The sequence below is a fragment of the Mobula birostris genome, chromosome 29 (genome assembly GCF_030028105.1).
Source record: "Mobula birostris isolate sMobBir1 chromosome 29, sMobBir1.hap1, whole genome shotgun sequence".
NCBI classification, from domain to species: Eukaryota; Metazoa; Chordata; class Chondrichthyes; order Myliobatiformes; family Myliobatidae; genus Mobula; species Mobula birostris.
In genome coordinates, this window is record NC_092398.1 from 28,525,439 (window position 1) to 28,641,601 (window position 116,163).

At 45.2% G+C, this 116,163-nt stretch overlaps 2 protein-coding genes and 1 pseudogene across 2 annotated transcripts; 2 read left to right on the forward strand and 1 right to left on the reverse strand.

Moving 5' to 3' along the window:
* Window positions 1-20,058: 20,058 nt before the first annotated feature.
* On the reverse strand, window positions 20,059-32,605 carry LOC140190107 (RLA class II histocompatibility antigen, DP alpha-1 chain-like). The gene is made up of 6 exons (XM_072246595.1): window positions 32,436-32,605; window positions 25,007-25,279; window positions 23,486-23,767; window positions 21,376-21,487; window positions 20,789-20,860; window positions 20,059-20,538 (listed from the first exon to the last, which is right to left on the reverse strand). The coding sequence occupies exons 1-5, from the start codon at window positions 32,494-32,496 to the stop codon at window positions 20,821-20,823; spliced, it is 768 nt and encodes a 255-aa protein (XP_072102696.1). The 5' UTR covers window positions 32,497-32,605; the 3' UTR covers window positions 20,059-20,538; window positions 20,789-20,820.
* Window positions 32,606-49,926: 17,321 nt separating this feature from the next.
* Window positions 49,927-70,518, forward strand: LOC140190065 (IgG receptor FcRn large subunit p51-like). Its single transcript, XM_072246515.1, has 7 exons — window positions 49,927-49,946; window positions 53,394-53,663; window positions 57,723-57,836; window positions 63,152-63,181; window positions 66,007-66,105; window positions 67,444-67,473; window positions 69,154-70,518. Exons 2-6 carry the CDS (start codon window positions 53,417-53,419, stop codon window positions 67,470-67,472), a joined length of 519 nt encoding a protein of 172 aa, XP_072102616.1. The 5' UTR covers window positions 49,927-49,946; window positions 53,394-53,416; the 3' UTR covers window position 67,473; window positions 69,154-70,518.
* A 25,288-nt stretch (window positions 70,519-95,806) lies between these two features.
* Window positions 95,807-106,581, forward strand: LOC140189869 (RLA class II histocompatibility antigen, DP alpha-1 chain-like; annotated as a pseudogene).
* Window positions 106,582-116,163: the final 9,582 nt, after the last annotated feature.

Below are 116,163 nucleotides of genomic sequence, written 5' to 3' on the forward strand. Positions count from 1 at the left end.
ACCAATCTACACTCAGCCCATAACCCTCCACTCGTTTCCTGTCCATATAGCTGTCCAATTTAACTTTAAATGACAACATCGAACCTGCCTCAACCACTTCTGCTGGAAGCTCGTTCCACACAGCTACCACTCTCTGAGTAAAGAAGTTCCCCCTCATGTTACCCCTAAACTTTTGCCCTTTAACTCTTAATTTATGTCCTTTTGTTTGAATCTCCCCCACTCTCAATGGAAAAAGCCTATCCACGTCAACTCTATCTATCCCCCCAATAATTTTAAATACCTCTATCAAGTCCCCCCTCAACCTTCTACGTGCCAAAGAATAAAGACCCAACTTGTTCAACCTTTCTCTGTAACTTAGCTGATGAAACCCAGGTAACATTCTAGTAAATCTTCTCTGTACTGTCTATATTTTGTTGAATTCTTTCCTATAATTCTTCTTGGGCACTGGTGTGATTGTCACCCTTTTGAAGCAGGTGGAAATCTCCGACTGCGGCAGTGAGAGATTGAAGATATCCTTGAACACTCCCGCCCGTTGCCTGGGACGGGTTTTCTGTGCCTTACCAGAAACTCTGTGAGGTCTGACTCCTTCAAATATGTTCTGACGTCAGCCTCTGAACAGGGATCACAGAGTCACTGGATGCTGTGGGGATTCGCACAGGTGTAGTTTTATTCTCTCTTTCTAAAAGGCGTTGAGCTCTTCTGAGAGTGAAACATCACTGCCATTCATCATATTAAGTTTTGCTTTGTAGGAAGAAATGGCTTGCAAACCTTGCCAGAGCTAACATGCATCTGATTCAGGCTCTAACCTCAATCGGAATTGTTTTTAACGCTCTTAAGGTAGCCTTCCGTAGTTCGTATCTGGACTTACTGTATAGTTCTGGATCACTGGTCTTGAATGCCAGAGATCTAATCCTCAACAGACTAAGAATATCCTAGATTCCTAGATGTTGGTGATGCCAAGGAAGTTGGTTTTGAGAGTTTTATGGGGTGGGGGAGGGTGTCTCTGTCCTTCTAGGATGATTGGTGGGCTCTCTGGATGTTGCAGACCCCAGAGATTGGATGGGGGAAGGAGCCTGGCCTATACTTCGAGATCCAGCCCAATCCGTGCCAAGTTTCCAGGATTGTTTAGCTGGAATCTGCGGCAACCTGCGGCCAATCTGTATTTAGTCCGTGGTCAGATTGTGTTCAGGCTGTAGTCAGACTGTAGTCCGTCTGTGGGGAGTTTGTGCTTTGTCTGTGGTCAGACTATGGTCAGTCTGTGCTAAGTCTGTGGTCAGTCTGTGGCTGTAACGTGGCCCAGGGGATGACTGGGTTGTGACTCACACCACATCTCTTAGGCCTAAGCCAGGGTGGTACAATGCGGAGAGAGAGCTGTTGCCCACGCAACAGGCTCCCCCTCTCCGCGCATCTGATGAATCCAAAGGAACGGCAGAGACCGATACAGTTTGGCACCAGTGGTGTCTCAGGAGTTGCCAGTCAGCGTTGACTCAACTTTAGACTGCCTTAGGGACTCCAGTTCTGGATTTTTCTTCAGGGTTTACTCCCGAAACCTTCCCCGTGATTGGGTACAGCCACAATGCAGCAGAGGTTTGAGATCAAGGTTTTCCTTCTCCTAGATGAGCTTCCAACCACTGCAGATAAGCCCCATCTTCTTGAAGGGACTGGTTTTAAGGCACCAGTAACCCACCTTTGCCCCTTCTCCTGTCAGTGAAACGGTTCCACTGGGCTTAGTAGCTAAGCCACACGTCAAGGCCAGGAGCTGGACTTGGTCGTCAGAGGCTGTTTGAGATGCATGTCATTGGGAGCATTTAATAGGTAGTGGGAGCTCATCCCCATTACCATTCCCAGCGATAATAAACTTAAGAAACCAATAATTTAATGAAACACTATATATAAACAGACAAACACCGCCAAACTAATTTGTAAAAAAGACAAATTGTATATAAAAAGATTATTGAGAACATGAGTTTCAATTTCAACCTTTTACTGTTAATTAATCAGGTTAAACAACTGACTACTAAGTGGTCCCCATTGTCTCTATCATTGATTGGCCGAATCAATGCTATTAAAATGATTATTTTACCTAAATTTTTATATTTATTTCAAACAATACCAATTTTCATTCCTAAATCCTTTTTTGATACTATTGATTCTAAAATTTCCTCTTATATATGGCAAAACAAAAATCCCAGATTAAGTAAAAAATATTTACAGAAGTCCAAGAAAGACGGTGGTTTAGCACTGCCTAACCTAAGATTTTATTATTGGGCAATTAATATTCGATATTTAATATTTTGGACACAAGATTGGAATATAACTCCAAGCCCACATTGGGTAAACCTTGAAGGCCACTCCGTACAAGGGTTCTCTTTAGCTTCCATTTTAGGAACTTCACTTCCTTTTGTACTATCTAAATTGAATAAACAAATGGTTAATCTAATAGTTAAACATACATTGCGAATATGGTTTCAATTTCGTAAATTTTTTGGTTTGAACAAATTTATGTTATCAAGTCCTGTTATATCTAATTTCTTTTTTCAACCCTTGGTTATGGACCAAGCCTTTTTGATATGGAAAACGAAAGGTATAACGTGTTTTCACGACTTATTTCTGGATAACTGTTTCATGTCTTTTGAATAGTTATCTAAGAAATTTGATTTGCCTAGATCCCATTTTTTTAGATATTTACAAATAAGAGATTTTTTAAATACTACGTTGTCTACCTTTTCGACTTCATATCCTACTGATATCACTGATAAAATTATAGGCTTAAATCCTCTCCAGAAGGGATTAGTAGCAGTTATCTATGATGTAATTATGAAATTACAGCCAGGTATATCTGATAAAATTAAAAATGAATGGGAAAGGGAACTTCAACTTTGTCTACCTATAGAGAAATGGGATAAAATTTTTCAATAAATTAGTACTTCCTCTATATGTGCTAAACATACATTAATACAATTTAAAGAAGTGCACAAAGCCCATATGTCTAAAGATAAATTAGCCCATTTTTATTCCCATATAAACCCTATTTGTGACAGATGTCACTCTGAGGTGGCTTCTTTAACTCATATGTTTTGGTCCTGTCCTCTCTTGGAAAATTGTTGGAAAAATATTTTTGATATTATCTCAACAGTTCTAAGTTTTGATTTACAACCCCATCCTATTATGGCAGTTTTTGGATTGACAATGGTAGAACATAGATCTTTGTCTTCTTCAGACTGTCAGATGATAGCATTGGTTACTTTAACGGCCAGAAGGTCTATTTTATTGAACTGGAAGGAAACCAACCCTCCCACTACATTCCAATGGTTTTCCCAAACTATATCCTGTTTAAATGTAGAAAAAATTAGAAGTGATATTTTTGATCCTTCGGTTAAATTTGAAGAAACTTGGAAACCTTTTATGCAACATTTTCATATGATGTAATTTGACCTTTCCGAATCTTCTGTATTAACTTAAAATATATGAATAGGGGAGTGGAGTTGACGACATTACTGAACGTGTTCGATTTAAGATATTGGTCTAGTCTTGTTTTGTTCTGTTTGATTTTTTTTGGGTTTAGTATTTAGTTTCTTTTTTTTGGGGGGGGGTTTCTTTGTATATATATTTTTTTCTTTTTATTTCTTTTTCTCCTTTATGATTAATTTCATCATGAGTTTGGAAGTCTATAATACCTATGTTATTTGAAATCTTTTTTATATATGTTTATTAATAATAAGATTACTCTAATCTCTTTGTAGCAACATTGTTATTGTGTTTATAATTTTGAGAATTAATAAAAAGATTTAAAAAGATTATTGAGAACATGAGTTGTAGAGACCTTGAAAGTGAGTCCACAGCTTGTGGAATCATTTCAGTGCTGGTATCAGTGAAGCTATCCACGTTGATTCAGGAGCTTGATGGTTGAGGGGCAATAACTGTTCCTGAACCTGGTGGTGTGGGACCTGAGGCTCCTGTACCTCCTGCTCAATGGCAGCAGTGAGAAGAGAGCACGGCCTGGATAGTGGGGTCCTTGATGATGGATGCTGCTGTCTTGTGGTAGCTCTCCTTGTAGACGTGCTCGATTGTGGTAATGGCCTGTTCCCATGAGGTATAACTCTGTAACCTGATCTTCAACCTGACCTTCTTTTGGAGGCCTGACAGAACTACACCAGCCCCAGGCGGTGCTGGTTTTGCTAGTTCTACTGGCATTGAGACGCCTTTCCGAGCTGGCACTTGCCACCCGGATGTTGGCAACCACAGTTAAGTTGGATCACAAGCCTCCATCTGGGGCCGTGTGTACAAAAATACCTCGTCAACTCTACCTAACTCAGTACCTCACAGGCAAACTCCTCTCCACCACTGGGAATACCTAGAGAAACCACTGCCTCAAAGAGGCAACATCCGAGGATCAACTTGAGGCACCATCTACGTTGATATGGATAGGAATTTGCTGTGGTCAGGGTGTGTCATGCAACAGAAAACAACAATGATATCGAATGAAGAATTATATAAAATATAAATTTTAAGGTTAAAGTATAGATTTGGTATAAAATGTGCATAAATACAGAAATAGCAGCATGTAAACATTTATAAAAAGTGGTTTAAAATGTTTACAGTGCAGTGATGGAGGTAATAGATAGAGGGGGTGGGGGAGGTACAGTAACTAGAATGGCTGATCAGATTAACTGCCTGGGGGAAGAAACTTTTAAAATGGCATTAAGTTTTTGTTTTAATAGCCCTCTAGTGCTTAAGGCACTAGTGGTTAAGGCTTTCGACTAGCGATCTGAAGGTCGTGAGTTCGATCCCCAGCTGAGGCAACGTGTTGTGTCCTTGAGCAAGGCACTTAATCACACGTGGCTCTGCGACGACACTGGTGCCAAGCTGTATGGGTCCTAATGCCCCTCCCTTGGACAACGTCGGTGTCGTGGAGAGGGGAGACTTGCAGCATGGGCAACTGCCGGTCTTCCATACAACCTTGCCCAGACCTGCACCCTGGAGAGTGAAGACTTTCCAGGTGCAGATCCATGGTCTCGCAAGACTAACGGATGCCTTTACTTAGTGCTTTCCAGAAGGGAGTTTTCTGAAAAGACAGTTTGCTGGGTGGTGTTACGTACTCCGTAACTGGGTTGCCTAACCAGCAGAAATGGACCACTTAGTTGGAGTCTGGATTACTGGAACTAAGAAAGTTTTATTAAAGAAATAAGTAACACAGTACTCTAATCATAAGGATATAAATGCAACAGGTTAGCAATGATAAAACACACATGTACGTAGAACTAGGATAATAGGAATCAATCAAGCTCTATCGCAGTCTAGGGGTGAAATGATCAGTCTCATGTTCAGTTCAGCTGAATACAGTTTGCAGTAATCGCTTTGTTGTGCAGTTGTGGAGAGAGAGAGAGCGAGCGAATGCAAATTTCGAGTCACAGACCTTTGATGTTCCTCGCAGTTAGCTTTCGGCGCGAGCCCTTTTTAATGTCTTCTGAGGTCACTGGCTGTGACCCCTCCATTCCGGATACGTTCGTCCTTCCGCGGTGAACCCGGCACCCTGGCAAGGGTGGACAACACATCAGGTTCCCGCCGATCGTACCTTTTCACCCTTTGCGTCTAGTTGGTCCTGCGAACAGACCTCCAAAACTCCCACCAACTTGTGGGGGCACACTGCACTTCCAGAGTCTTGTTATCTCCTGGTGTCTCGTGGTGTCTGTCTTGCCTTAGCGAACCTGTTCCTTTTATTCCCCTGCTGGGGTATGGCCTGTCCATCAAACTTCAATCAGCTCAGGTTCAAAGCAACCGGTCTGACAATACTCGGAACTGTGCCTCTTTTCGTTAATCTCTCTGCTCTCTCATTAACATTTTGAACGTTTCTCTATTTGTCTCTCTTATCTCTCTCATCAGCATCAATCTTCTGATAACTTGGTCTTTCATCACAGTGGGTAGTGGCCGTAATGATTTTTCCCGCCCACTACTTTGCCCAGGACACATACAAGTCCGGCAGTGATAGTAGACTGCAGTCTATAACCTTTTTTTGCAGACCTGACAATTCACTCTCACCATTGTCAAATATCCCCACCATCCGGGCCATGCCATTTTCTGGCTGCTACCGTGGACAGGAGATTCGGAATCAGATTCAGTCTGATTTATGGATCGCATGTAGATCAAAAGAAGTCACGGTCCTGACTGAACAGTGGCCAAGTTTCGGTGCTCCAAGTCCCCGGAGTATAGTTGGCTGCCACTGTCCCTGACTCAGACTGCCAATTATTGCGTGCCACATTTCTCTACGGCCTCGTGCTGAGCACTCTGTGCTCAACCATAGGAGTTCCATTTCTGTGCTTTCGCCTTTGGAGTTTGTTTGTGTCGTCTTGGTTATTTCGAGTCTGTGTCTAAGTCTGAGTCTAAGTGTATTCTAGACAGCACTCTGCACCTGTGTTCACCACCGTTCATTGCTCTCTTGTTATAGCAACATACAGTGAAGCTCGCCATTTGCATTAACAAACAACACAACCTAAAGACGTGCCTGCGAGGGGCAGCCCGCAAGTGTCGCCACGCATCCTGGCACCAACATCGCGTGGTCTCAACGTTCAGCAGAACAACACAAGCAATGACGATGACAGCGACGCAAAGCCTTATCCTCTCTTCCACCCACCCACACAGACAGGCCTCCAATCCCAGGACAGGACACCTCTGGTGCATTCGCTAACATCAGGCCTCCGACTTCCAGACATGCCAACTCAGGGTGTCAAACATCAGAACGAGACTTTGGGACTCGATGATTTCGGTCTTTGACCTATGAGCTCCCATTCTGCGGTATTCACCTTCACGGGACCCCAAACTCCAGGCCTTGAACCCTGGACTCGTACGAGCCTCCGACTGATAGAAGGGGGTGGGAGGGTATAGAAGTTTGAAGTCCCATGTCATCTGATTCAGGAACAGCACCTTCACTTCAACCACGTGTTCTCAAACCTGCTGACAAAATCCCAATCTCGAGAGTTGAACGAACTCTCTCCATTTTGCACTAAAATACACTTTGTTTTGTTCTTATTCTGTTCTCTCTTGTAAAAATAGTATGCGATTTACGTTTTTCTTGTAAATGCTGCTTATATGACATTATTTCTTCATTATCTTTCATTTCCTGAGTGTGCATGTGTACTTGTGCAGATGACACCTGTGCATACACAGTTATACTTCATTGTAGATAGCTCACGATTATTTGCACTATTGTTTTGTTTGCTTTTTGATTCTGTACAGTGAGAGCTCAGGGAAACCGGCATCAAATTCCCTGTATGTGTCCACATACTTGGCGACAATAGAGGATTCTGATTCAGATGACTGTAAACTGGAATTTGATGTCCCTTTGAGTGCAGATCCAACCTTTCCTCATATATCAAAGTTCAAAGTTAATTTAGTTATCGAAGTATGTATATGTCACCATATACTTCCCTGAGATTCATTTTCTTGTGGGCATTCACAGTAGGACAGAGAAATACATTAGAATCAATGAAAAACTACAGACAAAGACTGACAGACAAACAATCTGCAAAAGAAGACCGACTGTGCAAATACATACAAAAAACAAATAATAATAGATACAAAGAAAACCTGCAGCACAATACAGGCCCTTCGGCCCACAATGCTGTGCCTAACATGTACTTACTTTAGGTATTACCTAGGGTTAGCCCTCAATTTTTCTAAGCTCCATGTACCTCCAGGAGCCTCTTAAAAGACCCTATTGTATCTGCCTCCTCCACCATCGCCGGCAGCCCATTCCACGCACTCACCACTCTCTGCGTAAAAAACTTACCCCTGACATCTCCTCTGTACCTAATTCCAAGCACCGCAAAACTGTTCCCTCTCGTGCTAGCTGTAATACAGGTCGAGTACCTCTCATCCGAAATTCCAGTATCTGAAACCTCTGAAATCCGGACTTTTTTGAGCGCTGACATGACGTCACAGATGGAAAATTCCTCGAGGCGCAGGGAAGGTTCCCAGGCAATGCGCAGGTCTCTGCACACCACAGACAGCTCTGAGAAGTGACCTCACATATGTGATGATCGGAAGTTAATGAAAAATAGAAAACACTGCTTAAAGTGAAAAATGAAGATCTCAGATGTGTATTGAAAGAGTGGATTCGTTAGAGAAGTGACCATATGCTGATCATGAATTAAGCAAAAATCTATCACGACGAACTGAAGGTAATTGGGAATATTCAGCGGCTGCTTGCAGAAATTTAAGAAAAGGCGCAGCATTACATTTTTAAAGATTTAAAGATAAAGTGTCTGCTGATCATGAAGCAGTAGAGAATTTCATTGATAGGTTTGCCAAGATCGCCACTGAGGAAAATCTAAAACCAGAACAAGTCTACAATGCTGATTGTATTTACACCATCCATAAAACGTAAAATACAGATACAGTGTACTGTAACCCTTTAATCAAAATACAGCATCGTAGGTAGAGACTGAAATCCTGCTTGTTCTTGTTCAACAGATGATTGAGGTATTCTCCCAATGCTGCTTTAGTAGGCTTCAAGAGTTACATTTAATGTCAGAGAAACGTATACAATATACATCCTGAAATTCTTTTTCTTTGCAAACATCCACGAAAGCAGAGGAGACCTCAAAGAATAAATGACAGTTAAATGTTACAACACCAAAGCTCCCCCCAGCTCACCCCTCCCATGCACAAGCAGCAGCAAAGCGATGACTCCCCCCCCCGTCCTCCACCAGCAAAAGAAGCATCAGCACCCCCCACTGAGCACTCAATCATACAGCAAAGCATCAATAAAGACACAGACTTGCAGTACCCCAAAAATTACTCATTCACCTGGTATTGGACATACCACAGGCTCTCTCTCTCCGTAATAAGGGAAAAAGAGGTGTCCCTGTTCACAGCGAGAGGGGAGACATGACAAAGCCACTCGCTGATTTATGATGTTGAAAGTCTATTGCGTTGTTTTTTCCGAGCTCTGTGCTGAAAGATCTCAGGTCTCTGGGCACACAGCCTGCAGCCAGCTCGCTGCTTTCGATCTTCCGAGTACTCCCACGACGCATCAGGTAGCAGCACCGGCTTTTAATCCGCCCGTCTCCGGAGCTACGAGAGCGGGTCCCATTCCTGCAAAGAACCAAAGTCAGCATGTAACTCCAGGTCAAGGTCTTCAAAAGAACCTTGAAAGGGAAAAAAAGATATATCAAATTTAGAAACAGAGCTGTTTCTTCTGTTACCCTTCACACATTATACTTTCATTATATTAATATAATGAAGTAATATTAACAGTAATAATTTTCACTGTTGTTCATACGTGTGATGAACAAGTAGAAAACAAAGGCTTAATTACCAGTAGCATAGAAATTCAAGATCGGAAATGATGGTGACCCCCAAAGCTATCTCATTATATATATTCCAGAATCTGAAGCAATCCAACACCTGAAACACTTCCGGGGGCCCAAGCATTTCGAATAAGGGATGCTCAACCTGTAATAAATAAATAGATAAATAAGCACATAAGTAGACAACCAAACAAATAATACTGAGAACAGGAGTCCTTGAATGAGAGTTCATAGGTTGTGGATCCAGTTCAATGTTGAGTTGAGTGAAGCTATCCACACTGGTTCAGGAGGTTGTCGATTGAAGGGTAATAACTGTTCCTGAACCTGGTGGTGTTAGGTCCTAAGGCTCCCGAACCTCATTCCCAATGGTAGCAGTTTCATCCCCAGAACCAACTGCTGAGCCGTCTTTGCAAGCAATATTCCTCCTGAAATGCAGAGATTAGAACTGTACACAGTGCAACACATGCAAAATGGTGAAGGAACTCGGCAAGTTAGTCAGAATCTATTGTGGAAGCAGGCAGCAGGGGATCATGGGTTTGCGCCTCTGGTGGACTGTGTCCTCTCCAGGGCGGGAAGATTGGAAGATCTGGCTGTGGCCCGTGCAGCAGCTTCCCCCTCTCCACATCACTGATGTAGTCCAAGGGAAGGGCAAGCACTGATACAGCTTGGCACCAGTGTCGTCGCAGAAGTTGCCAGAGTGAAGTTGTAAACACCATCAAACTGCCTTTGGGAACCCCGGCTCCAGATCTTTTCCTCGGGGTTTACTCCTGAAGCCTTTCCCATGGGCGGGTATGGCTGCAAGACAGCAGAGGTTTCAAATCTAGACGGGCTGCTGTCCAAGGCTAACCTGAGTCAGAGCCCATAGGGGAGGATAAAGAGTCGATGTTTCAGACCCAGACACTTCATCAGGACTGGAAAGGAAAGTGGGGGGTTGGGGGGGGGTGTTATTTGCAGAATCCAGAATAAGAAGGTAAGTGGAGGGGGAGGAGTACAAGCTGGAAGGTGATAGGTGAGACTAGGTGAGGGGGGTGAAGTAAGAAGCTGGGGAGGTGATAAAGGGCTGAAGAAGACGGAATCTGATAGGGGAGGATCATGGGATAAAGGGAAGTAGGAGGGGTACCAGGGTAGGTGATGGGTAGGTAAGGAGAAGAGGTAAGGGGGAACCAGATTGAGGAATGGAAAAAGAGAACTGAATTGAATTGACTTTATTTCTTACATACTTCACACACATGAGGAGTAAAAATCTTTACGTTGCATCTCCATCTAAGTGTGCATTGTGCAATCATAGTAATTTATAATAATTTATCATAAATAGATGTAATATAGAGTACACTCAGAGAAGCGTGAGTTCATCAGCTCATGGTCTGGTGGAAGAAGAGCAGAGGATAGGGGGAAGAAATGACTGAAAGTTAGAGAAATCGATGTTCATGCTCCCAGTTTAAAGGAGATGGCAGGACAAGAATTTAGTAAGACACAATGATGGTTGCTTGAAACAAGCTGTCATGGGTGGTGATGGGGGTGAGATTTTCTATGGATGGTGATGAGGTGAGGGGTACCATGGGTGGTGATGGGGGTGAGGGCTGCCATGGGTTGTGATGGGGGTGAGGGGTGCCAAGGTTGGTGATGGAGTGAGGGGTGCCATGGGTGGTGATGGAGAGCACTAATGAGGCATTGAAACGAGGAGCCTGAATTGGAAATGGAAAAACAGGGGGTGGGGGTGGAATTACCAGAAGTTAGAGAAATTGCTGCTCATGCCACCAGGTTGGAAGCTACCCAAATGGAAAATGGGGTATTGCTCCTCTAACCTGAGGGTTTCTCATCGTGGCAGTAGTGGAGGCTGTGGGCGGACATGCCGGAATGGGAATGGGAAGTCGGGATGAAATGGGTGATGGGAAATCCTAGCTCCCAGTGACAATCCATTTCAATTCGACTTTGTAATGTCACTGTTTATTCCCCTCCATAGATGTGGCCTGAGCTGCTGAGATCCACCAGCATTTTTCCATGTGTTGCACTGGATCTCGAGCTTCTGCAGAACCTTGTGTTTGTGCTGTACTCAGTAATCCACGTGTCCTTTAAAACTTTCATCCATACACCCCCAATTTCATAATCCTTCACAATAAGGACCAACATTCCAATAGACGTTGCAATTATTTGCCGTACCTGTAAACTAACTTTTTTAAAAGCTTCACACGCTACACTCAGTATCCATTTTATTAGGTACGTCTGTACACCAGCTCGATAATGCTAATATCTAATCAGCCAATCGTGTGGCAGCAACTCAATGCATAAAAGCATGCTGACATGGTCAAGAGGTTCAGTTATTCAGACCGAACATCAGAATGGGGGAAGAAATGTGATCTGTGACTTTGACTGTGGAATGATTGCTGGTGCCAGATGGGGTGGTTTGAGTATCTCAGAAACTGCTGATCTCCTGGAATTTTCACGCTCAGCATTCTCTGTTTTACTGAGATTGGTGTGGAAATCAAAACAAAATGAAAAAAAAAATCCAGTGAGATTTAGTTCTGTGGGCAAAATGAGAAAGGTCAGAGGAGAGTGGCAAGACTGATTCAAGCTGACAGTAACTCAACTGTTTTGTGCATAAGTGTATCTCTGAATACACAACACATTGAACCTTAAACTGGATGGGCTACAGCAGCAGAAGACCATGGACATACACTCAGTGGCCACTTTACTAGGTACAGGAGGTAACTAATAAAGTGGCCACTGAGTATATTTATCCACCCTCAACAAAACATTGGTTACACCACACTTGGAATATTGTGTTCAGTTCTGGTCGCCTCATTACAGGAAGGATGTGGAAGATTTAGAGAGGGTGCAGAGGAGATTTACCAGGATGCTGCCTTGCCGAGGTAGATTGGGCGAGCTAGACGTTTTGGAGTTAAGGAGGATGAGACGTGACTTGATAGACACAAAATACTCTGCAGATGCTGGGGTCAAAGCAACACTCACAACACGCTGGAGGAACTCAGCAGGTCGAGCAGCATCCATGGAAATGATCAGTCGACGTTTCGGGCCGGAACCCTTTGTCAGGACTGTAGGGGGAAGGGGCAGAGGCCCTATAAAGAAGGTTGGGGGAGGGTGGGCAGGAGAAGGCTGGTAGGTTCCAGGTGAAAAACCAGTAAGGGGAAAGATAAAGGGGTGGGGGAAGGGAGGCAGGGAGGTGATAGGCAGGAAAGGTGAAGAAAGAATAGGGGAAAACACAAAGGGTAGTAGAAGGAGGCGGAACCATGAGGGAGGTGATAGGCAGCTGGGGGAGGGGGCAGAGTGACATAGGGAAAGGGGAAGGGAGGGGGAGGGAATTACCGGAAGTTGGAGAATTCTATGTTCATTCCAAGGGGCTGGAAACTACCTAGACAGTATATGAGGTGTTGCTCCTCCAACCTGAGTTTAGCCTCAACATGGTAGCAGAGGAGGCCATGTATGGACATATCTGAATGAGAGTGGGAAGCAGAGTTGAAGTGGGTGGCTACTGGGAGATCCTGTCTGTTGTGGCGGACGGAGCAGAGGTGCTCAACAAAGTGGTCCCCCAAACTGCGTCGGGTTCCACCGATGTAGAGGAGGCCACACCAGGAGCACCGGATGCAATAGATGACACCAACAGACTCACGAATGAAGTGTTGCCTCACTTGCAAGGACTGTTTGGGGCCCTGAATGGTGGCAAGAGAGGATGTGTAGGGACAGGTGTAGCATTTGTGCTTACAGGGATAAGTACCAGGTGGGAGATCTGTGGGGAGGGACGTGTGAACCAGGGAGTCGCGGAGGGACTGATCCCTGCGGAAGGCGGAGAGGGGTAGAGAAGAAAGATGTGCTTAGTGGTGGGGTCCTGTTGAAGGTGGCGGAAGTTGCAGAGGATAATGTGTTGGATTCGGAGGCTGGTGGGGTGGTAGGTGAGGACAAGGGGAACTCTGTTCTGTTGTGGTGACGGGAGGATGGGGTGAGGGCCGAAGTGCGGGAATGGAGGAGATGCGGGTGAGGGCATCATTGATGACGGTAGAAGGGAAACCACGATTCTTAAAGAAAGAGGACATTTGAGATGTCCTGGACTGAAAAACCTCATCCTCGGAGCAGATGCAGTGGAGACGGAGGAACTGGGAATAGGGAGTGGCATTTTTGCATGTGGTGGGGTGGGAAGAGGTATAGTTGAGATAGTTATGAGAGTCAGTGGGCTTGTAGAAGATGTCAGTGGACAGTCTGTCGAGAGGTGTGCAATGTGATAAGACAGGCTGGAGTTTTCTCCTTAATACAAGGGGGCAAAATTTTAAAAGTGATTGGAAGAAAGTATTCTTTACACAGAGTATGATGTGTGTATGGAACACCCTGCCAGGGGTGGTGATAGAGCCAGATACATTTGGGGCATTTAAGAGACTCTGAGGCAGGCACATGGATGATTGGAAAATTGGAGGGCTCTGTAGGAGGGAAGGGTTAGATTGCTCTTGGAGTTGGTTCAATGGCCGGCACAATCTAGCGGGCTGAAGGGCCTGTACTGTTCTTTGATCGATCCTACGCCACCTGCCAAGTTCCTGTCCACACATTTAACCTGTCAGCGGCACGGCATGTGGCTGAAGGGGAGCAATGGACGAATTCACAACACAGAACGCGGAGTTTTTAATATTTGCTTGTCGGTGTGTTTGTGTGGTGTCTCTCGCACACAGTTGAAAGGCAGTTAGTGCGGAGTTCACGGCCGTACAGTGGATCCACAAATCAGAACTGTTTTTTTTATATAAGGAAGTGGGTTTACACTTCAACCTTGTTCGCTGGAGACGGCGAGGCGGTGGGGACTTTCTGTAGCTCCACGGAAGCTTCGCAGCGGAACATGAGCCAGGGACACGATCAATTACAAACGTGGTGATAACTGATGAGCGTTGAAATAAGATCGCAGGGGAAGCAACTGATTAATGACGTGCCTGTAATTTCGCAAGGGGATGAAATTTCAAGCGGGGAATTACAGGGGAGCGCAGCCAAGGAAAACAGAGAGAGCTTCTTAGAGATGAAAGCCATTTAGTTCATTATAACCTACGCAGGCTCCCTCCGCTCCATCCACACCGTCCCGACAGGCGCTCCCGGGGTCAGACACAGAGCGAAACTCCCTCCACACCGACCCATCACACACTCCCGGGGTCAGAAACAGAGTGAAGCTCCCTCCGCACCATCCCATCACACACTCCCGGGGTCAGACACAGAGTGAAGCTCCCTCCGCACCGTCCCATCACACACTCCCGGGGTCAGACACAGAGTGAAACTCCCTCCACACCGTCCCATCGCACACACTGGGGTCAGACACAGAGTGAAGCTCCCTCCACACTGTTCTATCACACACTCCCAGGGTCAGACACAGAGTGAAGCTCCTTCTACACCGTCCCATCACACACTCCCGGGGCCAGTACAAAGACATCAATCCTATATCCTTCCATAAGGCATAGGAGCAGAAATTGGCCATTCAGCCCATCAAGTCTGTTCTGCCATTCTATCATGGCTGATTAATTATCCTTCTCAGCCCCATTCTCTTGCCTTCTCCCTGTAAACTCTGAAACTCTTACTAATGAAGAGCCTACCAACCTCCACTTTAAATACACCCAATGACTTGACCTCCACAGCCATATGTGCAGTGAATTCCACAGATTCACCTCCTTGAAGAAATTCCTCCTCATCTCTGTTTAAAGGGACATCCTTGTATTCTGAGGCTCTCCCCTCTGGTCCTAGTCTCCCCCATTATACATAGAAACATAGAAACCCTGCAGCACAATACAGGCCCTTCGGCCCACAAAGCTGTGCTGAACCTAAGGTTCATTATAGGAAATATTCTCTCCACATCCACTCTGTCGAGGCCTTTCATTATTCAATAGGTTTCAATTCAATGTTCCCACTGTGTACTTTCACTCATACACCCATCAAATTCCATCATCACAACCCAAATTTCCTTTGGTACTGAGGAATTCAGTAACCAATTCATATAGTATGGTGATTAGTTATCAGGTAATACTATTGAAACAGTTATGGAAGGGTATAAGCAGTCATGACTTTGGGACAAGAGGGTCTTAGTCCATGAGGCTGACTGTTTATTTCCCTATACAGATGATGCTGAACTTGCTGAGTTCCTCCAGCATTTTGCGTGTTGCCCTGGATTTCCAGCATCTGCAGGATCTAAAAATGAGGAATTTTGCAGATGCTGGAAATCCAAAGCAACACGTACAAGTCCTGAAGCAGCATTGATAGAGGGGTTGAATGAACTAGTCCTGGTGAAGGGTCCCGGCCTGAAATGTCGACTGTTTCTTCATTTCCAGAGGTGCTGCCTGACCTGCTGAGTTCCTCCAGCAGTTTGTGTGTGTTACCCTCACAGAATCTTTTGTGTTTACGATCTCAGCTGGTGAAAGTCCCATTCGTATTTCTGACTAACAAACATCAAACGATGTGAAGCATCCGGGCGTAACGGTTACAGCGTCAGTGATCTGAAGATCGGGGTTTATTTCCTGTCACAGTCTATATGGAGTTCTCCCTGTGTGTCTCTTCCCATTTCCTCCCATGTTCCAAAGATGTACAGGTTAGGGTTAGTGAGTTATGGGCATGGTATATCGGTGCTAGAAGCATAGTGACACTTGAGGGCTTCCCACAGCACAATCCTCACTTATTTGATTCCACGCAAAAACGATGTATTTCTCTGTATGTTTCAATATACATTGACCTGTATTTGCACCTCTTTCACCTCAGATAGTTGAGAAAGTTTTGTATGGGTCCCCAAATCCTAAGAACTTTCTACAGGGGCACAATTGAGAGCATCTTGACTGGCTGCATCATTGCCTGGTGTGGGAACTGTACTCCCCTCAGTCGCAGGGTTCTGCAGAGAGTGGTGCGGACAGCCCAGCGCATCTGTAGTTGTGAACTCCCATAATTCAGGACATTTGCAAAGACAGGTGTATAAAAGGGCCCAAAGGATCGCCAGGGCCCCGAGTCACCCAAACTGTTCCAGCTGCTACCAGCTGGGAAATGGTACCGCAGCATAAAAGCCAGGATCAGCAGGCTGCAGGCCAGCTTCTTCCACCGGACCATCAGACTGATGTACTCGCGCTGATCTGAGTATATTTCTATGTTATATTGACCATTCTATTTATTATAAGTTATTGTAAATTACTATGATTACACACAGCACATTTAGACAGAGACGTAATGTAAAGATTTTTACTCATGTATGTGTAGGGCAAGACAAGACAAGACAAGATGCAAGAAATAAAGTCAATTCAATTCAACATTTCAGCATTATGTGTGTGTATGTATGTATGTATGTATGTGTATATATATATATGTGTGTACAGTGGCATGCAAAAGTTTGGGCACCCCTGGTCAAAATTTCTGTTACTGTGAATAGCTAAGTGAGTAAAAGATGAATTGATTTCCAAAAGGCATAAAGTTAAAGATGACATATTTCTTTAATATTTTAAGCAAGAAAACGTTTTTATTTCCATTTTTTACAGTTTCAAAATAACAAAAAAGGAAACGGGCCCAAGCAAAAGTTTGGGCACCCTGCATGTTCAGTACTTAGTAACACCCCCTTTGGCAAGTATCACAGCTTGTAAACGCTTTCTGTACCAGCTAAGAGTCTTTCAATTCTTGTTTGGGGGATTTTCGCCCATTCTTCCTTGCAAAAGGCTTCTAGTTCTGTGAGATTATTGGGCTATCTTGCATGCACTGCTCTTTTGAGGTCTATCCACAGATTCTCGATGATGTTTAGGTCAGGGGACTGTGAGGGCCATGGCAAAACCTTCAGCTTGCGCCTCTTGGTGTAGTCCATTGTGGATTTTGAGGTGTGTTTAGGATCATTATCCCGTTGTAGAAGCCATCCTCTTTTCATCTTCAGCTTTTTTACAGACGGTGTGATGTTTGCTTCCAGAATTTGCTGGTATTTAATTGAATTCATTCTTCCCTCTACCAGTGAAATGCTCCCCGTGCCACTGGCTGCAACACAAGCCCAAAGCATGATCGATCCACCCCCGTGCTTAACAGTTGGAGAGGTGTTCTTTTCATGAAATTCTGCTCCCTTTTTTCTCCAAACATACCTTTGCTCATTGCGGCCAAAAAGTTGTATTTTAACTTCATCAGACAACAGGACTTGCTTCCAAAATGCATCAGGCTTGTTTAAATGTTCCTTTGAACAAATTAGTCAGGGGATTGAGTTCAAATGAGTCGCAACATAATGTTCCAGCTCTAAAAACACTCACTTGGAATATTGTGCTCTCTTCTCTTTGCCTCATTGGAGAAAGGAAGTGGAAGTATTTTTTAGAGAGGGTGCAGAGGAGATTTACCGGGAAACTGCCTGGATTAGAGAGCATGTATTATGATGACAAACTGAGTTCCCTAGGGCTTTTCTCTTTGCAGTGAAGGAGGACAAGAGGTGACTTAATAGAATTGTACAAGATGATGAGGGAGATTGATCGAGTGGACAGTCAGCATCTTTTTCCCAGGACAAAGTGGCTAATACGAAGGGGCATAATTTTAAGGTGATTGGAGGAAAGTATAGGGGAGATGTCAGGGGTAAGAATGGTGGGTGCATGGTTGTGGTAGAGGCAGATACATTAGGGACATTTAAGAGACTCTCAGATAGGCACATTGAGAAAAAATGGAGGGCTATATGGGAGGGGAAGGATAGATTGATCGTAGAGTAGGTTAAAAGGTCAGCACAACATTGTGGGCTGAAGGGCCTGTACTGCGTTGGAATGTCCTACGTTCTATGTTCCCGGAGCACCTGGGAGAAACCTGTTCAGTCAGAGTGAGATGGCGTAAAGTACACACTCAAACACTCCGGAGGGCGGGTTTGAACACCCCGGTGCTACGGGGCAGCGGTTCTAATCAGCGTGCAGCCCTGTGCAGGGGAACAGCTTCACAAGTGACATCAAAGACAGTCGTCCATCTGTGAGGACAAAGGTGTTGACCTTCCTTCCCCCTGAATGACTGGATGCACCCAATGTGTGACTGCTGGAAACGTGAGCTCACGGTACTGGTAATTCTATCAGCACTGGCTGTGAGGTCCCAATGACACACACAAGTGGGTTTCCCTGTCTGGGGCGTTACATAAACCACTCATTATTTATTTTCTATATTATTATTTCTGTATTTTATTTTAACAAATTATTTCTGTATTAAAGTTCAAAGTAAATTTATTATCAGAGAACATACATGTCACCATTTACAATAGAACAAAAAAATATTTATTTACAGTACTGTGCAGAAGTCTTGGCCTTCCTAGATTTTTTAACATACATTTTGTTTTAGATGTTTACCTTTTGTCTTCTGCATTAGTGTATCAGTAGAAAAGGGCAAATTTTAGATCTCTAAACACTCAATTTCCAAAACATTACATGTTACAGAGAAATGTTTCCATTTTCTTAAAGAAAGTAACATGTTAACTATTAGAAAGTTTCAAATAAAAACTTGATTACTTTGTCAGTATCTATCCCAGTGTCAGATTGAACAAAAGTAACAGGTGCTAATGATCAATGATGTAATGAGCTGAATAAACTAAACTGATTATCCGAAATAGAATTGGGTGTGGAAGGAATCAAAAGGTCAACCAAACTAAAGGGTGAGGGTGTGGCAGATCTGTCATTTTAACCTTCAAAGTATCAATTCTTCCACCGCGGCAAGAGTGAAGATAACAACGAGAGGTGGTTCAGTGATGGGGTGAATGAAATTGAGTGAAGTTGTCCCCTCTGGTTCAGGGACCAGATGGTCAAGGGGTAACAATGGGTCCTGAACCTGGAGGCTGCTGCACCTTCTTCCCAATGGCAGCAGTGAGACAAGAGCTTGTCCTGGGGAGTGGGGGTCCCTGATGATGGATGCTGCTTTCCTGCAACAGTACTCTGTGTAGATGTGCTTGGTGAATATATAAATTACATACAGTACTGTGCAAAGATCTTGGGCACATATGTATAACTAGGGTGCACTTTTTACACGGTACTGCAATTTTGCACAGACTGCACAGTACTGCTTTTGTCAACGTGGAGCGGAGAGTGAGTTTGTAAATCTGGTGGGAGCAAAGAATATTGGGAATGGTAAGGGTGGAGCTCCGCGGGAGGTGTGTGGGGCAGCTGGCAGAGAAGGAGTGCCGGGAGTGGGGGTCGGCACGGTATCATTTGATTGGTTTATTGATCATTACAAAATATCTCTCTGGTGCTTCCTGCTCCCGTCCAATTCTACACTGCCATCACAGAGAGAATGCTCACATCATCCACCCATCACACACTGTCAGAATCTTTTCACAGTATATAAAAACTACTGAACTGTCAGGTCAGGAGAACTGTGGGACAGTGCGGAGGGAGCTTCACTCTGTGTCTGACCCTGGGAGTGTGTGATGGGACGGTATGTGAAAAATAATAACAATAATAAATAAATATCAAGAACATGAGATGAAGAGTGCTTGAAAGTGAGCCCATAGGTTTTGGGAACATTTCAGTGATGGGGCAATGGAATTATCCACACTGGCTCAGGAGCCTGATGGTTGAAGGGTAATTACTGTTCCTGATTCTGGTGGTGTGAGTTCTGTGGCTCCTGTATCTCCTTCTTGATGGCAGCAGCAAGAAGAGAGCATGTCCTGGGTTGTTATAATTGTTAAATGTTGCTGTTTTTTCGTTGCATGTCACACCCTGATCAACACACCACAGCATCTTGACCATCTCCTCTCACTGTCTCCTGAAGCCTCAGGTCCCACACTAACAGGTTCAGGAACAGTTATTACCCCTCAGCCATCAGGCTCCTGAACCAGTGTGGATAACTTCACTCACCCCAACTCTGAACTGATTCCACAACGAATAGACTCACTTTCAAGGACTCTACAACTCGTGTTCTCAGAATTATTTGTTTGTTTATTTATTATTTTGAACTTTGACTAAGATTAACAGAGTGAAGCTACCTCCACTCTGTCCCATCACCCACTCCCGGGGTCAGACACAGATTGCAACTCCCTCCACAACATCCCATCACACACTCCTGGGGCCAGACACTGAGTGAAGCTCCCTCCACACCATCCCATCACACACTCCCGGGCTCTGAGTTTATAAATTTTATACATCTTCATTCCAAACTGGTGTTTAGCTGATGATCCGTGCTCACTTTAGATTTTATTTCACTTGGACAATATAAAAACAGTTTCTATTTTGCATTTCCTTTTCACATCATTAATTCTCACACTCCCAGGTGCAGGTGATAGTGTTCAGAAACTTCCCTGCAGAAAACGTGAAAGAAAAAGGAAAAGACAGGTTAGACACAGAGTGACTGATAGATGTGAGCAAGGCAAAGTTTTTCACTGTACTTCGAGACATGTGACAACGATGAACCAATTTTCGTTTGCTGGTTACAGGTCTGTGGGACTGTCAGACAAGACTTAGACTGGAAAGGTGACTTGCTGACTGTGGTAAAATTGGCAACAGTGCAAAGTCTGACCAATCACTTCAGAAAACGTCAGCGGCACTCACCTTCCCCTGTGTTGTTTCTACCTGTCAGGAGGTTACTTACTGCAGAATCTCCCCGAGCAAACTCCTCCCCGCCTGCAAGAGAACACACCGAAGCTGAAACCCCTGATTCACAAACGTTGGGAAACTTCAGGGAAATAGGGGGATGAGAAGATGAATCTGTGGTGAACCAAAACAAGTGTCGGGGGATGTCAGGAGGTTGTTTTTACTGAGGTGTGGATGAGGATGTTTACACAGAGGCAGGAGATTAGGGCTGAGAGGAAAAATGGATTGGCCATGATGAAATGGTGGAGCAGACTCGATGGGCCAAATGGCCTCATTTTCCTCCTTTGTCTTATGGATGCATGGAAGGCGCTGTCAGGGGTGGTGGTAGGTACATTAGGGGAATTTATGGAATTCTCAGACAGGCAAATGGATAATTGAAAAAAATGGAGGGCAATGTGGGAGGGAAGGGTTAAATCGAAGTTGGAGTGGGTTAAAGGGTCAGTACAACATCTTGGGCTGAAAGGCCTGTACTCTGCTGTAATGGTCGATATTCTGTTTGGGGGATGAGAGGGTGGATCCGTCGCAGAGATGAATGAGGTCCTCACCTTTTGTGCATCGCTCTGCCCAGGTACAGTGTTACCAGCGACCCGATAACTCCCACTGTGACTCCGACTGCACAGACAATAATCCCGGATGTGGGCACAGGAGGAGGCAGATCTGTGGGGTAAAGTCAGGACGGAAAATTGAGTCCAAATTCGGCACGTCCCTGAGGACTCTGACCAGCTTTTTTTTTTAGATGTACCCCGGATTGCATCCTATCTCGATCACAACACGTCACAGAACCAATATCCTCTCCATGGACTCTGTCTACACTTCCCGCTGCCTCAATAAAGCAGCCTGTATAATCAAAAACCCCTCCCACCCTGGGCATTCTCTCTTCTCCTCTCCCCCTTTGGGCAGAAGGTACAAAGGCCTGAAAGCACGTCCCACCAGGCCCAAGGACAGATTCTGCCCGCTTGAAGGGAGCCCTTGCGTGTTAAAGCTCTTGATGTCTTTCGAACTTTATTTGTTAACCTGCAGCTCACTTTCTCTGCAACTGTTTAAACTATATTCCTTAAAGAATTTATCTTTTTCCAGATATAGCCTGGTACCAGGCCCTTCTAGTACTGGATGCTGCTACTGAAGATGAGTGACAGCTTACTGGTGGTACATAAAGCAAGAAACACAACTAAATATTTTATTAATAAGACCTTTCCTGTGGAAAATCGTAGTAAACAGTCGCGGCAAACCATGAAGGGGCACGCGGGTGCGATGCAAAGTCGGAGCGAGGTCTAGGTCAGGTGAAGGCTGAAACGTGGGTCCGGGCTCAGAGAATATTGGCGTGACAGGGCCTAGGTCCTGGAGAGGGTAAACGCCCCAGTGTTTGGACAATGTGAACGCCAGGCCAAATGGATTGAAAATACAGGGTGTCGGCACCGGAGGTGAGGGTCGGGCCGGTTCTGCTCACCACCCCGCTATGCTCACTCTGCTCTCTGCTGAGGCCGAGGCTGTGGGCCTACTCCAGGCTTCATGTCCGTGAGCTCCACTGCACCGTCAACTGAGGCTCTATGTCTTTCCTTCTAAATGCTGCTGCTTGCTTTTAACGTTTGCACGAATTATGTCTTTTTTTTCTTTCTTTGGGTGTTAATTAGTGTTTTGTTAATGAGTTCTTTTGGGCTTCTTGTTTTGTGGCTGCCTGTAAGGAGACGAATCTCAAGGTTGTATAATTTATACATATTTTGACAACAAATGCACTTTGAACTTTGAACTTCGAACGAGCCCATGCTGCCCAATCACACCAATGTGATCAATTTAACTATTAACTCAGCACCCATGTGACCAATTAGCCGACTGATCTATACATCTTTGGGATGTGGGAGAAACTGTTGTATCTAATATTTCAAAGACATTTGAGTAAACTTGAATATATATTGGTTGATGCAGCATTCTTTTTGTTTAAATAATTCATTATGAGTTATATGTACAAATACGTGAATTGCATACGTCAGCAGGCGACTGCGTGATACGTGCGCACCTCACTTAAAGTAAACATCAATTTGATCAGCATTTTGGGGAATGCATCGGTATTTACAGGGGGTCCCGGGGAGTGTGTCAGTATTTACAGGGGGTCCCGGGGAGTGTGTCAGTATTTACAGGGGGTCCCGGGGAGTGTGTCAGTATTTACAGGGGGTCCCGGGAAGTGTGTCGGTATTCACAGGGGGTCCCGGGCAGTGTGTCTGTATTTACAGGGGTCCCGGGGAGTGTGTCAGTATTTACAGGGGGTCCCGGGGAGTGTGTCAGTATTTACAGGGGGTCCCGGGGAGTGTGTCGGTATTTACAGGGGGTCCCGGGGAGAGTGTTGGTATTTATGGGGTGTATCGGGAAGTGTGTTGGTATTTATAGGGGGTCCCAAGGAGTGCGTTGGTATTTACGGGGTGTCCTGGGGAGAGTGTCGGTATTTATAGGGGGTCCCGAGGAGTGTGTCAGTATTTACAGGATCTTTGAAGTTGTATCAGGATTGCAAAAGTCTCATGAATGTTGATAAAATCTAGCAGACTGTAAGGATGTCAGGATTGAGAGGCCTTGATGTTTACAGCTTTGCTCCATAACAGAAACCTTGGTTTTGGATACGTGACCCATGGTATTCTCTCCCTGCCCCTTTCCCAGCCAACATACCTAGTGAGACGGTCAGCCCTTCCTCAAGGCTGACATGTGCTGCCCGACAGCTGAATGTGTCCCCGTCCTTTGGTTCGATCCCAATGTATTTGTAGACGTTGAAGGTCCAGTCTGGCTCCACCACCAGCTGCGATGATCGGACAGGCCCGGTGAACGGCTGCCCGTTGATCAGGAAGCTGAGCTCAATCTCGAAAGGGTAGAAGTTCTCAGCGTAACAGTACAGGGTGTTCGACTTCTCTGGAGCATAGTCGTCTTCCGTGTAGATGTGGACAGTGGGTTTCTCTGGAACACAGAGCAAAGGTCACCATGAACAGGTCAAATGTAAAGGTAAATGTGGAAAGGCCAGCGTGAATGGGGCAAAAGTAACTGTGAATGACCACAGGTTTGTCCTGAACACAACTAAATCTGTCCCTGAAGTTCTGGGCAAATCAGGCGTAAGAGGGCCTCAAAGCTTCAGAGAAGGGATATGTAAAGGTTTAGCGAAAAGGCAAAGATCAGGGATATGGAAAGGTTTAGTGAAAGGTCAAAGATCAGGGATATGTAAAGGTTTAGCAAAAGGGCAAATATCAGGGATATGGAAAGTTTTAGCGAAAGATCAGGGATATGGAAGAGTTTAGCAAAAGGGCAAAGATCAGGGATATGTAAAGGTTTAGTGAAAGGGCAAAGATCAGGGATATGTAAAGGTTTAGTGAAAGGGCAAAGATCAGGGATATGGAAAGGATTAGTGAAGGGGCAAAGATCAGGCAGATATACGAAAAGGACAGAATTGCAGCTGGCAGAGCCACTGCCTCATCCAGCTGACAGAGCCAGACGATGTGGTGGAGGAGGGTGCTATTGGACTGAAAGACAATTAGACAGGTACACAGATAGGCAAGATACATTGGCCAAATGCAGCTGAGGGCGTCTAGTTCAGTTCAGAATGGATCACGAGAAGGTTCGAAATGTTTATAAAATTGAACTATTCACAAATGTTCACAAGTAAGTGTTGAGTTGTATGAGATGCCGTTGAGGCCTAATTTGGAGCATTGTGTGCATTTCTGGTCACCTGTCTACAGGAATGATATCAATAAGATTGAAAGAGTGCAGAATAAACTTATGAGGACTTGGGGACTTGAGGACCGGAGTTATTGGGAAAGGTTGAATAGGTTAGGACTTTACTCCCCGGAGTGTAGGAGAATGAGGAGAAGATTTGATTGAGATAAACAAAATTATGAGGGGTGTAGAGAAACTAAACACAAGCAGGCTTTTTCCGCTGAGGTCGGGCGAGACTGGAGCTGGAGTTTGTGAGTTGAGAGTTAAGGGTGAAGTGAAAGGGAACCTCAGAGGTGTTGAGAATGTGGAAGGAGCTGCCATCAGAAGCGATATTTGTAACTTTGATTTCAATATTTAAGAGATGCACCTGGATGGGAGGGGCACGGAGGGTGATGGCCCGGGCGCACGCCAATTGGTTGATGGTTCGGCATGGGCTAGATGGGCCGAAGGTCCCGTTTCTGTGCGCTATAACTCTGCGCGGCGACTCACTTTTCAGGACGCTCGAACCGTTGGTGAACTTCATCATCTCCTTGGTGATGCCCTGCTGCCAGGTCTGGATCCCGCTCGACCTCTCCTTGAAGTGGTTCACCTCATCTTGGCCGAGCTCCTTTACCCCGTCTGTCTGAACTCCCTTGATGAAGAACATATGGCGCTGGTAATCGTAGAAGAGAAAGGGAGAGGTGTTCGCATCGAAGATGTGGCCGTTGGTTTCGGAACTCGGGCTGTAGCTGTAATACAGCCTTTCTGAGACGCTTTTAAACACTTGGAATAAAGTGAGAAAGAAGTTAGGTACCGTATATGCCCACCCTTTCCTCGATCACGTCCAAAATAAATAAATTATCAAAGTACATCTACAATCACTGGCCACGTTATGAGGTACACCTGCTCGTAGTACTCAGCCAATCACATGTCAGCAGCTCAATGCGTAAAAGCATGCAGGCATAGTCAAGAGGTTCAGTTGTTGTTCAGACCAAACATCAGAATGGGGGAAGAAATGTGATCTAAGTGACTATGGAAAGATTGTTGGTGCCAGACGGGGTGGTTGGAGCATCTGAGAAGCTGCTGATCTCCTGGGATTTTCACCTGCAACTGTCTCTGGAGCAGTGGTTCCCAACCCGGGTCCATGGGCCTTTGATTAATGGTTGGGGTCCAATCCACAAAACAGGTTGGGAACCCCTGTTCTAGAGTTTACAGAGAATGGTGTGAAAAACAAAAAGCTGAAAAAAAAAATCCAGCGAGCAGCAGTTCTGTGGGCAAAAACGGCTTGTTAATGAGAGAGGTGAGAGGAGAATGGCCAGACTGCTTCAAGCTGACAGGAAGGCAACGGTAACTCAAATAATCACACGTTACAGCTGTGGTGTGCCGAGGAGCATTTCTGAGCACGCAGCACGTTAGAGCTGGTAGTGGCTAGGCTACAGCAGCACATAAACTTAGTGACTGTCGTGGAAATATTAACTGGGAGCACCTGAGTGACCTTGAGTTTCGTTTTAAGAGTTTATTAACGTGATAGCATGGAGGGCCTGCAGCAGTCTCCACCGCCAACAGAGCTCTATCTTTTAGGTTAAACATAGCTCACCATATACTACCCTGAGATTCATTTTCTTACAGGCCTTCAGAGTTTTGTTGAGGCCCTCCGTTGGTCGGGGACAACTCTTATTGCATCCTAGCGGTCTACATGGTATGCAAGCCAGGGCAGTCCGATATGGAGCGCAAGCTGTTGCCCCTGTCGCAAGCTTCCCCTCTCCACGCAGCCGTGAATCCAAAGGAACGGCGGAGACCGATACAGTTTGGCACCAGCCAGTGTTACTCGTGTTGCCAATCAGCATTTAACTCAACGTGGGGACTCCAGCTCCGGATAACTCCTCGGAGTTTATTCCCGAAGCCTAGCCCATGACTGGGTATAGCCTCAAGGCAGCAGAGGTTTGAGGGCTTTCCTTCTACAAGATGAGCTGCCAACCACATCTGCCCGAAGCGACTGGTTTTAAGGTGCCAGTCACCCGCCTTTGCCCTTTCTCCAATGGGTTTAGTAGCTAAGCCACACGTGAAAGCCAAGAGCTGGACTTGGTTGTCAGAGGCTATTGGAGGCGCACGACATTGGGAGCATTTAATAGATAGTAGGAGCTTATTCCCACTACCTCTCCGGGCTATGGGAACTTTAAGGAGCCTAATGAAAAGCTACAAAGACTTACCAGCAACCAATGTGCAAAAAAGAAAAGTGTGCAAATGCAACAAAAAAAGATAAATTAGTAAATAAATAATACTGAGAACGCGTAGAGTCCTTGAAAGTGAGTCTGTAGGTTGTGGAATCGGTTCAGTGCGGAGGTGAGTGAAGTTCTCCACACAGTGAAGAAGCTAGCATGCAGACTCACTCCCAAATAAACAAAATTCCATTCTTCATACTGTACAGCCCCTGCGGGAGGGACACTGACCAAGAACATTTGCTCCTCTTTCAGCGAGTTCGGACTGTTGTTAGTCATTCAGGGACCAACAGACATACATTTGGACCAGAATCTGGCCATTCAGCCCATTGAGTCTGCTTTGCCATTCCATTGTGGCTGACTTATTATATGTCTCAATCCCATTCTCCGGCCTTCTCCTCGTAACCTTTGACACCCTTGCTAATCAGGCCCCTGGTTTAAATATACTCAATGACTTGGTGTCCACAGCCCCATCTGCGGCAATGGATTCCACAGATTCATCACCCTCTGGATAAAGAAATTCCTTTCAATATCCAATAGGTTTCAGTGAGATCTCTCGAACCCGCCCCCCTGCCCCGCGGCTCCTAATTCTTCTAAACTCCAGCGAGAACAGGCCTAGAGCCATCAAATGTGCCTCGCACACTAATCCGTTCATTCCCAGGATAATTCCTGTGAAGTTCCCCTGGATCCTCTCCAATGCCGGCACATCACTTCTTCGAGAAAAGGCCCAAGACAGTTCCATTTTCCCAGGCCAGACTTGCCTAATGCAAGGGAGCATAACGTTAAAGTGACTGGAGATGTTAGGGTCAAAAACAGATGGTGTGTCCTAGCTATCGTTATACGCAAGCCAGGGCAGTACGATATGGGGAGCAAGCTGTTACCCATGTAACAGGCTTCCCCTCTCTACGCAGCTGATGAATCCAAAGGAACGGCAGACGCCGATACCGTCAGGCATCAGCAGCACCGCAGGCGTTGCCAGTCAGTGCTGAAATCAACGTCGGACTGTCTTACGGACTCCAGCTCTGGATTTTCCCCTTGGGGTTTACTCCCCATGAGTGGGTATAGCCCCAAGGCATCAGAGGTTTGAGATCAGAGTTTTCCTTCTCCTATACCAGCTTCCAATGTCGGCCGATGAACCCCATCTGCCTGATGCAGAGGTAGTTTTTTAAACACAGACTATGTGGGTATGTGGAACACCCTGCCAGGGGCAATGGGAGAGGAAAATTCCTTAAAGACATTTAAGGAACTCAGATGGATGATAGAAAAATGGAGGGTTACATTGGAGAGAAGAGTTAGATTGATCTTAGAGTAGGTTAAAACCTTGCCACAACATTGAAGGTCGAAGGACCTGTTCTGTTCTAAGTTCCATTTTCTATGTAAAGATGCTCACGATACTCCAGTTGTGGTCTGACCAATGCAGATTCAGGTATTGGTCAGATGACACTTGGAGTATCCAGGGAGCCTGAGTTCGATCCGGACCTGGGGTGCTACCTATGTGGAGTTTGCAAGCTCCCCCTGTGAACACGTGGGCTTCTGCAGGATTCTCCAGAGTCATCTCCATGTCCCCAAGCTGTGTTCGGAGATTAACGAGCCAATGTAGGGTCAAGGATCAATATTATTCACCATAGGAATCCGTTAGTCTCGTGAGACCATGGATTTGCGCCTTGGAAGGTCTCCAGGGTGCAGGCCTGGGCAAGGTTGTATGGAAGACTGGCAGTTGCCCATGCTGCAAGTCTCCCCTCTCCACACCACCGATGTTGTCCAAGGGAAGGACAAGGGCTGATACAGCTTGGCACCAGTGTCGTCGCAGAGCAATGTGTGGTTAAGTGCCTTGCTCAGGGACACAACATAAATACATAAATATCAGCATGCATTTACAGTGTAAACAGCATTATAAAATTGGTTTGAAGTGTTTACCGGGCGATGATGAAGTAATAGATAGAGGGGGTGGGGGAGGTAACTAGAATGGTCGATCAGATTAACTGCCTGGGGGAAGAAACTTTTAAGATGGTGTGAACGCTTTGTTTTAATAACCCTAGAGCGCTTTCCACAAGAATAAATTAGTGTTTTATTTCTATTCTGACATGTTCCAGCACCTGTCCAATGAACTTCGCTAATTCCCATGATATTAATCTTTAAACAGGAGGAAATCTGCAGATGCTGGAATTTTGAGCAACACACATAAAAGTTGCCGGTGAACGCAGCAGGCCAGGCAGCATCTATTGGAAGAGGTACAGTCGATGTTTCGGGCCGAGACCCTTCGTCAGGACCCTTCGTTAGTCCTGACTTCGTTAGTCTATCAATTGCAAAAAGACAGAATGTATGGTGATATCCAAAAAGAAGGAGAACTCTGTCTGCAGACTGAGAATAAACGGGGAGGACATAAAACAAGTAAAGAACTTTTGCTACTTAGGAAGCTGGGTGACATCAGATGGCAGGTGCGACATGGACATCAAAAGAAGAATAGGGATGGCAAAAGACACCTTTACGAGAATGAAGAGTATACTGACCAACACTAAACTAGGCATGACAACCGGCTTCAGAGCACTGAAATGTTACGTTTATCCAGTTACGTTATGTGACTCAGAATGTTGGACAATATCTAGTAACATGAAGAAATGAATTGTAGCAGAAGAGATGTGGTTTTTGAGGAGGATGCAAAGAATATCATGGACAAAATGGATATCTAACGAGATGTCATGAACAGAGCAAACACAAAAAGAGGAATAATGTATGTGATCATGAAAAGGCAAGGTGCCTTCATTGTACATGTGATTAGGAAAGAGGAGTTAGAATGCATGGTAATTATGGGAAAGATTGAAGAGAAGAAAGCAAGAGGAAGGCAAAGACAAATGATGATGGAGACAGCAGCCAGAGAGCTGGAAATGAATACCAATGAATTGATCCACTTGACCCGAAACAGGAGCGTGTGGGGCCATGGCAGTCAAAGCTCAAACTGGGCATGGCACCTGATGATGATGATGAGAGCGCTTTCCAGAGGGGAGGGTCCGCGAGGATTTTTCCTGCACACTTCTTTGTCCTGGACACACACAAGTCCTGCAGTGATGGTAAACTGCAGCCAATGCAGGGCACTGCCCTCACAGTTCGCTGTAGTTGTTCTTTACTGTGCGAGGATACAGTGAGATGATTGCTGGTTTCTTAGGAGGTTAAGAAAACTCTGCTTGTCACTGACCATCCTAACTTCTGTCGAGAGTGTCCTGGCTGGTTACATCACGGCTTCCATGCGCAAGAATAGAAGGAGCTGCAGAGATTAGTGGACTCAAGCCAATGCATCACAGGCCCACCCCTTCTCACCATCAGTAGTGTTTGCCTCAGGAAAGCAACATCAAAGATTGCTGACCACTCAGGGCCACACCATCACTGCGCAGCTCCCATCGGTACTGGAGCCTGAAGTCCCACCCCACCAGGTTCAGAAACAACGACTTCCCTTCAACCATTCGGTTCTGCAACTGACTGGCACAACTCTGATCACCACCTCGGTACAGTAACTGACCTTGATTACCGCTGGATCATGGTGTAGAAATATCTCTATTTTTCCCTTTCAGGGTTCTTTTGAAGACGCTGACCCGAAGTTACACGCTGACTTCGGTTCTTTGCGGGAATGGAACCCGCTCCCGGGGTCTCACGACTGGCCGCTATTCGATATGCCAAGGACGCGGCCTAGAAGACTCGCGAGCCTTCAGGGTTCCGGGATTTCATGGCTCTGCAGGCGGGCGGACTCGAGGTCAGTGCCTCAGCGGGAAATTGGTGTGTCATAGGAGCACACAGAAGATCGAAAGCAGAGAGCTGGCTGCTGGCTGTGTGCCCAGAGACCCGAGCTCTTTGGGCACAGAGCTCGGAAAAAGCGACGCAACAGACTTTTAACACCATAAATCAGCGAGTGGCTTTGTTATGTCTCCCCTCTCGCTGTGAAACGGGGACATCTCTTTTTCCCTTATTAGGGAGAGAGAGAGAGCCTGTGGTATGTTGAATACCGGGTGAAGGAGTAGTCTTTGGGCTACTACAAGTCTGTCTCTTTATTGATGCTTTGCTGCTGCTTGTGCGTAGGAGGGGGAGCTGGGGGGGGCGGCTTTGGGGTTCCTCTGTTATCGTGGATGTTTGTGAAGAAAAAGGATTTCAGGATGTATATTGTATACATTTCTCTGCCATTAAATGTATATTTGAGAATTGCTACCTTTCTTGTATTTCCCTTGTAGTTTAACATTCTTGAGCTTGCCTTTTACATAATCACCTGATCAGTGATTTTTCCAGCAATTACGGTATAGTGTTTCTCTATTTTTCTGGAAGCTTCCTATTTTGTCATGCCACTTGAATCCAGCTATTTATAGGTTGTTATCTCCAGACTGAGTATGTCCTTTGTTCTATGGAATGCTGAAAGGCCTCGACAGAGTGGGTGTGGAGAGGGTGTTTCCAATGGTGGGGAGAGTCTAAGACCAGAGCACACAGTTTCAGATTGGAGGGGCGTCCTTTTTGAACGGAGATGTGGAGCAATTTCTTTAGCCAGAGAGTGGTGAGTCTGTGGAATTTTTTGCCACAGATGGCTGTGGAGACAAAGTCATCGGGTGTGTTTAAGGCAGAGGTTGATAGGTTCTTGATTAGTCAGGGCATGAAGACAGGAGACTGGGGCTGAGAGGGAAATGGATCGGCCATGGGGAAATGGCGGAGCAGACTCGATGGGCCAAATGGCCTAATTCTGCTCCAATATCTTATGGTCTTTATTAAGTACACCCGCTTGATAATATAAATATCTAATCAGCCAATCACGTGGCAGCAGCTCACTGCATTAAAAAGTATTTTTCGTAAAAGAGTTTCAACACACTGACTGCTTTTCAAGATACTTTTTCGAACGAGCTAGTGTAAGTTTCCTTCTGTCCCGTTACACTGAAGGACTTTGAGTCAAGGCAAACTATTTATTTGACTTTACCAGGGGTGACAAAAGGGTGTTGCAGGGTTGCCAGGGCTCCCTAGTTGTAAAGGAGAAAAGCTCAGATTGGATTATTTTCAGATGAAAAGCAAGGGTGTAATGTTCAAGCTTTAGAAGGCATTGGTCAGACCACACTTGGAGCATTGTGAACAGTTTTAGGTCCCTTATGTGTTGGCATTAGAGAAGGTCGAGAGGAGAATGGTCCTGGGAATGAAAGGGTTAATAGATGAGGAGCATTTGATAGCTCAGGCATGTACTTGCTGGTGGTTAGGAGAATGATGGGGGATTCTCAGTAAACCTATTGAATATTGAAAGGCTGAGATAATGGATATAAAGAAGGTGTTTCCAATGGTGCGGGAGTCTAGAACCAGAGAGCATATAAGAAAAGGGACACTTTAGAACAGAGATGGATAGAATTTCTTTAGGCAGAGGACGATGAATCTGCAGAATTCATTGCCACAGATGACCGTGGAGGCTGAGTCACTGGGTAGATTTAAAGTGGAGGTTGTTGTTTAGTAATGGCATTAAAGGTTAGGAGGAGGAGGCAGGAGAATGGGGTTGAGAGAGTAATAAAAAGACCAATCGAATGGCAGAGAAAATCCGATGGGCTGAATGGCCAATTAGTGTTAAATCAGCCATCTTTGTATGGAGACTCAATGGGCCCAATTCTGCTCCTCTGTCTTACAGTCTTATTGCCACCACTAAGCCAACTATGTAAAGCAAGTCCCTTCAACATCAATAAGTTCCAAGTTACCCCCACTGACAAAGCACTCACCAATTTCCTCTCCCGTTGCCATGGGCAATAGCAGGGCCATTAAGAAGCCGAATAGGTCCATGTCTGCGGATGGCTCCTCTCTCCAGGAGCAATAAAAAGATGTGAACTGGGACTGTCCTGTTTATGAACGGGGCTTAGATTTTTGCTGGCTACATAATTCAACTCCGCTGCTAGCGTGTCGATTTCATGAGTAACATTAACTTGACAGCTACAGTAACAATCCTCAACTGGCAGCGGTTAAGTTCTCAAACCGGTTCTTCAGGAAGTAGCACGTTTAAACATGCTTTCAGGAAATTTTAGAGAACACAGATCAGAGCAGTTATTGAAAGTGGGGATTTTGGCAAGTTAAAGTGTTTTGTGAAGTCTGCCCGCAGTTGTGTTTGGATTTACTTCACAGGATGGCTGATCTTGTCACGGAATTAAATCATGCCACATTCCAATTGACTTATCACGTGTGCATTGAAACATTACTCAATGGCTACTTTATTAGATACCTGCTAAAGTGTTTGTTTGTGGTCTTCTGCTGATGTTGCCCACCCTCTTCAAGGTTTGACATGTTGTGCGTTTAGAGATGCTCTTCAGCACACCACTGTTGTAACGCGTGGTTATTTGAGTTGCTGTCGCCTTCCTGTCAGCTTGAACCAGTCTGGCCATTCTCCTCTGACCTCTCTCATTAACGAGGCGCTTTCGCCCACCGAGCTGCCGCTCTATGGATTTCGTTTTGTTTATCACACCGTTCTCTGTTAACTCTAGAGACAGTTGTGCATGAAAATCCCAGGAGATCAGCAGTCTTTGAGATACCCAAATCGTAACCATCTGGCACCAACGGTCATTCCACAGTCAAGTAGTAATTTAGATTACATGTATTTCGAGATCGGCCCTTCCTGCCCTTTCGAGCCGCACCACCCAGCAACCCCCGATTTAACTCTGGCCTAATCGCAGGATAATTTACAATGGCCAATTAACCTACTGACCAGTAGGTCTTCTGACTGTGGGAGGTAACCAGAGCATTGGGAGGAAGCCCACATGGTCACGGCGAGAATGTACCTTACCAGCAGCGGCGGAAATTGAACCTGGGTCGCTGGTACCGTAAAGTGTTGTGGAGGCAGACTTCTTCCTCTGAGTTTGGGCGAGACTAGAATTAGATATCGTGAGCTGCAGGTTGAAACGTTTAAGTGGAACGAGGGGCGGATCCTCTTCACTCAGAGGGTGGTGAAAGTGTGGAACGATCTGCCAGCAGGAGTGGTGGGCGTGGGTTTGGTTGCAACACTTGGGAAATTTGGGTGGGTACATGGACGGCAGGAGTAATGGAGGGCCAAGGTCCAGGTGCAGGTTGATTGGGCTAGGCAGAATAACAGCTCGGCTTGGACTAGATGGGCCAAAGGGCCTATTTCTGTACTGGATGACCACCCGTCATCCAGAACATCCTCAAGAGGTGGTGCCTCAAGAAGTTGGCATCTGTTGCCACTCTCTGGGACGTGCCCTTTTCTTGTTCATACCATTGGGGAGGAGATACAGGAGCTGACAACACACACTCAATGATTCACAAACTTCTTCCCCTCTGTCACTGGAGTTCTGAATGGACATTGAACCCGTGAGCAGCACCTCATTATTCCCTTGTCTGGTTTTTGCACCAGGGACGGTGGTAGAGTCAGATACATGAGGAACCTTTAACACAAAGACACATGGATAAAAGAAACATGGAGGGGCGCGTGGGAGGAAAGGGTTAGATTGATCTTGGAGGGTTTGTGAGGTCAACCCAACAATGTTCACAGTACATTTATTATCAAAGTATCTATACTTTATACAACCTTGAGATTCGTCTCCTTATATGCAACCACAAAACAAAGAGACCCAAAAAAACAAATTTAGAGCAAAAGACCGACAAACACCCAATGTGGTGAGAGAATAAAAATAACAAATTATGCAAACAACAAAAGTAAGTAAATAGCATTTAGGATGAAAGCGAGTTCTCAGAGACGACGCCCAGCCATTTAGCCCATCGAGTCTACTTTGTCAGTCAATCCTAGCTAATTTAGCACGCCTCTCAACCCCGTTCCCCTGCCTTCTTTAATGCCCTTATCGATTGAGAACTTATCCAACTCGGCACGGTAGTGTAGCGGTTAGCGTGACACTTTACAGAACCAGCGACCTGGGTTCAATTCGCACTACTGTCTGTAAGGAGTTTGTACGTTCTCCCCGTGACTGCGTGGGTTTCCTCTGGGTGCTCTGGTTACCTCCCACCATCCAAAGATGCACCGGTTGGTAGCTTGGTTGGTCATTGGGCTAGGATTAAGTCATGGGGCTACAGGATGGAGTGGCTTGAGGGCCAGAAAAGCCTGTTCCACTCTGAATTTCAACCTCCGATTAAAAATTACATATCAGCCTCCGCTTTAAATGACTGTATGTGGCAACAAATTCCACAGATTTACCACCCTCCAGCTAAACCAAATCCTCCTCAACTCTGTTCTAAAGGGGTGTCCTTCTATTCTGTGAACCTAGACTTCCCTCCCCCACCCCGACATTGGAAACATGCTCTCCACGTCCACTCTGTCTAGGCCTTTTAATATTTGGTAGGTTTCAATGAGACCCCCCTCATTCTTCTAAACTCCAGCAAGTGCAGGCCCAAAGCCATCGAGCGCTCCTCGTGGTTAACCCTTGCAATCCCAGGATCATTCTCGTGAACGTCCTCTGGACCCTCTCCAAGGCCAGCACATCCTTCCTTAAATAAGGGACCCAAAACTGCAAGTTCGGTCTGACCAGTGCCTGGTAAAGCGTCAGCATTACATTCTTCCTTTAATATTCTAGTCCTCTCGAAATGAATGAATGAACTATTATTATTGAGATACAGTGTGGAATATACTGCTCATGAACCCCCATATTTCATCCTACCCTAATCACAGGACAATCTACAAAGACCAATTAACCTACCAACTGGAAAGCCTTTGCAACGTGGCAAGGAATTGGAGCATCCAGAGGAAAATCACACGGTCTCGGGTAGAATGCACGAACGCCTTACTGGCAACAACGGGAATCGAACCTGGGTCACCTATACTGTAAAGTGTTTTGCTAACCACTACGCTACCAGGCTGTGTATGTAACACACATTTTCCTTCCTCACCCTGCAAGTTAACGTTTAGGGAACATCTAATTTCTGAATTTGCTCTCACCGTTTAGAAAATAGTCTACGAAGCGTGATTGATAAGTTCGTGGCTAGAAGGAGAAAATTTTAGAAAACTTAGCACATTCATTTTTCCTACACTTACACACTTAGTCCAGCGGCCGTGGAGCATACGGATCCCTTCTTTGTAGAAGTCGGCGTCTTGGACCTCCAGAAAGTGGTCCACAGCAGGGATCATTGATAAGTTCATGGCCTAAGGTAGAAGGAGATGAGTTATTAACTTCAAACTTTCTGCATAATCACTCAAAGAGTTGAGCTGCACATGCATGTAACGAGAGCTGTATAACTCATCTCCTTCTACCCCAGGCCGCAAACTTATCAATCACCCCTGCTGTGGACCATTTTCTGGAGGTTCGAGACGCCGATTTCTACAAAGAAGGGATCCGTATGCTCCACGACCGCTGGACTAAGTGTGTACGTGTAGAAGGGGACTATGTTGAAAGATAAATGTGCTAGGTTTTCTAAAATTGACTCCTTCTACCTTAGGCCACAGACTTATCAATCCCTCCTCGTATGTCTTTATTCCTTCTGCCAAAGTGCAGGACCATACACTTCACTAGGCTATATTTCAGCTGCCTCTTCTTTGCAACCTCCACTTTATATATACCCGATCCTGGAACATTTTAGGCACAGAACGCCAGATAGAAGTATACAAAGGAAAGGAAATAAACACTTGAAGTCATTAGGAGACAAGCAGGAGGCTGGTACAGCCTGCTCCCGGGGGGTGGAGTCAGGTGAAGTCCAAGGAATCCAGAACAGGTTTGCTCAGTACAATTGCTCAGCTGGTCCACCTCACTTCAAATACTCACCTGTTTCACTCAGACGCATCAGAGAGCCCACTATTGCCTCCAAAGATGAGTGTTTGCTGCAGGTTGGCCTTCGCGGCTCTCCTAGCTGAAGTGGTCTCTGTCGCGGCCATCCAGAGCGGTAAGTTGGCTCAAGTCCTCTGGCACGCCACCGGACTGTCTGCCCGTAGGTCTGCACCTCGGACCGTCTCCTAGCACAGGCTGCGAGGAGAATTGGGGAGCTCTGAGCCACACCAGATTGGAGGCGGGGGGCAGGGGATTGGTTAGAAGCTGTTCAAAGTTAGGAGAGACTTTGATAATGTTCATGGTGGGAAGCTGTTCTCACAACCCGGTGATTCAGTCAGAAAGAAACAGGGAAAGGTAAACTAGAAACTGGTAAAGAAAAAAAAACATGATTCTATATTGTCTCTCTTTTAAACCAGATTTCTGGAGACAGATAGACAGGAAGGGTAACACACACAAAGAACTCAGATGATTAAGATGGCGCAGGCGGCAATTCGCGGGCGGCTCAGAAAACTTCTAGATATACAGTGTTTCTTCTGAAGTGTTATCGCTGCAGTCTGCAGCCTGTAATTTCTTTTTTAGGTTGTTAGTTGTTTTGTTTTGCATTTGCAGTTTACCTTCTTTGCCTGTCTTTAGCTTGTGTATAGTTTTTCATTGATTCCTTTGTGTTTGACTGTGAATGCCCGCAAGGAAATGAATCTCAGGGTGGTACGACATAGATGTACTTTGATAAATAACTTACTTTGACGTCTGGTGGAGAGAAATAACCTGTTGATGTATCAGGCTGTGACGATGACAACAGTGAGTGAGTGTGTGTGTGTGTGTGTGTGTACAGGGTCTGCATTTCCAGTACCTACAGGGTCTCGTGTCAGGAAGGGTCCTCACAAAGATCTCACTCTGGGTATAATGGTGCCCGTGGCCTGTACAGGCCCACCCTCTGGGTAAAATGATCTCCGTGGTGTGTACAGACGCACCCCCTGGGTAAGACGATCCCCATGGGGTGCAGACATCCCACCCTGCATAAACTGATTTCAGAGAGGTAGCATCATCAATTTGCGGGAGACTCCCGGGAGAGGTGGGATGTCTGCAATAGAGTAGCTCCTTAGCAGCCAGCCAGCTAGTTTAAATAACGTTAGCTATGCTAATGAACGAATGACACCTGTTAAACTCACCTCAACATGTCTTTTACGGTCTTAACCCACCATGGGCAATAGAAAAGTCACTGTTGCAAACAGTGCAGCGAGCAACACTGTCATTATTTTTGACCCCTATTAGGCAGGGGTACACTTTAGTGTAGTCTGGGGTGACGTACGTTTTATATTTTCTTTTCTTTGGAATACTCTGCCATGGCGCGCTCTCGCTCTCTCCCGCCCTCGCTCGTGCGCTCTCACTTGCTTTCTCTCGTGCGCTCTCTCTCTCGCTCACTCTCAAAAAAATTGATTTCTGTGATATTGTATATAATTTGCGGGCATCAGGGAGCCATTATTCATATGCGGGAGACTCCCGGAACTTCCGGGAGAGGTGGGATGTCTGGGTGTGTACAGACCCACCCTCTAGGTAAAACTATACCCGTGAAATATACAGGCCCACCCTCCGGGTAAAACGATCCCTGTGGTGTGTACAGGCCCATCCTCTGGGTAAAACGATCCCTGTGGTGTGTACAGGCCCATCCTCTGGGTAAAACGATCCCTGTGGTGTGTACAGACACACCCTCTGGGTAAAACGATACCCATGAAATATACAGGTCCACCCTCTGGGTAAAATGATACCCGTGAAATATACAGGCCCATCCTCTGGATAAAACGATCCCTGTGGTGTGTACAGGCCCACCCTCTGGGTAAGACGATACCCATGAAATATACAGGCCCACCCTCTGGGTAAAACGATGATGCGAAGTGTCTAACAATGGGTTGTTATCACTTCTTTTAGATATGCACCTCTTTCACGTCCAGTGTGAGTGTCTCTTCCGTGGCCTTGAAGTGGACGACATACGCTTACGTTACGCCTATGATGGTGTTACTATCATGTACTACAACATGGAAATTAAGAGGTATGTTGCAGCCCAGCCCATGGCGCAGGCTGAGGTAGACAGGCGGAACTCGGAGCACGACTATGTTACATTGGTGCCTCACCGAATTGAGAGCATCTGCAATGAGATCAAACAGGCGGTCAGATCAAGCAACATCACCCTGGAAAACATGGGTAAGATAGTTTAAAATTTACGATCATGTGTACGTCAAAACACCTCGTGTGCATTAACCACCAATACACCCCAGTGCGTGCTGGGGGTAGCCCGCCAGGTTCGCCACACAATCCGCTGCCAAGATAGCACGCCTACAATACTCCAGCGGACCCGGACACCATCGGGCTTTGACCTCTCCAATGGACTCACAGATTTGGCTCCTGCGGACAGGCCTTGATTTTCGAACCCCGACCCTCGACCCTGGGACTCGCTGATCACCGAACACCTGGCCTTGAAATCCAGACTCGCCAATGATGGGACCTCGAACTCCGCACCACGTCTGCGTCGCTGGTCTTCGAGCTTCACATCAGTAGATAGATCAAACACAGCACCATTGACCCAACTTCTCCCCACCCATCAAAGGGCCAAAATCAATGCAGACCCCCTTGGTGGCCTTTGGTCCCTATCCCTGGAAAGCTTTCCTAGCTAAACTTAGCTGTTCATTCAGGGCCTCGAGCAGTCCCTGCAGGTGAGGCAACACCTCACCTGCAAATCTTCTGGGGTCATTCCGCTGTGTCTGGGCCTCCTTGATGTTGGTGAGACCCGCCATAAATTGTGGGGTCAGCTTCATCGAGTACCTCCGCACCATCCGCCACCAGTGGGATTTCCCGGTGGCTAAACGTTATAATCCCGATTCCCGTTCTGACGCGTCTGTCCGTGGCCTCCTCTTAGCAGGGTGAGGTCACCCTCAGGGCGGAGGAACACCACCTTATATTCCATCAGGGTAGCCTCTAACCTGATGGCATAAATACCGATTTCCCCTTCTGGTGAACAAATTTCTACCCTTCCCCTTCTCTATTCCCCACTGACCTCTCACTTCTTCTGACCTGCCTATTAATTCCCCCATTTCCCCTCCTCCTTCCTTTTCTCCAATTGTTCACTCACCTCTCCTATTCGATTCTTTCTCCAGCCCTTTCCCACTCACCTGGCTTCACCTATCACCTTCCAGCTAGCCTCTTATCCCATTCCCCCCCCCAACATTTTTATTCTGGCATCTTCCCCCTTCCTTCTCAGACCTGGTGAAGGGTCTCAGCCTGAAACGTCGACTGTTTAGTCTTTTCCATCGTTGCTGCCTGATTTGCTGAGTTCCTCAGTTTTGTGTGTGTGTTGCTTTGGATTTCTAGCATCTGCAGACTTTGATGCGTTAGCTTACTTACTGTCCGTTACTCCGCTGGCATCTGGGGCAGCAATGACGGTCCTCCACCTCTGGAGTTCAAGCCTTCCCTTCATCGTGTCAGTAGCTCCCTCTCGGTTTTCACTGCTGTCACTGTCACGCAAGTCCTGGGCGTTGACACAGGAACACCGCCGGACTCAGATGCAGAAACATTCTTCATTGCTGTTTCCTTAACGATTTTGTTTAACCAGTCAACCCTGAGCTGAACCCCCCCGAACCCGGAGGGCCAGTGGACCAGTCTTGGTCTGGGCTCTACCCTTTGACCTTACCAAATGTCACGGTGGTCGGATATGGCCCAAGTGCGGAGAGCGAGAGATACTGAAGCGAGTCCACAGAACCATAAATCATAGGAGCAGAATTAGGCCATTTGGCCCATTGAATCAGCTCCACCATTCAATCATGGCTGGTCCTTTCTTTTTAATCTCCCCCTCAACCCCAGTTCCCAGCCTTCTCCCCATAACCTTTGATGCTATGTCTAATCAAGAACCGATCAATCTCTGGCCAATGACTTGGCCTCCACAGCTGCCTGTGGCAACAAATTCCACAAATTCACCACCCTCTGCCTAAAGAAATTTCTCCCCATCTGTGTTTCGAAAGGGCGCCCCTCTTTCCTGAGGCTGTGCCCTCTTGTCCTAGATTCTCCTACCACGAGAAACATCCTTTCCACATCTACTTCGTCAAGGTCTTTCAACATTCGAAAGGTTTCAATGAGATTCCCCCTTCATCCTTCTGAATTCCAGCGAGTACAGACCCAGAGCCACCAAACGTTCCTCATAGATAACTCTTTCATTCCTGGAATCATCCTTGTGAAACTCATCTGGACCCTCTCCGAAGATGAGGGGCCCTAAGATGAGGCAGCCAAACGTTGCTGTGCTTTGCTCAAGTCTCGATATGCGCTACGAACAAAAGGATACTGTCACAATGAAATAATAATTAGCTGACACGTGCACATTCGCAGGGCAATTGCCGAATCCGCTGCGCTGCCGATTCAGTGGTTGTGACACCAAGAGCCAAAGCACAAAGCCCTGACGCCAGCCAGCCATTGCTCTCTGGGTCATGGAGGCATAGCCCCCAAACCCAAAGGCAAGGCTGTGGACCTCTTGCAGGTTTGCACTGATCCAAACTTCTTTTGAATCTCCGGTTAGTACTTTAGTAATAAAATGACTTTGAACATTGTTATTGTACCTGCCTCAGGCACATACGTGCTCTGCACACAGAAGTTGAATGATAGCACCTTGTAAATTTTCAAGTCTTCCCTTAAAGCCTCTACCCTCCGGATTCAAGTTCCCAAAGATGGTGTGTGTTCAGCCCATCTTCGATCCTCATGATTTTCTAGTGTACATCTATAAATTCATTCCTCTAACTTCTGCGTTTCATAGAAACATAGAAATCTACGGCCCACAATGTCGAGCCGACCATATGACCCACTCTAGAAGCTGCCTAGAATTTCCCTACCGCACAGCCCTCTATTTTTCCAAGCTCCATGTACCTAACTACCTTTTCAGGGTGGAAAGTTTTGGCCCACCCAGCCTGTCCTCAAGTCCTGGCAGCATTCTCACATTTCTTCCCCTCGCTCCTTCCGGTTTAATTGCGTCTTCCCTAGGGCGCGTCAGCGAAGTAACCGGGAGGCACGTTAGCGCAGCCGTTTTAGAGCGCCAGCAATCGCCGATCGGGGTTCGATTCCCACCGCCGTCTGTAAGGAGTTTGTACGCTCCCCGATGACCACGTGGGTTTCCTACGGGTGCTCCGGTTTGCCCAACGTTCCAACGGTGTGCGGGTTACGGGCGTGTTACTTAGGCACCGGCAACGTGGCGTCCCCAGCAGGCTTCTCACCAATTTGATGCAAAAATGCGTGATAATCTATTTAATTAAAAAAAACTTCAGCTCCGTACAACACAGTGTGGCAAAGCGAGTCAGGGGAAAATGAGGTTTGAGGTTCGCATGGAGAAATTGTAAAACAAGTTTTGGAAGAAATCTCCTTTAGAGTCCTACAGCACAGAAACTGGCCTTATGGCTCAGATTTATTATATGCTCACCGGAACAGAATGAGGCCATTCGGCCCGTCGAGTCTGCTCCACCACCCCACCATGGCTGATTTATTATCCCTCTCAACCCTGTTCTAGAGTGATGTCCTCCTATTCTGAGGCTGTGCCCTCTATCCCGAGACAGTCTGACTATTGGAAACATCCTCCCCCACGCCCTCTCTATCTGGACCTTTCAACGTCTTTGATAGACGGCAGGCCCAGGGGCCGCCAAACGCTCCTCATCCATTAACCCTTTCATTGCCGGGATCCCGAGACCGTTTCGGGGCGGTAGTACAGTTCAATACGTAAAGTGCGGTGTAGTTATCTCCTTTGGCTGTATTCATGTTTGTGTTTGAACGGCTTTAAACAGTAGTATTAAAGAAGGGAGCAAAATCGGGATAGTTGAGACGTCTCAACTGTGTACAGACTTTATATACAATTTTAATATTGTCCCATTCAGCTCTAAATATTTAATCTCTGTGGGGGATTTCTTACTCCTGTAATGTATGGATCTATTTCTTTTAGAGCAATGATTCCCTCCCTCCCCCGCGCTGCAACGTGAATACACTAGTTCAAGTCATCTCCCTCGGACGTGCTTTTGTTTGATATGTAGTCGTGCACAGACACGAGTAGAATCTGAATGTCAGAGAATATCGCGAACTGGACTAACAGTTACGGGACGAAACAGCGCAAGAAGTCCGTCACAGACACTAACAAACGCGTGACAGTGAAGGACGCGCTGAGTTTAAAGTGAAAATAACGTGACGATGGCTTCAGCCGGGAGAATTGATGAATTTGATCTCGCTAATGAGGCCGGGGGTCGTATATCGAGAGGGCTGAAACGCGAACAGCGTGGAGGAGCAAAAGAAAGCCCCTGCGCTTCTTTCTTAATGGGCCCAAGCAGGGGTGCAGTGCTAATTTTTTAGGTGCCGGAGCTGGCAAAATGCTTGCCTTTTCCTACATCCTCTCTCTGTATATGTCACACCCAATTTGTGTACCTGCTCATTTCATGTACTGGGCAACTTCCTGACCCCATTCATGTAATGAGCAGGTACACAAATTGGGTGTGACATATATATATGAATGGGGCTTCTTATAATGTCAAGCACTAAACCAAGATGAAAGAAATAAATGATTTCCAGAGCTCCACAGAAATATAGTGATAGTTAAGACATTAACAAGATTATAGCCTATCATTACATTTCAGTGTACAACTGGTACAAGAAAGCATATAATCCTTAATTTAATAATATGACAAAGTACTGCATGGTTGCACTCACTAATTATCATAAAATATAATTATCAAGCAAGTAAAGAAAAAGATGGTAATCATGTGTTTTACCAATTTAAAAGTAATTACCTACTTACCAAATGCCACCAATGAGAAGTTTCACAATAATTTCCACAAAAGGTCAGGAGTAATATGTGGTTGGAGGTCTGAAACATCTCTTGTCCTGGTGTCATCTGCTGATCTGTGGTACCGCAGCCATGTTGTGACATACGGCTCAGGATTCCACTGAACTAGAGGAGGTCCGTGTAGTTTAACAAACATAAGTGATGATACATGATTTATGAAAATTCTTGGGCGTGTTGTTATTATCAAGTTCATGTGACTGAATCCTCTCTCACACTCAGCCGTACTAATAGGAATAACTTGTGAACAGCTCAGTAATGGGCGTAAATCTTGGGGGATGTGGCATCCACGATCCTCCACATAATCTCTGAAGGCATTTATTACAGAGGAAGAAGAACGCTTAAACCTCTTACAGAGAGAAGATATTGCAGCTTCTCCATAATCAGGGTTCCAGCCCGAAACATTGACTGACCTTTTCCACGGATGCTGCCCGACCTGCTGAGTTCCTCCAGCGTGTTGTGAGTGTTCCATAATCAAGTGGTATTTCAGCAGGCCAGTTATCTTTATCAAGGACACACATTTCATTTATCAGGGATTTATACATACTTTGAGGTTTAGAAGTTTGAGAACCTTTCAAGGATGTTGCCGTGAACATACAGTGCTGCAAATTGTTTATAAGACTAGTAAGAAACTGTAGATAATTAATGGAGACAATTTTGTTGTTGCTTGTTAAGGGAATTTCTCCAAACTTCCCCTTTTCAACTGTCTCTTGAGCTTCTAGAGTTTTTGTACCAGGTTTCTCTTTCAGTCCATGCAGTGGTCTTATGCTCTGTTAGATCAATTTGTCTGCATAAACAATCATAGTAGTGCGTTTCTGTAAACACTCTGACAGTAAACCAAGTTCATACAATGTGTCATACATTAGAGCTAAGTCCAATAGAAACTGTCCTGAAGGGAGTCTTTTCAACAGACCTTCATAAGTTTTTCTGTCTCTCCCAGATCTTGTTTCATCCTTCATTGCTTTTCCAAAATGAAAACACAGTGCTTCATAATTTTGCCACACTGCTGAAACTGTTCAAAATGAGCTAGCTACCCACCTGGTGCCCAGAACACGGCCTATTTTGCAAATTTGTTGTTGTAGTTGAGAGACACATTCAGATAGTTCCTTTTGATTTAGACGTGATCTCCTGTAAACAGAGTACAATTTGTCCGTAAATGATTGAAAATGATTTATTCCATGAACCTCTGTCACCGAATCACCTACTGCAAGTTCTAATCTGTGATTAAGACAGTGCCAAATTATCACATCAGGGTAATGTTCCCTGAGGATTGTAGCAACACCAGATTTGACGCCAAGCATTACACTTGCCCCATCACTAGCAAATGCTACAAGGTTCTGTTTCAAGTAAGAGTCATGAAACCCATGGTTATTGAGACAGTTCAATAGATGCTAATCAATAATTGCAGTTTTCTGATCAGGCAGTTCAATTAGATCTGAAAACATAAAATGGGGATCACCTTGCTTATCACTTTCACATTTCAAATAAATTATTAGGGCAGTCTTAATGCTCAGGCTTGTTGATTCATCAATGAGAACAGAAAATTTGCCATTTATCTGCTTGATATGCTGGCAAATTTTCTTATTCATATTAATGGCTATGTGATTATCTCTGTAGCACTATTGCGGTAATGCAGTCTAATTCCAATGTCAATACCATTTTTTTTTGAAATTCCAATAAGCCAAAGTGATCAGAGTATGGTCTGTCATTCTGGGCTGAATGATATGCAGAACGAAAAATTGAACAAGTTGCCTTTAGAGTTTCATTGTACCTATGTATAATGACAATAAAGATCATTCAATTCAATTCAATAGATGCGAAGCATTCATGGTGTCACATAATTTTCCAAGAGCATCTTCACTAGCTATATTTTCAACACTTAGAGCAGCAGTGTGAGCTTTTGATAGTTTGTCATCAACAATTTTTTTTCTGAGCGACTTCAAGCATGTACTTCAATCAGCCCCCATAATAGGATACTTGGTACATCTGCTGTTCATTTGACAGCCTCAAACTCTTAGAAGTGAAAAGTGTCTGATTGCGTTTGTTTGCACATAGTTTACACCCAAGTTTATCATCCCTGAAGTCTAACGAAGGATAAGTTTCCTTCTTTTTCTTCCACATTTCTTCAGTCCAAACATCTGAACGGGGATACAAGCCTGACTTCGAAGGACCATTACTTTCAGAACTACATTTGGACCCGGTTAGAAAATTCGAACTAGAAGCAGGCAAAACGCAGCTTTTGTCACTTTTACTTTTATCAGTCTCTTGTACGTTATTCTTGTTACACTCCTCAGCTTGTTTACGAAAGAAAGAAGTTAACGTTGTTTGCTTAGAAACCATAGGGTTGTTAATGAGAAAAATTTACTTTTGTATTAGCAAGTAATCCATGGACCACCACAGATGTAGCCTTACTAAGTATAAGTATTTTTTCACGCATAATTTTGCCATCAACAGGGATATGCTTCTGTGATGTGTCCTCTAGCCACACACTTAATGCTTTCTCATTCTTTGCAAGCACTTTATCACGAACCAGAGAGATCATTTTTGGCCTTGTAGGGGTAGCACTAACACTTCCACGAATTTCAGCTTCTTTCTGCTTTATTGTGCGAAAGCTCGATTCATTCTCACCGACCTTACTGCCCACTTCAGCAAACGACGTGCCACTTTTCAAAAGATCCAAGATTTTTATTTTCTCGGTGAACAATGCTCAAACAGTGAGTGTTGGACAGAGACTGAGGATCTGTGAAATGGCGGGAGGCTACAGCAGGGTATGCTAGGAGAACGGGTCGATGAGGAGGAATTTCACAAATACCTAAAGAAAAAACTGTCACAGCTCCAGGATTTCACCAAAAACGATCAAATAGGAACAACACCTTATATTCCATCTGGGTAGCCACCAACCTGATGGCATGAATATTGACTTCTCTAACTTCTGTTAATGCCCCTCCTCCCCTTCACCCGCCGTCCCTTATTTATCTATCTATCTATCTATTTATTTATTTATTTATTTACTATTTTAAATATATTTTATTTTTTCCCCTTTTATTTTCTCTCTCTCTTTTTTCTCCCTCTCACTATAACTCCTTGCCTGCTCTCCACCCTACTGGCTCCCCTTCCCACTTTTCTTTCTCCCCAGGCTTCCTGTCCCATGACCCTCTCCCTTCTCCAGCCTGGTATCCCTTTTGCCAGTCAACTTTCCAGCTCTTAGATCCACCCCTCCCCTCCTGTCTTCTCCTATCATTTTGGATCTCCCCCTCCCCCTCCCACTTTCAAATTTCTTACTATCTCTTCTTTCCGTTAGTCCTGACGAAGGGTCCCGGTCTGAAACGTCGATTGTACCTCTTCCTATAGATGCTGCCTGGCCCGCTTTGTTCCACCAGCATTTTGTGTGTGTTGCTTGAATTTCCAGCACCTGCAGATTTCCTCGTGTCTGCAAATATCCTAATGTTATTAGTGGTACTTTCCCCACCAGCCACCACCCCCTCTCCCCAACCCCCACTTCCGTAAAATTCCCTCTATTTAATATGTGGCTGCTGTTAAATTCCCCACTTGTTTATTTTGACTTTTTTTTTTCAGAGGTGCCAGAACAGTGCTCAGGTGAGCTCTGGCAGCACTGCACCCCTGGGCCCAAGGGTGTACGGTCTGTTACACAGTTTACTAACTCCTGCAAAGCCAGCAAGCAAGACGTTTGACGAAATTACAATTTTACAAAATCACTTGAGCCTTAAACCACTGGTAATAGCTGAGAGATTTAGATTTTACAAAAGGACCCAGTCAAAAGATGAAAGCCTTTCTGAATACATTGCAGAACTGCACAAACTTTCCCAGTACTGTGACTTTAGAGAGGGACTTTCTGATGCATCAAGGGTCAGGCTTGTATGTGGCAGGCATGGTCAAAGCACCCAAATGGGGCTACTGGCAGAAATGGACCTACCCTCAGGACAGGTATTGACCATTGCGATACCTTTAGAGACCGCAGCAAAGGAGTTTAGAATGTAAAATGCTTAAAATGTCCTTGAAATGTGCAGAAAGCCAGAATTGTTATCAATGTGGCAAATCCTCCCATGATACACACACAAAATGCTGGAGGAGCTCAGCAGCCCAGGCAGTAACTACAGAAAAGAATACAGTCGATGAGGCGTCAGAGGAAGAAAGTGGAGGGAGGGCAGGAAGACATACAAGGTGATAGGTGAAACTGGGCTGGTTGGGGTGGGGGGGAATGAAACAGAAGGTGATAGATGAAACCGGAAGTGAGGTGGGGTGGTGAAGTAAGGAGCTGGGAAGTTGGTTGGTGGAGGAGGTACAGGACTGGAGAAAGGGAAATCTGACGGGAGAGGACAGAAGACCATGGAAGAAAGAAAAGAGGGAGGAGCACCAGAGGGAGGTGATAAGCAGGTAAGGAGGTGAGATGGGAAAGGGAAATGGGAATGGAAAATAGTGGTGAGGAAGTCTGAGAAATCGATATTCATGCCATCAGGTTGGAGGCTACCCAGATGGAATATAAGGTGTTCCCCCTCACTGTAACAGTAGAGGAGGCCATGGAATGACATGATGGACAGGGAAGTGGAGTTAAAAATGGGTGGCCACTGGGAAATCCTGGCTTTTTCTGGCAGAGGGAGGTGCTTGGCAAAGCGGTCTCCCAACCTGCGGCAGGTCTCACCAATGTAAAGGAGGCCACACCGGGAGAACTGCATACGGTAGATTGACCCCAAAAGACAGAGGTGAAGTGTTGCCTCATCTGCAAGGACTGTTTGGGACCTTGGGTGGTAGGGAGGGAGGAGGTGTAGGGGCGGGTGTAGCACTCATTCCACTTGCAAGGATAAGTGCCAGGTGGGAGATCAGTGGGGAGGGGCAAATGGACAAAAGAGTTGCATAGGAAATGATCCCTGCGAAAGCAGAAAGTGGGTGGGGGGAGGGAAAGAGGTGCTTGTTGGTGGGATCCCGTTGGAGATGGCGGAAGTTATGGTGAATTACGTGCTGGATATGGAGGCTGGTGGGGTGGTAGGTGAGGACAAGAGGAACCTATCCCTGGTAGGGTGGGGTGAGGGCAGATGTGTGCAAAATGGTGGAGGAAAGGAAGCCCCTTATTTTGAAGAAGGAGGTCACCTTTGTTCTGGGATAAAAAGCTTCATCCCGAGAGCAGATGTGGCGGAGAAGAGGAACTGAGAGAAGGGGAAGGCATTTTTACAAGTAACAGGGTGGGAAGAGGGATTGTCCATGTAGCTGTCAAGAGTCAGGGGGTTTATAGTCGGTATCAGTAGATAAGCTGTCTTAAGAGATATGGACAGAGGGAAATGGATGAGGTAAATTCGAGGGCAGGGTGGAAGTGGAGGCGAAGTTGATGAAGTCAATGACCTCAGCACAGGTGCAGGAAGCAGTACCAATGCAGTCATCGATGTAGTGTAGGAAAAGTTGGGGAGTAAAAGTTTCTCTTTGCATCATCTCTGTTGTAATAACGAGACTTTTGATTTGTGTTAGGGAGAATACGTCAAGAGGAGTGTCCTTTTTTGTAAATTTTTCTGGAACTTCTGAGAAAATTAAAGAAATTTGGCCTGTCCCCTAAAACCCTCACTAATCTTTATAGATGCACCGTAGAAAGCATTCTTCTAGGGTGCATCACAACCTGGTATGGAAGTTGTCCTGTCCAAGACCGAAAGAAGCTGCAGAAGATCGTGAACACGGCGCAGCACATCACGCAAACCAATCTTCCGTCCTTGGACTCACTTTACACCGCACGCTGTCGGAGCAGTGCTGCCAAGATAATCAAGGACACAACCCACCCAGCCAACAAACTTTTCATCCCTCTTCCCTCCGGGAGAAGGCTCAGGAGCTTGAAGACTCGTACGGCCAGATTTGGGAACAGCTTCTTTCTAACTGTGATAAGACTGCTGAACGGATCCTGACCCGGATCTGGGCCATACCCCCCAAATATCCGGACCCGCCTCTCGTTTTTTTTTGCACTACCTTACTTTCCATTTTTCTGTTTTCTATTTATGATTTATAATTTAAATTTTTGATATTTACTATCGATTTGTAATTCAGGGAGCGGGAAGCGCAGAATCAAATATCGCCGTGATGATTGTACGTTCTAGTATCAATTGTTTGGCGACAATAAAATATAAAGTATACTTCCTTTTCCAAGGGTAAAGGGGACAATCCATGATTAGTCATCCTCTTGAATTCGATCTTGCAACTGTGTCCTCCAAGAAACAGGGCCCATCTCTGCATTTGTGCTGCTGCTGGTGGAACACCCTCGATGATCAGTAACCAGGGTAAACCCTCTCCCATACAAATGTTGAAATGTTTCACACCTCAAAGCAGATTCAAGGCCCCTCTGTCAATCTGTGTGCAATTTTTCTCTGCACCTATACCAAAAGGCAAGGCACCACAGGCAAGATTCACTGGACTACGTGGATTGTAATGTGTGACTACAGTGTCTGACGCTACCATTTCCTTTAGCTTTTTGAAAGCAACCAGACACTGTTTCCTGCAGGAATGAGTTGGAAGGGTGGAACACAATAGCCAGGTTTGGCAGGAACCAGTTACTGTAGTTGACGAATCCTGAAAGGACGGAAGCTGTGACACATCCTTTCACCTTGGGGCATTCTCCACTGCTTCAATTTTCTCAGCACACTTGTGCAATCTTAGAGTGTCAGTGCTTGACTGCAGTAAGTGATGCTTGGTTTAAAAAATTCGTGCTTGTCGCACCGTGCTCTGAGCCCATAATCTTCTAATCTTTTTAACACTCTCTTCAGGATTTGGACATGTTCCTGTTATACTTACCGGTAACAATGATGTCATCCAGGTAACACCGAGTGCTTGGAAAACCTTGCAGTATCTGGTTCATAGCTCTCTGCCAGAGTGCAGCTGCAGATGGCACTCCAAAAATAAGCCTATTATAGTGATAAAGCCCTTTGTGAGAGTTTATGCTGAGAAAGACTTTGGAGTCATCTTCTATCTCTGTCTGCAGGTAGGCCTCAGCTAAGTCCACTTTGCTGAAGTGTTTTCCTCTAGAAGGGTTTGTAAAGATATCCTCCATCCTAGGCAGAGGGTATTGATCTACTTTCAGTTCTTGGTTGATGGTGACCTTAAAATCACCACAGATCCTGACAGACCCATTATTCTTGTCTACTCGGACCACTAGCGTTGCCATGGGCTCCACTCAACCTTGGAAGGAATTCCTTCAGCATCCATGTGATCCAGTTCACTGGTGCTTCATCACGGATGGTAGAAGCAAGTGGACGGGCCTTGCAAAACTTGGGCGTGACATTTTCATTTAACACCATTTTACCCTTGATATGTTTGAGTTTTCCAATCCCATCCTTGTCACCAATGTTATGCTTTGTATCTTCAAAGCCTTAAACTAATTGAAAGAAAGACATGCGCGTCTAACTTCGAGTTTACTTCAATCAAGGCACGCGTGAACCATGTGGTAGCGTGATTGCGCATGCAGTTAGCGTATTTATACATGAAACAGTCTGGTTTCCTCAGTCTAAGCAAGACAATCTCCGGCCCCGTCAAATGTCTGCGACTGAGTCACGAGCCCACCCCGTAACTTCCTGTTCATGGGGGGGTGGATGCTGTGTAATTCATTACCCTGTCACAAATGAGAGCCACAAGATAACAGACAGTACAGAGTATACTTTATATAGACTGTGTATTTATCATATCATTCCTGCTTTTACTATATGTTAGTGTTATTTATTTTTGATTTTATGTGTTATTTGGTATGATTTGGTAGGTTATTTTTTGGGTCTGGGAACACTCAAAAGTTTTTCCCATATAAATTAATGGTAATTGCTTCTTCACTTCACACCATTTTGGCACAGAAGGTTTCATAGGAACGCTCTACCTTAGCGGGGGAAATACGGGACAAGGGCGGTCCCATATGGGACAAACCAATTTAGCCCAATATACGAGATGTCCCGGTAAATACGGGATGGTATTTGACCCTATGTTCAGGTTCAACAGTGCGTGACAGGGAATGAGGAAAGGTGCAGCTGACTCATATCGTTTCCTCATGGCCTGGTAGCACATGCTTTGTGGCCCGGTACTGGTCCGTGGCCCGGTGGTTGGGGACCGCTGCTATAGCCCATCCACTTCAAGGTTCAACATGTTGTGCGTTCAGAGATGCTCCTCTGCACACCACTGTTGTTACATGTGGTTATTTGAGTTACTGTTGCCTTCCTGTCAGCTTGAACCAGTCTGACCATTCTCCTCTGCCCTCTCTCACTAACAAGGCATCTTCACCAACAGAACTGCCGCTCTCTGGATGTTTTTTGTTTTTCACACCAATCTCTGTAGACCGTTGAACATGAAAATCCCAAGAGACCCAGCAGTTTCTGAGGTACTCAAGCCACCCCGTCTGGCACCAACAATCATTCCACGGTCAAAGTCACTTAAAGCATTAACAGAATGCAGAATAAAGTGTTACAGTCACAAGGACACTGCCGAGCAGGGAAACAATAAGGTGCAAAGCCACAATGAGGTAGATTGTGAGGTCAAGAGTCCATCTTATCATACTAGGGATCTGGTCATTAGTCTTAGCGCAATGGGATAGAGTACCTGATGGGAGGGGAAGATTATGTTGGCTACTTCACCAAGGCAGTTTGAGTATCAAGTCTTCTGCCATTGGGGAGGAGCTGCAGGAGCTGAGGATATAAATGAATACCTCCAGATGTCACAGAGATACGATGAGTGGAAAACTTGCATTTAAAACAGAAAATTGTTGGGATTTTCATGGAAATAAAACTCACCGAACGTTCCCGAGATGTCGGAGTCCAGCTTTGCATTCTGTGAAGGAAGAACGAATGAGATTAAATATTGAGATTACTGTGATTTAAAAAAAACATGAAGCATTTCACAATGTGTTTGGTGGAGAAGATGCTGAACAAGGATTCTCAGGTGCGGAGTGCCGATTAAAAGTTCACGGTCAAGGGAGGAATGTTGTCCAAGTTCCCTAGCAGATTCTGTTGTTACTCACAATGCTTTCAGGAATTTGGTTTCAAGCTGGTTTTTCATGTGAAAGATGATATCGGGAACCATAGAAAGCTCTCTCTCTTGAGAGAAAGTCTGTCAATTTAGTCCACATTCCATCAGTCTCAATCACATTCCATCAGTTTCATCCATATTCCAGCAGTCTAATCGAAATTCTCTTAGCCTACTTCATGTTCTATCAATCTCGTCTAGTCTGCATATAGTCAGTCTGATCTAAATTCCATTAGCCTGGTCCACACTTCATGAGAATCAGATGAATCAGGTTTGTTATCACCGGCATGTGACGTGAAATTTGTTAACTTAGCAGCAGCAGTTTAATACAATACATAATCCAGCAGCGAGGGAGAAAAAATAATAATAAATAAAAATAAAACATAACAAACAAACAAGTATATCAATTATGTATATTGAATAGATTATTTAAAAAATGTGAAAAAACAGAAATACTGTGTATTAAAAAAAAGTGAGGTAGTGTCCAAAGCTTCAATGTCAATCTAGGAATTGGATGGCAGAGGGGAAGAAGCTGTTCCTGAATCACTGAGTGTGTGCCTTCAGGCTTCTGTCTCTCCTACCTGATAGTAACAGTGAGAAAAGCACATGCTCTGGGTGCTGGAGGTCTTTAATAATGGACGCTGCCTTTCTGAGACACAGCTTCCTAAAGATGTCCTGGATACCTTGTAGGCTAGTGCCCAAGATGGAGCTGACTAGATTTACAACCTTCTGTAGCTTCTTTCAGTCCTGTGCAGTAGCCCCTCCATACCAGACAGTGATGCAGCCTGACAGAATGCTTTCTCTGGTACAACTGTAGAAGTTCTTGAGTGTATTTGTTGACATGCCAAATCACTTCAAACTCCAAATTCTATCAGTCTGGTCCACGTACCATCAAGCTAGAATATGTTCCATCAATCAGTCACCACTGATTAACAGAAACCCTTTCTCCAGTCCTGCCGAAGGGTTTCGGCCCGAAATGTCAACTGTACTTTTTTCCACAGATGCTGCCTGGCCTGCTGAGTTCCTCCAGCATTTCGTATGGGTTGCTCGTATTTCTAGCATCTGCAGATTTTCTCTTGTTTGTGATTCAATAACTTGCAGTCTTCTGCTCTCCAATTTCTTCACAGCTCCTACCCATACCAGAGCCTTCATGCAGAAGAAACGGGGTCAAATGTACCTGGTGTGCACGGCCAGGAACTTCTTCCCCCGGGACATTAAAGTGCGGTGGGTCAGAAACGGGGAAGTCACTGACAATGGATCAGACACGACCAACGTTGTCCCTCAAAGCAATGGAGCCTTTCAAGTTAGGAGCGTCCGCCCCCTGGATGGAGACAGCTGGGGGTACGTCTGTCAGGTGGAACACGAGGCAGTCGATGGGAAGTTGCAGATACCTCTTGGTAAGAACAGCGAGTTGGGGAAATGTCGTCTGATGCGATAAAAAACATTGATATCTACTTGATGACACAGAATCCCTCATCGTCCCTTTCTGTCCCCAAGTAAGTCCCAATAGCTTGAGACCTCTCTCATTGTCTATGCTGCTGGCGATTATTATAGTCAAGTCATACAGCTGAATACAAGGCCATTTAGCCCAACACATCCATACTAACTAACAATCACCCGTCCACACCGACTCTCCTCACTGAGGCTCATTGCCTTTTGTGGCGGAGGGTCTTGTGAGATCCTGAGATTCTGAGAGCGAGATGCCGGTGGGAGCTTGGCTCCTGGTAGGGTCACCCATTGTGGTGAAGGTGGGGGGAGATTCCAGATAAATGGCAGATGGAGTTTAACCCAGCTCGATGTGAGGTATTGCATCTTGGTAGGGCAAATGTAAAGTGACAGTACACCGTGTTGCTGAGCAGAGAGATCTTGGGATTCAAGTTCATAGGACTTTGAAAGTGACTACACAGGTGGTTAGGAAGGCTTATGGAATGCTTGCTTTTATTAGTCAAGACATTGAGTTCAAAGGTCAAGAGGTTATGTTGCATAAACTCTGGTTAGGCCACATCTGGACTACCGCATACAGATCTAATCATCAGGAAAGATGTTGAGGCTTTGGAGAGGGTGCAGAAGAGGTTTACCAAGATGCTGCCTGGTTTAGAGAGCATGTGCTATCATGGAAAGCTGGGCAAACTTGGGTTGTTTTCTCTGGAGTGGCAGAGGCTGAGGGGAGATCTGAGAGAGGTTTACAAGATTATGAGCAGCAGAGATGGAGTGGACAAGGGGGTGAGTACCTGTTTTCCAGGGTTGAAATGTCTAATTCCAGAGGGCATGCATTGTAGGTGAGAGGGGCTAGGTTCAAGGGGGATATGAGGGGTAGTGTTTTACTCAGAGTTGTGGACGCCTGGAATGCGCTGCCTGGTATGGGGGTAGAGACAAATACATTAGAGGCTTTTAAGAGATGTTTGGATAGGCACATGGATGTAATGGAGATAGAAGGATATGGACATGGTATAGGTCAGAGGGATTAGTGTTTGATGTAATTTTTAGTTGGTTCAGCACAACATTGTGGGCCAAAGGGCCTGTTACTGTACTGTCCTATGTTCTAAAGAGCGTTTCAACTGAGATCTGAGTGGTGGAGCTGGCAGAAGATGATAACACATGGCAGCAGCAATGAAGGCAGGGGAAGGCTGCAGTGGTGAAGGATCCCCAGTCGTTTTGCATTCCAGGCCACGGGACCCTGACCCCGATCTGCCAAGGACCATGTGGTGGCTGCCAGTGCATCAGCCTCCCCACACAGAGCCACTCCTAGATGATCTCCTTTAGACCATAAGACAAAGGAGCAGAAGTCGGCTACTCGGCCCATCGAGTCTGCTCCGCCATTTTATCATGAGCTGATCTATTCTCCTATTTAGTTCCACTCCCCCGCCTTCTCACTATAACCTTTGATGCCCTGGCTACTCAGATACCTATCAATCTCTGCCTTAAATACACCCAATGACTTGGCCTCCACTGCTGCCCGTGGCAACAAATTCCATAGATTCACCACCCTCTGACTAAAAAAATTTCTTTGCATTTCTGTTCTGAATGGGTGCCCTTCAATCCTTAAGTCATGCCCTCTCGTACTAGACTCCCCCATCATGGGAAACAACTTTACCACAACCACACTGTCCATGCCTTTTAACATTGGATATGTTTCTATGAGGTCTCCCCTCATTCTTCGAAACTCCAAGGAATACAGTCCAAGAGCAGACAAATGTTCCTCACATGTTAACCCTCTCATTCCCGGAATCATTCTAGTGAATCTTCTCTGTACCCTCTCCAACGTCAGCACGTCCTTTCTTAAATAAGGAGACCAAAAATGCCCACAGTACTCCAAGTGAGGTCTCACCAGCGCCTTATAGAGCCTCAACATCACATCCCTGCTCCTATACTCTATTCCTCTAGAAATGAATGCTAACATTGCATTCGCCTTCTTCACTACTGACTCAACCTGGAGATTAACCTTAGGGGTATCCTGCACGAGGACTCCCAGGTCCCGTTGCATCTCAGAACTTTGAATTCTCTCCCCATTTAAATAATAGTCTGCCTGTTTATTTTTTCTGCCGAAGTGCATAACCATACACTTTCCAACATTGTACTTCATTTGCCACTTCTCTGCCCATTCTTCCAATCTATCCAAGTCTCTCTGCAGACTCTCCGTTTCCTCAGCACTACCGGCCCCTCCACTTATCTTCATATCATCAGCAAACTTAGCTACAAAGCCATCTATTCCATAATCCAAATCGTTGATGTACAATGTAAAAAGAAGCGGCCCCAACACGGACCCCTGTGGAACACCACTGGTAACCGGCAGCCAAACAGAATAGGATCCCTTTATTCCCATCCTCTGTTTCCTGCCAATCAGCCAACGCTCTATCCACGTATGTAACCTTCCCGTAATTCCATGGGCTCTTATCTTGTTAAGTAGCCTCATATGTGGCACCTTGTCAAAGGCCTTCTGAAAATCCAAATAGACAACATCCACTGCATCTCCCTTGTCTAGCCTACTGGTAGAGAGAATAACTTTAAGAGAACAACCACTTGAGGGAACATCTTACTTGACTCGAGTGATTACCCTTCTACCAATTCTCTTTACAGGGATTTGGATCGTAGCCTCCTATGTCTTGGCAACTCAGATGCAATCGGTACAATGTTATCGTCACTTGAATGAGCCAATCTCTCCTGCCTTGTGAAAAACACACGAGGGAAATTAAATTTTACAACAGTCTCATTGGAGACTGGATAATTTACCCATCCCCAAGTGGAAATGGACAATACTCCTGCTCTCCCCTCTCTAACTCAAACACGTCTACCACATCAACCATCTTGTCAGCAGAATAAGAACCTAGAACCTAGTGGGACTAGGTGAGAGTAAGAGTTCGGCACGGACTAGAAGGGCCGAGATGGCCTGTTTCCATGCTGTAATTGTTATATGGTTAAAATCAATCCAACCCTTCCCTTTCACAGAGCCCTCCATTTTTCTATCATCTATGTACCGATTTAAGACTCCTAAATGCTCCTAATGTATCTGCCTCTACTACCACCCCATGCACAAACACTCTCTGTGTAAAAAGTCTCACCTCTGACACCCCTCTATACTTTTCTCCAATCACCTTCAAGTTGTGCCTCCTCATAGTAGCCAGTTCCACCTTGGCTACTCGATCTAGGCCTCTTATCACCATATACGCCTCTACACCTCTTCTCCTCCTTTGCTCCAAAGAGAAAACCCTGAGATTGCTCAGCCTATCCTCACAAGGTATGCTCTCTAATCTGGGCAGCATCCTGGTAAATCTCCTCTGCACCCTCTCTAAAGCTTCCACACCCCTTCAGTGTTCAGTGACTGGAACCGAACACAATACTCCAAAATTAAGATTATTGTGCATCATATTGAACTGAGTCACAGTGTAATCCGCTTGTCTGTGCAATTGTTTGCATCTCCCTATGGTTCAACACCAAACTGCGCTAAGACAGATTAACAGAGTTTTATTGTACATACAGACACACCTAGGATGGTGGGGTGGATGTATGTCTCTGCCAAAGGAGGTGTGAGGCAGTCCTTCCCTCTGCTAGTCTGCAGGTCACCTTTGGGCAAATGTAGCATCTGCTTAGCCCCCGATCAGGGTCACGTGAAACCATGGGAGCAGGTGGTGGATGGTTGTATGAAAAGCCAGTGCAGATCACAAGCCCTGGTTATGCGACCACTGACACCAGGCAGACAATCTCTGAAGAGTACTGATAATGGCTGGGGTCACTCGTCTTGTAAAGACAATAACAAACCGCTTCTGTAGAAATATTTGCCAAGAGCGATCGTGGTCACGAAAGGGCCATGATCGCCCACGTCATACGACACGGCACGTAACGAACAGACAGTCCCATCAGAATTATTTTGGCATTAGACGATACATTGGGGAACAGTGCTGCTAGATTTTCAGAAAAATTACCCAGACATCGCAAAATCTCCAACGTTTTCTCCTCAGAACACAACGCACTGGTTGAGAATGAAGATTTGATCATTGTTGGAGTTGTTCTGGGGGCACTCGGGCTGTGCGCAATGGTGGTGACTGGAAGCTTGTACTGCTGCTCCTCAGAGGGTAAGTGGCTGCGAGACTTACAGAGAGGCTCAGGGAACAGTCACCGGACTGGTTTCTGCTAAAGTGCTTCAAGAAAGGATCAAACTTCTCTTTGATGAACCACTGGGGAGCCACTCCCATGGAGCACCTTCTCTGGGTCCATCACCAGAGGCAGGGTTTCCCAGTGGCCACCCATTTCAATCCCACTTCCCATTCGCACTCCCTCCCATCTAGAGCGGAGAGCTGACCAGCTGCGTCACGGCCTGGCGTGGAAACCCCAGTGCCCAGGAATGGAAAGGCCGACAGAACGAGGAGGATACAGCCCAGTGGTTCCTTAAGGTTGCCATAGCCGGGGTGGGCCAAGGTGGGGATGAGCTCCCACTACCCATTAAGTGGCCTCAGTCATGGCGGAGACTAGGCCAGAAGCCACAGTGTCACCTGTTAGCAGCTGCCCAGGGGGAGTGTCCATGATGGGGTGTCTATGCTTGAGTCAGGGCTGCCATTCCCCCCCCCTCCTCCCCCTTTCTCCACCCCTCCTGCACATCCCCAGTGATTTTTGGATAGAAGACAAGCCATACTGTACTCGACTGCAGACTGCTGCAATGTTCATGGACCCAGGGGCTTGGACTACCCTTTTTGGGTGATTGTATTTTACTGCTATCTTACAGTACTGTGAAAAAGCCCTCGGCACATATAGGTGCGGAAGACGTTTGCACGGTGCGGTATTTGTCAATGTGGAGTGGACAGCGAGTTTGTAAATCTGGCGGGAGCAAAGGATGTTGGGAGTGGTGAGGGTGGCGTGTGGGACAGGTGGCAGAGAAGGAGTTGCCAGGGGAAAGAGAGGGGTGGCATGGATGCAGACACACCCAGCCCTGAGACACCAGGCAAGGTCATTTGATTCTAAACAATTGGTTTATTGATCATTACAGAATGACTCTCCTGTGCTTCCCGCTCCCTTCCCTCTCCCTTCCTCTTTCCCCAACCATGATTCCCCTCTCCCCGTCCCCTTCCCACTCTCACTCCACAATAGAGATCCACATCAGAATTATGAAATCATGTCATGAAATTACATTTTTTTGCAGCAATATATAAAACTACTACAGTACTGTGCCAAATGTCTTAGGCACTCTAGCGATATATATGAGTGATTCTTCAATTAGCGGCCCTTTTGACTACTTGAAATTCTGAAAAATGAAATTTCTGGAAACTCTGTTTGCTTTATAATATAAACTTTATTTTAGGCTCTGGAATGAAGACCTGACCTTGGCATTGATCAACCTTTAAGAGAACTTTTCTATTTTAAGGGTTTTTTGCAGAGTTTTCATGCATGCGTGTCATTAGCATCACACCCTCAAAATTCAAAACAAAATGACAAACAGATTTCAAAGTCAATCCTGCACCTAAAAAACATGCTCTTTAATAAGTTTGTTTTAATTAATTGCTCAGTACATTCGGTATATACTTTTGAGATATATTTTCCTAAGCGGGTCAATATTTTCCTTGACTGAACAACGAAATATTTGCTCACTAATTAGACTTTTGGAATTATAACAGAATGCTGACTTTGGCATCAATGCACTTGACTGCAGCAAATAACTTCAGTTACTAAACAAAACTTTATTTCCATATCAAAATACGTTTTGTGATGGTAATGACAAAATACTTTTGACATTGATAAAGAATGGTTTTAGTTTAACATTATCTCTGACAAAACATCTGTCCAACGGGAATAAACAACACATAATTAAAACGACATCTGTACAGTCTGCACTATTTAACAAAATTACATAAGAGATCAGTTTCTAAGGCAGACAGCTAGAGAAATTTGTTAAAAACACCCACATGAAAAATGAGCATAGGCAGTCCAGCTAATCTAGGAATTGTTAGGTGTTGTTTAAAAAAAAAACACAATAATACTTACAAAGCATCTGCTGAACTCTCCCCAACTCTGGAATAAGCAACAATTTGAGCTTCAAACAGATTATACAGATCATTATTTTTCAACAGGCCATATGAGAGAGCACTTTTTTTTAACATTGACAAAACATTTACTCAACCCTCTACGCACTCCTTTTTATCAATAAGACTTATGAAACATTCACAGAAATCTCAACAACTCTGAAAAAAACAACACTTGGAATTTAAAGGATCTTCTTATAGTCTCCATTAGTGCATAGGTGAAGCCTCAGGAAGACGGAGGTCATTTTGTTCTTGTTGCTGGCCTGCTGGAGATTTTGGCGGGGTATTCCCTGCTACAAAACTTTGTATTGCCTGTCTTTTCTCATCAGCAGCCCTTTTGAATCTTTGATTAACTCTCCACTGTCATCTCTTCAGTCTCTGCTTTGGTAATTGTGAGATGATCTTAAGTTTTGCTGTCTCCCTTTTTTTTGTACCTCTCTCCTTCTCTTTCAAGGCACTGCTGATATACCACTAGATCTTTAATTGTCTCTGTATTATTTTTTGATTGCTCTGCTGATGATTTTGAGGCCATCTTGAAAACTTCACCGCCAGTTGCGTGATGGTAATGACGGTTCTCACTTTCTAAAGAAAACGTTGACTGAGTCTCACACTTGCTAACTCGGCTGGATAGATAGCTTGTAAACATAATTTAAATATGCAGAAATAAATGAAGCTTTTATTTCCCAGTTAAAACATTGAAATAGTAACTTGCTTGGTAATTACACATAATAAAAATACACTCAGATCAGGAGGTATAAATCTTTAAATTACTCATATTTCTGAACATCAAAATGTCTGACTTCTGCCATGACCGTCACTTCTCATTTCCATGGCAGTTGTTTGAAAAAACTTGACTGGTCTCTAAAATGTATTGCGTGTTGGTAATGACAGAAGTGTTGGGGACAGTGGTCCTTTGTCATAAAAAATGTACAAATTGTATAAAAAATTAACCCACATGAATTTGACATCTGTTTTCAAAGTTCTGGTGAGAAAATACAAACTAAAAGTTTCATGAATTTAATACTTATTATTACTTTATTTTGAAGACAAGGTTACAAAGTCTGGTAGGGGACATGTCCAAAATAGTGAAGTTCTGGCACATTCAAGTTTTTAAAAATTAAGAAAATATTGTTTATGAAGCATACTGAAAAAGTTTAGAATTACCGTCACCTAACTTTTAAAACCACAGCACTTTAACTATTTTTTTCTTGAAAATCTACCCCAGGGACAGAAAAGTTACTCTAATTAAGGAATCACCCACATACCTAAAACTTTTGCACAGTACTGTATATGTGCTATATGTACCTTAGGCTGCGTATGACTGTTGGTGCTATGTTTTGCACCTTGGATCCAGGGTAACGCTGTTTTGTCTGGCTGTATTCACGTATGGTTGAATGACAATTCAACTTGCACTTGAAATACGCCCAGTGGTGTGTGTCTGAAGTAGCCTCTGACATTCAGCTCCAGCTCCCGGCCTTCCTGTGTGGCTTAGCTACTAAGCCTAGTGGAACCATTTTTACTGACAGGAGAAGGGGCAAAGGCGGGTTGTTGGCACCTGAAAACTGGTTGCTCTAGGCTTGTCAGCCATGGCTGGTAGCTCACCTAGGAGAAGGAAAACTCTGATCTTAAACCTCTGCTGTACCCACTCACCAGGAAGGAAGGCTTTGGGAGTAAACTCCCGAGGAAAAATCTGGAGCTGGATTCATCACGGCAGTCCTATGTTGAGTTCAATAATGACTGTGATATCACTGGTGCCCAAACATATCGGTCTCTACTGTTCCTTTGGATTCATCTGCTGCATGAGAGGGGAAGAGAGCCTACTGCACAGGCAACAACTTGCTCTCCATATTGTACTGCCCTGGGCTGTCCATCTAGGACACAAAGTCAATGGTCGATCCCAAACAAACGAGGGCCTCCCAAAGCCCAGTCCATCGCAGGATAAGCCCTCCTCAGCATTGAACACATTTACAAGGAGTGCTAGCACAAATAAGCAGCATCCATTATCAAGGATCCCCACCATCCAGGCCATGTTCTCTTCTCGCTGCTGATATTGGGAATGAGCCTCAGGACCCACACCACCAGGTTCAGGGTCAGTTATTACCCCTCAGCCATCAGGCTCCCGAACCAGTGTGGAAAATTTCATTCACCTCAGCGCTGAACTGATCACTGAACACGGATCTGTGGACTCACGCTCAAGGAGTCTACAGCTCATGTTCTCAGTATTACTTATTTGTTTGTTGTGTGGCCCTGATTCTTTAATGCTATTGTGTGGTGCCTTTGGGATGAAACCATTTGTAGTGTGAACATTATCGGGACATGATGGAGTGGTGACAATGATTCCATGAGCCAACTGGCCTAATTCTGCTCCTATACCTTATGGTATAACTTCTCCACACAGAAAGGGTGGTGGCTATACGAAACGAGCTGCCAGGTGGTGCTGTAGAGGTGGGTACATTTGCAATGTCTAAAATGCATGGACAGGAAAGGTTTGGATCAACGTTGGCCAAACACAGGCAAGTGGGACGAGCTTACATAGACAATTGGTTGGCATGGATGAGTTAGGCCAAAGGACCTGTTTCTATGGGATATAAATCTACGACTCGATCGATGTATGGTTTATTTTTTTTTAGATGTAGAGATACAACATGGTAACAGGCCCGTGCTGCCCAAATGCACCAAGTGACCAATTAACCTGCTAACCTGTATCTGTTTGGGTTTTGGGAGGAAACCGAGTACCTGGAGGAAACCATGTGGTCACGGGGAGAAGGTACAAACTTCTTGCAGACAGTGGCGGGAATTGAACCCGGGTCACTGGCGCTGTAATGGCATTACATTAACCATTATACCACTATGCCACTCCAGTGTAGCAAAGAGCTTCGTATTTTCAGTGCTAAAGGTAGGAAAATCTTTAAAAAAGCAATAATTTAGATGAAAGAAATTGACATTTTTGGTTGACGTATTGAACATAGAACAATGCAGGCCCTTACAGAAGTGATCGAAACAAGAGATATCCAGACAGAGTGCAAAGTGGGAGGGTGTTCCCATTGTCAGCGGGGTTAAAGTTCAGAGGTCACATGGATACAACATAAGGAGAAGAGAATTCAGGAGAAATTTTTCCGCATGGTGCGGTCAGAATCTCGAAGGCTCTGTCAGCAGGTGCGGTGGAGGTGAGCACCACTGTGGCTTTGGAGGGTGAATTGGCTAAGGACATGTTAGAAAAATGTGCCGTGGGGAGATGGGGTGGAGATGGGGAAGTTCTCTGGCAGAGAGCGGTCAAAGACACGATGGGATGGCAAGCCCTGTTTTTCTGCTGGAACTACTCTGATTTTTCTTTTCAGGCTTGTTGTCAACCATCTGATCTCTTGTTTCTCCCACAGGGGCAAAAGTGCTGAACTCTCAGCAGACAGGTGAGAAAAATCAACGCTGGTGTCGGGACTGGGGGGGGGGGCGGAAGTCTTCAAAATGTCTATGTGGTGAAGGAACTTAGATCAATATTACATTAGATTATGAGGACACGCAGTCCTCTTTTATTGTCATTTAGTAATGCATGCATTAAGAAATGATACAATGTTCCTCCAGAATGATATCACAGAAACACAAGACAAACCAAGACGGAAAAACCGACAAAAACCACATAATTATAATATATAGTTACAACAGTGCAAAGCAATATCGTAATTTGATAAGAACAGACCATGGGCACTGTAAAAAGAAGTCTCAAGGTCTCTAGAAAGTCCCATCATCTCACGCAGACGGTAGAAGGAAGAGAAACTCCCTTCCTGCCATGAGCTTCCAGCGCCGCAAACTTGCCGATGCAGCACCCTGGAAACACCAGACCACAGCCGACTCTTGAGTCCGTCGGAAAACTTCGAGCCTCCGACCAGCCCTCCAACATGGAGCACTGAGCACCATCACTGCCGAGCGCTTCGACCCCGGCTCCAGCAACAGGCAACAGGCAATAGGCAAAGCCGAGGATTTGGGGCCTTCCCCTCCGGAGATTCTCAATTGCACAGTAGCAGCGGCAGCGAAGCGGGCATTTCAGAAGTTTCTCCAGGTGTTCCTCCATGCTTCTCATATCCACCTCCATCAAATCAGGATTGTGCACAGTACCTACTTACAAATACGATATCATTTCGGAGCGGCCGCGCGCGCTGCGTCACGCCACCACCTTTTCCTCCCCTCCCCATATATTCGCTGGTATTCAGAAGAGTGAGAGGGAATCTTATAGAAACATGCATATAAAGTTATGAAAGGAGAAGATAAGGCAGAGGCATAAGACCATAAGACAACGGAGCAGAATTAGGACATTTGGCCCACTGAGAGTCTGCTCCACCATTCCGTCACGGCTGATTTATTATCGCTCTCAATCCTGTTCTCCTGCCTTTTCCCTGTAACCTTTGGTGCCATTACTAATCAAGAACCTGTTGACCTCCATATTAAATATATGCGTGACTTGCACACATGGTGATGAAAAGTTTATGTCCTTTGATGATAATAAATTTACTTTGAACTGGCACGGAAGAGAGGAGAGGAGGTGTGGGGTAGATCAGCCATGACTGACAGGGCAGAATTGAGGGGCCGAGTGGCCTACCTGTGCTCTTTGTCTTGATGTAATTGCCATGGATGTCGGGGTGGAGATACGTCTCTACCAACGGTGGTGTAAGGTGCTCCTTCCCTCCGCTGGCCTGCAGGGCACCCTTGGGCAAGGTGTAGCACCTGCTTAGCCCCCGATCAGGGTCCTGTGAAGCCATGGGAGCAGGTGGTGGACGGTCGTATGAGCAACTGGTGCATATCACAAGTCTTGGTTGTGTGACCACTGATACCAGGCAGACAATCTCTAAAGAGTATTGGTGGGGCGGGGGGGTGGGGGTCACCCGTCTTGTAAGGACACTGCCCAGAAAGCGGCAATGGCAAAGCACGTCTGTAGAAAAATTTGCCAAGAGCAATCACGATCGTGGAAAGTTCCACCTCATCTGACACGGCACATAACGAATGAACGATTCACTTTGCAGGGCTCAGGAGGGCTTATTGCTAACCTGAGCCTTCTACTACAGCAGCGCGACCCTTCCAAGGGTCAAAGAGTTGTCACTGATAAAGTTAAACTTTGAACCAACATTTCTTGCTCAGCCTCTTGTAAACAAGGAACAGTGGAGTCCACGTTGGCCTAGTGATTGAAGAATAGGAATTTATTTAATCTGTGGGACTCATTGCTACTGATGGCTGTGGAGACCGAACTTTGTGCATATTTAAAGTGGAGGTTTGATAGGTTGGGCACGTGGCCCAGTCGTTAAGGCATTTGTCTAGTGATCTGAAGGTTGCTAGTTCGAGCCTCAGCTGTGGCAGCATGTTTGTGTCCTTGAGCAAGGCACTTAACCACACATTGTTCTAGTGTCTGTGCGAGGAGTGGCACCCCACACAGACTTTCAATCTGCACCTCGAAAGGCATGAAAATGCCCGACACAGGCCTCTCATGGTCTGAGTTGACGTTCCCTCCCTCCCTCCCCCCCTTTGATAGGTTCTTGATTAGTAAGGGTGTCAAGACTGCAGCTAGCGGGGCAATATCTACGCCACCCCGAGCTACCTGCCAGCCTAGTCATCATATGGGAGCCCAAGCACGGGAGGATGAACCCTGGGCGCCCTCCCAAGACTATGGTCAACACGCTCCTAGAAGAGAGCGGCGCGGCTAATGTAGATGAACTGAACACACTGATGAGGGAGAGGGAGAAGTGGAGAGTTTGTCATCGTGCCTGATGCCGGCCCCTTAGGCCTGAGTTGACGTGGTGGTAGTAGTAAGGGTGTCAAAGGTCACGGGGAGAATGGGGTCCAGAAGGATGAAAATCAGCCAGTTGGTCTGAAATCCTCTGTCTTATGGTCGTATGGTTTTATGGCAGGGTGTTGTTCGATTTCATGCCCTATGGTGCATCGGGTGGCATTTTTGGCGTTTCCGTAGCATTTGACTATTTTTTTGCGAGGCAGAGTTGGCGGCTTGACACAGAAAGTGTGCAAAGTGCTGGCCGGATTTGAACTCAGGACCATTCGCCTCGAAGTCCAGTGCTGATGCCAGTACACCATGGGCCAGCTTTTATGGCAGGATGATACAAGCCTAGGACAAGAAGGATCTTGGGGATACTTACCTCAGATAGGGCTTAAAGTTTTGACTTAAGTTTGGAGCTTAACAGCACTCAATATCACTGCATCCTACAAGATGTCCGTTCTTTCTCTCTCTGTGCAGCAAAGTTCAATAACCAGGGGGGACTGTGCCGGTTGAACACGTGCAGTGCGAGCGTTCGGTCCAGTGACTCTGGCGTCTCCAATTCCAGTGCCAGCTCAGGTACCGGTGTGCTTGTAAACCAGCCTACTCAGCGACCGGCTCCTCCATTTCAGCCAAACCACCATCACTGGCACTCACCCTCTCCAGCCTGCTCCCGAGATGGGCATGGAGGTTGACGGAGTGGGGGGGGAAGTAGGGGTTGCGGATGAGGGGGAAGGAAGAGGAACTGGTTTCTACCTCAGTTTGTGGCAGCTGAGGGCTGGGGTGGGTAGGGTGCGAAGTGGACGGGGAGGGGTCAAGGAGGTGAAGGAGGAGGAGCTGGATTCCATGCTCAGGTAATGGTGTCTGGATGGTTGGGGGCGAGGAGGGGGAGGAATGGAGATTGATGGTGGAGGAGCTCATTCCCTACCTCAGGTAGTGGCGGCTGGGAGGGAAGGTAGAGGAGGCGATGGCTGGGGGGGAGAAGGAGCTCGTTCCCTCTCTCAGGTAGTGGTGGTTTGGTGGATGGAGGTGGAAGGGAGGGAGACAGAGGGGGTGAGGCGGTGGTTGGGGGCTGGCTGAGCAGGTAGTGGCAGCTGGAGGGGTGGGGTAAAGGGCAGAGGGGGAAGAGGTGGACAGGAGGGGGAGGTTAGCGGGGAGGGGTGGGAGTTTCTTCCCTCCTTCAGGTAATGGCAACTGGGGGGAGACAGGGGAGAGGGACAGGTGGAGGGAGGGAGAGGTGGAGGGGAAGTTTGATTCCTACCTCTGTGTTGCTGGCTGGTTGGGGGAAGGAAGGGGGTGGTTAGAGAAGGGGGGAGAGGCTGGTTTCCTACCTCAAGAATTGGAAGCTGGGTGGGCAGGGAGGGGGAGAGGTGGAGGAAGAGGACAAGCGGCTCTCTTCCTCAGATAATGGCTGATTGGGAGGACTGAGTGGGGGGGGGGTGGGTGATGGAGGTTACGACAAGGGGTTTGGGGATTTAGATCGGACCGCAATCTCCACCCACCCCACCAGCTTGTAGTCACGGTCAGGGGCCAGAGGCAGATGACGCTCCCGCTCTCCCTCCCCCCCGCCCCCGGTGCGGTCCAGCGGCCAAGGCACACTGCGCCAACGTCCAGAGGAAAGGGAGAGCTGGGGCAAGAGGGAGGCCTTAATGCCTGCAGACCCCGGAGTCTGGAGCAACAAACAATCTGCTGGAGAAGCAGGACAGCATCCGAGGGAGGAAAGAGGTTCCTTGAAGTTTCGGGTCTCGGCTCAAAGCGCCAAGAATTCCTTTCCTTCCACAGATGCTGCTCAGCCGGTTGTGATCTTCCAGCACATTGTCTGTGGCTGAGGGAACAAGACTTCAACGACTCTTTGTATCTTGCCCGTCTGTCGCGAGAGTTTCTGATCCACCGGCCATTGTATGTTCTTCTTTTCAGGTGACGGACTGACGAAACCTTCCTCTTAAGGTAAAAAAATCTGCGAATTGTATCTAGTATTTCAGCTCTGATGTTTATATTAGAGAGAGAAAAAAAATCCCAAGTTTGGCCAGAAGGTGAACAAACTGGCGGAAATGGGTCTCACTAAAAGTTAGCTCAGAATTTTCCAAACAATTTTGTGCCGATTTTTAGTCTGCTCCACGATTAATCTAACACTTCCTTCCTGCCTAGCCTTCAACTTTTTTAAAATCCAGCTGCCTATTTATACCTCTATCAGCTTCAAGTTTGTTCACTCCCAAAGCAATTTTCAGAATCAGAATCAGGTTTATTATCACTGGCATGAAATTTGTTAATTTAGCAGCAGCAGTTCAATGCAGTACATAATATAGAAGAAAATAATAATAATAATAAATAAACCAATTACAGGATATCTATACTGAACAGATTAAAAATCGTGAAAAGCAGAAATAATATTTAAAAAAAGTGAGGTAGTCTTCACGGGTTCAATGTCCGTTTATGAATCGGGGAAGAAGCTGTTCCTGAATCGCTGTGTGTGTGCCTTCAGGCTTCTGTCTCTCCTACCTGATGGTAACGATGAGAAGAGGGCATGCCTGCGTGGTGGGGGTCCTTAATAATGGACGCTGCCTTTCTGAGACAAGGCTCTTTGAAGATGTCCTGGGTACTTCGTAGGCTCATACCCAAGATGGAGCTGACTAAATTTACAACCCTCTGCAGCTTCTTTCGGACCTGTGCAGTAGCGCCCCCCCCCCACACCCCCCAGATGCAGCCTGTCAGAATATTCTCCACTGTACATCTATAGCAGTTTTTGAGTGTATTTGTTGACATACCAAATCTCTTCAAACTCCAAATGAAGTATAGTCACTGTCTTGCCTTATTCATAGCTGCATTGATATGTCGGGACCAGGTTAGGTCCTCAGAGTTGGTTTAAAAGTAAGCCACATCTTCCCTGTAAAGCTGTGGCTGCCACCATTCAAACCATGCTCTCGTCTCACCCCTACCATTGGGCAGGGGGTATAGGAGCCCTGAGTCCCTCACTACCAGGTTCAAGAACAGTTATTACACTTCAACCAGTGTGGATAACTTCACTCTCCTCAACACGGAACTGACTCCACAACGTACACACTCATCTTCCAGGTCTCTGGAACTCATGTCCTCAGTACTCTTCATTCATTTCCATTTGCACAATAGTTGTTTATGTGTAGTTTTTCATAAATTCTACTATTTCCCTATTTTCCCTTATATGTCTGTAGGAAGGGTCTTTCCTGTGCTGTACTGTTCTATGTTCCATGTGTTTGGGTGCCTTTGATTGGCTTTTTACCAAGTTTGGCGCATCATTGTGGCCAAACCCTGTGCAGTACTGTTCTACAAAAATGAATGTCAGTGCAGTTTATGGTGAGATATATAGACCTCAACAATGAACATACTTTGAGCTCAGAGGAATATAAACTCCACTCTTATCGACTCTTGTCTTGTGGACTCCTGACCTGATCCTATACATGGAAAATCAGCTTGAAACCAAACTTTTTTGTCCAGTTACTCTTTAAATACCTCACAGCAACTTGGACAACGTTCTTGCATTGACCGTGAACTCTTAAACAACACCTTCGTCTGAGAATTGTGAAGCATTTCATGTTTTTTTTAACATCAGAGTTATCTCAGTACTTAATCTCATCTGCTCTTCCTTCACAGAATGCGAAGCTGGACTCCAACATCTTGGGAACGTTCGATGAGTTTTATTTCCATGAAAAGACCAATTTCCTGTTTTGAACTGGTCTAAGGGGGAGTTTTCTCCTCGTTGTATCTCTGTGACATCTCCCCCTCACCACTCCCCCCCCCTTTGCGATTGAGATCAGTCACTAACATTGTGCTGTGGAATTATATCATTTCTGAGAAAGCTGCTGGTCCATTTTGAGCCAAACCTTATTATAAACAGACCTTTTGGGTTTGCCCAGAAATATCGACCAGGATTTTAGATATTTAACCCAGTTATGTAAAACTAAGAAAGAATGGGAGCTCATTAATCCTAAAAGTTCTGGTTCCATCTCTCCCCATTTGTAACATGGTAACAGGTTCAAGGTTCCAGTGAGCGAACCAGACAACACAGATTGTGAGTGAATATGTTAACTATTTATAAATACATGAACAGTGAAACACTAAACCTGGCATCTAGCGAAACAAGTGCTTGTCTAAACTACCCTAAACTACAAAGGGCCACAATATGAAACATTCAGAAACTCTTTCAGCTTTTACTCCAATAAATCTCCCCAACCAAGCATGCTACAAATGAGTACTTAACTAAACAAAAATGTGGACCTGTCTCTGTCTGCAACACTCTTTCCCAATGGTCCTTCAGTGCTGGTCGTGACTTCAGCCTGAAGCGAGCCCCTGAAGACAGAGGAAAGGGAGCGAGTCTCTCGCACGTGCCATTCTTATACCCCTAAGCCTCCCGGAACCGGAAACTGGTGCCGGGGCGCACAAGGCAACCAATGGAAAAGAACTGCCTCATCCTTTGAATGAGCCAATCAATGACTGGCATGGCAGAAGGAGCTTTTGACAGGTTAGTAAGCCAACTCCTCTCATGACACCAGTTCCTGAATACTCTGGCTTCTGTCCAAACGAATTAATGTGCCTCGTTAAGATGTTGAGACAGCCTTCAACAATCAGAAGCATTACAAGTTAATACTACATATTTAAAACATAGAGACATAGAGATGCTTAAAGCAATTAAAATGTTTAAATTAATAATAAAATATGTATATTCAGTAATTAAAAAAAAGATACTGAGACAGCTTTCTTTGACCGACCCATGACAACTGTTGACTAATAATGTGAGGCCAATGTTCCTACTCTTGGACCGGTCTCTTTGTGAGCGACGGGGTGGGGGTCCTTAAACAGAGCTGGTTCAGTACATGGGTAGGACGGGTTCTGTGGGACATGTACCAAATGGCACTAACTTAGTGGGCACTATGGTTGGTACAGATATGTTGGGCCGAAGAGCCTATTTCTGTGCTGTATTAATCCATGACCTCTATTAGTTCATTAGATCAATAAAAAGAAATGCATGAAAGCTTTCCGAGTATGAATTTCTCATCTTATATCATGGAACCATGGAACTTGATGGTCGAAGGGTAATACCTGTTCCTGAACCTGGTGGTGTGGGACTTAAGGCTCCTGCACCTCCTTCCCGAAGGTGGTAGTGAGAAGAGAGCATGGCCAAGATGGTAGGGGTCGCTGATGCTCGATGCTCACTGGGTGGTGAAGGTGGTGTTTGGCATGCTGACCTCTAGCAGTCAGAGAACTGTGTAGAGGAGCAGGGGTATGACGTGCATTTGTCCAGTGATCACGACCAGGATTCGAACCCCACCACCGTCGGCAAGTTCACCCATGACCACGTGGGTTTCCTCCGAGCACTCCAGTTTCCTGCCACACTCCAAACACGCTGCAGACTTGGGTTCAAGAGCCACAGGGTGATGTTGCAGCTCTATTAAACCCTGGTTAGACCAAACTTGGAACAGTGTATTCAGCTGTGATCTCCTCATTACAGGAAGGATGTGGAAGCTTTAGAAGGGGTTCAGGTTAGATTTGCTGCCTGGATTAGACAGAGTGCCTTACTAGGATAGGATGAGCGAACTAGGGCTATTTTCTTTAGAGTGAAGAAGAATTAGAGGTGGTGTTAAAGATGATAAGCAGTATTGATTGGACAGGAAAATAACCATATTCGATGGATTTCATTAAGATTCCCCACCTCAGGCCGGCTGGTGGCGCAATGACATTAGCGCCAGACCTCAGAACGGAGGTTCCCGGATTTGAACCCAGTCCAAGCCGCTCCCCAGTACGCTTTCCATCCATGCTGGGTTGAGTGATGCTGGGATAGACAACTCCCTATCTCACCGAGGGTTTGAGACCCATCGGCTACCCTCACCTGGTTTAGCCGTTGCCTGGGGTGTGGCTGCGGTCACCTGCAAACAGCTATGAGGAGCCACAGGTGAGAGCTGAGTGCCAGGTGGGGACCAAAGGTGGACTAATGACCTTGAAAAGGACGCAACATGTTCCCCCACCAGAGGTGATACCCCTCCCTGACACCCCATACACTCCAAAAGCTGTATAAAGTCACTCTTAAGTTGAATTACTGTTTTCACATGCACCAAAGCACATAACAAACGTTCATGCAGATCACATGCAGATTGAGGTAGAACAAGGTAAAATAAAAAAAGAATTCAGAATAAAATGTCACAGCGACAGAGAATGTTTTGCGGGATAGGGAATAAGGTTGAGATGGACTACTCTCCAGGGATCTGAATAAAGGCGGCTGTAGAGATCGTGGAGACATTAATCATGATCTTTCAAGAATCACTAGATTTATGAATGGTTCTGGAGTACTGGAAAATTGCAAATGTCACTCCACTCTTCAAGAAGGGAGAGAGGCAAAAGAAAGGAAATGGTAGGCCAGTTAGTCTGAATGCAGTGGTTGGGAAAATGTTGGAGCTAATTGTCAAGGAAGAGATTTTGTGGTACTTGGAGGCCGTGATAAAATAAGCCATGGTTTCCTTAAGGAGATATCTTGCCTGACAAACCTGTTGGAATTCATTGAGGAAATAACAGGCAGGGTAGACAAAGGAGAGTCAGTGGGTTTTGTGTACTTCGATCTTCAGAAGGCCTTTGACAAGTTGCCGCACATAAAGCTGCTTAACAAGAGCCTGTGGTTTTACAGGAAAGATACTCATGTAACGCTCGGTTCGGCGAGCAGCTTACTGTACCGAAAGACACCTCCGGTCCGGCCCAAACTTGAGAAACCTTGTTTGTGTGGGTGCTGCATGGTGTTCCCCTGTTACAAATTAGTACCACAAAATAACAAACGGTACACAATATGCAATTAAACGATTGAGCTTCATAATTCTTAATTTGACTATGGGGTTAGTAAAGAAACAAAAATAAGAGAAAGGACCCATTCTCATGAACCAGTTTATTTTGCTGCATTGGAGCTCACGGTTTTCCTGTTGGTTCGTTCTCCCTTGATTTTCTCCCCGGGCGTTGACTCCCGACCCCAATCCAAGTCTATGACCTCCCCGTTCTGGCATCTTCTCTCTCCATCTTCCGCCGAACAAAAAAACCGCGAGTCCCTTCTCTCAGCCCCACAAGAAAGAAGCAACATGCCTCTCATTGATACAAAATACTCTGCAGATGCTGGGGTCAAAGCAACACTCACAACACACTGGAGGAACTCAGCAGGTTGGGCAGCTCCGCTCCGTCCGCCACAACAGACAGGATCTCCCAGTAGCCACCCACTCCAACTCTGCTTCCCATTCCCATTCAGATATGTCTGTACATGGCCTCCTCTACTGCCATGATGAGGCTAAACTCAGGTTGGAGGAGCAACACTTCATATACCGTCTAGGTAGTCTCCAGCCCCTTGGTATCAACATAGAATTCTCCAACTTCCGGTAATTCCCTCCCCCTCCCTTCCCCCATCTCAGTTTCACTCGGTCCCCTCCCCCAGCTGCCTATCACCGCCCTCATGGTTCCGCCTCCTTCTACTACCCGTTGTGTTTTCCCCTATTCCTTCTTCACCTTTCCTGCCTATCACCTCACTGCCTTCCCTCCCCCACCCCTTTGTCTTTTCCCTTACTGGTTTTTCACCTGGAAACTACCAGCATCCTCCTTCCCACCCTCCTCCCAACTTCTTTATCGGGCCTCTGCCCCTTCCCCCTACAGTCCTGATGAAGGGCTCCGGCCCGAAATGTCGACTCATCGTTTCCACGGATGCTGCTCGACCTGCTGAGTTCCTCCAGTGTGTTGTGAGTGATGCCTCTCATTGGATGGCACACATTCCAAAGCCCCCGTTATCTCTAGTCATAACCCAGACATTGCTGCTACAGAAAAACCATTACCTTAGCAGTGAAACATTACAGAGAGACTGTTACATTAGCAGCGAAACCTTACAGCGCGTTACACTAGCATGGAGAAAGCAGTGGCTGATTGGCAGGTGGCAAAGAGTGGGAATTAAGGCAGCCTTTTCTGGTTGGCTGTCAGTGACTAGTGGTGTTCCACAGGGGACAGTGTTGGGACTGATTCTTTCTACTTCATATGTCACTGAGTTGGATGAAGGAATTGATAGCTTTTTTGCAAAGTTTGCAGAGGAGGGGCATGTAGCTTTCAAGAAGTAGAGAGGCTACAAAAGGACTTAGACAGATTAAGAGAGTGGACAAAGAAGTGTCAGATGGAACACGGTGTCAGGATACACTGGCCAAATTCAGGAAATTGGGAGATGCTGAGGGGGCACCCTGGTTTGCATGGTTTGGCTGGGCCGAAAGGCCTGTATCCATACTGGATTGCTCTATGTCTCTCTGAAACCCTATGATATGAGGTAGAAGCTCATGAGGTTGAAAACCCCAAGGCATTCTACCAGTATGTGAAGAGCGAGAGGATAAGACATGAGTGAATAGGACCAATCAGGTGTGACAGTGGAAAAGTGTGTATGGAACTGGAGAAGATGGCAGAGGTACTTAATGAATACTTTGCTTCAGTATTCACTATGGAAAAGGATCTTGGTGTTTGTAGGGATGACTTGCAGCAGATTGAAAAGCTTGAGCATGTAGATATTAAGGAAGAGGATGTGTTAGGGCTTTTGGAAAGCATCAAGTTGGATAAGTCACCGGGACCAGACGAGATGTACCCCAAGTTACTGTGGGAAGCAAGGGAGGAGATTGTTGAGCCTCTGGTGATAATCTTTGAATCATCAATGAGGACGGGAGAGGTTCTAGAGGATTGGAGGATTGCGGATTTTGTTCCCTTATTCAAGAAACTAAGTAGGGATAGCCCATGAAATTAGAGGCCAGTGAGTCTTACTTCAGTGTTTGGTAAGTTGGTGGAGAAGATCCTGAGAGACAGAACTTATGAACATTTGGAGAGACATAATGTGATTAGGAGTAGTCTGCATGGCTTTATGAAAGGCAGGTCATGCCTTACAAGTCTGATTGAATTTTTTGATGATGTGACTAGACACATTGATGAAGGTATAGCAGTAGATATAGTGTATATGGATTTCAGCAAGGCATTTGACAAGGTACCCCATGCAAGGCTTATTGAGAAAGTAAGGAGGCATGAGATCCAAGAGGACATTGCTTTGTGGATCCAGAACTGGCTTGTCCATAGAAGGCGAAGAGTGGTTGTAGAGGGGTCATATTCTGCATGGAGGCCGGTCACCAGCGGTGTGCCTCAGGGATCTGTTCTGGGACCACTGCTCTTCGTGAGTTTTACAAATGACCTGGATGAAGAAGTGGAGGGAATGGGTTAGTAAATTTGCTAATGACACAAAGACTGGGGGTGTTGTGAATAGTGTGGAGGGCTGTCAGAGGTTACAGCGGGACATTGATAGAATGCAAAACTGGGCTGAGAAGTTGCAGATGGAGTTCAACCCAGATAAGTGCGAGGTGGTTCATTTTGGTAGGTCAAATATAATGGCAGAATATAGTATTAATGGTAAGAGTCTTGGCAGTGTGGATGATCACAGGGATCTTGGAGACACTCAAAGCTGCTGCACAGGTTGACTCTGTGGTTAAGAAAGCATACAGTGCATTGGCCTTCATCAATCATAGGACTGAGTTTAGGAGCCGAGAGGAAATGTTGTAGCTATATACTGTAGGATCCTGGTCAGACTTGGAGTACTGTGCTCAGTTCTGGTCGCCTCACTGTAGGAAGGATGTGGAAACCATAGAACGGGTGCAGAAGAGATTTACAAGGATGTTACCTGGATTGGGGAGCATGCTTTATGAGAATAGGTTGAGTGAACTTGGCCTTTTCTCCTTGGAGTGACGGAGGATGAGAGGTGTCCTGATAGAGGTGTATGAGATGATGAGAGGCATTGATCGTGTGGATAGTCAGAGGCCTTTTCCCAGGGCTGGAATGGCTAGCATGAGAAGGCACAGTTTTGCGGTGCTTGGAAGTACGTACAGAGGAGATGTCAGGGGTAAGTTTTTATGCAGAGAGTGGTGAGTGCGTGGAATGGGCTGCCGGCGACGGTGGTGGAGATGGATACAATAGGGTCTTTTAAGAGATTCCTGGATAGGTACATGGAGCTCAGAAAAATAGAGGGCTATGGATAACCCTAGGTAATTTTTAAGGTAAGGACATGTTCGGCACAGCTTTGTGGGCCGAAGGGCTTGTATTGTGCTGTAGGTTTCCTATGTTTCTATGTTTCTATTCTCCTTCACCTTGTCTACTAGGGCAACTTTATGCCTTCTTTTAGCCCTCCTGATTAATTTCTTAAGTGTTCTCTTGCTTTTCTGATACCCCATAAGCACCTCATTTGTCCCAACCTGCCTATACCTGCCATGCACCTCCCTTTTCTCTTAACCAAAGCCTCATTAGCTCTTGAAAACTAAGCTTCCCTCTACCTGTTACCTTTATCTTTTATTCTGACACATTCTCAAAACCGTTTGTACTCTCAAAATTTCACTTGTGAAGGTCTTCCACTTACCAAGTGCACCTGGGCCAGAAAACAGTTTGTCCGAGTCCATTTCTGATACTATCAAAATTGGTCCTTCACCAATTTAGAATCTCAACCCGCAGATCAGACCTATCATTTTGCATATTTACTTTCAAACTAATTGGATTGTGATCACGAGATGCAAAGTGTTCACCTGCACCAGTGATTCCCAACGGGGAGGGGGATGTTATGTGATTTAAGAGGCCATTAGAGGAAATGGAAGTCGGCCGGGGGCGTTTAAGATTCTTGGGGGTGGAGGGAGGACAGTAAGTGGCACCCTAACTCGAGGCTCGAGACCTGACCAACCGTTAGTAGAGTAGGCACTTCCGAAAAAGAGGATGAGGCACTGGAACACAGGAAGAACCACAGCTCAGCAGGCGGTGAGCACTTGTCGTCACAACATGTCAGAAATTCGACAGTCTCATCCGACCTTACTAGCCAAGCAGACATTATTGGGGATGCATAATTTAGCAACCAGGGTGTCCAACAGTTGCCCTTGACTCGTGACATGGAACGAGTTCATGCAATTTAACGGTTGATAAGTCAAGTACACCCTCTCAACTCTCTCTACAGATCAATGGAAAACAGGTCGCGCAACGAAGCAGCGCTGGCCGGAACCAAATAATGAAATAGAGTCAATCAGTGAACCTGCCGACTCCCAGAATTCCTCTTGAGGTGTTCAAAGTGACCTCAGCTTCTTATGTGCGGTCAAGAATCATCTTTGGGGATTGTGAGACCTTACTTGATTGATCAATCACTCCAGCTGGAATAGTATAAAGGTACCTTGCCGAACACCAGCTCTGCCCCAATCAACATTCGGATTCCAATCTGAATCCTTGTCAACGTAATTTCTGCTGTTGTGATCGTCTTCATCTTCGCCTGGCTGTTCCTTTGCATGCCACTACCGTTGTTCCATCCGTGTCAGCTCGCTGTTGCTGCTGTTGTTAACATCTGATAGGCATTCCCAGTTTGTGTAAACTTTTTATTTTAATTTAGCCCCATTTACGATGGATAAATATATACGGTGCTATCTCTATGAGTCTGAAGGTAGTGAAGCCTTGAATTCTAATCCTGCAGAGAAACAGAAATGACAAAGGGTGTGTCAATACAAAGTTACATACCTGGAGTATGGTTTTATTCCATCCCATCAGATCAGCGATGCCTCATGTCTCTTATTTATAATACTGTACTGTCTAATGAAGCATAAAACCATCAAGATTGCAAGAACATTTCAGTAAAAGACACCTGGAAAAAGCTACTTATGGTATTACTCAGTTCCAGAAGATGAAAGACGCATTGGAAAAAGCATTGCACACTTGAATCATTTGCCAAGAAAGCTAAAAATGACCATGCTCGTGGTCTCATTGCTTCTGATAACATTTCCAAAATGATAGAAAAGTGTGGAAAATCACATACAGTTTGTGAAAGATTAATAATGCCTGCTGTATCAGAAGTGCTCACCACTGTTCTCAAAATGATGCCAGTATTTTAAAATCAATTCCTTTGAGTAATAACTCTCCAGCTCATCATAGTGATGAAATGAGTGAAGACATTGAGTATCAGCTAGGCACAGAGCTACAAAAACATAATTTGGGATACAACTGGATTTGTGAACTGTGCGAGACAATGAGGCATTGCTAATAGCACATGTACAGTTTATCAAAAATGGAAAAGTTTATGATGAGATTCTCTTCTTTAAAAAGTTAAAAACAAATATCAATTGAGAATCAATCTATGAAGAGCTCAAAATGTGTTTGAGGATAAAAATATCCTGATTAGGAATATGATTTCTTGTGCAAAAGGCGGAACACCATATTTGATGGGTTGCCATGCTGGGTCAGTGGCATTTATGTAAAAAAAATCCATGTCTGTTTACAATCCATTGTCTAAATTAATGGTCGCCAACCAGTCAATCACGATCGACCAGTCAATCTTTGAGACTTTCCCAGTGGATCCCAAACAAAAAAGAAAAATAAATACACAAATACTGTTGTAATGTGAGCATTATAAAAATAAGTAATACTAATTAGGATAATGGTAATATAGCAATGCTCCCACTATGGAAAGCTGTTTGTAAAGAGAAGTTGTTTCTGGGGTTGTGGGGTTTTACTTCCGTTCTTTCTGCCTGGTGCGCATTTCCGTTCGGTGTCTGAGTTGCAGCAAAATGCTGCGACCATTTGTTGGCTTGCTGCCTGAAATAAAGACTTTTCTGTCACCAAGAAACGAGGAGCACGAGGAACTGTCAGATGATGCATGGCTACTGGATTTAGGGTTTCTGACAGACCTAACGACTAAATTAAGTGCAGTTAACAACATTAAGACCAACACCTGCCCCACACGGTAAGCGCAGTAAATGCGTTCAAGGCCAAGCTCGGTGTTTGTATTTCAAATTGAAAGAACGGGAGGCTGACACACTTTCCCAACTTGGAGAAAGTGTTATAGGCCATCAAGGAAAAAAATGCTTTTCGCCCTGAGCAGTACTGTGCTTACCTAGACAAACTGGGAATAGAGTTCGATTGGTGTTTTGGGGAGTTAAACACCATGAAAGATATTGTTGCATTTATTTCAAACCTATTTCTGCCGATTGATATAGAACAGGTAGTAGCCAAATTCCAGCAAGTATCTGGTGTGCCAAATGATATTGAAATGGAAATAATTGATTTGCAAAATGACATCAAGCTTAAAGCAAAATCAAGGGATGGTGACTTTTGGGGGCTTGTCAACAGGGAGAAGTTTCCTCATCTCACCACATGTGCACTAAAAGTCAGTGCCTACTTTGGGTCAATTTATCTGTGTGAATTTGCATTTTCACAGATGAAAATTATTAAATCTAAGTACAGGAGCTGTCTTTCTGACAGACACTTCACAGACTGTCTCAGACTGGCTGTCTGTAGTTATGAGCCAAAATTCAGGGAACTAGCAGAAAGTATTCAGCCCCAGTCATCACACTGAGTGCAACAGTCAATTTTTATTCATTTATTTTTCGTGTTGAAATAAAATTAAATAATGAAACTTAGAATTAAAGGTATGAAGTATTGTAATATTCTTAAAGAAAGACAGCTATGGCCTATTTGATATGCGAGTTACAGTGTTTTCTTGGTTGAAATAATTTGAAAGTTTGACAAAAACATTTTATGTAATTCAAATACAATTAGCCCAAATAAAAGACCTCAAGTTGGAAGTACAATCTGAGCTGCTTTCTCTCTAAACGATTTAGTAGGTATATCTTACCTTTCACTAAGGCCGAGGCAGGGGACCTTGGGCTTAAAAAGGTTGGCAACCACTAGTCTAAATCATCGTCAACATCTTGGAGCCAAAGACCTCAACCAGTGACTTTTTCAAGCATGACTCTTGTAATATCTGCTAGCAACAAAATTGAAGTTCATCTTTTAAATAGCAGAATATTTTGCCAGTTATGCCAAGATAATGACGAAAAATTTAAATGCTTATTTCTTTACACTGAAGTGCATTGGTTGTCAAAGGTCTGTTACTTAAAATGTTTCTTTGATCTTTTTGCCAGTGTGGCTGAATTTTTGCTCAAAGTAGACAACAGCTTGGGGAACCTCTACATGGAGATTTGGCATACCTAGCCAATCTATATGGCGAAATGAACTATTCTAAATATAAATGAGAATTTCAATTTAATCCAGGCAAAAAGTGTAGTGTCCGCTTTTATCAGAAAGTTGGAAATATATGAGTAAAATATTAGGAGAAAAATGTTCTCATCGTTTCCCTGCATGGAAAGTATGGCACTCCCTTTCACAGATGATGATTTGCAAAAGTACTGCTTACACCTGCAGTCACTGAAGAAGGATTTTCTGAATGAATTTGAACGATCTATAAATTCAGGACTGGGCGTTTAACCCATTTCTTTGCAAGGTGGAAGAACAGCAAGAGAGCTCGCAAGAAGAAATGATCAAAATTCAGTGTGATGAAAAAGCAAAAATGCTTTTCAAAACTGTCGGCTTTTGTGATATTTGGCTACACTGTCACAGAAAGTTTCATGGTCTTTGGAGAAGAGCCAAACTGCTCTTCATTGTATTTCCATCCTCCTACCTTGTTGAAAGATGCTTCAGTGCAGTGAATCACAAATTCACAAAAACAGAACTGCTTGGTCATTGTTATATGTGGGGACTTAAGGCTTTTGCTGTCACAACTTGAATCAGATATTTCAACTCTTGCTAAAAACCTTCGAGGTCAAGGCTCATATCGATATTGAAGCTGCTATGCAGTGTGTAGATACAGTGTAAGCGAGGTTTAAAGACAAACAAGAATTTAAAGCAGAATCAGTTTTCGCATGTTAGCATATGGTAGACATGTTTCTGTGCTATGGGGGTGCCGGAAAGTACATTGTGGTAAGTATGAAGGTGCTTTAGGAGGGCATTGGGCTAAAACCTGTTAGGAAACACTGACCTACACAAACTTCTGTCACCTGCCCTAACTTGACGAACTCTATCCCATCTCGTCCTTTTACAGCATGGGAGTCCCAGCCAACGTGCGTAAAGTTAAAATCACCTTCTATAACAACCTTATGTTTCTTGAAACTGTCTGTGATCTCTCTACAGATTTGTTCCCCTAAGTCCCTCAGACCGTTGGGTCGACTGTAATATAGTCCCATGAACATAGTCATACCTTTCTTTTTTCTCAGAGTGCCTCACTAGACGAGTTCCCCAGTCTGTCTCGATTGAGCACTGCTGTGACATTTTCCTTGACTAGTAATGCCACCCCTCCTGCTTTAAACCATCCTATTCTGTTGCATCTAAAACAGACCCTGGAATATTGAGCTGCCAGTCCTGCCCCTCCTACAACCAGGTCTCACCAATGGCTATAATATCATAACTCCAAGTGTTAATCCATGCCCTAAGCTCATCCACCTTTCCTACGCTACCTCTTGCATTGAAGTGTACACAAGTCACTGTACACCCATGATTGTGTAGCCAAGTTTCCATCGAACTCAATGTATAAGTTTGCTGATGACACAACAATTGTAGGCCGTATCTCGGGTAATGATGAGTTTGAGTACAGAGAGGAAATTAAGAACCTGGTGGCATGGTGCAAAGACAATAACCTATCCCTCAATGTCAGCAAGATGGAGGAATTGGTTGTTGACTTCAGAAGGAGTAGTGGACCGCACGACCCTATTTACATCGGTGGTGCTCAAGTGGAACAGGTCAAAAGCTTTAAGTTCCTCGGGGTCAATATCACAAATGACTTGACTTGGTCCAACCAAGCAGAGTCCACTGCCAAGAAGGCCCACCAGTGCCTTTACTTCCTGAGAAAGCTAAAGAAATTTGGCCTGTCTGCTAAAACCCTCACTAATTTTTATAGGTGCACCGTGGAAAGCATTCTTCCAGGGTGCATCACAACCTGGTATGGAAGTTGTCCTGTCCATGACCAGAAGAAGCTACAGAAGATCGTGAACACAACTCAGCACATCACACAAACCAATCTTCTGTCCTTGGACTCACTTTACACCGTACGCTGTTGGAGCCATGTTGCCAGCATAATCAAGGGCACGACCCACCCAGCCAACACACTTTTCGTCCCTCTTCCCTCCAGGAGAAGGCTCAGGAGCTTGAAGACTCGTACAGCCGGATTTGGGAACAGCTTCTTTCCAACTGTGATAAGACTGCTGAACGGATCCTGACCTGGATCTGGGCCGTACCCTCCAAATATCCGGACCTGCCTCTTGGTTTTTTTGCAGTACCTTAGTTTCCCTTCTCTATTTTCTATTTATGATTTATAATTTAAGTTTTTAATATTTACTATCGATTTGTACTCCAGGGAGCGTGAAGCACAGAATTAAATATCGCTGTGATGATTGTATGCTTGAGTATCAATTGTTTGTTGACAATAAAATACAGTGAGGTAATGTAAAGTTAAAGCTCAGGACACTCAACCTTTCGATTCCTGGCTCAGTCTGAGCTCTTACCAACATCTGTCTCAACAATCTCTTCGCTAGCTGTTCTGGCACTCTAGTTCCCATCCCCCCGCAACTCTAGTTTAAACCCCACCGTGAAGCACTAGCAAACCTTCCCACTAGGATATTAATCCCCTCCCCGTTCAGGTGTAAACCATCTCTACTGTACAGATCCCACCTTCCCATCTCTCCCATTTCAGCCACTAAAGCTTGTAACTCCTCCAGAGCTGTCATAGATCTCTTAGTGTCCTCCCTCACTCGTCCCCTTCTTGCATAGTCATCCAAAATTCTTATGCGCTTCCTCCTACATCAACTCATTAGCCACATGTAAAGCTGTATAAACTTCCTATTCACCCCTTTTAATATGACACACCAAATCATCACTGGTGCAGCCAATTAGTTTTAGAAAACAAGTCTGTTTTCGGAGACCTGTGTGCAGTCAGGGTGTTTCAATTGATAGCAGTAAAGATATACCTGTATCTGGAAGGCCCAACTGCTCGTGAGTCAGTGTCCAGGTAAAAACTACGCCATGAAACAAAAGAACTCTCCAAGCAACTCCGCCAAAAGCACAAGTCAGGAGATGGATACAAGAAAAATTTCAAGTTACTGAATATCCCTTGGAGTGCAGTTGTTGATCATCAAGAAATGGAGAGAATATGGCACAGCTGTAAATCTTCCCAGAGCAGGCCGTCCTCAAAAACTGAGTGACCGTGGAAGAAGGGGACCAGTGAGGGAGGCTGCCAAGAGATCTACGACAACTCTGGAGGGGTTACAAGCTTTAGTGGCTGAGATGGGAGAGACTGTGCATACAACGACTGTTGCCCGGGTGCTTCACCAGTCACTGCTTTATGGGACAGCAGCAAAGAGAAATCCACTGTTGAAAAAAACTCACATGAAACCTTGGCTAGACCTTGCCAGAAGGCATGTGGGAGACTCTGAAGTCATCTGGAAAAAGGTTCTATGGTCTGATGAATCCAAAAGTGAGCTTTTTGGCCATCAGACTAAACACTATGTTTGGCATAAGCCAAACACTGAACATCCTCAAAAACACACCATCCCTCCTGTGAAACATGCTGTGGGGATGCTTCACAGCAGCAAGCCTTGGAAGGCTTGTGAAGGTAGAGGGTAAAATGAACGCAGCAAAATACAGGGAAATCGTGGAGGAAAACCTGATGCATTCTGCAAGAGAACTGCGATCTGGGAGAAGATTTGTTTTCCAGCAAGACAATGACTCCAAGCATAAAGCCGAAGCTACAGGGGAGTGGCTTGAGAACAACAAAGTTAATGTCCTGGAGTGGCCAAGTCAGAGTCCAGCCCTCAATCCAATTGAGAATTTGCGGCTGGGCTTGAAAAGAGCTGTGAGCAGTTTTGTAAAGAAGAATGAGGAAAATTTGCAGTATCCAGATGTGCAAAGCTGATAGAGACCTATCCACACAGACTCAAGGCTGTAATTGCTGCCAAAGGTGCATCTACTAAATACTGACTTGAAGGAGGTGAATACTTATGCAATCAAGTATTTTGTGTTTTATATTTGTAATTAATTTGGATCACTTTGTTGAGAACCAAATTAAATCCACTGTGATTTAATAGAAATTGAAACTTCTGGGGTGGGGGGTGTGAATACTCTGTATCTATCAAGAATATCACTGGTAAAAAGCTCTTCTGTTCTTCAGGTGGATGTTTGAAAGCAAAGGACGGTACCATTATCATAGAAAAAGATGAGATTATGAACAAATGGACTGAGTAAATTCAGGAATTGTTTGAAAACAATAAGGAGAAATTAAGAAAAACATTGAAGGTCCAAGTATTTTAAAATCTGAAGTTCGTAATGCAATAAATAAGATGAAGAAAGGAAAGGCAGCAGGTCCTGATGAATTAGTAATAGAACAAATTATTGCCCTTGAAGATTATGGAATTGAAAATCTTACTGATTTAATCAATTACATTTATGAGACTGGAATAATACCAGGAGAGATGAAAAAATCAGTATTTATCACTCTTCCTAAGAGAATGTGAATTACATAGGACTATAAGTTTAATGAGTCATATTACCAAGATACTTCGAAGAATTTTGATGACAAGAGCTAAAAATAAGATCCAAGCTGAAATAGGCAAAGAAAAATGTGGTTTTGTGAAAGACAAAGGTACAAGAAACGCAATATTGATGTTAAGGCTGCTATCTGTCATGGTCCGGTCTGTGAAGTCTGTATTCCGGTTCACGGTCCAGTCCATCAACCCTTGCTCCAGGTTTTCCTATCTACCCCGTTTCTGTTCTTGTTGAGCTAAGTGAGGCAGCTGATACTCATTGGGGCTGGATTGTTCTTGTCCTTACTCATTGTATCCCTTCCTCTGCCTTCTGTTTCCTTGCCTGAAGCCCTGCCTTGTCTTGCCAGTAACTCTTGCCTCGCCTGAAGTTCTCTTCTTGCCCTGCTTTGCCAGTAGCCTTGCCTGGTCTTGCTGTTTGGTCCTGGAGCCATCCCGTACCTAGCTCCCTTCCTGTCCCTTGCCTCCGCCCAGGTAAGCCAGGCCATCTTGCCGTTACCTGGGGTTGGTTCTGTCCCTTCCTGTCCCTTGCCTCTGTCGGGTGGTGAACCGCGCCCTGCCCAGGAGCAGCCAAGCCTCACCTCAAGTCTCAAGTCTCCTGCCTCCTGCCAAGCCTCGCCTCAAGTCTCCTGCCTCCAGCCTTGTCTCAAGCCTCCATCCTCCAGCCTCCTGCCTCCAACCTCCTGCCTCCAGCCTCGCCTCACCTCCAGTCTCCAGCCTCCTGCCAAGCCTTGCCTCGTTTCTTGCCTAGCCTCGAGCCTGAAGACTCCAGCCTCTAGCCTCTTGTCAAGCGAAGTCTCTAGCCTCTTGCCAAGCCAAGCCAAGTCTCTAGCCTCTAGCCTCTTGCCAAGCCAAGCCAAGTCTCTAGCCTCTAGCTTCAAGCCTGAAGACTCCAGCCTCCTGCCTCCTGCCAAACCTTGCCTCTAATCTCTAGCCTCAAGCCTGAAGACTTCAGCCTCGTCCTGCCTGCCTGCCAAGCCTCGTCCTTGCCTAGTTCTGGGGACCGAGTCAGAGGCAAGACCCAGGTACTGGGTCTTTGTCCAGTCTCTGGCTCGGAGTCCAAGCCCGGGCTCCTAGTTCCCTTGTTCAGTCCTGTTCCAGGTTCCTGGTTTTCCTGTCCATGTCCTTGCCGTCGCCCTGTATCCTAGTCCTGTCCCTAGTACTTCAGTGTCTGTGTCTTGCCCTTGGGTCCGCTCCCAGCCACCCGCCTTATGACACTACCAGAACGAGCTATTCAAGTGCAAAAAGATATGTTTGTTTGTTTTATCGACTACACAAAAGCATTTGATAACGTGAAGTACGATAAGTTACTTGAAATACTACAGAAAACTCTAGATCTAGATTTGAAAGACCTCCACCTAATCAGAAATCTGTACCGGGAACAAACTGCTGCTGTAAGAATAGATGGAGAAGTGAGTCAGTTTATGAAAATCAAGAGAGGCGTTAGACAAGAGTGTGTTTTCTCCCCTGATTTATTTAATGTGTACAGTGAAACAATATTACAAAAAATAAGAGACATCTTGGGAATCAAAGTTGGCGGTGAAAACATCAATAATTTCAGATATGCAGATGACGCTGTGTTAATTTCAAGTACGGAGGAAGAACTACAAAACTTAATTGATATAGTTGTTGAAGAAAGTGCAAAAATGGGTCTATCTATCAATTGCAAAAAGACATAATGTATGGTGATATCCAAAAAGAAGGACAATCCTATCTGCAGGCTGAGTTTAAATGGGGAAGACATAAAACAAGTAAAGGACTTTTGCTACTTAGGAAGCTGGGTGACATCAGATAGCAGGTGCGACATGGACATCAAAAGAAGAATAGGGATGGCAAAAGACACCTTTATGAGAACAAAGAGTATACTGACCAATACTAAACTAGGCATGACAACCAGCCTCAGAGTACTGAAATGTTACGTTTATCCAGTTATACTTTATACTTTATGTTACATGGCTCAGAATGTTGGACAATATCTAGTAACACGAGGAAATGAATTGTAGCAGCACAGATGTGGTTTTTGAGGAGGAATAAGGATATCATGGACAAAACGAATATCTAACGAGGATGTCATGAACAGAGCAAACACAAAAAGAGAAATAATGTATGAGATCATGAAAAGGCAATGTGACTTCATTGGACATGTGATTAGGAAAGAGGAGTTAGAATGCACGGTAATTATGGGAAAGATTGAAGGGAAGAAAGCAAGATGAAGACAAAGACAAATGATGATGGAGACAGCAGCCAGAGAATTGGAAGTGAATGCCAATGAATTGATCCACTTGACCCGAAATGGGAGTGTGTGGGCCATGACAATCAAAGCTCATGCTGGGCATGGCACCTGATGATGATGATGATCTAACAATATTATGTATCGCAATGTACTGCTGCTGCAAAACAACATTCATGACCTATGTCGGTGATACTAAACCTGATTCAGAAATAATAGTACTATCACTGGCTTGAATTTATAATAAATGTATTTTTGTTAAAGAAAAAAGGGGATACTGCTCCCAGCACTTATAAAATTGGCTGCAGTCCAAGGTTAAAATAACTTCTTCTGTTCAATGTGAGCTTGTATTCAATCATCCAGTTAACCACTTACAGTTCAGGGTCAGAACATTCTGGTAAACGCTCTCTGCAATGAAAGGGACGAAGGCTTGGTATGGTTGACTTCAATGACAGCCCGGGGGTTGCTGTGGTTCAGGTCTCTGGTGAAAGCTTCCAAAAGTGAAACGCTGGCCCCAAATTTCCTTGCAGAGAAATCAAAGTAGGTGACATCTTTGCAGTCGTAACCAAATCACAAGTCCGTTTTCGAGAACCACGGAGCTGTGCTGGAGTAGATTGTCCAGCTGATGTACATCTCAGATAAACACTAATTAGAAGGATAGTTTGAGTCATCTCAAAGCCATTCTGAGTTGGGAATGAGTTACTTAAGACAAGGTGATTTCTATCTCCTGAGTTGCAGACTGCATCTATCAGTTACAGTTTCAATCTCTTTCCTTTTATGTTAGACATCACAACATCAATGCCTCAACAAGCTCTATAGAACCATACAGCATAGAAACAGGCCTTTCAGCCCAACTGGTGCATGCTGGCCAAGATTCACATCCAAACCAATACTACTTGTCCATATTTGGCACACATCATTTACCCTGTTTGCACTCCCTGCCTTCCCCCCTTTTCCCTCTCCCCCACCTTGAAATCTTTCTTATCCATGTACTTTTCAAATGCTTCTCTTCCGCCTGCCTCAGTCAATTCCTCTCGTAGTTTGTCGTATATAGACACACATAGCTCTCCAACTGGGACAAGGCCTCTTCTCATTACAATCACTGGGATGAGGTTCAGGAGGCCGAAGAGCCAGCTTCTGCCATCAGATTTCGGAACAGTTCATGAATCCACGAATACTACTTCGCTGTTCTTTTGCTTTTGCACTAATTTATGGTCTGTGCACTGTACTGCCGCTGTAAAACTACAAATGAACAGAATCAGGTTTATTTTCACTGGCGTCTATTAGCAGCGGCAATAACTGACTTTGGAGAAAGAAAATTAAATAACCAAGTAAATCAATTACAGTACATTGAATAGATTAAAAGATATATTAAAAAAGTGAGGTAGTGTTCATGTTTTCAAGGTCCATTTAGGAATCTTATGGCAGAGTGGAAGAAGCTGTTCCTAAATCGCTGAGTGTGTGCCTTCAGGCTTCTGTACCTCCTTCCTGGCGGTAACAATGAGAAAAGATCATGCCCTGGGTGATGGGGGTCCTTAATAATGGACACTGCCTTTCTGAGGTACCGCTCCTTGAAGATGTCCTGGGTACTACGGAGGCTAGCACCCAAGATGGAGCCGACTAATTCTACAACTTTCTGTAGCTTCTTTTGGTCCTGTACCTGCCCCCTACCATACCTGACAGTGATGCAGCCTGTCAGAATGCTCTCCACAGTACATCTATAGAAGTTTTGAAGAGTTTTAGGTGACAAACCAAATCTCTTCAAAATCCTAATGAAATATCGCCACTGTGTCGGCTTTTTGATACCTGGATCAATATGTTGGAACCAGGTTAGGTCCTCAGAGATTTTGACACCCAGGACTTGAAATTGCTCACTCTCTCATTGTGTCCTAAACGAAACTTATAATTTAAACTGATTCTGATACTGACCACCCTCTGGGTGAAAGGGTTGCTCCTCAGGCTCATAGTAAATCTCTCTCCTCTCATTTTAAACCTACATTCTAGTTCTCGATTCCCCATCGCTGGGGAAAAGACTGCACATTCACCCTAAATATGCTGTTAATGATTTTGGAAGGTGGAAATGAGGGGGATCAAACTGAGCAAGGTTAGGAAGGAGGAGGAGGAGGAGGGAGAAACAATCTCCATAAATTCCCTCCATTTAAGTGACACCCAACACCATCCCCTCCCATTTATCCCTCCCACCCACCTTTCCCACTAATCCCCCAGGCAGTTCGATAACCATCTCCCATCATAAACCAATTCCTCCTTCCAGTTATTCCCTCTCTCCTCCTGCACCCACCTCCTGAGAATCAGTCTGCACTGCCTCCTCACACACACCCCTTCAGCACAAATCTCTGAAACCACCCCCTTAAACTCAACACCTCCCCTCATCACTCACTCCACATTTACCTGCTCACACTTTGCACAGACCTGGTTAGCTTCAACCAGTCCTCCAACCCATCAATCCTCCCATCTGCAATCTCCTTCCAACCCCTGCATCACCCAGCCACACAACTCCCAGGCTCTGCATCTGTCTCATTCTTTCTACCCTCTGCACCATTCTTCACCCCACCCTCTGATCTACCTGGTCAACACCTAATGCACCCACCCTTGTCAGTCCACGCCCTCTCCCCCTTCCCTGCGCACTCACACATCACGCCCATTCTCTGTAGCCACCTTTCTGAATGCATCTGCTCCACACCCTATCCCTTCTCAGTCTAAACCGCGCAGATGTGCGGCCGCGCAGTTACTGAAATGCTCCCGCTCACATAGCCATCGTAGCTGTGCAGCTGGAATTTTCTTTAGTGCTGACGGCGAACGTGGATTCAGTTTTATGAATTAAATCAAATGTAAATCCAGGAGCAGACTAGAAGTGGAACATGTAGATGATCTGATGAGGGCTCAGAAGTATCTTTCATCTGGATGTGAAATTAATCTGGATGACGTTTACAGGCAAAAGATTTGTAATAAAGACAGACAAGAGAAAGTTTATGAAACTAGCAAGATTTCCTTTGTTGTGCTGTATTTAATTATGCCCTTCAATTAATACATAAAATAAAATGTATGTGATTCTAAAAATGCAAACACGAGAAAATCTGCAGATGATGGAAATTCAAGCAACACACATCAAAGTTGCTGGTGAACGCAGCAGGCCAGGCAGCATCTATAGGAAGAGGTACAGTTGACGTTTCGGGCCGAGACCCTTCATCAGGACTAACAGGAAAAAAAGAGATAGTAAGAGATTTGAAAGTGGGAGGAGGAGGGGGAGGGGGAGATCCGAAATGATAGGAGAAGACAGGAGGGGGAGGGATGAAGCCTAGAGCTGGGAGGTTGATTGGCAAAAGGGATACAAGGCTGGAGAAGGGGGAGTATCATGGGACGGAAGCCCTTGAAAGAAAGCAGAAAAGGGAAGGGAGCACCAGAGGAAGATGAAGAACAAGCGCCTGTAGTCTCCCTTCTCTAGCCTTGTATCCCTTTTGCCAATCAACCTCCCAGCTCTTGGCTTCATCCCTCCCCCTCCTGTCTTCTCCTATCATTTCGGGTCTCCCCCTCCCCTCCCCCTCCCACTTTCAAATCTCTTACTACCTCTTTTTTCCGTTAGTCCTGAAGAACGGTCTCGACCCGAAACGTCGACTCTACCGCTTCCTATAGATGCTGCCTGGCCTGCTGTGTTCCACCAGCATTTTGTGTGTGTTAAATGTATGTGATTGTTCAGTTTTCATTCTAAATATTCATAGTATGTTATTTACAAAAAAAAATTAAAGAGCTACGCAGTTTTCAGGACATGTAAAAATTTCCTGCTCAGAACAATGGTTGGTCCGTGCAGCTGTAAAAGATATTAGAGCGAGCTTTGCATCCAATTCACCCACCTGCCACCTCCATCCAGTGTACCTGAGTGCCCCCAATACCCTCTGCGGCCATCCAGCTGCCCACATCTCTGCACCCACCCAACCATCCCCATCTTCTGCAACTGTCTATCCCTCACCCCTCCCATCCTCTACAACTGTCTATCCCTCACCCCCATCCTCTACAACTGTCTATCCCTCACCCCCATCCTCTACAACTGTCTATCCCTCACCCCCATCCTCTACAACTGTCTATCCCTCATCCCTCCCATCCTCTACAACTGTCTATCCCTCACCCCTCCCATCCTCTACAACTGTCTATCCCTCACCCCTCCCATCCTCTACAACTGTCTATCCCTCACCCCTCCCATCCTCTACAACTGTCTATCCCTCACCCCTCCCATCCTCTACAACTGTCTATCCCTCACCCCTCCCATCCTCTACAACTGTCTATCCCTCACCCCTCCCATCCTCTACAACTGTCCATCCCTCACCCCCATCCTCTACAACTGTCTATCCCTCACCCCTCCCATCCTCTACAACTGACTATCCCTCACCCCTCCCATCCTCTGCAACTTCCTATCCCTCACCCCTCCCATCCTCTACAACTGACTATCCCTCACCCCTCCCATCCTCTACAACTGTCTATCCCTCACCCCCATCCTCTACAACTGTCTATCCCTCACCCCTCCCATCCTCTACAACTGTCTATCCCTCACCCCTCCCATCCTCTACAACTCTCTATCCCTCACCCCTCCCATCCTCTACAACTGTCTATCCCTCACCCCTCCCATCCTCTACAACTGTCTATCCCTCACCCCTCCCATCCTCTACAACTGTCCATCCCTCACCCCCATCCTCTACAACTGTCTATCCCTCACCCCTCCCATCCTCTACAACTGTCTATCCCTCACCCCTCCCATCCTCTACAACTGACTATCCCTCACCCCTCCCATCCTCTACAACTGTCTATCCCTCACCCCTCCCATCCTCTACAACTGTCTATCCCTCATCCCTCCCATCCTCTACAACTGTCTATCCCTCACCCCTCCCATCCTCTACAACTGTCCATCCCTCACCCCTCCCATCCTCTACAACTGTCTATCCCTCACCCCTCCCATCCTCTACAACAGTCTATCCCTCACCCCTCCCATCCTCTGCAACTGTCTATCCCTCACCCCTCCCATCCTCTACAACTGTCTATCCCTCACCCCTCCCATCCTCTACAACTGTCCATCCCTCACCCCCATCCTCTACAACTGTCTATCCCTCACCCCTCCCATCCTCTACAACTGACTATCCCTCACCCCTCCCATCCTCTGCAACTTCCTATCCCTCACCCCTCCCATCCTCTACAACTGACTATCCCTCACCCCTCCCATCCTCTACAACTGTCTATCCCTCACCCCCATCCTCTACAACTGTCTATCCCTCACCCCTCCCATCCTCTACAACTGTCTATCCCTCACCCCTCCCATCCTCTACAACTCTCTATCCCTCACCCCTCCCATCCTCTACAACTGTCTATCCCTCACCCCTCCCATCCTCTACAACTGTCTATCCCTCACCCCTCCCATCCTCTACAACTGTCCATCCCTCACCCCCATCCTCTACAACTGTCTATCCCTCACCCCTCCCATCCTCTACAACTGTCTATCCCTCACCCCTCCCATCCTCTACAACTGACTATCCCTCACCCCTCCCATCCTCTACAACTGTCTATCCCTCACCCCTCCCATCCTCTACAACTGTCTATCCCTCATCCCTCCCATCCTCTACAACTGTCTATCCCTCACCCCTCCCATCCTCTACAACTGTCCATCCCTCACCCCTCCCATCCTCTACAACTGTCTATCCCTCACCCCTCCCATCCTCTACAACAGTCTATCCCTCACCCCTCCCATCCTCTGCAACTGTCTATCCCTCACCCCTCCCATCCTCTACAACTGTCTATCCCTCACCCCTCCCATCCTCTACAACTGTCCATCCCTCACCCCTCCCATCCTCTACAACTGTCTATCCCTCACCCCTCCCATCCTCTACAACTGTCTATCCCTCACCCCTCCCATCCTCTACAACTGTCCATCCCTCACCCCTCCCATCCTCTACAACTGTCTATCCCTCACCCCTCCCATCCTCTACAACTGTCTATCCCTTACCCCTCCCATCCTCTACAACTGTCTATCCTTCACCCCATCCTCTACAACTGTCTATCCTTCACCCCTCCCATCCTCTACAACTGTCCATCCCTCACCCCTCCCATCCTCTACAACTGTCTATCCCTCACCCCTCCCATCCTCTGCAACTTCCTATCCCTCACCCCTCCCATCCTCTACAACTGTCTATCCCTCACCCCTCCCATCCTCTACAACTGTCTATCCCTCACCCCTCCCATCCTCTACAACTGTCTATCCCTCACCCCTCCCATCCTCTACAACTGTCTATCCCTCACCCCTCCCATCCTCTACAACTGTCTATCCCTCACCCCTCCCATCCTCTACAACTGTCTATCCCTCACCCCTCCCATCCTCTACAACTGTCCATCCCTCACCCCTCCCATCCTCTACAACTGTCTATCCCTCACCCCTCCCATCCTCTACAACTGTCTATCCCTCACCCCTCCCATCCTCTACAACTGTCTATCCCTCACCCCTCCCATCCTCTACAACTGTCTATCCCTCACCCCACCCATCCTCTACAACTGTCTATCCCTCACCCCTCCCATCCTCTACAACTGTCTATCCCTCACCCCTCCCATCCTCTACAACTGTCTATCCCTCACCCCTCCCATCCTCTACAACTGTCTATCCCTCACCCCTCCCATCCTCTACAACTGTCCATCCCTCACCCCTCCCATCCTCTACAACTGTCTATCCCTCACCCCTCCCATCCTCTACAACTGTCTATCCCTCACCCCTCCCATCCTCTACAACTGTCTATCCCTCACCCTTCCCATCCTCTACAACTGTCTATCCCTCACCCCTCCCATCCTCTACAACTGTCTATCCCTCACCCCTCCCATCCTCTGCAACTTCCTATCCCTCACCCCTCCCATCCTCTACAACTGTCCATCCCTCACCCCTCCCATCCTCTACAACTGTCTATCCCTCACCCCTCCCATCCTCTACAACTGTCCATCCTTCACCCCTCCCATCCTCTACAACTGTCCATCCCTCATCCCTCCCATCCTCTACAACTGTCTATCCCTCACCCCTCCCATCCTCTACAACTGTCTATCCCTCACCCCTCCCATCCTCTACAACTGTCTATCCCTCACCCTTCCCATCCTCTACAACTGTCTATCCTTCACCCCTCCCATCCTCTACAACTGTCCATCCCTCACCCCTCCCATCCTCTACAACTGTCTATCCCTCACCCCTCCCATCCTCTGCAACTTCCTATCCCTCACCCCTCCCATCCTCTACAACTGTCTATCCCTCACCCCTCCCATCCTCTACAACTGTCTATCCCTCACCCCTCCCATCCTCTACAACTATCTGTCCCTCACCCCTCCCATCCTCTACAACTGTCTATCCCTCACCCCTCCCATCCTCTACAACTGTCTATCCCTCACCCCTCCCATCCTCTACAACTGTCTATCCCTCACCCCTCCCATCCTCTACAACTGTCTATCCCTCACCCCTCCCATCCTCTACAACTGTCTATCCCTCACCCCCTCCCATCCTCTGCAACTGTCTATCCCTCACCCCTCCCATCCTCTACAACTGTCCATTCCTCACCCCTCCCATCCTCTACAACTGTCCATCCCTCACCCCTCCCATCCTCTGCAACTGTCCATCCCTCACCCCCATCCTCTACAACTGTCCATTCCTCACCCCTCCCATCCTCTACAACTGTCCATCCCTCACCCCTCCCATCCTCTACAACTTCCTATCCCTCACCCCTCCCATCCTCTACAACTGTCTATCCCTCACCCCTCCCATCCTCTGCAACTGTCCATCCCTCACCCCCATCCTCTACAACTGTCTATCCCTCACCCCTCCCATCCTCTACAACTGTCTATCCCTCACCCCTCCCATCCTCTACAACTGTCTATCCCTCACCCCTCCCATCCTCTACAAGTGTCTATCCCTCACCCCTCCCATCCTCCACAACTGTCTATCCCTCACCCCTCCCATCCTCTACAACTGTCTATCCCTCACCCCTCCCATCCTCTACAACTGTCTATCCCTCACCTCTCCCATCCTCTACAACTGTCTATCCCTCACCCCTCCCATCCTCTACAACTGTCTATCCCTCACCCCTCCCATCCTCTACAACTGTCTATCCCTCACCCCTCCCATCCTCTACAACTGTCCATCCCTCACCCCTCCCATCCTCTGCAACTGTCTATCCCTCACCCCTCCCATCCTCTGCAACTGTCTATCCCTCACCCCTCCCATCCTCTGCAACTGTCTATCCCTCACCCCTCCCATCCTCTACAACTGTCTATCCCTCACCCCTCCCATCCTCTACAACTGTCTATCCCTCACCCCTCCCATCCTCTACAACTGTCTATCCCTCATCCCTCCCATCCTCTACAACTGTCTATCCCTCACCCCTCCCATCCTCTACAACTGTCCATCCCTCACCCCTCCCATCCTCTACAACTGTCTATCCCTCACCCCTCCCATCCTCTACAACTGTCTATCCCTCACCCCTCCCATCCTCTACAACTGTCTATCCCTCACCCCTCCCATCCTCTACAACTGTCTATCCTTCACCCCTCCCATCCTCTACAACTGTCCATCCCTCACCCCTCCCATCCTCTACAACTGTCTATCCCTCACCCCTCCCATCCTCTACAACTGTCTATCCCTCACCCCCATCCTCTACAACTGTCTATCCCTCACCCCTCCCATCCTCCACAACTGTCTATCCCTCACCCCTCCCATCCTCTACAACTGTCTATCCCTCACCCCTCCCATCCTCTACAACTGTCCATCCCTCACCCCTCCCATCCTCTGCAACTGTCCATCCCTCACCCCCATCCTCTACAACTGTCTATCCCTCACCCCTCCCATCCTCTACAACTGTCTATCCCTCACCCCTCCCATCCTCTGCAACTTCCTATCCCTCACCCCTCCCATCCTCTACAACTGTCTATCCCTCACCCCTCCCATCCTCTACAACTGTCTATCCCTCACCCCTCCCATCCTCTGCAACTGTCCATCCCTCACCCCCATCCTCTACAACTGTCTATCCCTCACCCCTCCCATCCTCTACAACTGTCTATCCCTCACCCCTCCCATCCTCTACAACTGTCCATCCCTCACCCCTCCCATCCTCTGCAACTGTCCATCCCTCACCCCCATCCTCTACAACTGTCTATCCCTCACCCCTCCCATCCTCTACAACTGTCTATCCCTCACCCCTCCCATCCTCTGCAACTTCCTATCCCTCACCCCTCCCATCCTCTACAACTGTCTATCCCTCACCCCTCCCATCCTCTACAACTGTCTATCCCTCACCCCTCCCATCCTCTGCAACTTCCTATCCCTCACCCCTCCCATCCTCTACAACTGTCTATCCCTCACCCCTCCCATCCTCTACAACTGTCTATCCCTCACCCCTCCCATCCTCTACAACTGTCTATCCCTCACCTCTCCCATCCTCTACAACTGTCTATCCCTCACCCCTCCCATCCTCTACAACTGTCCATCCCTCATCCCTCCCATCCTCTACAACTGTCTATCCCTCATCCGCCCTTCACTACACCTGCCCCCCCCATCCCGAGTCAGCCAGGCACCGCTGATTGGCTGCCGCGTCTTCCCGCCAGACAGCCCACCCCCACCACCACACTACTCCCTCCACCGGGCGCGCGCATCACCGCCGGCGGGCCGCTCGCGCTCCCCGGGCGCGCGCCATCACAGACGTCGGGCCAGTCGCGCTCCCGCCGGAGGCTTGGCTTGGGTGGAGGAGGAGGAGAGTGAGGTCGGTGGGCGGGCTGAATGGCGGCGGCGTCTCCTCCTCCTCCCGCCGCTCTTTTGCTTTCGGGACGGTTTCTGCCATGGGTCGTTATCCCGCTGCTTGGGCGCTCCTCCTGCTCCTCCGCCCCTGTTCGGGGACGACCTACAAAGTGGCCGGTGAGTCGATTCCTGTCGCTGCGATCGCCGCCCGGTCAACTTGCTGTAAAGTTGTTGCTAAGGGTGGGATCTTGCTGAGTAGACGTCCCTGGGGTCATCAACCGTGTCTTGGGGTGGGGAGGGCGGTAGCGTTCGGATCTTGCGAAGCACATTCTACTTGGCGTCTTGCTGGCTTGGTGTTAAACTACCTGGTTCGTCCAAACTTGGAAAATTGTGTGAAGGATGGGAACCAAGTTTAATATCAAGATATTGAAATTGGGATGTGGAAGCTCGAGAAAAAGATGCACAGGAGATTTACCAGGATTAGAGATCAGGAGCAGACTAGGGCTTTTCTCTTTGAAGTGAAGGAGGATGAGAGGTGACTTGATAAAGGTGTACGAGATGACAAGAAACACCTATAGTGGAGTGGACAGTGGAAGACTTTGCCCCAGGGTGGCAATGGCTAACAGGAGGGGGCATACCTTTAAGGTGCGTAGAGGAAAATACAGGGGGAATGTCAGAGGTCGTATATTTAGGTGCGTAACCTGGCACTGCCAAGGTTGTCATTAGGGACATTTAACAGATCTTAGATACGCACATAGCTGACAGAATAATGGAAGCTGCTGTATGAGGGAAAGTTTGGATTGACCCTGGAGTAGATCAAGGGGTCGGCACAACAATGTGGACCAAAGAGCTGGGACTGCGATCTACTGTTCTATGCACATGGTTGGTGAGATCTTGCTGTGGGCGTGCAGGGATGGGGAGGGAGGAGTTGTGTTGTGGGATCTTGCCCTGCACCTGTTGGGTGGGGCCCGTACTATGGATTGAATGGGAATTTGTTTGATTGTGCCTTGCCCGTGTTGCATGGATGCTTGCCATGTGCAGACTGGATGGGGATTGTTGTCGTGTTATAGACTTGTACAACACACAACTGGACCCTTTTGCCCACCATGTGTTTGCTGACATTTTTTCCCATGTATGCTAATTCACCTCCCCCCCCCCCACATTAGGACCATATCCTGATGATACATGTACTTTGAATATACTTATACACCTTGCCCCTTTACGTGTCTGTCCAAATACCTTTTAAAAATAATGATTGTGCCTATTTTCACAGCCTCCACTGGCAGCTCATTCTAGATATCAACCATTCTTTATATAAGGAAAAAAAAGCGTACCCCTTCGGATCTCCTTTAAAACTCATTCCTTTCACTTGAAATCTGTGCCCTCTTGTTTCCATTGTGTATGGATTGGTTGGGATGTTGTTGTGTAACTGCTGAGTGGGATCTTGCCATGTACACAAGGTTGGAACTTGTCACAGAGTAGGATCATGTTTGTGCTTTGTGCATGTATGTAGATGGGTGAGTTATTTTTGGGTGAGTCATAAGACACACTACATAAAGAGCAGGGTAATTTCTCTCAATATCCCAAGGCCAATATTTCAAAAAGGATATTGTGCTTTCCCGGCATATATGACAAATAAATTCCTCTCGGGCTTCAATTGGTACCTGTATCTGGTTTGAAACCTGAGAAGAGTTGATTTGACAAATGATTTTGTTCTCAATTTCCTGTTTGTGCTCTATATCTCATGGCTCCCCTGTAGATCAAACATCTACCTTTATCTTAAATATATTCAATGGCCCCGGCTCCTTAGCTCTCTGGAGTACAGAGAGTAGAAACTCCCAGCCCTCTTGAAAAGAATTCCTCATCTCCATTCTCAATGAGCAATACCTTATTTTGAAGCCGTGCAATCCAGATGTGAATTCCCTCAGGAAGCCCTGGTTGGATCACGCTTGAAGTATTGTGTTCAGTTCTGGCCGCCTTATTATAGGAAAGATGTGGAAGCTTTATACGGGGTGCAGAGGAGCTTTACTAGAATTTGAGAACATGTCTTATGAAAATAAGTTGAGCAAACTAGGGCTGTTCTCTTTTGAGACAAGGAAGACGACAGATGACTTGATAGAGTTGTACAAGATGGATGGGCAATTGATCTGCACCTTGTATTTTCACTTGCTTCATTCATGAGTTCAAGTCTTTTGTGTCATTCGATATGAGAGGTTAGTGGAGAATGGCCAGACTGGTTCAAGTCGACAGGAAGGCGACTAACTCAAATAACCATGTGTACCAACAGTGGTGTGTAGAAAGACATCTCTGAACACCCAACACGTCGAAACTTGAAGTGGATGGCACAGCAGAAGACCATGTACTTACACTCGGTGGTCACTGTATTAGGTACAGGAGATACCTAATAAAGTGGTCACTGAGGGTGAGTAGATGTTTGTGTGTGTCATGTTTAATGTCCATACTTAAGGTCCGGTCTCCAGTTGCATTGGAATTCCTCATCATTGACCAAGACCTCACTCTTGTCAACATCACGTGGCAAATGATGTACAAGAGCCACTCCACATTAAAAATATTCACAATCTGTAGTAGCATATCACCCTTAGCCTAAGAAGACATGATGGTAAAAAACATTGGTATAATGCAAGTAATTCTAAGATTCAAAGTACATTTATTATCAAAGTGTTTGTACAGAATACGCTTGGGAGTGGACAACACATAGAATTTCAAACATCAAACCAGGGGTCTAGTAGTATTCAGTTCAGTGCCCTGCCGCTAGCTGGCTACAGGCTGCAGGGAAAAGCATTCTTTGCTAAGCGATGCAGATCGCATAGATTGCCCCGATCAAATCACTCAAAGGTAGCAAAAAAAGAGTAACCAGAATCCAGGGACATATGCCCAAAGCATGGCAACACTTGTGGCTGTCCAGCACAATCCTCGGACTGTGTTGGTAGTTGACATCAGTGACGCATTTCTCTGTATGTTTTCATTCAATTTTTAAATCTTTTTATTAATTATTATTGAAAATTGACAAAGAAAAATACATTAAAATAATCAAGTCAATATATCAATAGATATAATAAGAGTCAAACTATTAACCAAACTAAATAGTATATCAACAATAATAATTAAAAAAAACAAAATGTTAAAGCTATTTTTTTTGAAAAAAGGAAGAAGGAAAAGAGAACCCCTACTAACTAAAACAAAAAATCCCCAACAAACAACCAAAAAAAAACGAGAAAAAAAAACCCATTTGGAGCACAAACTCGGAGCTATACGCCATACAAGCTTCTATTAAAAAAAAGACATCAATCGGCCAACCAAATCCATTTACCCAAGAATCAGAAGGGAACCATCTTAATTAACTGAAATCAAATGATAGTAGCAGGCAAAGGAGCCCCACTTTTTCTCAAAAGTCAAATCGAGGATCAAAAGTTCGACTTCTGATATTTTCCAAACTAAGACCTCTGTATGTTTTAATGTCTCAATGTACATGTGACAAATAAAACTAATTTATATTGTTTACTTTTAATATCTGTTAGCTTCACCAAAGAGCATTTTACAGACATTAAATCTGCCCTCTCACATGCGAACATCCAGCATTTTTCCTTGCTGAGTTGCAATGACTGCTTTGGTAGGGTCTGAGGAGGATTTGGGACTGTGAAACACAATAAGCACTCTGCACTCCGTGGCCACTTTATGAGGTACCTCCTGTACCTCCGGTACCTCATAAAGTGGCCACTGAGTATATGTTCATGGTGTTCTGCTGCTGCAGCTCATCCACTTCAAGGTTCAACATGCTGGCCTGAAACTCCTGTAATTTACCTATCGCAACACTAGGTCTACAGTGGAGACATTCTCACTGGCTCTCCACTCAGTCTTGCAGCACCTGGACATCAGCAATACCTACATCAGGCAGCTGTTTATTGATTGCAGCTCAGGGTTCAACACCATCATGTTCTCAGTACTAATCAACAAGCCCCAAAATCTGGGCCTCTGTACTTCCGTCCGCAGATGGATCTTTGACTTCCCATAGTCAATGCAGATTGGAAATAACATCTCCTTCTCACTGGCTCACTTCAAGGATGTTTGCTTAGCCCACTGCCCTACTCTACACCCACAACTGTGTGGTTAGGTACAGTTTAAATGCTACCTAGAAAAATTGCTGTTGACACAACTATTGTTGGCAGAATTTTAGATGGCGGCAAGGAGGTGTACGTGATTGAGATAGATCAGTGGGTTGAGTGGTGTCGCAACAGCAACCTTGCACTCAATGTCACAAAGACAAATTGCGTGTCTTACCCATGTACACCAAGGTCCATCTGTCCTTTGATACTCCCCACCATTCATAGTGTGTGTGTCCTACAATTGTGAAGTGAAATCCCATTGTCCCTTGACACTTAACGACATTCACTGTGTGTGTCCAACCCTTCTACAGTGAGGTCCCTCTGTTTCTTGATACTCTACACCATTGGTGGTGTGTGCCCTACCTTTGTATACCATCTGGCCCAGGATATTCCACATCATTCACGGTGTATGCCAACACCCTTGTACTGCCAACACTCTCTGAATCTCAACACTGCCCACTGTTCACTATATGTCTCTTACCCTTGTACACCGAGGTCCCTCTTTCCCTCAATTCTCCACACCATTCATGATGTGTGTCCTACCCTCGAAGACCGAGGTCACTCTGTCTCTCGACTCTCCTCACCAGTCACATAGTCTCTCCGACCCTTGTACATAGAATTGCACTTGAACCCTGACCCTCCCCGCCACTCATGGTGTGTCTTTCCCTATACACTGTGATGCCTCTGTCCATGACAATCCCCACCATTCAATATGCATATCCTACACTTGTACACTAAGATCCCTCTATCCTTTGATATTCCCTATAATAAACAGTGTTTGTCTTATCCTTCCAATGCACACAAAATGCTGGAGGAACTCAGCAGACCAGGCAGCATCTATGGAAAAAGTACAGGCGACATTTTGGGCCGAGACCCTTCAGAAGGACCCTTTATCCCTCTGCTATAAGGTATTGGCCTGAAACGACGACTGTACTATTTTCTATCGATGCTTGTTTGATTTTCTCTTGTTTGTCCTACGCTTGTACACCGAGATCCCTCTATCCCCCGACACTCCCTATCATAAACAGTGTTTGTCCCACCCTAAAACACTGAGGACCCTTTATCCCTCAGCACTCCCTAGTATAAACAGGGTTTGTCCCAGCCTTGGACATTGAGGTCTCCCGTCCCTTGACTTCCCACTACTTATGGATTTTGCCTTTTGGATTTTGCCCTTGTACAGTGAAGTCTCACTATCCTTGGATACTCCCCATAGTTCACTCTGTGTGCAACCCTTCTACACCAAGGTTCCTCTGCTCCTGGATACTCCACACCAGTTACGACGTGTGCCAGCTGAACCTCTTGACCATTTTTGCATGTTTTTATGCTGCCACATGATTGGCTAATAAGATATTTATGTTAATGAGTACATATACCTAATGTGGCCACTGAGTGTTGTTTAAACATTAGTTGCAAAAACTGACAATGTGATTAAAAGTGTTCTTTTACAATAATCTTTTTATCCTTTCAGAGACAGACACATTGGAAGTCACCATCTTCTTTGCAGATGACCCCAGCCTACCAGAGGGGGCAGCCGAGTTGAAGATTCAGGATAGAAGCATTGGTTACTATGACACCACGTTACCGAGAGCTCAGTTTCACTTGGCTAACTTAGAACGCTTCCGTAAAGCTATTGATAGCCTGTTGGAAGAAGATAAGGACAACACAATCGCATTGGCAAAGAGCCTGATGGATCAGGCAAAGTTGTTAACCAACGACTCTCTCCCCCCAAATGGTGAGTCAAGATAGGAATGTAAACAGCTCAGTGTACTGACTACCATCAGCCCAATAAAGCATCCTCAGTATGGATTTAGCTTACAGTACAGGCCCTTTGGCCCACCGTGTTGTGATGACCTTTCAAACTACACCAAGATCAATCTAACCCTTTCCACCTACACAGTCCTCTAATTTCCTTTCATCTGTGTGCCTCTCTAAGAGTTTCTTAAATGCCCCTAATTTATTCACATCCACCACCACCTCTGGTAGGGTGTTCCAAGCGCCCACTAACTAGAGTTTTGTAGAGCTGCAACATTACCTCCCAGCTCTTGAACTCAAAACTCTCCATCTGACATTACCTCTCCACCTGCCCCCACCCCCCGCCGTACTTTCTTCCAAACGCCTCAAAGTTATGCCGTGTTGTATTAGTCATTTCCACCCTGGGAAAGAGTCTTTGGCTGTCCACTCTGTCTATGCCTCTTATTATCTTGTACACCTCTATCAAGTCACTGCTCATCCTCCTCTTCTCTGAAGAGATAAGCCCTAGCCTACTCAACCTATCCTCATACTGTAAGAGATGTTTTCTAATCCAGACACCATCCTGTAAACCTCCTCTGCACCCTCTCTAAAGCTCTGCATCCTTGCTATAATGAAGTGACTAGAATTGAACACAAACAAGTGTGGTCTAAACATTACCTCGCGGCTCTTGAACTCAAACCCTCAACTGACAATGGCCGACACATCGCAACCCCTTCTTAACAATCATTTCACTGGAAATACTTTAGCTGGAAATTTCAGTTAAGAGTGTGTGCACAAATGGCTGGCACTGTGGTACACTGGCATAACTAATCCTTTCTCGTGTCAGGATACCACTGGCAGTTAGTTTCTCTCCCAGGGCTCCATCAGGTGACTGATGTGAATGTTGATTGTCAAAGTGGGTCCAATGGCAGATCATCCACCTGCCTGCAACAAAATGTTTCTGGCTGCCTTATTTCTCTGCAGTAATACTGAAATTCAAAAGTAATTTTATATCATTGGCATTGCTAACAGGAATTACATGGACTTGGTTCACTATCTTCCCAGTATGGTTGTGCTGCCGGCAGTGAGTTGGCAATCTCGGAGAACAGTGGATCATTTACTCTCCTTGCTGCTGCTGTCAGGAAGAGATATAGGAGCCACCATATTCAGGAATAGTTGTTGCCCATCAACCATCAGGCTCTTGAATCACTGGTAATAATTTCACTTGCCCCATCACTGAAATGTTCCCACACCTATGGACTCGCTTTCCAGGACTCTTCATCCCATGTTCTCAATATTTATTGATTATTATTTCTTGTTTTTTTTTCCTTCTGTATTTGCACAGTTTGCTGTGTTTTACAGACAGGTTGTTTGTCCACCCTGTTGGGTGTGGTCTTCCATTGATTCATTTATGGTTATTGGATTTACCAAGCATGCCCACGAGAAACCAAATCTCAGGGCTGTATATAGTGAAATATATGTGCTTTGATAATAAACTTACTTTGAACTGTAGAACTTTGCATCCAGGACTGATACGAATTAATAGATAATAATCATCATCTAGTACAACTGACAAAAGAAATCTTTAATTTGTCCTTTTAGAAATCGGTGAGCTCTATCTGTACTTAGAGAAACCAGCTGTCTTCGGGAAGGTAAACACTTTGACCTGTTTCGTCAGCGGCATTTTCCCACCGGCCATAAATGTAACGTTACAGAAGAACGCGCAGCCTGTCAATGGCGAAGTTAACTCCTCACACCTCTCATTTGGCAAAGATTGGCGATTTCAAGTGCTCCACTACACATACATCCAGCCAGCGGAAGGTGACATATACTCCTGTAGAGTGCTCCATAAAATCAGCAAAGAGGAAAAAGTAATTTACTGGGGTAAGAGAATGTTATGGTTGTTATTCTATAGATTTATTGAGTATGTCCACAGGAAAACGATAGGTACTTTGATGCTAAAGTTACTTTCTGAACTTTGAAAATACTCTGGGGTAAGTGATACAGGGCAGCAGAGTAGCATGGCAGTTAGTGCCGTGGTTTACAACACCAACTGTAAGATCAAGGTTTGATTCCTACTGCGGACTGTGAGGAGTTTCTATGTTCTCTCCGTGACCGCATAGGTTTTGTCCAGGCACACTGCTTTCCTCCCATGTTTCAAAGATTATGGGTTAAGGTTAATGAGTTCTGGGTTGCTATGTTGGCACCAGAAGTGTGGCAGCATTTGCGAGCTGCCCTCAGCACAATCCTCACTGTTATGATTGGATGCATTTCTCTGTATGTTTTGATCTTTCAACGTACACATGGCAAATAAAGCTTATCTCTGAAATCCAGCTCATTGCCTGCAGTGCTGACCGACAGTATTTTCCAGTGGAAGTGTTGAGATCAGGAGCTCAGCAAATACAAGGACAAGCTTCCCTTAGCACATTTCAGCTAGCGTTGTACCACTCCAACCCAATCTGGAGCCGAGCCATGGATTCACTAATGAGGGGTAGTGCTGAAGCACTCCAACTGGATGAGATTGCTTTTAACCCTCGTGTTGCTCTGTTAGGTCAGTGAGAGGAAAACCAGCTCATGTTCCTGTTTACACTCAGTATCCAGCAATTCCCAGTGGAACGTGAGGATGCAATGTGACTATTTCGGTTTTCTGTTGATCAACCCTGCTGCCAATATTGATACAGCACAGAATAGACCCTTCCAGCTGCACCACCCAGCAACTCCCAAATTTAACACTAGCCTAATCACAGGACAATTTATAATGACCAATTAACCCATCAACTGGTACACCATTGAACTGTGGGAGGAAACCGGAGCACTTGGTGGAAACCCATTTGGTCATAAGGAGAACATACAAACGACTTGCATACAGCTGCAGGAATTGAACCCAGTCACTGGTACTGTATGGTGCTAACCTCTGCACTACAGTGTTTTCGTTTATTGATAGCCATTTAGTCATTTAGTCATGGAAAAGTACAGCACAGAAGTAGGACATTTGCCCCACCTAGTCCATGCCAAACAATTTAAACTGCCTACTTCCCTCGACCATAGCCCTCCAAACCCCTACATCCATATACCTATCCAAACTTCTCTTAAACGTTGAAATCAAGCCTGCATGCACCACATCTGCTGACAGCTCGTTCCACACTCTCACAATCATCTGAGCGAAGTAGTTTCCCCTCATCTTCCCCTTAAACTTTTCACCTTTCACCCTTCACCCATGACCTCTAGTTGCAGCACCACTCAACCTCGGTAGAAAAAGCCTATCTATACTCCTCATAATTTTGTATCTAAAATCAGTCTAGGGCTGATCCTAGGAAAACTTTGGACACCTGGAACCTTTGGAACACCTGCTTCGCTATTGGAAAGTATATTCAGCTGAGAAAAGGAAACGGGGAAGAGGACAATTTAGTTTTGCCAGCTCATCTTTGTTCAAACTGATTTAAAAACTAGTTCCTCGTTCAAAATGTGAGTATGTGCTTTGTTCACAGAACCAGAAGAGCAAAGTAGTGCTGAAGAAATGGATACAAGCCAGATTGCTGTTTTGATCTGTGGGCTGATTATAGGAATACTTGGCACAGCAGCTGGACTCTTCTTATGTTTTCAGTTGCGACTGTCTGGCTGCGACTCTTGGATAGTCCGGATCAATCCCTCTTCTCAATAAGAAATGAGTCTGCAATGTTTCACAGTCATCTGTACCTTGCTCTGTCACAATTAGGTGCACTCGGATTTGTAAATATCATTCTCTTCCGTCTTAAGCTGTTGATTTTAAATACCATGTTCCGATTCTGAAATTCTGTATTTCATCTGTCAGTTGTCCATTTACATGCTTAATACTACAGCAATCTCCTTCAGATAGATAAGGTCACAGGCAGGTCGGGTCATAAAACAAATGGCATATTCGCTTTCATAAATTAAAGTATTCAGTACAGGAGTTGCGATGTTATGTTGAAGTTGTACAATACACTGGTGAAGCCTAATTTGGGAGCATTGTGTTCAGTTCTGGTCACCTACCTACAGAAAAGATTTCAATAAGATTGAAAGAATGCAAAGAGAATTTACAAGGACGTTGCTGGAAGTTGCAGGCCTGAATTAGAGGAAAGGTTGAGTAGGTTAACACTGTATTCCCTGGAGCACAGGAAACCAAAGGAGTTTTGATAGAGCTGTACAAAGATATGAGGGGTGTAGATAAGGTAATTGCAAGCGGGCCTTTTCCACTGAGGTTGGGTAAGGCTAGAACTAGAGTTCATGGCTTAAGGGTGGAAGTGAAATGTTAGGGGAATTAATTTGCTAAGGAATTTCAATTCAAGTTGGTTCACAAATACATTGGACACGGACTTCAAAGTGACTAGAGAATATCTTTATTCATGAATAAGGAAGAATGATTTGCTAACAGTGAGATCGCCAAGTTTTCCAAAGAAAAATAGTCATAGCCTTTTTTATACTTACACACAGAAAGTCAATTACATCAAAGTTAAAGAAAGTTCAATCCTGCTGAAGGGTCTGGGCCCAAAACATCGACTGTCCCTTTTTCTATAGATGCTGCTTGGCCTGCTGAGTTCCTCCAGCATTTTGTGGATTATTGCAAGCGTGATGAGAGCCGGGTGGCCCCACCAACACCTTCCCCACTCCCACAGAGGGGTCACCCTGGAATCATTGTCTACAGCCATAGTCTCTTCACCGATGGAAGGGACGACAACTACAACTAAATGCAATAAGGCTTGTTACAGGGCAAAAATGAAATTCGCTGTTACCTTATTTGTTTGCCTTTACTTCTGCCATGTCTTTCTGTATTATTTTGCTGTATTTAACATGTGCAATAAAATGAGTTACTGGGCAAAAGTGATTTTATTTTTACATGAGTAAAAGTGAAACTTACAATTTTCCTTTTTTGGCCTTAACATTTTCATGTCTATGACAGGTGGCGTTGTGGATAATGAAGTAGGCTTTCAAAACTTGCAGAGAGATTTAGGCCAATTAGAAGAGTGGGCTGAAAGATGGCAAATGGAGTTTAATGCTGATAAGTGTGAGGTCATACATTTTGGTAGGTGTTACATAACTGGCAACAATGAATATCAATCGAGACAGGTTATATAAAAACAACCAAACATTTATTAAACATGGTTAAACGATAAACAAAAAAAAACAAACGAAAACCTTAACCGGAAGTTAACCATTATGCAGCCGTTCAACAACTCGTCACTCGGCACTGGCTCTTAAAGTGTTAAATGCAAAAACAGTTTTTAAAGCAATAAAGTCAGATATAGTTCTTAAAATGGTAACTTTGAAAGTCCAACAGATTTATACGTTCAATTGGGAGAGATTTCTCTGGAGAAGGATTTCTTCATAGACGCGACTTTCCTGCTGGTTCTGTCCACAGGATTCACGATGCAGTAAATAAACAGTTTAAAACAACTGACCTTAAATTCTTTTGGAGAGAGCAAACCTTTGCATGAACTCTTTTGTCTTTTGGCAAGAGTTATCTTTAATGGATTTCGCTACTCCTCCAACAAAGACCCAATAAGGTCGATCCTTTGTTAAACTGCCGAACGATGCTGACTCCTCTCAATCCTTCGGTCCTGTACTTTGATAAAGTCTTCAGTCTCCCTTCTACTGCTAGAATAAGGTAAATCAGCACATCTAGCAAAAATTTCCAGTCCAGAAATATTGTACCTTGCAACAGAATGCAACACTCCGTTTTAAAAATGAAACTGCGTCACAAAAACAAATACGCAACAGAAACGGAGACACAGCATGTTCTACCTGGAAATCTACAAACTAAAAACTAACTGCGTCATCTGGGGTTTTCCCTTATATACTCAAGGTGCACGTCATCACGTGACCTCACATCGGCGGGAAAATCACATCAGGTGACCTCCAAAAAACCATTAGATCATTCTCACACAAAAAAACAGATCTCCTTGAGGCATGTAACACCTCCCTCCACAAAAAATTGGTCTCTTAAAGAACAAAATTTTAACAATTTATACAAAAAAAATACAAAGGTATAAAATTTACAAAGTACACAATATATACAGTCTTATCTTTCAGCCCTTTACACTAATGTACAGTAGGAGTGTTACAAATGTTAAAATATCACTCCATAAAAAAAATATTTTCATTGTACATTTAACATCTGGACAGACAATCAGTGATCACATTATCTTTACCCTTAATATGAGTGATCAAAATAATGTATTCCTGTAACATTAGACTCCAATTTAATAATCTTCTATTTTTGCTTTTCATCTTACTCAAAACACTAATGGTTTATGATCGGTATAAACTGTGAGTGGTTTATGAGTAGAACCAACATATACTTCAAAATGTTGTAAAGCCAAAACAAGAGATAACAATTCTTTTTCTATTGTTGAATAATTTCTTTGGTGAGCATTAAATTTCTTAGAAAAATAAGCTACCGGACGATCAACTTCATCACCATCATCTTTTTGAAGTAACACTGCTCCTGCAGCTTCATCACTAGCATCTACAGCTAACAAAAATGGTTTTTCAAAGTCAGGAGATTTAAGTACAGGTTGACTACATATTATAGCTTTCAATTTATCAAATGCCTCCTGACAAGGCTCTGTCCAAACAAACTTCATTTTTCTTCAAGAGATTAGTTAATGGAAGAGCAACGTTTGCAAAATCCTTACAAAATTTTCCGTAATATCCTACCATACCCAAGAATCTTCTGAGAGTTTTTCTACCAGTTGGAGTGGGTACTTCTAAAGTTGCCTGAACTTTTGCTTGAACAGGAGCTAATTTTCCTTGACCCACAACATAACCAAGGTAAGTCACTGTGGCATGACCAAATTCACTCTTAGCTAAGTTAATAGTTAAGTTAGCTTTTGAAAATCTCTCAAATAATTTCTCCACCTCAGTAATATGTGCTTTCCAAGTATTATTTCCAGGAACTAAATAATCAATATAAGCATCTGTATCTTTTAATCCCTGAATCACGCTATTAATCATCCTCTGAAAAGTACCTGGTACATTCTTCATCCCAAATGGAAGAACATTATATTCATATAACCCAGATGGGGTTACAAATGCTGAAATCTCTCTACCTCTATCCGTCAATGGAACACACCAATAACTTTTTAACAAATCAATTTTTGTAAGGAATTTGGTCTGTCCAACTTTATCTACACAATCATCTACCCTGTGGATTGGATATGCATCAGTTTTTGTCACAGCATTCACCTTTCTGTAATCCGTACAAAACCTAATACTATGGTCAGGCTTAGGCACCATAACACACGGTGAACTCCAATTCGAATTAGAATGTCTAATAATATCATTCTCTAACATATACTTAATTTCTTGTTCAGCAAGTTCACATTTTTCCCTGTTCATTTGATATGGATGTTGTTTTATGGGTTTTGCATCTTCAACATCTACATCATGCGTAGCTACGGTGGTTCTTCTAGGGACGTCTGGAAACAAATTTCTATATTTAAAAAATAACTGTTTCATCTGCTCTGGCTGTAAATGAGCTAATTTTTCATCAATACTTTCCAGAATTTTTGAATTTGGTAACCTGGCTGAAATAATGTTGGGTTTAAAATGAGTTTCAGATGAATCCCCCATTAAGTTTTTATCAAGATCAGACTCATTATTGATCACAACAGTCATAGTAGCAACTTATCTCTGATAATACGGTTTTATCATATTTATATGACGCAGCTGTGTTGTCTTTCTCTGATCTGGGGTTTTTACCACATAATCTACATTATTTACCTTAGATTTAATCTCATAAGGACCATGAAATTTGGCTTGTAATAGGTTCGTTTGTACTGGGAGAACCAAAACCTTATCTCCAGGCTTAAATGATCTCATCTTAGCTTCCTTATCATACCAAGTCTTCATCTTCTCTTGAGCTAATTTAAAATTTTACTTGGCCAAGCTACAAACTTTATACAATCTTTCTTAAAATTTCAAAACATAATCTAGCAAATTAGTGTGTACTTCTTTATTAATCCACTGTTCCTTCAACAAGGCCAAAGGTCCTCGAACTCTATGCCCAAACACAAGTTCAAAAGGACTAAAACCTAATGATTCCTGCAAAAAGTAGTAAATGTATACCTTCATCCCAGTCCTTTTCATTTTCCACACGATATGTCCTAATCATAGTTTTTAGTGTAGAATGAAATCTCTCCAAGGCTTCTTGTGATTTGGGATGATAGGCTGAGGAAATAATCTGTTTTGCTCCCAGTTTACAAACTATCGGCTGAAACAACCCGGGCATAAAATTACTACCTTGATCTGATTGTATTTCCTTAGGCAACCCAAAATCAGTAAAGAATTTTATAAGAGCCTTTGTCACAGTTTTGGCTGTTATATTCCTAAGAGGTACTGCCTCTGGAAACCAAGATGCTGTGCACATAATAGTTAATAAATATTGATGTCCAGTTTTAGTTTTTGGCAAAGGATCTACACAGTCTACAATGATTTTTGAGAATGGCTCACCCAATACTGGAATAGGTTGCAGTGGGGCCACTGGAGTAACCTGATTAGGTTTACCCACAATTTGACACATATGACACGTTCTACAAAATGTCGCCACATCTTGTCTTAAACTAGGCCAATAAAAATGTTTAGAAACTTTGTTCATAGTTTTCTTCACACCTAAATGACCACCCACTATGAGCTATAGTTAAAATCTCATTTCGGTAAATTTTAGGAATTATTACGTGATGATTAACTTCCCATTCCTCACTAGCAGGAATTGTAGGCAATCTCCACTTTCTCATTAATACCCCCTTTTCAAAATAATATCCTCCTGGTACTTTTCCAATTTCACTATCTGGAAGAGCTTGTTCTTTTAATTTAACTATCTCAGGATCTCTATCCTGCTCTGCTATCATCTCCTTCCGAGATAAAGACAAATCTTCCTGGTCAGACTTACCACCAAAATCCTGATCAAATGATGTAGGTAAGAAAGTTTCTGATACATCCACAAAATTCGAATCTTGATTTGAGCTGTCATGGGTAACAACCTCATCCTTTACATCAGTCTTTTTAGCTATAGCTCTTGTCACGACACAGGAAGAATCTGTGTTAGAATCCCTCTGTGGTTCCTCAGAATTTAAATTTATTGTCAAATGCATTTCAGGAAAAACTTGTCCATCTGCTAAATCATTCCCTAACAAAAAAGAAACATCATTCACAGGTAAACTGGATTGTAGTCCTACTTTGACAACCCTGTAACTAATCCCGATCTTAAATTTACTCTATGTAAATATACTGGCATAAGGGCACTCCCTACTCCTCTTATATAATTTACCTCATCAGGGTCAGACTCATCACTAAACCTTAGCACACTGTCTAATATTAGTGATTGAGGTGATTGAGAAGCTCCAGTATCTCTAAGTATTCTTATTGGTACTGAATTGGATCCTTCGATCAAGGATACAAATCCTTCTGTTATAAAAGTTTCATATCCCTTCTTAACTTGGTCAGACTCTGACACATCTTCATTAGTATTTTCTGAACCCTGTGGCTTCACAGGTTTTTCCAATATGCTGCACACAAACATCTGGGACCACTTCTTTCTCTTTCCTTTTCAATCGGAAGCAATTAGCTACTACATGTCCAGGTTTCTTAAAATAATTACATATAATACCAAAATGTCTTTCCTTCACATGGCTCTCTTCATCCTTACTTTTCTCACTAACTTCAGGTTTAATTTCTGGTTTACCTTGACTCTCTATTTTCCCTTTTAAAAATTATACCTGGAGAAAATTTATTCTTGTGAATTAAAACATACTCATCAGCTAATTTAGCGATCTCCTGCAATGTAGCAGTGTCCCATTCATTTAAATATGTCTCACTTCAACAGGAATGCTTCTTTTAAATTCCTTCTGCAAAATCAGCTCTTTTGATTTATTATACTCCCCATTCACATTTTTAGAGGAAACCCATCTCTCAAAACACACAGATTTCTCATAAGCAAATTCCACATAAGTTTTTTCCACCAATTTCTTCAAACTCCTGAATCTTTCTCGATACGCCTTTGGAACCATCTCATATGTCTTTAATATATGCTGCTTAACAATATCATAATCCAGTGCTTGCTCAGCATCTAAAGCCGTATAAACTTGTTGTGCCTTGCCTTTAGTTACACTTTGTAACATCACTGGCCATTGGTCTCTCGGCCACTTTAAACCCAGAGCAACAATTTCGAAATGCTGGAAATATTTGTCCACTTCAGCTTCATTAAATGGAGGAGCCAAAACAACCTCACGACTAGCAATAAACTGTTTCGTAGAACCAGAAGACTGACTCCCGAACTTTAATTTCTGCATCTCTAGCTCAAATTTCCTGTGGTTTTCAGCCTCTCTTTCTTCGAATTTCCTTATTTTATTAGCCTCTCTTTTGGCCATTTCCGCTTTGAATTTTTCAAACTTTAAGTGTTCAAGATGTAACTGCATTTCCAGATTACTTGCTGGAAACTTATCTAACACCTCCTGATCAAATAATTTCAAAGTAATATAATGCTCAGCAATTATTCTTTGTATGAAAGCCTTGGTGGAATTTTTCGTAATTCCTTTAATATCCAACTTCCTAGCAATCTCCAATACCTCAGGTTTTCTCGCATTCTCTAAAGACCCCGAGTTAGGCGTGTCCAAAAACCCATCAATACCCATTGTTGCTGAATACTACTCACACCAATCAAACCAAAAAAAATCAGATATTTCCCTTTTCCAAATCAAAATGACAATTACCAGCACTTAAACTCAAATCTGGAACATCCCGGACGAGCCCCCACAGATTATTTTATGTAACCGGCAACAATGAATATCAATCAAGACAGGTTATATAAGGCCAAATTTGGAGTTTGTGTACAGTTCTGGTCCCCGAATTATAGGAAAGATGTCAACAAAATAGAGAGAGTACAGAGAAGATTTACTGGAATGTTACCTGGGTTTCAGCACCTAAGTTACAGAGAAAGGTTGAGCAAGTTGGGTCTTTATTCTTTGGAGCGTAGAAGGTTGAGGGGGGCTTGATAGAGGTATTTAAAATTATGAGAGGGATAGATAGAGTTAATGTGGATAGGCTTTTTCCATTGAGAGTAGGGGAGATTCAAACAAGAGGACATGAGTTGAGAGTTGGGGGGCAAAAGTTTAGGGATAACACGAGGGGGAACTCTTTACTCAGAGAGTGGTAGCTGTGTGGAATGAACTTCCAGTAGAAGTGGTAGACGCAGGCTCGATATTGTCATTTAAAATAAAATTGGATAGCTATATGGACAAGAACGGAGTGGAGGGTTATGGGCTGAGTGCAGATCAGTGGGACTAGGTGAGAGTAAGCATCCGGCACAGACCAGAAGGGCCAAGATGGCCTGTTTCCGTGCTATAATTGTTATATGGTTATATGTCTATCCCAAACATAAGCTACTACTTAAAAATGACATTTTGGAAGTAGTGACAATTGCATCTATTGAATGTTTGCACAAGCAGTACATTAATAAAGCACCTTGTTAAAAATGGGTTAAATTCACAGGGTCCTCCCTACAATTTATGAGCTTCACTGTCTTGTTTACACAGCTGTGTTATGCACTATGGCCAGCACTAGGCATATTGCTAATTAAAGGAAGGTGCAGGGTTTTAACTCAGATAACCCTTTATTCAAAATTTTCTTCCACACTCTCCAACCTATGTTTGCCCTTTTGCTCTGCTGTGCAAACCACTTCCTTACCACCAATTCCTCTTTTCACTTCTCTTGAGCATTTCTTTATATACCATTACTGTTGTTGTAAATTAAGCCTAATCATTAAATCAGTGGATTCGCTGTAAATCTGCATTGTTTGTGGAGAATAAAATGTTTGCACACCATCTGCAGTTCCTCTCTTTTGCAGCTAATGCCTCTCTGTAAAACACCACTTCTGTTCTCGGAGCAGCTGGTAATAATTACCCTCTTCCTCAGTAGCTTTTAGGTGAGTCAAATAGCACGTTCTCTTGCACTTCAGACAAATGTGACTCCTTCTGAGTTTTTAGTGCTTGACTCTTGCCAAATGATCATAAACACAAAATATTCTGCAGGTGCTGGGGTCAAAGCAACACTCACAACACTCCGGAGGAATTCAGCAGGTCAGGCAGCATCCATGGAAAAGAACAGTCAACGTTTTGGGCCGGAACCCTTCTTCAGGACTGAAGAGGGAAGGGGCAGAGGCCCGATAAAGAAGTTGCGGGAAGGGTGGGAAGGAGATGGCTGGTAGGTTCCAGGTGAAAAACCAGTAAGGGGAAAGATCAAGGGGTGAGGGAGGGGAAGCAGGGAGGGGATAGGCAGGAAAGGTGAGGAAGGAATAGTGGAAAACATAATGGGTAGTAGAAGGAGGTGGAACAATGAGGGAGGTGATAGGCAGCTGGGGGAGGGGGCAGAGTGAAACTGGGATGGGGGAAGGGAGGGGCAGGGAATTACCGGAAGTTGGAGAATTCAATGTTGATACCAGGGGGCTGGAGACTACCCAGACGGTATGCGAGGTGTTGCTCCTCCAACCTGAGTTTAGCCTCATCATCGCAGTAGAGGAGGCCATGTGTGGACATATCCGAATGGGAATGGGAAGCAGAGTTGAAGTGGGTGGCAACCGGGAGATCCTGCCTATTGTGGCGGACGAAGCAGAGGTGCTCGACGAAGCGGTCCCCCAATCTGTGTTGGGTTTCACTGATGTAGAGGAGGCTGCACCAGGAACACCGGATGTAACGGAGATGGAGGAACTATGGGCACAAGCATGGGCCCCAGCTATGTCTGCCTCTTTGTTGATTATGTGGAACAGTCTGTGCTTCGAACCTATACTGGTACTGCTCCCCAACGTTTCCTTCGCTACATTGACGACTACATTGGTGCTGCTTCCTGCACCCATGCTGAGCTTGTCAATTTCATTGACTTTACTTCAAACTTCCACCCAGCCCTCAGATTCACTTGGTCTATCTTGCACACTTCTCTCCCCTTTCTCGATCTCTCGGTCTCCATCTCTGGAGACAGACTGTCCACAAACATCTTTTATAAACCCACTGACTCTCCTAACTACCTAAACTATACCTCTTCCCACCCTGAAACATGCAAAAATGCCATTCCCTATTCCCAGTTCCTCTGTCTCCGCCGCATCTGCTCCCAGGATGAGGATTTTCGTTCCAGGACATCTCAAATGTCCTCTTTCTTTAAGGATCGTGGTTTCCCTTCTGCCATCATCAATGATGCCCTCACCTGCATCTCCTCCATTTCCCGCACTTTGGCCCTCACTCCATCCTCCCGCCACCACAACAAGGACAGAGTTCCCCTTGTCCTCACCTACCACCCCACCTGCCTCTGGATCCAGCACATTATCCTCCATAACTTCCGCCATCTTTAACAGGACCCCACCACTAAGCACATCTTTCCCTCTCCACCCTTCTCCGCTTTCCGCAGGGATCATTCCCTCCGTGACTCCCTGGTCCACACGTCCCTTCCCACAGATCTCCCACCTGGTACTTATCCCTGTAAGCGTAAGTGCTTCACCTGTCCCTACACCTCCTCTCTTGCCACCATTCAGAGCCCCAAACAGTCCTTCCAGGTGAGGCAACACTTCATTTGTGAGTCTGTTGGGGTCATCTATTGCATCCGGTGCTCCCAGTGCGGCCTCTTCTACATCGGTGAAACCCCATGCAGATTGGGGGACCGCTTCGTCGAGCACCTCTGCTCCGTCCGCCACAACAGGCGAGATCTCCCGGTTGCCATCCGCTTCAACTCTGCTTCCCATTCCCATTCGGATATGTCCAAACATGGCCTCCTCTGCTACCATGATGAGGCTAAACTCAGGTTGGAGGAGCAACACTTCATATACTGTCTGGGTAGTCTCCAGCCCCTTGGTATGAACATAGAATTCTCCAACTTCCGGTAATTCCCTCCCCCTCCCTTCCCCCATCCCAGTTTCACTCTGCCCCTTCCTCCAGCTGCCTACCACCTCCCTCATGGTTCCGCCTCCTTCTACTACCCATTGTGTTTTCCCCTATTCCTTCTTTACCTTTCCTGCCTATCGCCTCCCTGCTTCCCCTCCCCCACCTTTATCTTTCCCCTTACTGGTTTTTCACCTGGAACCTACCAGCCTTCTCCTTCCCACCCTCCCCCCACCTTCTTTATAGGGCCCCTGCCCACTCCCTCTTCAGTCCTGACAAAGGGTTCCGGCCAAAAACGTTGACTGTTCTTTTCCACGGATGCTGCCCGACCTGCTGAGCTCCTCCAGCGTGTTGTGAGTGTTGCCAAATGATCATGCTGTGATTTTTAGACCATACAAGAGACGCACAATGGTCAGGGATTTACAAAAGTGTCTAAACAACTTCAAATTAAAATAGGATTGCTGTTGTCTACAAATCACTCGATTCCCTGGGGGGGGGAGTTAGTGGTGCCCCATTCACAGAAATCCCCCGTTGT

Excerpts from the sequence above, each read along its gene's own strand:
- LOC140190107 (XM_072246595.1), bottom strand. The coding sequence starts at position 32,496 with ATGGACCTATTCGGCTTCTTAATGGCCCTGCTATTGCCCATGGCAACG. Across the intron at positions 23,768-25,006 it reads CGGTTCGAGCGTCCTGAAAA|AGAAACCCACTGTCCACATC; the intron begins GTGAGTCGCCGC and ends TCTGTGTTCCAG. Across the intron at positions 20,861-21,375 it reads GGCAGAGCGATGCACAAAAG|GCGGGGAGGAGTTTGCTCGG; the intron begins GTGAGGACCTCA and ends GTTCTCTTGCAG.
- LOC140190065 (XM_072246515.1), top strand. The coding sequence starts at position 53,417 with ATGCAGAAGAAACGGGGTCAAATGTACCTGGTGTGCACGGCCAGGAAC. Across the intron at positions 53,664-57,722 it reads GAAGTTGCAGATACCTCTTG|AACACAACGCACTGGTTGAG; the intron begins GTAAGAACAGCG and ends TTTTCTCCTCAG. Across the intron at positions 57,837-63,151 it reads GTACTGCTGCTCCTCAGAGG|GGGCAAAAGTGCTGAACTCT; the intron begins GTAAGTGGCTGC and ends TTTCTCCCACAG.